Raw genomic sequence first — 144,179 nt, forward strand, 5'->3', positions numbered from 1 at the left:
GCATTGGCCAGTGCTGGAAGACAGAATACTGGGCTAGATGGACCTTTGGTCTGATCCAGTGTGGCTGTTCTTATGTTGATCATAATGTTGATCACAGTAAAGGTCCCCATCCTGCATAAATGCACATGCTTATGATTAAGCACCTGCATAAGTGTTTGCAGGGTCTGGGTCTAAGTTTTGTTCTAAGAGGCGGTGTCCCGCTTGTGGAGATGGGTCCCCCTTCTCCCTGTATGCCAGTAATGCTACACTTCAAACACTTTCCAGTGCTTCAAAATCTGAAGTAGGATGTGAGCCTGAATTAGCCAGTAGGCTAACTCAAAGTGGAGGTCTGGGACCTAGCCCAATATAATGAGTAAGGGTAATAAACAAGAAAGGTGGGGGAGTGAGGTGACATTAAGAAGATCACAGAATTACTCACTTTTGGCAAATAGGTTTTTGACAGAGAGAGAGAGAAATAACATACTTCTTGAAGGGAAGATAACAGAAGTTTTGAGGAGCTATTTAAATGTGGAGAGAGTGGTAGCTGGGCATACAGCTATTGGACAGGAGTTCCATCTCTAGCTACATTCTGTAGCTGAAAAGGATATTGTCTTTAACAAATTATTAATGTAAGAAGAAAAATTCCTAATTGCCACCATCTGGCAGGGTACTTCTTAGCTGCTAACTGCCTAAATACCTTTGGGGGTCAGGGAAATACAGGAGAACCTCGCAGTTAAGAACACCTCAGGACTGGAGGTTCCTGGTAACTCTGAAATGTTCATAACTCTGAACAAAACATTATGGTTGTTCTTTCAAACGTTTAGAACAGAACATTGACTTAATACAGCTTTGAAACTTTACTATGCAGAAGAAAAAATGCTTCTTTCCCTTTGTTTTTTTCAGTAGTTTACCTTTAACACAGTACTGTACTTTTTTTTTTCCCTCCACTGCTGTCTGATTGCATACTTCCGGTTCCAAATGAGGTGTGTGGTTGACTGATCAGTTTGTAACTCTGTGGTGTTCCTAACTCTGAGGTTCTACTGTATCTATCTAGCCCAATCCTTGCTTCTCTGAACCTTATAAAAATGTAAGACCATGTTCAAGAAGAGGGAGAAGTGTCTGCCTCTGATGGCATTTATCCCCTCTTTGGGTACTACTAAGCCATCCCTGCCATGGTTATTTCTTATGTGTCAAAGGTGCTTCAAGAGCATTCACCCCACACACACACAGACACACACACAGACACACACACTTTGGAATGAATCCATTTCTACAAAATGGCAGATATTTTCAAAACCTTTTCTGGAGATGATCCTCTGAGAAGGGGTTGTTTTAAAAGTACTTTGAAATCCATGGCTGGAAGGTGCTACATCAATCCAAAGCATTTTACAAGACATGAAAGAACTACTGCTCCTGACACTGCATCCATCCATTTCTGGAAAAGGATACTGAGCAATAGAGCTGTTTAGTAATTTGCCCAGGGTCACTTAGCAGAAGCCAAATTCATCCCTGGTGCACAGAGGGCATAACTACATTAAAGCCAAGCCAAATATAGACTTCCTTCTTCATCAAGGGTTTACAGATATATAATTTCCCCGGTTTTATTTTTAACTAATGTACACTTTTCACTCATAGAAACAGTACTGACTTGAATCCAGTGCCAAAGCCAGTAAATAAAAAACAAGCCTAGGATGGCTAGCTAGAAGCAATGTTTTATAATACAGAGTCTCAGTAAAGTACGTGTGATTAGATGATTTTATTAAGTAGGGCAAGTTGCTGCAAATGATAATAGGCTTTACAATTATGCGGGGCTGCAGTAAAATTTTGCATTGCAATCCTTTGACCTTTTTATTCTTTTGTATCTAAAAGCCATTTCCCTCTGAAATGTAGCAGAGTCTTTAGAATTTAAAGAGTTTATTAATAACAGCACATTCTGAACAGAAGCTGTAAATAGATTGCAGAACAATAGGTCTTTGTTTAAAAAAAAACTTCATACTTTGTATTGTGTCACGGTTCCTCCAACACCTGAATATTTATCATTCACTTTAGCACTGATTAAAGAACAGCTGATGCCTTATGGAAAGCCTAAGGAAAACATTTTGTTCTGAAGCAATTCTGCAAATACATATATTACTGTGATAAAGAACCACTCAAGACATTAGATTTCATTCAGGCTATCTCCCTGTTACTGCAGGATTGTTCCCCACAGTATATGTTGTAGTATATTGTCAAATTTATTATTACCACCATCATCATCTGTGTGCCACCTACATGCTCAGGGCACATGACCAAAGCAATAAGGTTTCCACTACTTCTCTTTTGAGACTCCTCCACAGTTAAATACCTCCAGCGATAACGAAGTTTTTCCTGATAGTCATCTCAAATATATATATTGCACATAAGTTGGCCATGTGGAAAAAAGGCTGAATGGCGTAGTAGCAGTATGGTCCCTGCTAGAAGTCAGTTGCCAGGGTGACTGCCCTACTCAAGTGCCCCTAGAACCAGCCCTGAGTCATTGGTTAACCACAAGGGGTTTGGACAAGCCAAGCCAAAATTATTCTTGTCAGCCAGGGGGGGAAATGCTGTCAAGAACCAGCTAGAACATAGTTTCCCACCTTTCACTGAAGGCATACAGGCCCCATTCATCAAAGTGTTGTTAAGATTTGAAGGCCTGTTCATCCAAACTCAGCAATAAGTCAAACAGGAGAATCGATGATTAAAAACGTCTTCCTTAGCTCCATCTCCCTAGGCACTCCACAGCTTTCTCACAGATCGGGACCTGGCAACAGGGAGCCATTCACCTGTCACTTTCAGACTGCACTGCTATAATTCACTATATCTGAAGTTGAATGTGAAAACAATGTAAAGGCTTCAGATGGTACAAAATGTGGCTTCCTACCTCTGTCATAGTTTAGGCCACTGTGAACACAGCAAGCTTGTGCTCTGTTCCCTCCAATGGCTCCCAGTCTGGTTCTAAAACATGAATGGTAGCTTAGGTACAAGTGATCATGATTTGATCACATTTATCAAGTGCAAGCAGAATAAAGTCCAGACCAGTAATATATATACTTGGTGCTTTAATACATTGACAAGTTACATCAGCTTAGCTATGTCTCCCAGGGGTGTAACAAATCCACCGGTGCAGTCAGTGCTAGGTTGACGGAAGAATTCTGTCAAGCTAGCTAGTGCCTCTTGGGGAGGTGGATTACCTGTGCCAAAGAGGGAATGGGTTCTTCTGTCAGCATACACAGTGTCTACACTGAAGTGCTACAGTGTAGACAGCTGCAGTGTTTCAGCTGTAGACAAACCCTTGAATGCTACTGGGTTCAAATTGGAAAAATGTAAATAATGGTATGCTCCCAAATTCTGTCCACATACCAAGCTCAGAACACTCATGATTCCAAAGTGAAATGCCACACATATTAGATTGAGCAGATCTTCATAATAGGATTCTCCCCTTTTTCTTATGAGTGTTGATAACACTGAAATAGTTACAGCTGATATTTAAATTGCCACCATCATTGGGCATTAGTGTTAAAACTCATACAAATGAATGGAAGCATTTCATACCTCAGAGCCAGGGCCGGTCCCAGACACCAGCCAAGCAAGCTGGTGCTTGGGGAGGCAGATTCCAAGTGGCAGCATGTCGCCCAATCCTTTTATTTTATTTTATTTTATTTTGCGCTTCGCCGCTTCCGCCCCCCTGCAGGTTTTTTTCTTTTTGGTTTGCTGCTCCTGCCACCCTGTAGGGGGCAGAAGCGTGGAGTAGGGGAGCTGCTGGGAGTGGTGCCAGGTCTGCAGCAAGCCCGGCACGGCAGCCTGCATCCCTCCCTGCCTGCCCACCGGAGCGGCACAGAGCCCTCCTGGCAGGCGGCGCGGTGGGAGGGACCACATGGCGAGCACCCCCTTAAGGAAGCCCTGGCCGCCCCCCTTCTCTCTTTCCCCACCCCCCAGTGATTTCCCTACACCCTCCCTAAGGGGGGTGTACACCCCCACCTGAATTTTCCCAACACCCCCCCCAGTTTTGTGAACTAGTTACATGCCAAACCTGGTGGCTGAACTTTGCAACTTTGTCCTCATCCACAACTATTTCAGATTTGGAGACAATATATACCTTCAAGTCAGCGGCATTGCTATGGGTACCCACATGGCTCCACAGTATGTCAACATTTTTATGGCTGACCTAGAACAATGCTTCCTTAGCTCTCGTCCCCTAATGTCCCTACTCTACACTGAGGACATCTTCATCATCTGGACCCATGGAAAAGAAGCCCTTGAGGAATTCCACCATGATTTCAACAATTTCCACTCCTGTTCTTTTTGTGGATACAGACTAACACAGCTGCTGCTCTGAAACATGCCAATTTAGTGACTATCTGGAAATTTGAACTGAAATTGAAACATTAATACACACTTTAAAAGCATATGTAGTGTATGATAAAATACATATATCTGAAAAAGTATAATAGATTTCAAAAGTATGAACATAGACCAGCTTCCTTATACAGCTGTTTTTTATGACAATGTCAGTGCATTCATTTCGGTGATGTTGGCCAACCTAATAATTTCAAATGATGATTTGTAAGCAAGTCTAAATGAGCTCTCCCTGACAGCTAGTGATGAGCTGGGGGGAAAGGCTTCAGGACCAGACTGTATTTACATTCACACCTAATCTACCTAGGTATCAAACCAGCAAACAGAGTTGTGTTGCCCAACTGATAGATTTTGGCTGGGGTTGGGTTACAAACCACTTGAATGTGGGGGAAATAAGGGATGAAATGTTGTTCTTATTGTATGAGTAAAGGTCAGTAGAACTGTACTTAGCCTGTGCTGATGGAGGGCATCAAGAGAGAGGGTGGGGACCTGTCCCTCTTCACTGTTTAAAGACAGAGCTGACTAGGCTCCATAAATAGTCTTTTGTTCCATTAAGTGACCACTGCAGCTGAAATCACTGATAATCAGGTCTAAGTGCTTAGTCCTGCTGTGGGGACAGTGTTCCTGTGGTTACAGTGTTTTTGTCTAAGAGACAGCCCAGACTGCGCTAGCAGTGAGGTTCCCGCACTGAGAGCTCAGCTGAAATCACTGAGAGCTGGTGGACCCTCATGAGACCAACTCGCAGAGGTCACAGTGGCAGGTGGCAGCAGAAGGTGACTGCTCAGGGCCATTGGCAACAGAGTGGCGGAGTGAACGGTGGCATAACGAATAGCTGTGGCCAGAGTGAACAGGGAGCAGCTGGAGGAACGAGTAAGGTGCCTTCTTGCCCCCCAGTTGGGAGGTGTACTCATGTGAAAGCACCTCTGAACTCTGAGTCTCCACTGACTGACCAAGGACAACACCAGTGAGTGAGGTGTGGTGAAGGGAAAAGTGAGGGGCATGTTAAACAAACATTTGTTGTTGGACTATATTTTAGTGACTTTGCTCTAAAATGTTAGATTTGTGACTGGGAATGAAAACTTATATGTTTCCTAGTAGGCCAAGATTTTTAAAATGTATTATTTGCCAAGATTGTAATCTCACATCATTGCTATCTTGAGAGGTCATTATGTTGGGGAGTTTCTGTACTAAACATTTTTATTATTATAATTAATTTTTACATAAGAATGGTCATACTGTGTCAGACCAATGGTCCATATAGCCCAGTATCCTGTCTTCTGACAGTGGTCAAGGCCAGGTGCTTCAGAGGGAATGAACAGAACAGGGAATCATCAAATGATCCATCCCCTGTTGCTCATTCCCAGCTTCTGGCAAAATACTAGAGGTAACATGATTTTCTGTCCTATTATCTATCCCTTTCTTAATGATTCCCAGCATTCTGTTTGCTTTTTTGGTTGCCGCTGCACATTGAGGTGGATGTTTTCAAGAGAACTATCCACAACAACTCCAAGATCTCTTTCTTGAGTGCTAACAACTAACTCAGACTCCTTCATTTTGTATGTATAGTTGAGATTGTTTTCCAATGTGCATACTTCGCATTTATCAACATTGAATTTCATCTGCCTATTGTTGACCAGTCACCCAGTTTTTGTGAGATCCCTTTGTAACTCTTCGCAGTCTGCCTGGGACTTAACTATGCTCGAATAGTTTTATATCATCTGAAAATTTTGCACCTCACATGTTTACCCCAATTTCCAGTCATTAATGAATACGTTGAACAGTAATGGTCCCAGTACGACCCCTCTGGGATACCGATTATTATGTCTCATCCATTCTGAAAACTGATAATTTATTCCTGCCCCTTTGTTTCCATCTTTTAACCAGTTAACTGATCCATGAGAGGATCTTCCCTCTTATCCCATGATGGCTTACTTTTCAAAAGTCAATTTAAATATATAAAAAAAATTCCCCTCTCACCCCTATGGGTGGTATGTGTCCATGGGTGGTTAATTTTTAATGTGTCCTTCCTCTTCCTCAACCTCGGGTCCTCTACCAGAGGCCTGGGAGTTTGAGGGTTCTGCGCAGTATCTTAGCTGTTCCTAGCACTGCACTCTTCTGGACAGAGAGCTCTGATGTTGTTCCTGGGATGTGTTGGAAAATACATATATATTTTGAATGTATTTTTTTTAGAAATCTAGACTTGTTATATGTTTTGGTCTAACTTGCATTATCCTTATGTTAAATTTGCATTATCCTAACAAAACATTTACTTTATTCATATCTCTTTTATATATCTCATTGGTCTTGATACCTCCTATGTAAATTCAAACACCCGCCCTAATTTCAGTTCCTGGGGAAACTACTGCCCCTCCCCCGCTAGCTGAGGTGTGCACTCCGCTGCCCGGAGTCTGCATGGCGGGAGTCCTCCTACACCTGCCGCCCTGCAGGTATTTTTTTTTTCTTATTTGTTTTTTGTTTTTTCTTCCCTTCACCACTCCGGCCGGCCAGGCGGTTTGTTTTGTGCCCCCACTCCCTTTAGCTGCTCCGGCTGGCAGTTTTGTTTCATGCCCCCCCTTTGCTGCTCTGGCCCCCGTGTAGTTTTTTTTTTTTTTTTTGCTTGGGGTGGCAAAAAAGCCAGAGCCAGCCCTGCTCAGAGCTATTGCTTTATACTGTGTGCAGACTCAAGCAGAAATCTCTGCATCAGTTTATGTTCAGTTTACTTAGGGAAGGTTATCTTTGCAACCAGAAAGCTCAGAAACTTTTTGTTTTAAATGAAAGCTTAGATTCTGGAGCACAAGGTGGGAGCCCTGAAAAAAGTGGCAGCCCACGAAGCCACTGTCAGTGGTATAATTTGATCTCTGTTTCCAGCTGCAAAAATGTCCTATTTCACTGACTGTTGGCAAGGATACTTGGCCCATCTTCAGTCATTTGGATTAACCATAGAAATTTACAATTTCGTGACCTCCAAGCTCGATTACTTCAATGCACTGTACTTTGGAGCAAAAAAACCTCTAATCTTGGGAAAAGATCCACATAGCCTGCCCATGTAGCAATACAGGAATCTTCAGAGAATTTAGATGTCAGACTCTAACAAGTCTCTGCCGAGCATGTGTGAATTAAGATTTTGCAAAGACTTACAACTTGGGCAATTTTGGGTACTTTTTCACGGGAACAGTAAAGGCACAAGGCAGCCCCTCTGTCAAATGTAAAGACCTACTCCAAAGCTTGGAGGCTCTACAGCACCTCAAAAAAACAGCTGAAGGAATTTTTTAATATGTGCAAAAGGCGACATATTTCTTAATGTTGTTTTAGGAAACAGTGGAACAATCTTTACTAAAACTTTCCAAAATATTCAACCAAAGGCAGAAACCCAACATAAAAAATTTCAGTCCAAACACTTAAAGGCCTGGTCTACACTACGCTTTTAAACCGATTTTAGCAGCGTTAAACCGATTTAAGGCTGCACCCATCCACACAACGAGGCCCTTTATATCGATATAAAGGGCTCTTTAAACCAGTTTCTGTACTCCTCCCCGATGAGAGGAGTAGCGCTGAAATCGGTATTATCATATCAGATTAGGGTTAGTATGGCTGCAAATCAATGGTATTGGCCTCCGGGCAGTATCCCACAGTGCACCATTGTGACTGCTCTGGACAGCAATCCGAACTCGGATGCACTGGCCAGGTAAACAGGAAAAGCCTCACAAACTTTTGAATTTCATTTCCTGTTTGCCAGCATGGAGCTCTGATCAGCACAGGTGTGATGCAGTCCCAAATTCCAAAACAAGCTCCTAGCATGAGGCCAACGGAGATACTGGATCTGATCGCTGTATGGCGGAGACAAATCTCTTCTATCCACAGCTCCGTTACAGAAGATGAAATGAGAAAGCATTTGAAAAATCTCCAGGCTAGATAGACAGAGGACCACAGCAGCAGTGCTGCATGTGACAAACGTAACGGAGCCAAAGACTGCAAATGGACACTCGATGGAGGGAGGAGGGGGTACTGCGGACGTCCACCTTATCCCACAGTCCCGACAGTCTCCGAAAGCATTTGCATTCTTGGCTGAGCTCCCAATGCCGTGTAGGGTCAAAACACATTGTCCGGGGGTGTTTCAGGCTATATGTGTCAATTTACGCCCCCCCCCCCCGCCCCCATGAAGAAAAGGGAAAAAAAAATCGTTTCTTGAACTTTTTTATATGTCAAACCTATTGTCTACTGCATTGCTGCGGGTAGAACGGATGCTGCGGCAATGAATAGCAGCATCCTCTCCTCCCGTCCCGTGGCAGACGCTACCATATGACTTGCTATCCATCATCATCATCAGCCCAGAGTGCGCTTCTGGCTGGCCTCATGGAGCCGGCGTGGGCGGCCTGTGCGGTAAAAATAGGGAATGACTCCCGTGATGGTACAGAACGGCTGGTACCGTATCTTCATTCATAGCACTGCGGGCTAAGTTTCCATCAGTACCCCCCTTTCAGTCTACAGAAAAGATTCTGTACTGCTCGGCATCATTAGCAGGCGGATGCTGGGCTCCTTCTCCCCCTCACCGTTTTCATGTCCGCCTGGACTATCATAGCACGCTGGAGGCTGCCTCCCCCTCATTTTATCTCACCTAAAAAGTCAGTGTTTCTTATTCCTGCACTGTTTATTAACTTCATCTCCACAAATGGGGACCACTGCCATGGTAGCCAGAAAGGTTGGGGAGAAGAGAATCAATGTGAGGTTGTTAGCAGGACGGCCACCCCACGAATGGCTGCAACTCAGTCATTTCTACGGGTCTGACACGGAGCAGCTGTGCTCTTGATTCATCTGTGCTACACTGGTTCTCTAGTACAACTTATCCCATATTTCTAGCAGGCCTGACTCTACTTAGATAAACCATAAAGGAGGATTGACTCTGGCAGTCTTCTCATTTTTGTCTTTGCGGCCCTCACCGATCCTCAGCTAGGCCAGCCAGGGCACCCATTGACAGCCAGCAGACGAACAGAACACTGGATAACCATCATCTCATCGCCAATTTACAATCGCCACAGCAGACAATTACAGACACGATGGTAAACCATCTCTGCTACCTTCAAGTGGCAAATGAATGCTGCTGCGTACACTGCAATACCGCCTCTTCAGCGGCATCCAGTAACATATGTCGACAGTGCAAAAGGAAACGGGCTCCATGGTTGCCATAGCATATGCATCTGCCAGGTGCAATCAGGACTGGGATGCGAATGAGTCACAAATAGAATGCAGTGACGACATTTACCCAGAATCACCCGCGACACTGTTTTTGCACCATCATGCATTAGGATCTCAACCCAGAATTCCAAGGGGCGGGGGAGACTGCGGGAACTATGGGATAGCTACGGGATAGCTACCCACAGTGCAATGCTCCGGAAATCGACGATAGCCCCGGTACATGAACGCACACCACCGAATTATTGTGCTTAGTGTGGCCGGGTGCACTCAACTTTATACAATCTGTTTTACAAAACCGGTTTATGTAAAATCAGAATAATCCCATAGTGTAGACATACCCAAAGTTTGGCAAAATTATGAGGCACTGAAAACAGAGTCTTATAAGGGAAAGTGTTGGCAGTGTTAACTATAGCTGGAACTAAGAGCTGTGCCTATAATCAATGCAAGGGAATTTTACATACATAACTCTTACTACTATCTATTAAGTCCTGTTAACATTAAATGGAATTTTTGAGTGAAAATCTTTGCAGAGCAACATAAGCATTTATCTTATGAGTGGCTGAATTCCATAAAAGAGCTGAGAATAAAACAATTAACCTTCTGTGGGGACTGTCTGTATAAGTAACACAAGAGAAATCTTTCCCCAGACAGTCATTAAAGATCCTGCTGTGCCGTCCACACTAATAAGGTAACTTGCTTAAGATACTAATTTGTCTAAACTTTTAAATGAAGGCTCTGGGCCAAGTTCACACAGAAAGAATTCAGCAGATTTTAAAGGTATTGTGTTGTCTTTTTTTCCCCTCTGAGTTGTCTTCCAACTCTAAGAGCTCTGAGGACCACGTCCTAAACCACGACTCATGGCACCACCATTCCAGCCAGAGATGACTGAACAAAGCAGATTATGATGTCCTTCAGCAGTTCTCCTAATCAGATGGAGAGGAGGCTATTTGAATGAATAGCACTTCCTCTTTCTGCTAGATGGAGAGTCACAGCTGCACTCCTGGTCCCTGGCTGGCCAATGAACAGCAAATTGGTGCAGTAAATCAAACCTGATCTTTGGTGTGATAGTATAAAGCAATAGCAGTGACTACCAGGCTAGCCTGAGTATTCTAAAAGAATTAATGATTTGTTAGAAGTGTTTAGCGTGCATGAATGAGCAAACTAACATGTACATATAAATACATTAAATTATGAATATGTTTATTCAGAAAATGTGTTTTGCAGTTTGATGCACATGGTTTTGTTAATCTTTGTTTTAAGATGGAATGGTCATCTGCCAAAAACAGGATTTGTATAAGCCTGCAACTCTGCATTTAATTCAAGATTGTCCAAAATTAACACAAACAAACTAATGAAATGGACTGTTCTCCTTGTACCAACAAGTGACAAAATCTCAAATTGGAACACCTTTGAATTTTAGGGTGTTTGGATTCTAATCTACAGAGCCAATCCCACACCTATAGTTTTGGCCCTAAATCAATGCAGACAGAATCCCTTGTAAAAACCATAATAGTAAGTGGCAATATCTGCAGTATTGATATTACATAAGACGCAGTATTTTGGACTATTACTGCTTATTTAAAAATACAGCCATATGAGAATGGCCATGCTTATACATAACTCATATTTTAAATGTAGATCCTAGGCACATTAGCTACCCTCTTTATAATATTATAGAAAATATTTCTGAGCTGGATGCAGCAGGTCTGTAATGATTTCTATGATTTACTCTGTGCTTGGGCAGCAGCTAGCACAGGGGCGGGCAAACTTTTTGGCCTGAGGGCCGCATTGGGTTTTGTAAATTGTATGGAGGGCCAGTTAAGGGAGGGGATTGTGGCCTGGCCCTCACCTCCTATCTGCCCACCCCCCGGGACTCCTGCCCCATCCAATCACCCTGTTCCCTGATGACCCCCCTGGGACCCCTGCCCAATCCACCTTCCTTGCTCCCTGTCCCCTGACTGCCTCCTGCCTTCCCATCCAACCCCCACTCCTTCCTGACTGCCCCCCAAGCCCCTACCCCATTCAACCCCCTGTTCCCCTGACCCATATCCACACCCCTGCCCCTGACCACCACCCTGAACTCCCCTGCCCTCTATCTAACCCCCCCCCTGCTCCCTGCCCCCATACCACGCTGCTCCAGGAGCTCACAGCCCTGCCGCCCAGAGCATTGTGCCGGCAGCAGAGTGAGTGAGCTAAGGCTGCAGGGGAGGGGGACAGCAGGGAAGGGGCCGGGGGGCAAGCATCACGGGCCAAGAGCTCAGGGGCTGGGGGTGACGGTCCTGTGGGCCGGATGTGGCCCGCAGGCCATAGTTTGCCCACCTCTGATCTAGCACAATGGGGTCACATTCCTTGTTGGAGTTTCTAGGCACTGTTGTAATACAAATAAAGAAATTCTTTTCTTTCTTTGTGCTTCTTCTTTCTCTGTCTGTTGCCCCAAAAGACTCTTCCCACAAAAGATAAATATGAGCCTGAACCACAATACAAGATCTAAACCATCACCACAGAAACATTGGGGAAGTTTGGATCTGGATCTTTATAAATATTCAGAGACTCAGAAAAAATATATATATAACACTGACATCGTGCTCAGGACACCCAGAAGAATGAGTCACTGCGTTACCGCTCTGCCTTAGCAGCTTTGCTACTGCTAAACTGTTGTCTGTTCCCTGACACTCCAGACTGTCTGCCTTGCCAGCAAACTCTTCAAGACTGTCAGTCTAAACCTTGCTTTGCAGGTAACAATCAGTGAACCCAAGTTTCCCAAAGATGTCCCTCTGCAGCGTCCAGTCTCTCTCACTGGACACTCACAGAAATTAAGGTTGTTGCTTCCAGACAGAGCACACATCAGCATGAAGTGTAGTGTGAATCTTCACCTAGTATACAGCACTGAGATGATTTTGTAATACAACAAGAATAAGTTTATTAACAAAGAACAGAAACGTATGTGATACTAAGCAAGACTAAAAGAAACGGGTTTGGTTACAAATAAAACAAAACATGGTATCTAGTCACTAAAACTTAATTTTAGCAAGTTAAAATCTTTGCCTAAGCAATTTTCTACTTACATCAGCTTACCAGCATCCCTAGCCCTTCAGATTAGGGCAGTGGCTCTCAACCTAGTCTCCTGGCTTGGGCATACAGCAAACACAGTTCTTAGGCTCTGAGCCTCTGGGCAGGGCAGAGCAACGAGCTGTCTCCAGATTCAGCTTTTGGGATTGAGCAGACAGCAAACACAGTCAAGGCTCACTGCCTCGTGTCTGGGGCATGCCTCCTACCACCCTCCATTGGCATGGCTCCATAGTTTGCAAGTCCTCAGTCTCTTCCAGGTAAATGGCAGAGACCAGTCCCAGCAGCTCTCTCCACACTTCGTCTCCTCCGTGGGCAGGGCATTATATTGCTTGGCAGCAAGTCCAGAGTCTTGCAGCAGGCTAGAGACATCTGGCTCCCACTTCACTGAGCTGAAGAGCCCGCCTCTTACAGTTCTTGTCTTGCCCCTCTGCTTCCAGCACAGGGGGCGAAGCCAGCATGGCTCCTACCACCAAGGGAGTGCAGTGGTCCCTCCCAGTCAGGCTTGGAGGGAGAAAACTTGTTTCTCCCTTTGTTTGGTCACAAACTTTAAAGTATAATATTAGCAGGTATCAATAACTCCTTATATAGTGTTAATACATACATTTCACAATGGTATTAATCACCAGTGTGTCACCAGCGTTTGTAAAAGACCTTATTTGACATGCTTTTATACTAGAAAATATTGTATAGAATCAGTTGATTCAATTGCTTATTCTTTGGGGTTCAGCCCCTTGGTTCTCCCTTTGGGGTATCTGGATGCAAATTGTTACAAACACAAAGAAAGGCTAATAGAAACAGTGACTGTGATGTACCAAAACAAAAAAAAATGTGCCCTTCGTAATGCTTTTTATTAAAGAAATACAAAGCTATTTCATACATGTTCTGTTGCTTTCTTTCCTTGTTCTGTATTGTTTTCATCCCTCATTCTTTTGTCATTCCCATTTCATCCCTATTATCCCTGGTATTCATCAGTAACGTCAGAGTCAAGGTTTATCTGCCTTTTTAGACTGGTACCCACTTTCATTTATGAGACACAAGAAGCTCAGCAATAAGTGTCAGCTGTTTCATCCTGTTCTTGCTGTTTCATCCTGTTCTTTCCCAATGCACCCATTTTACTTCGCTTCCTGGAGACATGCTACTTGTCACTCAGATCTCTGAGGCAATTGTTGACTGGGAGATCGGTGAAATATTATGTGAAGAGATTACCGGAAAAATGGAAGAGCTAAATGTGATCTTAACTAATCATATCCTGGGATGAGAATAATGACACGTGTCAAACTGAGATAGCTGAAGAGTCAATAACAAAATACCATGACTCACAAGAATGTCAAATATATTTTTTCCACTGAGAACCGCACAAAGAAACACTATTTTGCAATACAATATTATTTACTTCTTTTAAAGGGAAACATTGGGCCAGATTCTTATCTAATTTATACCAGTTTTGCATTGATATAATGCTGATGACATCAGTGGAGTTCTTTGATTTAGACAGGTGTAAGTAAGATTAGAATCCATCTCAATATATTTATTATGGGCCTGGCCCCATGAATTATTGGGCTACAAAGTAGCTATGAAATAGTATGAAGGAGCATGTGATTGGAATGGATTTTTACTTGCGTGCTGCAATAGTATCTCAGTGACTAGCCAGATTCTTTTTTCAGAATTAATTTCAGTGGCAACTTGTAATGCCATGCTCTTGAGTCATTGGCAGTGTGGTGGTTGAACTTTGGACTTCTCAATTTAAAAGCACAAACCTCTATTGTCTGAGCAAAAAGATCCAGCTGTGCTAGCCAAGGCTGCAGCAGACTGATCAACCTCTAGCTGTGGCCTAGGCACCAGCAGAGTGAGACAGCACACCTTTGCTCCCTTTTCATATCTATTTTCTGCAGATATTCTAGCACACCAGTTTACTGACAGAAACATTCATTGATACTGCAAATATCAAGCAAATATTTCAGGATATTTGAAGAAAGCAAATTTCAACTTCGTTATCATGAGCACTGACATAGGGTGTCTATCACACGCAGATGATCAAAGATTAATGGCAGTCAGTCAGAGAGAGTCAGAGCCCACCCGCTTGCCCCTGGAGGGTGGACCAGGCCTAATTAATGATGAAATCCAGATGGGCAGGTGCTGGGTGGTGTTATAAACAGAGGAAGTTTGGAGCAGAAGTGAGGGCTGTAAAGAGAAATTCTGCAGTCACTCTCCTGATAGTAAGAGTAAAGGCTACATAGGGAGGCCAGAAACAGGATGGGGGAAAGACCTGCTGACAGGCTGAGGTGGGAAGAAGTGTAGGGAGGTAGCAGGGGGCAGATCTGAATATAGACACCCCTTGCCTGCTTACTACAGGGAGCCCAGATTTTTAGAGCTATTTACGCATTGCTGCTTGGAGTGTTGCAACACCTAACTGATTTAAGAGCCTAATTCATTTTCTGAAAGTATATAGGCACTTAAGAACCTAAATCCCACTGACAAATGCTGAATGCAGCAACACCTAGCTACCTTTTAAAATTCTGGGCCTGCGTCCTAGGACTGAAACTCAGAGGAAAGGAAGGGCCTGGGTTCCCCTAACTGCCACTGGGGATTGTGGTATGAATAACCTCACATTGTCCCCTGAGATAAGAATGATAAGGACTTTTGAAAGCCCTGGGATGAGAGGATGTAAAGAATATGGGGCCACAGTCAGGGGTGGAAAACTTGATGTAAGCATATCATCCGACACAACAAAAGTCCATCCCGTTACCCAGGAAGAGGTGGAAACAAAACATGACCTGGATGGAGGGATGAGTCATGAAAAGAGATAGACAACTCAGGGACCAGAGCAATCATTGCCAGCGGGCACTAGAAGAGAACAGCCTGCTATGCCACACCCAGCCACCAGCCATTTGCCTATGGTGAGTCTCCTCTTCTATACAAGCCTGCAATATCCACCCATGTAAATATCTCTATGATTGAGAAACATGGTCCCAGTCCACTCAGAATTTATTCATTTGAATAGTCCCATTAGCTCCAATTAAACTATATCATAGAATAACAGAACCATAGAATTGTAGGGCTGGAAGGGACGCCGAGACCATCTAGCAATGGCAAGGCAGGACCAAGCATACTAGACTATCCCTGAGAGATGCCTTTGATGGGGATTCCACAACCTGCATTAGAAGCCTACTCCAGAGCTTAACTACCCTTATAGTTAAAAGTTTTTCCCAAACTCTAATGTAAATGTCCCTTTCTGCATTAAGCCCATTACTTCTTGTCCTCCCTTCAGTGGCCATGGAGAACAATTGATTACTGTCCTCTTTGTAACAGCCCTTAACATATTTGAGGACTGTTAGGAGGTGGGTCCCCACTCAGTCTCCTTTTTTTTTTTCTAAAGACTAAACATGCCCATTTTTTTTCATCTTTCCTCATACGTCCGGTTTTCTAAACCTTTTATCCTGTAAGGGACCTCAGAGCTGCCTGCCCCCTACCACTACAAGCAACCCCATCATACAATCTGACTCATACATCTGTCAAGCTCTACCTTGACACTAAGTCTCCCTAACTCCTACTGGGAAACTGTTCCAGATGAAGATCCTCTGATGAAAACCTGGAAATTGTTTAAGACCCATTGCTCAGATTGCTAACTTGGACAGTACATTAGTGTGCTAGGGTTGATGAACCTCACACAGGATTTTGCAAGGAAAGGGTTAAACTCCCCCTTCCCAGCCATAGCACTGTGAGCTCCAGAAATGTGTATGCGGTGGGGAGAGAGAGAGAAATCAGCAGATGAGAACTTTGAGTTTATGAATCCCTAGGCTTTTCCATTTTGGGACTATTAAGCTGTGCTCTGCTGGTGTGTGCCCTACGAAATTCACTGCGCTTGTTCCTTACCTAATGGGAATAGCAGCTCCATTGGCTGACTCCTCTCACTTAGGCAAAATTATAGGTATGGGAAACCTTCAGGGCAAGAAATGGGTGGTGAATGGATAAAGCTGCTACCCCTCAGGATTTTGAGGGAAAGCCTTTTAAATAGAAATCTTTTCTAGCAATGAGTCTGAGCCAAAATCCTGCATCTAGACACCCCTGGTCTTTGGATCTGGCTCTGCACTGTGGGTCAGGCTCATCTTTATTTTTCTCTTTTTGGGATTGTTTGGGGTTATGAATTACTCAAACTACATTATTGTTAATCATCAGCTCATTAAAAAGTCAAATACAAAAGGCCCTAATTTACTCCATATCTAGTCAATGACTGAACAGCTTCATGAAAATTGTTTCAAATGTAGCACAATCAAGTGCAATTTACAAATCATTCTGAAGATGAGAATTCTGTGCATAATATTAAATAGAAGTAGCCTCAAACTAGAACAATTTCTCAGCAACCTTCTCCCCTGAACTCTGGGACATCAGATAAAATGCAGCCTAGATCTAAAGCATCCTTTCTCTAGGCTTTACCCAGCCAAAATCTAACTAAAGTTTTGCAAAAACACCTAATCACCACTGTTGCTCCTTTTTATTAAGCATTCGTATGAAATCTTTGGTTCAGCCTTGTAGTAGGTATCACGAAATCAGCATTTCTGTGGTCACACACCTCTGTCTTAAGATACCACTCGATCACTCAAATCACTATTTACGTACATGACAGGAAAATGTGTTTCCCCCTCAGGCATGACCTAAAAGGGTCTGTGATGGTATTTATCAGGCCTTCTCTGCCCTGGGATGTATGGCCACCTCAACATCTCCTGCTCAAGGAAAACACAGTCAGACTGGGCTACCTACAAGACAGTCCTCCAGAGGCCTAGAAGGGCCAAAAGCAAACACTGACCAATCAGGAGCCAGCGGGCCAGCTAAGAAGGCTTGCCTACTACTGCTCAGTAGCAGAACTGAGTGAGGCTGGAATCAGTGGTGCTGGAACAATTTGTATAGTGGGGGTACTGAGAGCCATTGAACCAAACTGTAAATCCTGTATATGATGGAAACCACTTCAAGCCAGACGGTGCAGCAGCACCCCAGCACCCCTAATTCCAGTAGCTATGGCAAGTGTGACCAAGTGTCCAGTTTTCAACCGGAACACTCAGTTGAAAAGGGATCCTGGCGGATCCACTGTCAGCACCACTGACCGGGCTCCCTGCTAGCCTCTGCACCATGCGGCTCCCGGGAAGCAGCCAGCATGTCCCCTCTCCAGTTCCTACATGTAGGGGCTGTGACGTTATTGATATAAACTGGGACCATATAGAACATGGGTTGCAACCAAGGTTCTGTAGTGGCACCAAATTCTATGTAAAGGGGGTCATATAAGGTGTCCAAGACCAGGTAGGGTTTCACGTTATTGATCTGTATGCTGTCTGTATGTCTGTATCATTTTTGTAGCTGAAGTTATGAATATTGGCTGTATACTGTCTGTTTTTAAATTGGTGCTGCAGTGCTGGTGACACCCAGACAAGCTGGTGTCAGCTCAGCTTAGCCTGCTTGATGCCCATTAAGGACCATCAACTACACAATTGACCCATTGAGAGAGGCGAATGCGCCCTGTGACTCCCTGGAATGAGCAGAAACTGGCCATGTGACTGCAAACTCCATTTTGCTGTAACTTTCCACAGTAGGAACAAAGAAGTGTTTCTTACACCTGGAAAAGTCTATATAAGGCGAAGGCGATCTCCATTTTGTCTTCAATCCTGCTTCTTACCTCTGGAGGGACTTTGCTACAATCTAAAGCTCTGCACAAAGGACTGATGACCATCCCAGCAGGGGATGTTCTCCAGAGACTGGATTTAAACCTGCAGTTTACTTCATTACTGCTACAAGCCTGAACTAAGGACTTTGCCATTACTGTATTTAATTGATTCCATTTAACCATTCTAGCTCTCACCTCTATCTTTTCCTTTTATGAATAAACCTTTAGATTTTAGATTCTAAAGGATTGCAACAGCGTGATTTGCGGGTAAATCTGAGGGTATATTGACCTGGGTCTGGGGCTTGGTCTTTGGATCGAGAGAACCTTTTTCTTTACTGGGGTGTTGGTTTTTATAACCATTCATCCCCAGGACGTGTGGGACTGGTGGTGATACTGGGAGCTGGAGTGTCTAAGGAATTGCTTGTGTGACTGCGGTTAGCCAAAAAGGCTCGGTGACACCAAAGTCTGTTGTCTGGCTGGTTTGGTTTGCCTTAGAGGTGGAAAAACCCCAGCCTTGGGCTGTGACTGCCCTGTTTGAGCAATTGGTCCTGATTTGGCACTCTCAGTTGGGTCCCGCCAGAACCACATCGTCACAGGGGCAGCCAGGGGATCTGCATGCTGCCCCCATCCCAAGTGTCACCACCCCCGCAGCTCCTATTGGCTGGGAGCCGCGGCCAATGGGATCTACAGGGGTGGCATCTGCGGACAAGGCAGTGCGCAGAGCTGCCTGGCTCCCCCTCTGCACAGGAGCTGGAGAGGAGATATGCCACTGCTTCTTGGAGCTGCTTGAGGTAAGCGCTGCCTGGAGCCTCCACCCTCGACCGGGCCCCAGCCCTTTACCCCTGCCCCAGGCCCAGCCCTGATCCCCCTCCCACTCTCCAAACCCCTCCATCCCAGCCCAGAGCACCCTCCTGCACCCCAAACTCCTCATCCCCAGCCCACCCCCACCCCAGAGCGCATACCCCCATCAGGAGCCCTCATGCCCTCCCACACTCCAACCACCTGTCCCAGCCCTGATCTCCCTCCCACCCTCCGAACCCTCAGTCCCAGCCCAAAGCACCCTCCTACACCCCAAACCCTTAATCCCAAGCCCCACCCCACAATCTGCACCCTCAGCCAGAGCTCTTATATCCCCCCACACCCTAGCCCCCGCCTGGAGCCCCCTCCTGCCCTCTGAACGCCCTCAGTCCCAGCCTGGAGCACCCTCCTACATTCCATACCCCTCATCCCTGGCCCCATACCAGCACCCACACTCCCAGCTGGAGCCCTCACCCCCTCCCATACCCCAGCTCCCTGAACCAGCCTGGCGAAAATGAGCAAGTGAGTGTAGGGAGAGTGAGTGACAGAGAAAGGGGGGATGAAGTAAGCAGGGGCAGGGCCTCGGAGAAGGGGCAGGGCAAGGGTGTTAGGTTTTATGCGAGTAAAAAGTTGGCAACCCTACTTGTGGCTGAGATTGAGGAGAAAGTCCTTGTGCCAGCCCAAACTTTCAAGTACTGCAACTAAGTGCTTGCCTTTCAATTTTGTTTCTTTATTTAAAGATAAAGACAACCAAATTCTGTGTTTTGTTATTGTGTTACTTAACTGTTTAGAAAACGTTGCTGAATTTAGGTCATAGGCCTGCCAGTGCCAAGCAAGCGGCCAAATGTCTGGATTAAGGCAGGGGAGGCCTGCAGCACCACACTTTGCCCTGCAGGAGGTACCATGGAGCAGCCTCATCTGCCACAGCGTTTCATTTGTAAATGTTGTCTTTTCAGTCACGCATACTTGATTTAAAAATACTCCCAGTTTGTTATCAAAGTGACAGTCACCTAGGTTATATGTCAGTAATTTAGCAGATTGCAAATTAAGAATGCAATTTAGCAACCTCTTTGCACTGAACTGAGTCAGAAATGGAGGATGTAGTGGGAGTGAGAGTATATACAGCATTTTGAAAGACTTAAGATCCACTACTTTCCATTCACCTAGATCTAACAAATAATAATAGCATGGAAACACCTACAGTGTGCTTAGCTCTGTTCAAAATACTAAAGAAGATGTCATTCTTGCCCCCATGAGGTTTACTAACTAGATGGAGGATCTAATTCAAAAGTACATCTAAATGTATTTACCAGGAAATTGTTCAGAAGTAGGAATGTATCATATGGTTTAACAGCTAGATATGCAGTGAAACAAATATTATAGTAGTTATACAGTCAGACCTGTCCCCCTAGGGGTGGGGGAAAGAGGCTGGAAAGTGATAGAATCCAATCATATTTCTTCAAACTCTCACTCTAACCAAACTGATCTTTGGTTAAGCATGGGAAGATATGAAGTAATGTGACATAAAACCAAGGGACTTGATAAGACACACAGTAGACTGAGAGGGAGGGGAAGATCTGTGAAGGACAAAAAGCTTGACTATGTGGAAAAGGAGAAGCTAGTGGAGGGTTTCACCATAAGAACAGGCAGGGAAGCTGCCATTGAATGAGGTAGTTTTTTGGATGGCTGAAGAAGTTGAAAGGGAGACCACAGAAAAGTAGATTGAAAGATAATCAAGATTGAAGATGAGGAGGGCCTGGATGACAGTTTTAGCTCTATGGATACCCCACAGGGTCCCAGAATTTGGGTTCCAGCCACACCAATGAAACAGCCCCACAGCCTGAGACCCAGTTGGCTGGCACGGGCCAGCTGTATGTTTTTCTTTGCTGTGTAGACATACCCTCAGGAGCCAGAGGAGGGGGAAGCTCAAGAAACTGCAGCATGAAAAAAGACTTATGTAGAGAAGATCCTGCCACCACAGGAGTTTGGGTCTACAGAGAGTAAAGGAAGTGCGACCCAGCTCCAGGAAGGAGGGGTGAGGACTCCCTGTCCCTGGGGAAAGAGAGACATTGAACTGGAACCAATGTGTGTCATGACTCCAGAAGGGGAGTATTTTAATTACCTTTGGACTGCAATCTGGAGTCCAAGAAGGGAAATTGAGGCAGGGTGCTGCAGTGCAGACTGACTTGTGGGCAAAAGGGGGCACTCGGATGGCAGTCGCCCTGTTAAACTAACACCAAAACCTCTGTGAATTGCAGTCTACATGGATTCCTAAGAGTCACAACAATAACAGAACTTTTGTTACTACTTTTAAATTCTTATTCAAGTGCGGGGAGGGTGGAAGGGGTTGTAATGATTAGTGTAAATAGCAGCTCCAGCAAAGGTGGTGCTGTGTCTTTATCATAATGCTAAATTATTGTCTTGTTTTGATATTATGTTGTATCTGACAGAGGGAGGTGGTTGTAGGAAGCTTTAGTCCAGCCTGTGCGTGCTGGAGTTGTTACTTGCAATGTCCTAATAAATCCTTTGATTCCTATAAGCGAGTATTACAATACGCCAGGGATTGGCAACCTTTCAGCAGTGGTGTGCTGAGTCTTCATTTATTCACTCTGATTTAAGGTTTCGCATGCCAGTAATGCATATTAATGTTTTTAGAAGGTCTCTTTCTATAAGTCTATAATAGAGAATTAAACTATTGTTGTATGTAAAGTAAATTGGGTTTTTTAAATGTTTAAGAAGCTTCATTTAAAATGCAGAGCCCTCCGGACCAGTGGCCAGGACTCGGGCAGCATGAGTGCCACTGAAAATCAGCTCGTGTGCTGCCTTCGGCACGCGTGCCATAGGTTGCCTACCCCTGCAATATGCCTTATGTAAACAGACATAGTTGCTTATAAGCTGCATTTTGCACCAGTGGTGTTCGCTCCTGCATAAAAGAAGGGTGGTTGCACCAGAGCAAATTGCTGCTTTGCTTGTCTACACTTGGGGATTGCACCAATGCAGATACATCAGCGGCTGGCCACTGATAGCTGTAATTTGGGCCATTTGGCTACTCTGTCTCTCTCCAGAGTAGACAAGGCCTAAGGCACTCAGGTGTTAAGCAGCTGTAAGGAGGGCAACTAAGTGAGCCTCTAGCTGGTAAGTTGAAATGGTGGTGTCGGAAGGAAATAACCATTTCAAAATATTAAAAAGGGCTGCACTGTACACAAGGGAAACTTTAGCATAGACCAGCAGGGTCTGCATGGACCAATTAACGCTCAACACGGTTGTGTGCTTTAGAAATCATACCCCCATGATGTGCATTACCCCACCATGTAGACAACCCCTTAATTTGTGCTCATGTGTTACCATAGTTAGAACCCAATCCTGCAGCACATCCTTACACAAACAGCTCTTCACAGCAGTGTTATATGAGAACGGGCTACTCATGTGAAGAAGGGTTCCAGTTAAGCCCCATATTTATGTATTTAAACCTCACACAGATACACAAGGTGAAACTTTTTTTGTGGGGGGGGGGGGGGAGCTATTCAAAACAAAAACTTGTTTATTTTTTACAGATACTTTTGTTCAAAAATATATTAAACCCACAATCTTCAATCTGTACAAAAGAACAGAGCCTAAGTAAAAGCGTCACAATATGCTAGCCCATTCCTTATGATGGCAAAGTGCTCAGTGATGTCTGAGTTTGCTTTAATTAGAGTCTTGCCTGCATCTTTCAGTCTGCACCTACTTATTCCTCATTTGCCACCCTGGTATCTGCACACTTAAGGGCTGCAGGATCAGGCCATCAATGAACCCAATACCACCTGCACAAGTGCCTGCTGGAATTGTATCTGGGAAAGACCATCTTCCCTGGTTTGGTTTCTGGAACCTACCACTTCCTCTACAGAAGGGAGAAAGACTGAAGTGCAAGAACTTTTGTGGAGAATAGCCATTCACTCCAGCCATGGTACCTGCTGGGAAATAAAGTTTATTTTTATAGAAAAAGCAGCTTTTGGAAGAAATTCCAGGAGCCAAACTGAGTGTGGAAAGTTATACTATATACACAAGAGCTGTAATTTTATGAATGGGGCCCTAAATTCTTTTCAGATCTCATCTTAGTAGAATTATGCAGATTTGGTGCCCCCTGCTGTCCCTTCTGTTGCCATCTGAGCTGTCAACTAAAAGAATGTATAAGCACTGCAGATGTGAAAATGCATAAAACACCTCAATAAGACAGATTGGGAAGCCTGTACAAAAGGACACATTTAAACCACAGTTTTGCTCCACAGCAGGTCTATGGAAAGGGCAGACCCTGGAGAGGCAGATAAAAATATAAAAGCTGTATCATGATAGAATAAGAACCAAAGAAAAAAATATAAGTGTCCATTGCCAAGGGACACTGCATAGCAGCCTGAGCTTCTGGTTTGGAAAAATCTAGACTCTCTGGGACTAGTTTCAAAACTCAGCAGGATCAACTCAGGCCTGCATTCTTCAGAGGTAGAATAACCCACAAGCTCTTCATGTTACGCTGGGTCTTCATTCAATACTGGATCCAGTTTAAGGTCCTGGCCCTCATCTTCAAAGCCCAGTAAAGTCAAATACCTTATTATGTGTATGATCCTAGAACCTAAAGGCCCCAAGAAAGAAAGAAAGAAAGAAGAAGCCCCTGTTACCTAAAGAGCTTGCAGTCTAAACAGTCACGACAGACAAATGGTTGGAAGGGAAACAAAGGCATAAAGAGGTCAGGAGAGTTTTCCAAGGTCACACAGCAAGTCAGTGGCAGTACCAGGAATTTTGCCACCGACTTCAATGGGGCCAGGATTTCACTCCCAGTCTGTAGATTCCCAATCTAGTACCCCAGCCACTAAACCAGTGGTCCTCAACCTTTCCAGACTACTGTACCCCTTTCAGGAGTCTGATTTGTCCTGCATACCTCAGGTTTCACCTCACTTAAAAATTACTTGCTTACAAAATCAGACATAAAAATACAAAAGTGCCACAGCGCACTATTACTGAAACATGGCTTACTTCCTCATTTTGTCTGTATGAAGTTTTAGTTTGTACTGACTTCACTAGTGCTTTTTATGTAGCATATTGTAAAACTAGGCAAATATACCCCTGGAAAACCTCTGCACACTCCTGGGGGTACACGTACCCTTGGTTGAGAACCACTGACCTAGACAACATGACCCCTACTTTTGGGTCTGCCCTGCTTGCTCTCTCTCTCTCTCTCTCTAAAAAACACTCCAAAAATACTATCATGCATGAGATAATAAAGCTGATTTACAATACCCAAGGTGAGCCTCCACAGAGTTCCAAACAAGGTATTTTTGATTTAAGGTTTCCATCTACAAAATTTCCTATTGCCAGAGATCTGGATGATTCCATGTCTTTATTCTTTGAAAGAGGCAAGACATGGCATTTCTTTGCATGGGCATTTGTTTAATACAAGAAGCAATAAACTGATCGGTTAGTTTTCTTCCTCCCTTTGATATCTTTGTATACAGATGACCAAAAGAATAAAACCTCCATTGAACAGATGACACTGAGGCACTTTCAATCTTGTATCTAGTGCCTACACGGCATCCTGGAACTATGTAGATCAATTTAGCCAGACCTTTTCTTGACTCATAGATGGCTAAAAAAATCCAATTCTTAATTTACAGGCTTTCCCACAAGTCCCACAAACAGGAAACGTACTAGTGTTTTCTAGCCGCAACCTCCTGCACTCTCTGATTGCAAATTACCCACTTCTCTTGGTAACTAATATACCTCAGTTCAGAAATCCCTGCACTGGGTGTAATTTTGATGCAAACTGTTTTGTTAGCAGCTATAGCTTTGCATGTGCTGATATCCATATCCCAGTGAGCAAGATTCTTTCAGAACATGTTTGTATCTCCTTGTAGAAGGAGCTAGAATGAAAATGATCATATTGGTGCTATAAAAATATTGTAGCGAACTTGTCAATAGGTGGTTTTGTTGAGGCAAAATCCTTCAAGTATCCAAATTCAAGTCTGAAAGAGGACTAGTGGGGCTCACCTTCACTATACACCACTGACTGTTCTGGGATGGTTTGATGGTGCCTGACTGATGAACATGATGAGTTCAGTTTTCATTATTTCTGGGATCTGGGAGGTTTTTTTGCCACAAACAGAAAAAGACCCAGATCCATGACCTTATCAGGCTGATCAAAAGGGAGAATGTGTAGCTTTAGACTGGCCATGGTTTCTAGTGCTTGTTAAATACTAAGGTTTCAAGAACTATTTTCAAGGTACAAGTTTGGAAGCCCAGTATCCTATGGAGATGGTATGATTTATATTTCAACTACTGGCACACCATTAAAGAAGATACAGCAACAACAGCAGTTCTTCCCCATCCTCTCCAGGAGAAATATTTTGTACCTCCAGGTACAAAGTTTTTTTCTTGCAACACTCAAGTATCATGAAGCATGAATCTGGCCTGTTCTCTCTTAATACTGCATATAGGTAAGAAATCGACTTAGTTTTTGTTTCTGTTATATTTGTTAGTTTACTTGATGCAACAGCAGCCTTGGCTCTGGATTTTCACTTCTATCTTCTCTAACAGTTGTGTGCATCAACAATCTGCCTGCTGTTTCGCATACAGCCATGCCAAAGGTTGTGTGAGAAGATTAAAAGGGTGGAGCCATTTGTTGGGGTCCCCCTGCAGGGCAACATAGCTCACTCTGTTGCTATGCTCTGGAGGCAGCTGCTGGCAGTCTCTCCTTGCTCTTGTATTTGCTTCCATTTTTCACCTTTATTTTTTTCCTGAATGACTTAACAGCCAATGGGTGCCTTGAGTGTCCAGTAATTGCAGGAGCAGCCACTGACACTCAGAAGGTGAAGTTCTAGTGGATGGAATAACAGTAATTTTGGAAGTGAAGAGACTTTTTAATCCACTATTGAAATTAACATGAGCACAGGTGGCCCAGTTTATGTCTTTGAAGGAGAGGGGTCCAGGAGGAAATGAAAAGGTAGTCACCAGATCTCAGGGCACAAGTTAATCACCAGTAATACAGTATTGCAGAAATACATGCATTATGTGAGATCTGTCTTTATCTGAAGCATCTGGCATTGACCACTGTCAGAAAGGTTGCATGGATCATTGGTCTCTCCAGCATGGCAATTACTAAGTAAGTATTACAAACAGAGTCATTTTCAGTAATTGCACACCAGGCCCCACTGCCCAAGACACCTTGCAGGAGACAGTACAGTATACATACACATACCCACATACCTCAGACTCATCTCCCTCCAAAACACAGATTTCCTTCACTCTCCTATACACTCTTCCCCAGATAGATATTGACACACACATTCCTTGAACTCACACACACTCTTCCCCCCCACCCCCCGCACATTCTCACCCATATTCAAGCAATCACTCAGTCAGACACACTCCCTCTAGAGCACATACACCTACCCTCACTGTAGGGTGACCAGACAGCAAATATGAAAAATTGGGATGGGGGGGATAATAGGAGTCTGTAGAAGAAAGACCCAAAAATTGGGACTGTCCCTATAAAATCAGGACATCTGGTCACCCTACCTCACCATTATGCACCACATGCACCAACAAAGGCAACAAACACACACTCATACAAATGTTCACACGCTCTGATAATCTTTTAAAAGAACTTTTCTTCAAGAATTTAGCTTTTGTACCAGAAGGCTGGGAACATGCTCCTAGACTAGAGAGCAGGAAGTGGAGCAGCACAAGTAAAACAAACACCATGAAATTTATTGTAGCAATCCTCCCAAGCTTGGACTGCGATCTGCAAGTCACCTAAGGCCTTCTTCATGCTGGCTAACAAATGAGTTGTAAACACGTTGACAGACAAATCAGTTTCTGACATGAGTTGTGCAGCTTGTGTGGACTAAAGATAAACTATGTTAAACTCATATTTAAAAAAAAAAACCCGAACAAGTGTGAGTCTAGATTTAATAGAGCTATTTTAAACATTAAAAAAAAGATAAACAATTACGACCATAAGTCAGAACTATACTGTACTAGAACATTCAGTCTTTTGTTTACATACAAAATTGGTAGCACAGGACTGCTAAGCAGAAAGTAATATTTCTACACCAAATATCCATGTTTCTATCTGTCCATAAAAAACACTGCACCATCTAATTCTGGGGCCATCAGTATAGAATAAGATTGTGCCATGTATCTATGAATAACAATACAGTACTATGTACTATATACACCTTTGTAGAACAACGTTGTACCAAGTGTCTGTATTCCAAAAAATCCAAAACAATCCCCACACCCAAAACAACAAAAACTGTCTAACAAAGAGTTAAGTGTGCTAAGTGATACTGTACTTCCTTCTGACAACATTTACAAAATTCAAGCATTTAAAAGCAACAAAATGAATACTTAATATCACCAAAATCCCTATGCTGCCTACACAGTAAGCAAACACATTTTTATCAAGTGTAAAGAAATGCATATTCCATCACAACAGCTTCAAGTCTAACCCATAGGAAGTTATTTTATTTTATTTTATTTTTATCTTGATTATATCTAAATATCTTGATTGTAGCATCCAATGATGTTAAATGTTAAACCATATCAGTTACTTATCAACTAACAGTAGAACTTTGGGGGGAAATACTTGAAATTGAGAATAATGCTGTATATATGATTCAGCCAAAAAAAATGCAAAATATGATTGGTTTATGGCAACATGTATATATGTAAATGTATATTTCAGGCTGATCAATATGGATCATTAATGTATAAATTTGCAATGTTCATGTTATCTTTTCAAAAGGATTGTGTGTCTTGTTTATATTTTGAAGTTACTCATAAAATAATGCAGTTTATTCTGGATCACAGTTAAGGCTGTGGCATTACATTAAGGAATTTGAGGAGAACACAGTAATGTATTTATGTTAGCAGTCTAAGAGTTATAACTATTAATTTCTTTGCTAATAAGGGAATGGATTTTGTAAGTGAGTAAATATGTTACTGTTGTCATATAGCAACCTCCCTACCCCCTTTTTTTAAAGCAAAGTTTGGTTTGGAATTGTCTGGGGTTATTTTATTAAATATTTTTCCTCCCCTCACCTCCCCCCACACCATTAGTTTAGGTAAAAGAAGATACTGGGGTGAAATCCTAACCCCATTAAAGCCAATGGAATTTTTGCCATGGACTTCAATGGGACCACAATTTCAACATTCATTTTTAAATAAATGGGATGGATGGGTCAACCAAATTATATAATTAAAGGAGTGGACAGTGCTGGTCAAGTGAATAATGGATCCTGCACGGACCTGTCTTGTTCCATGCACACATTCACTAGCACAGCTTACCTTCACACTGAACATTAGTAAAGAGTTCTAAAAAAAACAACAACCCCATTGAACATCAAGCCCCAGGAAGTATGTTTCTTGAGGATTGTTGTGCTCCTTGGTTACTGGCAGAAACCCAAAACCCAAGTGAGTTTAACTCTGCTGAGAAATTCAACATATAACCTCAAAGTGCTCTGCTTGGAACATCCTGTTGCTGTTATGAAACTGAATTCACTAGTCCAGAAGAAGATATAGGCTGCCTTCCACTCTCTCTCCCTAGGGCTGATCCTGCACCACTGGGATTTTTACTATAGACTTCAATGATGTCAGAATCACGGCTGTGTGTCTATGCTCCACTACTTTCTTAATCTCATTTGCTGTTTTCCATCTGCATGCTCTTTCTGAGTCACCCCTTACGCTGAGCACAGCCTTTCAATTAATGTTCATCTCCCTATCTTCCTCTTTTTAAGAAACGCCAGAAAACCGGCATTTGTCATGAAGATTCCAGCTATAATACACACATGCCATTTGGTTCACTGCTATTACATTTAAAGCATATTTGTCATGGATTGCAGCAAAAAGTCCTCTGGCACCTTACAGACTAACAGATGTATTGGAGCATGAGCTTTCGTGGGTGAATACCCACTTTGTTGGACTCATGTAGTGGAAATTTCCAGAGGCAAGGTATAAATATGCAAGCAAGAATCAGGCTAGATCTAATAAGGTAGTTCAATCAGGGAGGATGAGCCTCTTCTAGCAGTTGAGGTATAATACACCAAGGGAGGAGAAAACCAGTTACAAGCCATCACAGTCTTTTTATCCTGGCTGATGGTCAATTTGCAGATGAACTGAAGCCTCAGCAGTTTCTCTTTGAAGTCTTGTCCTGAAGTTTTTTTTGCTGCAGGATGGCTACCTTTAAATCTGCTATTGTGTGTCCAGGGAGATTGAAGTGTTCTCCTACAGGTTTTTGTATATTGGCCATTCCTAAAATCTGATTTGTGTCCATTTATCCTTTACGTAGGGACTATCCAGTTTGGCCAAGTATATAGCAGAGGAAGCATTGCTGGCATATGATGGCATATATTACATTGGTGGACATGCAGGTGAATGAACCGGTGATGGTGTAACTGATCTGGTTAGGTCCTGTGATGGTGTCGCTGGTGGGCAGAGTTGGCATCGAGGTTTGTTGCATGGATTGGTTCCTGAGTTAGTTACTATGGTGTGGTGTGTAGTTACGTCCAATACGTCTGTTAGTCTATAAGGTGCTGCAGGACTCTTTGCTGCTTTTACAGATCCAGACTAACACGACTACCCCTCTGATACTTGTTATGGATTCTTCTCTTGTTTAACAAATTTCACCTATAGTAAAGCATTGTATACATACATATGTGGTTATATATGAATAATAAGCTTAGATTTCTGTATTCACTGGGTGCTATCAACATGTGTATGATGCTACTGACAAACTTCTGACCAGTGATCTAAAGCCATGTAGTAATCAGACACAGTATATATCAGGTGTTGGCAACCTTTCAGAAGTGGTGTGCCAAGTCTTCATTTATTCATTCTAATTTAAGGTTTCACGTCCCAGTCATATATTTTAACATTTTTGAAGATCTCTTTCTATAAGTCTATAATATATAACTAAACTATTGTTGTATGTAAAGTAAATAAGGCTTTTAAAATGTTTAAGAAGCTTCATTTAAAATTAAACTAAAATGGAGAGCCCCCTGAACTGGTGGCCAGGAGGCAGGCAGTGTGAGTGCCACTGAAAATCAGCTCGCGTGCCGCCTTCAGCACCCATGCCATAGGTTGCCTACCCCTGGTATATATTTTATACTATTATAACTTATATTATAAGTACGATATATATTAACACAGTATATAAGGCAGCCATTCTTGATGTCTGCATGGTTGGATGTGAATGCTTCCTGGGCTACTAATAGTCACTCCGTGCACTTTTATAGAACATTCCATCTGAATTTCTCAGAGCTACTTGACAAACATTAAGTAATTCTCAGCACCCCTGTGAAATAAGTGTTATCCCCCAACATACAGAAATCAAGGCTGGAGGTGGTGAAGGGACTTGCCCAAGGTCACACAGTGAGTGAGTGGCAGTACCAGGAACAGAATCCAAGCCTCCTAGTCTTACAGGCTTCTGAGCTAATCTCTAACCATTAGGAATGAAAGGACCTGCCATGTGTCATAGTGGTAAGGTAATTTTCAGTATTTTTTCAATTATATCTTTGAGTTGGCTTGTGACCTCACCATGGCAAGATGTTAATAAGCTTCATACAAGTAAGTACAAGCAGACACATAGGATTTTTTGAATAACTGTTAAAGTGTTAATATTTTTACAGGGGTGAACTAAATTAATAACATTCCTAGAAACAAAGTTTATTTACACTGAATAGAATCATTCCTTATACAGGGAGTCCTACTCTTAAAAATATAATTTAAAATAATTACAACTCAGTATTTTAAATAGCCTTCTTCAAGGCTGTACTACCTTATTATGGTTCTGCAAATGACCACTAGGTGTCAGAGTTATCAACAGTATACTCCGCACTTGCAAGATTTTCCCAGCTCCCATCAGTTTATATTTTACCTTAGAGCAAGACATAAAAATTAGAGATGGAAAAAATTGTACAAGATCATAAATTCCTTAACTCTGCAAGGGTAGGATATCAGTTACCACTGAAGTAGCATGCAGACCGTGGTCCTTCAATGCTCAACAGAAAAAATGTTAAAAGTTTTGCATACAAGTAAGAGTTTCTCAAACTGTTTTGGAAAGCCATTTTCATTGCTGGGATGGAATAAGGTGATTCTAAGCTTCATGGATTCAGAGACTAATTCTCAGAGGCCTCCTTTTTTAAAGCATTCTTTGATAGGAGGGTCTTTAATTTCTTTCCATTTTAAGAAAAAAACTGTTTAATTAGAAGAGAATTTAAAGGTTGGGGGAGGGGAGAGGGGCCGGATTAAGGCATAGGCACTATAAACCAGGGTTACAGCCTGTGTTTCTGAAGTCATGTGCTTGGCAGAATCTGAGATTTTATTCAAACTGTTGCTTTAAAAGTACATTTCTAATCCACATATCAGAGGGGTAGCCAGGTTAGTCTGGATCTGTAAAAGCAGCAAAGAGTCCTGTGGCACCTTATAGACTAACAGACGTTTTGGAGCATGAGCTTTCGTGGGTGAATACCCACTTCGTCAGATGCATGTAGTGGAAATTTCCAGGGGCAGGTATATATGCAGGCAAGCTAGAGATAATGAGGTTAGTTCAATCAGGGAGGATGAGGCCCTGTTCTAGCAGTTGAGGTGTGAAAACCAAGGGAGGAGAAACTGGTTTTGTAGTTGGCAAGCCATTCACAGTCTTTGTTTAATCCTGAGTTGATGGTGTCAAATTTGCAGATGAACTGAAGCTCAGCAAGACTGTGAATGGCTTGCCAACTACAAAACCAGTTTCTCCTCCCTTGGTTTTCACACCTCAACTGCTAGAACAGGGCCTCATCCTCCCTGATTGAACTAACCTCATGATCTCTAGCTTGCCTGCATATATATATACCTGCCCCTGGAAATTTCCACTACATGCACCTGACGAAGTGGGTATTCACCCACGAAAGCTCATGCTCCAAAACGTCTGTTAGTCTATAAGGTGCCACAGGACTCTTTGCTTCTTTTTCTAATCCACGTGGTAGCAAAGAAAATATTGAAAATGTGACGAGCATTACCAGTGCAGCAATGGCTGCCCAAGTCTGCAGATAGCCTGAAACAGTATCTCTGAGGTGTGAACTGCCCCAGGCATCACAGTGGGGTATTAGCTCTCAGGCATACTGCAGTGGCGCAAGCTGCCAGCATCACCCCAGCAGAGGACTCTGAGTACCAGGAGGAGAGTGAAGTGGGCCTGGCCTCCCACACAAGCATATGCATCCAGCTGCCACTGTAAACTCTTTGCTGTTGTACACACGCTAGCTGCCAAGTTGTGTGCAACTCCATGTGTGACATTGTATGCCAACTATTTGCAGCAGTATAAAATAGTTTATTAAATCACTTGCAAGTATTCACAGACTGCAGCTTAGGATCTATACACCCTTCAACAAGTACTCATGGATATAGGACACAGAGCTGCACAAACCTGGCAACTGAGGCTCGGGCAGGTAGGGGGTTGGTATCCTGCTGTGATATGATAGGTGGGAGCAGTCTGGTGGGTGTCTGAGGTGGCTGGGTGCTGCCTAGGGTTGGAGTGCTGTTGGTGAGTTTGGGGATGGGAGCTAGGGGTTGGGAATCTGGATGGAGGGCTCTGAGGAGTAAGAGGGGCTCTGAGGGTTTGGCTGGGAGGCAGGGATCTGAGGGCTGGCTAGAGCAGCCTGAATCTAGTACTGAGCACCCTCACCTACTGTCCCCACCAGCTGGGGCTTCTGCCGTTGCCACCACTTCCTCCCCAGTCCCCACCTCTTGATCCAGCAGAGAGCAGCCAGAAGGGAGGCAGACATCCACTGTGGCTTCCTAAGGCCACGCTCCACAGAAGCATCTAATGGTTGGCAGGGGAAGTACAGCTCCTGACCACAGCTCAGCCAGATGCAGAAGATTCAGGCCAAGCTGCAGCTAGGTGTGACAGGGCTGCCAAATGCATGAGTATCATGAGAGATGCATACACTTGGCAACAAAACTCCCCATCCCAAGTAGTGTATTTAGAGACCCAAAGTGCCTTATTCCCAGACCTAGGGGCCTCCTGATGTTTTCCAATATGTATTTCCTTACCTGTCCATCCCAAAACCCCAGGTGTTTATTGTGTGATTGTGCTGAGAGAAATTATCCCAACTAGATATGTGCCTCTGAACAGAATTGTGACCACTGGCTTCACACATGGCCAACACCTGCCAATGCAAAAGTGTGTCAGCTAAATTCTGCTTTCAGATGCTTGTGCTTGGCTCCTGTTTAGATCAGACCAATGTATATTGGTAAATTCTGGCTCCTTCTCAGGCTCAGGTTGGCCACCACTGCCCTAGAGGGTCCTTGGGTCAGTCACAGAAGCTCACTCCAATCCTGTGTCTTCCAGATATCTCCACATTCTAGTGCCCAGATAGTGACTGCAGACTCTCTCCCTGCAGCCCCCTTCTTTGTCTGTCTCTCTCTGTTAATTGGTGCAGCAGCCTCAACATACAAAGCTGTGGTCATCACTTCCTTAATTCATTTTTAGCCACTTTATATCTCCTTTCACTCAGGCTAGTATCCTTAAGAAATACAGCAAGGCTTCTTTTGCACTGTTGCATTTCCATGACATTCTCATGAGTCCCTTTAAGGAGAAATCCTTTGATTCCAAGCAAACTTACTTTTTCATAAAGAAACTTTCTTTCCATAGAATTTTGCCCACAATGCCATAGTATGTGATCAACAGTTTCTTTGGTTTTGCACACATTATACAGTCTAACTTATTTATAGCACGACTACATGACTTTTTCTATCATAACTGTGGAGTATAGTATTGTCTTTGATTTTTGAGCATACATCATGAAACTTTTGTCCTTTTGTTTCCTTAGTCCATAGCTCTTCCTTTACAAGCTCCTTCATGACCACACTATTAAATTCTTGTCTGTTTAAGGGTATTTTAATATCTGCCTCCTCATTTTTTAGAGCTTGTTTTACTGCTTTGTCAGCCATCTCATTTCCAGGTATTCTGTTATGTGCCAGAATCCATGCTATTGTTACACAGGCACCTGCTTGCATTATTTCCATAGTTAGGGATATTATTTCACTTATGATGTCATGTCTGTATTCTGTAGTCCCTGTTTTGATTGTCATAATGCCTGATAAGGAATAAGATAAAATTACAGCTGCAGCTGGTTGCCCATCTTCTACTTGGCTAGTGCTGACATTATCCCCATTAGTTCATCTGTCAGAACGGTTACATAATTCTATAGCCTTTTAGATTTCTGGATTCCATGCCTAGGAACACAGAAGGCTGTTCCCACTCAATCCATGCTGTCATCTCTTGATCCGTCTGTATAGACTTGGCAAAGCTGGCCCCAGTTTTCATAAGTAAATTCAGAAATTTCATTGGTCATAATGTCTGTTTTCCCCCCTTTCTCTCATTTTTTCATACAATTCCAAATCCACAAATGGGGGAATAACTGTCCAGCTGTAATTTGATTTCCCATGACTAAACATTTTTATTTCTCTCAATTTTTCTTTTTTACATATCTCCATTACTTATTTTGACCCGATAGCATGAGGAAGTCTGTAGCAATCCATATCATTTTGTCTGCTAAGCTCCCCCCAAGTCCTCATAAATCTGTTGTGCACTTCTATTTTCATTATTCCCTTTTACCTTTAGCCGAAAGGTTGGCTCCAATAGTTTCTTCCTTAGATGTATCAGTGCTTCTGCAACAGCTATTAGCAGCACACATACTGGTGTTATCATTGCACCACATGCCATTAGCAGAGCTTGCAGGCCCTCTCTCCCCCACAAACTTCCTCTGTGTATACTAAGCAGCCTGTTCCTGCCCAGCTGGGCTTCATGATCAGTTAAGCCTGACTCTCCCTCCAGGTGCAGCCAGGTAACATAACTGGCTTCTCAGGCTCACATTAGCCCTTTCAGGGCCTATATGGGGGTGCACACATCATACACCCTCAATCTAGGACACTAGGTCTCATGGAATCCCCTCCTAAGCCTAGCCACACGAGCTGGGGGTGAAACTCCAGATGAATTCAGCTCCTGGGAACAAAGAGATTCCCCTCCTCCAGGAGAAGCTGGGAACTAGGGCTGCCAAGCATCTGGTTTCCAACCAGAACACCCAGTCGAAAAGGGACCCTAGCGGCTCTGGTTAGCACCGCTGACGGAGCCATTAAAAGTCCGGTTGGCATGGGGCTGGCAGGCTCCCTACCCAGCTCCACGAGGCTCCCTGGAAGCAGCGACATGTCCAGCTCCTAGGCAGAGGTGTGGCCAGGGGGGCTCCATGCACTGACCTCAGCCCAAGCGTCAACTCCACAGCTTCCATTGGCCGGGAACTGTGGCCATGGAGCCCCCGTGCCTCCATCTAGGAGCTGAGGGTCATGTCGCCACTTCTGGTGAGCCACCTGACATACGTGCCACCTGGAGCTCACAACCACCTTGCCCCCCAACCGCATGCCCCAGCCCTGAACTCCCTCCTGGAGCCCAGAGCCTGCACCTCAACCCCTTGCCCCAGCCCTGAGCCCCGCTCCTACACCCAAAATCTCTCCTGGAGCCCACCCCCCAAACCTCCTCCCACACCCCAACCACCTGCCCCACACTCTGAACCCCTCAGCCCCAGCCTGGAGCCCCCTCCTGTACCCCAAACCCCTCATCACCAGCCCCAGTCCAGAACCTGCATCCCCAGCTGGAGCCCTTACTCCCACCCCCACACCACAAACCCCTGTCCCAGCCCAGAGCCCTCTCCTGCACCCTCAAACCCTCATTTCTGGCCTCACCCCAGATTCTGCAGCCCCAGCCAGAGCCCTCACCACCTCCCACACCCCAACCACCTGCCACATCTTGGAGGCCCCTCCCGCACTCTGAAACCCACATTTGTGGCCCACCCTGGAGCCCACACACCCAATCAGAGCCCTCATCCCCTCCTGTATCCCAACTCCCTGCCCCAGCCCAGTGAAAATGAGTGAGGGTGAGGGAGAGAGAGCAACAGAGGGAAGGGTGATGCAGTGAGCAGGGAGCATGGTCTGAGAAAGGGTGGGGCAGGAGTGTGAAAAGGGCCTTTAGGTGCTATTGGAAAACAAATAATAACAGAACAGTATTAACCCAGTATAAGATCAGAAGCCACCTCCTGGTGTATCAGTGAGGGAATGAAGAAGCAACCAAACTCCCACAAGTATTCATGAGAAATGATGTCCCTAGGAAATTAAAAAATGAACAAAAATATAGTGTATGGGACCCCAAACATGTCCTGCACTATCTACAGCCACACATGTCAGACAATATCGATGTGCAGCATTTGTATTACATATTCTCTTTCAATACAACTTGGTTAATCAAGCTGATTTATTGCTCATGTAAACCTATTATTATATTTAAGGCTCTATTAGTGTTTCGAATATAAATCCCTTTTTGATGGAATTAGACTTAGCAATATGCCAAGTGTAAGGTATCTCTTCTTCTCACAAATCCATGGAGTAATCTGATCCTTATAGTAGCCATAAAATTTAAGGATGTGGAGAAACATCTGCTTCCTTCACATAAGATCCCAATCAAGCTAGATCAGTGGGACGGATTCTCCTCTTATTTACATTTGTGTAAATCCCTTACTGTTAGTAGAGTTACAGACTCAAGCCTGATACAGTGACAATTCTCTAGTAGCAAGCACACTTTTCCATATGACTTTTTACTACATTGCCCCTTAACTCCTGCCTTCAGGTAGATGCTCAGTTGTTTCAACGGACCTGGTTCTGATCTCACACCAGTGGGAGTCAGGAGTAACTACACTGAATTCAGTGGAGTTACCAAGATATAAAATCAGTGTGAGATCAGAATCAGGAGTTCAATCAAAGTCAAGCCAGTATAGGTAAGAGGATAATCATGCCCAATATATGGTATACCTAAAGCTGCTACAGTGCTAATGCTAAAAAGAGGATCATTTTGGGCAATCACTGTGGACCATATCCAGAGAACCCTACTCTGTTTTTACTCAGTCTTTCACAGGCAAAATTCCCATAAAGACTTCAGGATTAGGCCCTATGATTCCATGAACTTTCCAACTCAGACACATGTATGAAAATAAAGCAAGTTCAGGACACGTCAGTCAGGTTATACTTGGCTCTAATTAACACTCCCACAAGTTTCAGCACTACTTATCTGCACGCAAGTGTCACTCAAAATGATGAGCCATTCTTTCCTACCCCTGAAAAGGTCTAAGAAAATCAGTGAAATATTTCTAATCTGATCTTTCTAAGTGAAAGTCCACCTCACTGATAAATAAGAGTAAGGGCTGAATATCCCAGCTTTGATCAGAGCCAAGTATGGAAAGAAAGATTTGATCCATCCGTTATACCCAATGATCAAGAAAGCAAGGATCAATAAAAACTGAATTCCACTGATTAATGGTTTGTGGGCCTTATATATTTGTACTGACTAGACCCTGGATATCCTCCCTTTTGGATCACTGGGTAGTGCTGTTGCTTAAGGACTGCAAAGGCCCAGAACTACCATTCAACAGCTCTGATTGCAGATGGGAGGTTCCATTAACAGATTAAGTCTTTCCTTTGTGCTGACAGACAGAGCTATATCCATCTATGGAATGGGGGCATAGTACCTGGTTGTAGGTTTAGAGATGACTTGTTTCAAAACTAGGGCAAGAGAGCAGTTCTGGTGGCATTCAGGACTCACCTAAATGTATTGCATTTATGGGGGCTGTACCCTATGAATTTAGATTCAGTAGTTAGAAGATGACTGGCACCTTACACCCATCATGACATTCTTTGTATTTCTTTCCCAATATTTGTCTGGGTTTTAATGATTCACAGTGATTTCCTATTTTTCAGACACTTGTGTTCTTAGAACAATGTTCTATCAAGGATTATTCATCTGACATTGCTAATATAGGGCCTGATCTTCCACTCCATTAGAGCAGATTTATGCCACTGTGACTCCACTGTAGTCAAGCAGGCTCACCGTATCAAACTGCCTAACGTGTATGCGTACAATTACCCCTTGCAAAATGGGATCAGAACTGTTCAACTGTGTCATACGCCCCATACTTCTAACAGCTAATGGAGATTCTCTTAGCTCAAGTGACAGGGGCCTGTACTTTTAGAAAAGATTTGAGTTTATTCCAGATGCTACTGAAAAGTTTAGAGTGGCTATGGTCAGCATAGCAACAACCATGATATTCCAGGTGACAGACTTGTTGCAATGCATATTTATAATCTTAGGTTCCCAGTCCTGCGTTTAGTCAATGGTACTTTTTTCAGGAGCAAAGTTATACATGTGCTTAAGTATCTGTAAGATCAAGGCCTTAATTCCAATTTAACAAAGCTGGTATTTTTCCTTGGAATATTTCCTACTCATGAGGGTCTGCCTCCAATTCCATGCCCTAACCACTAGCCACACTGCTTTTTCATAGAAATGGCGCTTCTGTTTGTTAAAACTCTAAGGTAAAGTGTGAATATTTAAAGAAAACCATAGCCAAATTTAGGTATTTCTAGAGAAACAATACTTGAAGCATAGTGATTTCTATTGTCATCTGCACATATATTGTGTGAACACACATTGATAGATAACAAGAGGACTGACAATATATGGTCTCTCTCTCTCTCTGATTACTCACATTATGCATAATGTAGCCATCCCAAATTCACCTCAGTAAAGCCTTCATACCATACAATGGTGTCATGTATCCTACCTGTGTTCTTTTCTCAGAGACAATAGTATAAAGATTTCATTAGCATGTATTTGAGATGACTACATTACTCATGCAAGGCAAAGACTCAAATGAGTTATGCAGCTCATCCCAAACAAGTGCTAATAAAACCTCCATGTCACACTACCCCTTGTGCATATGCCATAGGCTTTTCAGAACTTTTAAAAACACATTTAAAAATTCTAATGTTTCTAAGTCTTCTCTTTGTAAAATCAGGTTGTCTTAGCACCAAGAGTCCAACTGTATTGGTGGAAGAAGAAAAATATAGTTATGTAAGAGTAGGAACATTTGAAAAGGCTCTAAATTAACTTTTCTGTAAGTCAGAGTGTTATGATTATAAGGTCCAATTTCTCATGGCCTCCCAGGCTACAGAGGGAACTGCTGGATGGATGATGGAAAGGATGATCCCTGATCCCCAGCAGCATAAGTGCCATTTCCCCGACAGCTTGAGTGATCAGACCTTAAAATTATTGCACCATGACTCCATATTTCCCATCCTGTGCCTTGGGCCAGAGTAAATTTGGAGAGGGCTTCAACTTGGGGATGAGGGAAGAAATATTTTTATGCCAGGTAGTTTTTTTAATTTTTTAAATAGCACTAGAACTCTTAGTTGTTTGTTTGCTTTTAAATGTTAGTACACAGACACTTCCTTTACCATCTTCATATTTTAAACAGAGAAAGGAGGCCAGGAAACATGGGTGCGGGGAGGAGATAAATATATCACAGGAGATGGAACAGAGAGTAAGTGGAAGGAGAGAGCATGAAGGGTTACAAATAGCTGAAGGAGAAACAGACAAAGTGAGAGTCAGAGAAATGGTGAGTGTCAGGCGGATGGGAACAGAAAGAGGGACCGTGGTGAGAAAGAAGAGAGGAGAAGGGGAGAATTACAAAAAGATGCTGTCAAAGGGGATAAAGAGACAAATGTGTGACACAGAAGCATCTCTCTCAATCTGCCAAGGCCTCAGCGTGGGGCACGATGGGTGGAGACTAAGAGTATGTCTACACTGTGAAGTTGTCAACAAAACTTTTGTCTTTCACGGGTACTTTAAAAAGTCCCCCCGCCAAAAACAAAAGTTTTGCCGACGCAAATGGCAGTGTGAATGTAGCTTTGTCGGCAGGAGGGCTGGAAGTATTTTGTTGGCAAAAGTGCCGACAAAGAGTGTTTACACAAGCTTACTTTTAGCGACAAGGCTGTGTCGACAGAAACTTTAAATGCTGTGGGATTCCTTTCTTTAGTATAACTAGCTTTTGCTATAACTTCATGATTTTTTATTTCTGATGTAAATAATTTTCAGTAATGAAAGCTGCCGAGACATCAAGCTTATGTGTAAATTTTGAACTAAAATGAGATCAGAGTGCAATTCCTAGTTCTGCCACAGCCTTCCTGGGTGACCTTGGGCAGATCACACAAGTCTTAATTCAGGAAAGCACTTTAGCATTTGCATAATCGCTGAATTCAAATGAGACTACTCACATACTTCAGTTATATGATGATGTGGGGATTATTTCTTAATCTCAGTGTCTCAGTTCCCCCAAATGGGGATAACAGCTTCCTTTCTGTGTAGTTCTGTTTATTTTGTAAAATGTTTGTCTCTTACTATGTGTTTGGACAGGGCCGAATACAATAGGATCCGGATCTTAATTGGAGCCTCCAAGTGCTGCTGTAATATAAATTCTGGTCAGAGTTATAAACAGTTATACCCCTGTTACAGGGCATGTATCAGTATCCACGCTGGCATGAAACAGGTCGATAATACAGCCTTGTGTTGATAATTTTTCACCCTGCACTAGCAGATCAACAATTACGTCCACCCCATCCATCCCCTTATAGTTCTGTGACATGATGTTTTGGTATGCCTCAGACTCTTAAGGCATCCTGAAAGGAAAGTCACTTATATATGTTTACTAAAAGAGAAGACAAATATGCTGAGTTTTGCACTTTCACTATCAGCTTGGATCTGTCAGAAACCTTGACTTACATCAAAAACTGAAAGTAATCTTGACTATTGAAATCCAGACAGGACTACTTCAACTGATCTCATGAGACACTCTCTTCTTTGACGGCCTTAACCAAATCCTTTGGACCTATACAAGTTCTTAACTAGTTTAGGGTTTACTGTGACAATACTGTTAACCCAGTACATTGATGTCTGAATTCATGCAAAATCTAATTTTACCATCCTGTCTAAGTCATCTTTTAATATATTACTCAATGCTAATGAGACTGTGGCACATGTACTGTGCTGGCATAGTAGATCTATATTAATGTGATGTATTATATTCTTAATGCAGTCCATTGTGTTAAACAGCTCAGATTATTTAAGAATATATTTTGTTCAGTATACTGGGTATATACCCATTTGATTATCTGCCTTTGAGGACTACTTCTTGTTCTACTATTTCAAACTCGGCTGCCCTTATTCCAACATGGCAATATGTGCTCATAGGCTCATATTGTGTATGCCAATTGAAAATAGTTGTTACATTTTTAAAATTGGGCAATCACTAATCTTTTTTAATACTGTTGGTATGGTTATGTTGCACTCATCATTAGAATCTATTTTGAATTTTACATTCTGTTAATTTATCCCCACTACCAACCAAATCTGTTGTAAACCTTTGCTCTAACTTTTCTAATGTATAGGTCTACACACAGTTTTTGTATGGCTATAGTTAAAGCAGTAAAACACCCTAGTGTGGGTGATTATTGTACTTGCAGAATTTATACATATGGGAAGAAGGTAAATTGATATAAGCACCTTCACATGACCACACCAGTACCAATTTATCTATTTTGGTATCAAATCATCTGCTATCTGAAATTTAAAAGTGTACAAGAACTATTTAAACCAGGTCCAAGAGCCCCACTGAAGAACTCTGTTTCTGCGTCAGAGCTTTGTCCTTTAGCTATGTATTACCGAATAAAGTTTGCTTTTGTATTATTTTTCAATTTCTTCTAAGGACACACAATGGTTGCATGAATGACACTGCATCCTTGTGCTGGACACCTTTGCAGCATACTCTGATTGCCTCCACCTTTACTACAAATAAATCTATTCTTTGCCATTTGTTTGCTACTGTAGTTTGTTTTAATGCTGTAGATCTATCTATAACATAATGGTCAATGGTTTCTCGCAGCAGCTGGCTTCATGTAGGCAAATGGGCCTTTTTCAAGTGACATTCTTGAGAGATTTTAACTATTCTTGAATGACTTTATTTAGTACTTATAGTCCCCTTCATATTCCTGCTGAAGTGCACTACTCTGTCACTCACGTCCATACACATGTAGCAGTGAGGAGGATTTTAACTTCTCCAATATTGCTTGCTTCCAGGAAAGTTTGAAAGCACTACAGCCACCTTCATTATTTGTCTGCCGGGTTCCTTTCCAGATTAAGGCAGCTCCATTTTTGCAGAGATTTTAATTTACTTCTGACACTATGTAATAAGGTGACACACAAGCAACTGACCTTTTCTCCTCTCCCTGCCCATCAATAATGTTTGCAGGACCAAACCCTAATAAATTAATTACAATATACATATCTAGGTTTTCATAAGGTCACCTATCTCCAATCCCTATCCTGCCAGTTCATAGTTGGGTAACCTTTAAAGCCCTCCCGTTATGGTCTTTATTTTGTTTAAAATTTCAATGTTTAGTACAAAATTTAAAAATGGGTAAAAAATCAGTGTACAAAATTAACGTCACAGTTTTCCAGTTAAATAGTGGGGTGCACGAATATGGGGGGGAGAGAAGGGAGAAAAGTAAGAGTAGTGAAAATAAAAGCAGTTTAATGCTGTGGTGTGTTTTTTTTTGTTTGTTTGTTTGTTTGTTTAAACACACAGTTTAAGGTTATGATGCTTTGATATAAGGGGCTTCGGTCTAAAATTCTGAAGTCCTGCATAGTGTAGTTTTTTTCCCCCAGAGTGTCTTTGCCTCAGCTTGTTTTCCTGCAATCTTGGACGTAGCAGAATTTGGAAAATATTCCTTCCAAAGCAGCTCAGCCAAGAGGGACACTGAGGATGTGGGAAGCAGCGTGGCTCGTAAACACATCTACCTACTGTAATGTGTTTAGGGTGGCCATTCATGCATCTCTGAAATACCTGACATTCCGTACTTCTGAGAACAGTGTGGGCCCGCCCCTGCCTGCATGAGCTGCAGGTGCAGAGCAGTGTGCTCTTCAAAATGGCATCCCCCATGCAATACTGGACAAAAACATGTCCGGTTTTGTCTCAGGACTAGAGGAGACAAACCACAGAAAAGCAGGACTGTCCATTTTAAAACCAGAAGAATGACTGCCTAACTGTATTAGATTTTCTTAACATAATCAGTATTTTCATCTACTTGCGTGGTCCAAAATTTGGGTGAAAACTGGTAAAACAGCTACTTACAAAACCATTCCATGATTTTACAAAGTCACTGAAACAAAGGGTCTTGGTAATCCTAGAATAAATGGAGGTAAAGAAGTTCATATCATCGTTGGATGGGGCAGGGACTCAATTCAACATCTGAGCAACAGAGGGCCCAGAGTCACCCCAAGTAGCTAGGAAAAAAAAATTGATAATCAAGCTCAAGGAGAGACATAAGAGCTGTGAGCAGCAGCCTGAGAGATGGCTGCTAAGGGAAGGCCAGGATTATTGCCTACAAATAGTAAATGTGAAGCTTCTGCTGCAGCAGGATAATAAGAGGACAAAGCGGACGATTCCCCTCCACCCCCAGCTAGGAATGAACAGTTACCTTTGTACCCTCTATTGGGCTTCCCCCCTAGCTAGGAAGTACTGTGTTTGTCTTTAATCACCCAATTCTTTGTACTGAGGATATTTGCATCTTCTCCTTTCTGACAGCTTTTTACTTAGTGCGTGAGTGCTGGGAACCCACCAGGGGCTCGACTGTATGCTGTCCTACCATTTGGAACACCTACCTTGCCTCCCTCTATACTTGTAATACGCATAGCATCCTAATAGATCTTAAATAGGAGTGGTATACCATAGCACTCAATGATATCCTACACACTCAAGTGCAATCATCAGCAGGATGAAACCCGATGGCTGTTTATCACCACAGGGCAGCATTACACAAGGTTAATGGCAGGAAGTGGAGGAGAATACTGTATCTCATTGACATTACAGATGTTATTTAGATAGGGTGTAGATGGAATGTAATTACCCAAAATTAATTTTAGTGTCCTGGCCAAATTCAAACTCCCCTGTTTTTGTAAGAAGCATCATAGGATCTTTATTGAAAAGAAGTGGTCAAGACCACAATTTGATGTCTCATCCAGAAGGTGAGACATGCCCCCCATGACTACCCTGAAGCACTGCTTCAATGACAGATGGAGGCCTGGCATGTATTGAGAGTCTAAAGTACTGTTAGCTTGTGACAATGGCTGGGAATCACACAAAACACAGTAGTCTGCTTGAAAACTGCTTTTTGGAAAAGGACAAGCCTCTTAAAAGTGGTGTTTGTTCTCAGTCCATGTTTCATCTTTTGGAGACTACAAATATATCTAAGCATTCATTTACTTGGCAATCTGCAAAATGCCATCATTCTAAGACACTCCTTTTTCTTTTCACAGTCACCTTGGTTTTTGTTTGCTTCCTATGAGCAATGGGTGGGGAAGAAAAGTGAGCATGCACACACACAAAACAATTTATCATGCACATTTGACCACTTCATTTGACCTCTGCCCACTAACCCATCTCACTAGGACTTATTCTAACATTCCAAACCCCTGAGCAGCTTCAGTCAGTCACCATTTTAAAAAAAAACTAGACAGATGTTATTTTTTAAAAAAAAAACACCTCAAATATAGAATCCCACACCAAAACAAATACGTGAAAGGATTTACAAGCCCAGACAGGCAATATTCAGCCCTGCACAGGTATCAAGAAGGATGGATATTTTTTGGCCTTGCAGACCTACAAGTGAGAGCCATATACTTTTGAAAAAAGGAGAAATTCTGTTTTCCAGATGGGCAAGGGACATTACAGGGCTAGCTACAAGTGCTCACGATAGCTCTTTTAAACATAAAAAATGTCATAGCTCCAAAGTATTCTATTTAGTTGAGGGGGTTTTTACTGGTGTCTTAGTTTTAATTTTCCTCTCCTCAGTCTGGAAAGCTTTAATGCTCTTCACTTACCGTTAACAGTGGAGGAGGATAGGAATGTTTCATCTTACGCAGTTCATAGACAAATATTAGAAATGCGACTATATAGAATAGTCGACTGGCTGAGTTGCCACTAATGCCAGTGACAATATTTATTCCACACCATCATGTATTCTGTTTGTACATATACCACAGCTAGAGATGTTGTGACATCTATTAACGTTGCCCAACACTTTTCCTTGGAACTCCATTTTCAATTGTTTATAACTTTGTCAATTATCTTTTGGACAGAAATCTGATGCATGTGTTCTCTAAACAGTAGTAATATTTTGATGAAGTCTGAGTGTATGCATCTATATTATAGATGAGTGCCAGCTCCGCTATAGTTAAGGTTGAGCAGTGCTTTCTGTTTAAAGGTCTACTCTCCTAAGTGCTCAGAAATCTACATCCTCCCTGGGATTGTCTTGAAATTTGCTATGTCTCTTTGAGGGTGCAGGATAGCATTAGTTATTCAAATTTGGGATCACTTGAGCAAACCCCCTGAAACAAAAACAAAACCCCACAACCGCCTCCCCCTCTCTGGTTCTTATCATCAGTTTACTGAAGAAACTGCACTTTTGAGTCCTCCCTCGCCCCGCCCGATGGCACCTCACATGCTTAGGCCTCTAGCCATCAGCTTTCTTGGGTGAGAACCTGTGTTCTGCTCTCCCCTCCTTCCGCCTAGACTGAGGATTTGAGTTGTGGTTCCTCCTGCAATTCACTGTGATGATCACCTTAACAAGTCTAAGTTGTTTAAGCAGTTGTATATGGGACCCTTTGCAGTTTGATTACTGAGCCAGCCTGCCTGTCCTTTCCACACTGCCACTAGATGGGCCACACCATCCCTGCTTAGGCACACCTTCTCAGGCATGCCCTTGATGCATTCACTGGATTCTCCTCCACCCTGGCATACTGCCCACTACTGTACCCAGCCCCACCTACACCCACTGCAAGCATTTCTATTGTTGATACTTCCCCACCCCTTCCTATTCCTATAACCTAGCTCACATGCAGTCCCTGGAGCAAAGGCCTCCTAGGAGTATGTCTACTGTGCATTGTAAAACCGAGGCACAGACTCAGGTTTGAGCCTAAATCCCCATACCAGCCATACACACAAATCTTTCTGATTTGTCAGCTAACCCTCAGGGCCCACCTGGGGGAGTGGGTCTGAGCCTAAGACATTCAGGGACTCAGGTCCAAGCCCTGTTATTTTGCAGTGTGGATGCAGCTCAAGCTTGGAGTCCCAGACTTGTCAGGAGATTCCATCAGTGCTACTCCTACAGTCCTGTGTTTCTCATCCCTTCTAACCTAAAACATCCCCCTCAATTCCCAGGAACAGGAAGCAACCCCCATCTGGTTCTAGTATAGTTGATCTTCCTCAATGCTGACCACTTATCTGGAAACTAATTTAACAGTCTCCTTTATTAGCTATGGCCACTGACAGGAAGAAGCCCCACAGCAAGTTCATTGCTTGCTGGCCAGAGCAACAGAGTCAAATTCTGGTAAGTCTCTGGTGTAAAGCAACCAAGAGCTTCAACTTCAGTAGGAGTGCAAGAGATCATGTATACAAAGGAATCTTGAAGAAGCTTGTAGTGCTGGGGATCAACCAGACTGCCATGAGTGAGGAATGAGTAAAGTGGTTTAAAACTGACTAGTGCAATGTGAGGGACAGTAAATGCACCTCTGGAAATGCATCTTCTGCCTCCCTCTTGTACAAGCAGTTTGACCAGATTCTGGGAGATTCAGCAGGCACTGAGCCAATATGACAGTCTGCTAAGCAGGGATGGCACTCTCATAACACTGAGTTAGCAGAGCCACTGGAGAGCCAGCAGCCATTGGATGAAACCTGGGAAGTGAGCCTAGTTTTCATGCCAGTCACTGAGGAGGCTATGCCATCAGAGCAGCTACAGCACATCCTGGGACCATACTTGGAGGAGCTGTTTGGGTTGCCCCCCCGCAAGAGCAACCAGCAGCAGAACCACAGGAGGCAAAAGTAGCATCAGAGGCAGGTATGTTTTGCCTCCATATTGGTTATTAATGTACAAATGGGAGGAATTTCTGGCTTATGACCCAATGAAATTATTATTATAACCCAGTGATTGTAGCACATTTCTGTTACTGGTGAAACTCACGCCCTTATGTCTCCAACCTAAAGCAGCATTTTGTTCATTGGCCCATAAATTATAACCCATTCTTGGCTGGTTATGGTTGTGTACTTCTCACAGGATGGGGCATACTTATTAGGACCATCTCTGTAGCTCATGAACCCTCTCCATTCAGAAGCATGCTGGTCAATCACCTCTGCTAACTGGGAGCAGAAGGTCATGCTAACAGTCAAGAATCTCCAGAACTCTATTGTTCTCCAGTTGTTCCCCTGGCTAATGATAGTAAAACCACAGGTAGTAAAGCATATTGAAACTCACACCCTTATGCCTAGTGCAACCCCAGGATAAAATGGTGGAGATTTAAAAATAATTGAAATTCAATTTGCAAAGTGCATCTTCCAATGATGTCTGGAGTCTTGCTGCTGATTGAAGCTCAGAGGGCTGTCTGAGCAAAGAAAATTTTTCTCATTGGGTTCTATGCTTGTTCTACACAAAAGTAGCATCTTTTGCCCACGACTTGCTGCAGCCCCACCCTGTGCAGTAGATGCTATGTAATCCCCTCTCCCCTACCCCATGCTCAGACAATAATGTGTTTTCACTTGCCTTGGCTGGTTCTTCAACTTCTGCATGATGCATACAGGCAGCCAGGAGCCTTTGGATGCCAACTGCAGTGCAGTGGGGCATGGAGGAAGTAGGTCCGAAATGAAATAACAGTGAAGATCCTGTGCAAGGCCAGCCCTCAACTGGAATTCCAGAGAAAGAAATACAAAAGGAGTTTGGCAGCACAGTTTTTGGAGCAAGAATGCAGGCTGAGGGAAGAAGATAGAATGCAGCAGAAAAGTTTGAGAGAATGCTTGTGCTCATGGAAACAAGCAGGGGCAGCTCCAGGCACCAGTGCACCAAGTGCGTGCCTTGGGCGGCAAGCTGCGGAGGGCGGCCTGCTGGTTGCCGTGAGGGCAGCAGTCAGGCTACCTTCAGCAGCATGCCTGCAGGAGGTCTGCCAGTCCAGCGATTTCAGCGGCAGTTATGCCAAAGGCACGGGACCAGTGGACCTCCCGCAGGCATGCCACCAAAAGTCGCCTAACTGCCATGCTTGGGGCAGCAAAATACAGAGAGCCACCCCTGCCAGCAAGACTGCAGCCTTCAGTTGCACCTCATGCTGCAGCACCATGCCCTGAATCCCCTCAATGCTAGCATGTCCTATAGCTCATGCACACTTTGGACAATATTGGGGCTGGGTGGTCTGTGTCACAAGTAGTTGGACTCACCAAATGTACCTCCTACAGTGGCCCACATTCATCAAACACACTAGAATGGCCAAAGAACAGAGAGACAGTGGACTCCCAGATATAGTTATAGTTATTGAATGGCACTGAATAGAGAATGAATGTTTTGCACTGTTGTGCATTGCATTTCCTCACAACTAATGTTCACTGGGTTTTGCACTGTTTGTTCTACTGTTAGTTTTGCCGGCAGCTGGTCTCCCCCTCAGGTTTTAACATTCAGAGTTTCTATTACATGACTATCTACAAATAAAGTGTTCCATATGGAAAGTGTCATTATCATGGTGTATTACATTTACTTCAGAGGAACTTCTTCACAGTAATCTATAAGCTGGCTTTGAAGTACATGTTTAAACAACATGCATAAATCATCCCTTTACTTTCAAAGCTGAGCTGTGTGTCTAAAGAATGTGGCCAGTTTTTATGAAGTGGATAACATTTTTCATACATACCCTCACAGTAAAGCAAACTGTGTGATGAGGAACATGACATGATTACACAATCATGCAATACTCAATACATCATGTAAGTTCATAAAACCCTCCCTTTGGATCTGGCCTCCGGCCACAAGCTGACTGTGGCATGCATTACAAATACTATTTAATTCCCTATTACATCATTCCCCTCACCCACTGGAGGAGGCAAGCCCATTATATGGTGCACAAAGCACCCTGATTTCTGTGGCACATGTGGATCCTGTCCCTGTAATGACCAGCCAGAATGTGCACCTGTCTAGAAGTCCAGCAGTGTATTGAGCCCATTTCTGGATGGGGAAGAGCTCACTTGTGCTCTGCACAATGTCTGTGAGGACAAAGCAGGCAACAATAATGTAGACTGCCATTGCTTATAGAACTGTTTGGATGCCAATCTCATCATCCACACCAGGACTTCAGTCTGCCAAATGCACAGTCAACCGTCATACTACAGGTACTGAGTGTGTAGTTGAACCTTCTTTTGCCATGTTCTGTAAGGAACTCACGCAGTCTGTCCAAGTCTTGTAATTGAATTAGTATAGCTTACCCCCTATCGGTCATTGCCCGCTAGAGGCCACACAGACCAACTATAAGAACTCAGGGAGTGCCAGTCAGTGTCTGCTCAATGCACTAGCTGCCTGGCTCTTCACCCACTAAATGCTGTGTTGCTGTTGCAGCTGAACCGGTCTGTTGTGAGTATTATCTTGTTCCATGACATGTCCTCTGAGATCAGGATAAGGTTTCATAAGCCATGGCAAAAGGGGGTTAGCAGGGTCCTCAGAATAACAGTGGGGACAGTGACTACATTTATAACAATGTCACAGGGTGAAAATGACATCCCAACTTGTCCGTGAAGGTAAAATTCGAATCTCCAGAAAACCCTGGCATCATGCACCTTGCCACTACATCTTGTATTAGTGTCCATGAGCCTACCTCTCATGGTGGATGGGCCTGCATAATGAGGGTCAACTAGGGCCTGCATAAACCAAAAAGGATACTACTCCTTATGTACTCACATGCTCCTTGTGGTGGACAAACTGTGGGCACAGGAGTCCATCCATGCCCCAGCACAGTTTGGAAAGCCTATTCTCACAAAACCAGATGTTATTTCAGGACATTGTTTATGCCCACTGCCTTTGGGTAAGTCAGTCCTGATTGCCTCACACTTCCACCACCACAATCCCAACAGTGGACTTGCCAACACCAAACTGGTTCTCCATGAACATGTGACAATCTAGCATAAGCCAGCTTCCAGATAGCTCTAGCAGCTTGCTTCTGTAGCAGCCTGGCCTCCCTCTGTGCATATCCTGATGCTAGATGGTTGAGGCAAGCTTCTCACAAATCTTAAGGAACAACTGCTTCTTCCTGTGAAAGTTCTGGAGCCACTGCTGCTCATCCCACATCTGCATGACAACTTGATCCCACCAGTCTGTGCTTATGGTCCAACACGAGGAATAAGGCCCAGATCATTTCTTACCAAGTGAATCACCACAATGTCCAGTAGATCACAAACTCCTGAGTCACTCATTAGACATTGCAGAGTGGGCAAAACATGATGCCAAGGCAGGCCATCTCTCTCTACCCAAATGAGCCTGAAGTCAGCAATCCCCATGTCATGTTGTATTCCTTGCTCTCCTGCAAATTTCTACAACCTAGTGATCCAGCAATCTCCCCAAATCCACACACATGCACTCCAGGGTTGACAATGTATTTTCCTTCAGTGAAAAGGGGTCCCTGTGTGGCCAGTTACAAGCCTCCACAATACAAGTCTTTGAAACCACCACATTAATTTGCCCGGAGATCAGGAAATAGCCACTCGTCACCTTCTGTTCCCCAAGGTCTAGCAAAATACACAGATTTCCCCCTCAAACAACCAAACTAAGGCTTGCCTACCACCTACCCTTATATCCTGTCCCGTCCACAGCCACAACCCCTATCTGACACTCTTACTTGTCCTCCTCGCTTCCACAACACAAAGTCCTCTGGCTCCAGCTCCTTCCCACCTAATATAACAAACATTTTGTTTAGACCAGCTGCTGACTGTTCTGCTGTGTTCAGTGAACCTCTGAATAAAAAACAAAAAACATTAACATAACAGAGGCAACTTGTAGTAAGCAACATGAGTTATTCAATTTTTATTGCACAGGTGTACAAAGGTTTGAACTAGTAGCAGGGTGTTTACTGGGGGCAATGGCATCAGCACATTCTCTTGAACTACCCAAGCATGCATAAAGTGGCTGCACAGGAACCCTTTCAGATTTATTCTTTATTGGCAATGTCCACTGTACTCCATCTAGACTGCACGTCTATTCAAGTGAAGAAGTGAACATTTTCTTAATTACCCATTCACAATTTGGGTCTCCCAAGATTAAGAAAATGGTACCTTGGTAAAGACTGACTGACTCCATTTTCACCAGCATCACAACAATCCTTTGATCTCTATCTCAGATAAAAAAAATTATATAATTTCAAATGACCCAAAGTTTGGGTCACTGCCCCACCCTGCACCCGTCTTTGAAATCTGATGTGCCTCAGGAATCTGACTAAGCACATCAGTTTTAGAAGACTTAGAAAAGTTGATCTTTAAATGAAGTTGTGATGCAACCATGGCACTATAATCCTGATTTCTACTGCCTTGTGTGATTTTCACCCGTGTAATGTGGGTTTAAAATGCTGATTGATGTAAGTGAGTGGAGAATTCTGATCAGTGAATTATTCTCCGCACAAATGATGCAAGACAGTGGAGAACACAGAGAGATACATGAACACAGATACACCCAAAGGCTCCAAACCTGAAATCGATCAGTGTGACTCAATCTTGCATACATGCAGAGCCCTACTGAAAGTCAATACAGCTCTGCATGGGTGCAAGGATTCCTGCCATACAGCTTTATGCTGATTATGGCCAACTCCTGTAATATCTGTATAATATAAAGATATACATGCGCATGCACACACAACTTATATATAATATAGTTATGTAATATGTATTTAGTATTTATAGGCATTACTTGTATACTAGTGCACAGAAACATACATTACAGGTTGGATTGGTTGCACAGCCTATGAAAATTGCCCAATACTTGCCATTATAAGACCCTGTTTTCAATTGCTTATCACTTTACCAAAGCTGAACTGTTTGGGCTGAAGTTTACCATGGCAGGTATCTGCCTCAGGCTGACATTTTTGCCATTTCTGAGAATAAGGCTAGTGAAAAAAACACACTGATTTGCCAGTTTTAAGAAACACTAGCAACCTTTTCTCTGAGATGCTATAGTGCCCCTATGTTTTGGAGCAGAACTTGAAATTTAGCAGGATGGGGATGGCCTTTGTGTCTAGGATGTGTCTTTTGTATTTCTGTGAAAATCCACCCGCGTGTGGCCAAGTTATAAAAAATACTGCATTTCTGACAAGTCTCTACTGAGTATGTGAGAGCTGCCCAGTCTTTCAGCATGGAGTGTGCTCCATCCCAGGGATGAAGACTTTCCCTGCAATTGCAGTTCTGGGCTGCTACAGGCAGAGCCAGGGCTGAGCACTGGAACTGAAAGCAGGGAAATCATCTCTCCAGTAGTGCCCAGGCAATGTAGACGAAGCCTGAGGTAGGGAGAGACAGGACTGGGACACGTTGGAAGGAACGGGACACAAGGGTTCAAGCTTAGGGGAAAATAGGCAAGAGTCTATGGCCACTAGACCACACTCTCCTCCAGAACCCAGAATAAAACCCAAAATTCTTGAGTCTCACCATCTTTGTTGTCAGCAAATATCTCTGAAACTCACTGGCAAAGTGTTCCAACCCCTTCTAATTCTGGTCCACATAGAGCAGTGGTGGGCAACCTGCAGCCCATGGGCCACATGGGGCCAATCAGGGTAATCCACTGGCAGGCCACAAGACAGTTTGTTTACATTGACTGTCCGCAGGCACGGCTGCCCGCAGCTGCTAGTAGCCACAGTTTGCTGTTACCAGCCAATGGGAGGTGCGGTCAGCACATCCCTATAGCCCACGCTGCTTCCTGCAACTCCCATTGGCTGGGAATGGCGAACCACGACCACTGGGAGCTGCGGGCAGCCGTGCCTAAAGATGGTCAATGTAAACAAACTGTCTCACAGCCCGGCAGCAGATTACCTTGATGGGCCACGTGTGGCCCATGGGCTTCAGATTGCCCACCACTGACACAGAGGATAACAGCCTACCACTGCTATCAGCTGGTCCATTAGCTGAAGTGGTAGATGTCTGCGGTAGATTTAGAAATCCCAACCCCGCTGATGACCCATAATGGATTTTTTTTAAAGTCTTCTTTTTTGAAAGTTACAGACAAAATAACCATGTTAAGAAAATTAGTAAGATTGCAAAGTCAAGCACTCAAAAGTTATTAAATGGAGGACTTAAGGTTGCCCGTGCAACTTTCATTTGGCCCTTTGGTACCTAAGATACAGTTTTAATTACATGATCACATACTATTTTTTCTGCACAACACCTAGTTCATTCAGTGCACAGGCTGGTACTGCTCTGGAAACGAATCAGCACTGTGTAGCAAAGGAGACCATCACCTGTAGCATCCCTACATTCGTTCCAGAAATAGGAAGATGTCAAAGGGCATACCTGTCCTGCAGTGTCCATGGCTCTGCTGAAAACTGCCTCTTTCCTCCCACCCCTCCCAGGGCACTTAAAAAGGCCACATTCCAGATATTTAAAACATCTCCCTTCTGGGATCCAATTTACTAAGTCCTGCAAAAATATTTTTTAAATAAAACTCAAACTTTCAGACTCTTCATCCAAATTTCAGCTGGGCCCAGTCCCTCCTCTGTAAAGGTCTGTCCTCTTAACATTCACTACCTTTACATAATCTCAAATTGGGCAGAAACCCTCCTCCCTGAGGGTCTGTCTTCCTGCTCTCCCAACACTTCTTGCCAGGAGTTCAGCCTTCTATGCTAACTTACAGCCTTGCAGGAACCTTCTTATTCCACACAGCATCTGTCAACAACCAAATTCTGCTGTCTCCCCCTTTATAAGGCCAAGGTACCTTTCCTTAAGAACAACTGAACAGCAGGCAAACAGTTCAGAGGTATTGTACTAACAGGGTGCACTCACTTCTTGTACACACCCTCTCAGATGCCCCTGCTCTGGGATAGAGCAGTGTCCCAAACTCCCTCCCTGGAGACAATGTCTTTACCCTCTTGGGGTTTCCTGGCTACAGCTCTACAGCTAGGACTAGGGTGACCAGACGTAATTTTATCAGGACTGTCCCGATATTTACTTGTTTGTCCCGTGGCCCAACCAATGTTCAGTCAGGACGCAAATTGTCCCGATATTTTCCCCTCCGGCACACAGGCAGAGAGGGCTCGTGCCCCCCCACTCCAACTCCACCCCTCCCTTCCCATTGGGTCCCTCCCCAAATCCCCACCCCCCCAGACCCACGCCTCACTGCCCTATTGGATCCCTCCCCAAATCCTAGCCCTGGCCTTGCCTCTTCCCCAGGCACGCTGCATTCCTCCTCCTCGCCCCTCCCTCCCAGGCTTGCGCTAATCAGCTGCATGGCAGCGCAAGCGCTGGAGGGAGCGGGGAGAAGCAGGATGCAGCAGCCAGCTCAGGGGAGGTGGAGGCAGAGCAAAGGCAAGCTGGGGCAAGAGGGGGCAGGGCATGGAGCTGCCGGTGGGTGCTCAGCCCCCACCAATTTTTCCTATGCTCCAGCAGCTCTTGGTTTTTTGGGTTTTTTTGTTGCTCTGCCAGCACCTCTCTTCCCCGCCCCCCTAACCCTGATATTTCACGTCTCTCATCTGGTCACCCTAGCTGGCCCACTATAGTGCAGTTCCCCCTTTGGGGTGCCTCAATGTCCAGGCCACTTCCCCAGTGTCTAATGGGGGGTAGGGGTGACCCAGCAGGTCAGCTCACTACTCCAGGTCCCAGCCTAGGGACCCTGTAGATCACAGCCATCTGCTATATCCCTTTGACTATATCACACAGCTTCTCTAATTCCCAGGGCTACTTCCCCATGGCCCCACACCATCTTCACCCTTACCTCAGGGCCTTGCCCTAATGGAGTCCCAGCAACCAGCTCACTCTCCCTGGCTTCTGGCAGCACTGCTCTTTCACTCTATCAGCCAGCCACACTCCTACAGCTGCAGCAAGGGACTGACCTCCCTGCTTTGGCCCTGCAGCTTTTGTTATATCAGGCTGCTGGGCCTGATTGGTCGTGTCCCACAGAGTCACTCTAGGCACCTTTGAGGACCCTCTCCACTGCCCTTTTCTGGGGCAGAGTATGGCAGGGCCAAAAGATCTCCAGCACGGGGTCTCAGAGCATCTGGTATACCATGTCACATGGACCCAGTTCCCTCTTAAACCTATTGAAGATACTGAGGTGGGTGGGTCTCATCAGGAGGTTCTGGAGTAGCCAAAAGAGGGGCAGCAGCTGACCCATTCTATGTAAATATGTGTCAGAGTCTCTCTCTTGTCGCATAAAAGGCAGGTGTCGGGGGACTCTTGTGAACTGTGCCACCCATATACCCACGTTCATGTGTCCATGAAGGAGCTGCCAACTGAGATCCCCAGTGGATTGTGGGTCTGGATGGCATACAGGCTGGTCCACTGGGGCTCTCAACCCTCTGCAAGTGACAGCAGGTCTCACTACTTAGTGTTGGGGCGGGACATGAGGGCAAGGAAGTGGATGGTATGAAGCATATGCATGCAGAGATGTTCTTGGGGCACAGTTTGGATAAGGGCCTGCTGGATGGTGCTCAGCCAGCTCAGGTGGTGCATCAGAGGTATCAGGGGGGAGGGGGCGGACTTACAGAGCAGGGGCCTGATTATGAGAGCTGGAGGACTGAGGCTGAGAGGTTAGCAGGAAGTGCCCTCCAGCAGGACCATTTAAGATAGGTGACAAAAGCCTTCATCCCCTGGAGCACAGGATGGTGGATGCACAGGGTAGTCAATCTCATGCGCTGGCCAGACATCATGGGATCCACTCAATCCCTCTGATTGTAGTCCAGGGGTCTCTGATTCTGGTGGTACCACCCAGGACTATCCTCAAGCACACCAAGGGGAACTCCACCGCCTACACATGAAAATGTACCTGTGACAGATGTGGACTATTTATTAGTACTGGGACAAGCAGATCTAGGCCTACCCAAAACTTAAGTCCCGCCCCCTCAACTAAGGGGGAGGAACCATTAAGCCCCAGTCACAGTTGAGTACTTGGGACAATGAAAGAGAAAACAGGAACAGGTTAAAGGTTAAAGTTGTTAAGTCAAAGGTTAAAAATGAGGCAGCCAGAGGGGGAGAAAGAGCAGAGAACCCCAGACAGTGTCCACCACTCCTCCAAGGTGTCTGAGGAGTCTGTAGACACCACTCAGAAAGGAATTCTACTCAGATATGATTGAAAAAGGGAATGGAAATAGACTCCACAGTCACAGAGTACCCCCATCCAACTTCCTCCTGGTGTGATGGATGGCCATCTTGGCCAATGCCAGGAGAAGATGGATGACTAGGTTCCATGACTTTGTGGGGCCATGGATGGGGTGTGCACAGATCAGGAAGTGCAGGGGAAAATGCAGCTATAACCTTAGTAAGAGGTTCTGGAGGAGCCAGAAGGCCTGCCACCTGATACACCCCACATAGATGTGCACTAGTGTTTCCGTCTCATCACAGGAAGGATACGTATCAGCATCAGGTACATGCCTGTGCTCATGGCTCTGTGGAGGAGCCACCAACTAATATCCCCAGTCGGATGTGGAACCAGAGTGGAGCACAGACTTGCCCAGCAGGGTGCCTAGCCCTCTTCCAGTGGCGGCAGGTCCCGCCACTTGATGTCTGTGTGGAACATGAGGGTTAATGGAACTGTGCTTTGAACACGTAAAATGCTGTGTAATGATATGCACTCTGCAAAATTATGTCCTAGGTATCTTTCTGGCATCCAGACTTGTTGGGAACTTTTTACTTTTATCTCTGTCTCGGTAGCCCATCTGTAAAATGGAGATAATAATATCCTCTCACCTCGCAAGGATGTTGTGAAAATAAATTAATAGAGATTTGTGAACACTATGATAAAGCCCATGAAAAATTAATAATTCTGTATTCAGAGCAGGGTTTACTAGTATGTTATTAAACAATGAGGAAATAAACAAATATTGATTAGCTGCTCATTAAGTAAGCACCATCTATACTATGCAGTATAGGCAGAAGGCTTCTGTGGAAAAAATACTATGGGATCATGTAATTAAATATGATCTCCTAATGCATAGGCACAAGGGGGCCAAATTAAGGTTTCACTTTAACTCTAGTATTTAACTTTTTAGTGATCACCTGGCAACCTTAATAATGTTCTTTTAGCATATTTTATGTTGGGGTGTGTGTGTGTGTGTGTCATTTATATATCTATCTGTATGTGTATGTATATCATGTATGTGTGTGTGTATTTACACACTCCCCTACAGATGTACACACACCTATATATAGTCTGTCGATATGTATTACAGATCAGGACACATGTACATAGTCTGTATACGGAGACATGCTAGGTAGGCACACAGGTCTGGGTGGGAGGCAGCTAGACAGGTGTGTGGCAGAGCCCCCTCTGGGTCTGTGCCACTCCACCTTCCCCTGGCGCTGCACAAGCAGGGTGAAGCCCTGCTCCTCTCTGCCCCTTGCCCCCTAGGCTCCATACCCGCTCCGGGCAGCGGAAGTGGGTGTAGGGGGCAGTATAGGAATTTCCTGTGACGTCCCGGCCCGGACTCCATTAGACTGCAGCTGGGCAGAGAAGTGACAAACCCAGCAGCACGGAGCAGGCCGGGCGCCTGGGGCGGCCGGGCGGGGGCTCGGGGCAGCTGCAGCAATAACAAGAGGGAGCCCAGAGCGGGCGGCGGCGCTGCCTCCGGGACCCCGGGGGGGACAGGGCCCCGCTCCTCCTCCCCTCGCCCCCGCCTCCCTTCCTCGCCCCCCCCCCGGCTTCCCACCACGGCCGCTCTCGGCGAGGAAACTCTGGCCTCCGCTTCCTCCTCCTCCGACTCGGACACCGGCGGAGCCTCCCCGCCCCCGCGGAAGAAAGCCCGGGCATCCCCGGCGGCGGCGGAGGGAGCAGGCGAGCCCGGGGCTTCCGCGGGCAGAGCAGGCCTCACCTCGTCCCAGTCCCCCTCGCTCTCCGCCGGGCTCGCCCCTCCTGCCGCCCCGCTCAGAGGCAGCAGCAGCAGCAGCGCCATGCAGGCCAACGGGGCAGGAGGAGGCCAGCAGCAGCCGCCGCCGCAGGGGCCGGCGGGCCCGGAGCTGGGCTGCTTGGGCGCCCAGAACGGCGGGCCTCGTCGGTCGGCCGCCGGGGAGCAGCTGGCTCACGCCAACGGCTGCTGCCCTCCGCCTCGCGGCCAATAGCAGCGGCGAGCCCCGGCGGCCTGAGCGTCAACAACGGGGTCCCGGCCGCCGGGGGGCCCGGTTCGGCCGCCGCGGAGCTGGGGGGAGGCGGAGGCAGCGCCCTGAAGAAGAAGAAGCGGCTCTCGCAGTCCGACGAGGACGTGATCCGGCTCATCGGGCAGCACCTCCACGGGCTGGGCCTCAAGTAAGTGCCCGCGCCCTCGGAGGGGAGACCGATCCCCGCCTCCCCCATACGGCGGGGGGGGGCCCTTCGGGGCAGGCCTGCGCTGGGGTAAGGGAGCCCCACACTGCGGGGGGCCGTTTTTCTCCCTTTTCCCTTTAGCGGTGCTATGAGACCCCTCGCTTCCCCCTCCATGGGGACCAGGAGGGAGGCTGGGTGGGGATGGGGGCCCCGGGCCCCTCCCCTGCTGTAGATCCGCACTGATGTAGCTGAATTGCACATCGATAAGGAGAGAGGGGTCAAAAGTGGGGGAGGGGGCTGGCTTGGTGCAGGAGTGGGCCGAGGAAAATAATGGTGCTGGGAGACTTGTTCTATTTTAGGGCACTATTTGTGCCCATGGGAGACAGACCAACAAATCTGTTTCTGACTCACATACGTAAGATTTGGATGGTGGAGGGGAAGAAAGGGGCCGTCTTCTCTCCCACACTGCCTTCTCACAGCTTGATATCCCATTATAAAGAGAGATCAGTAAGTGTATATGAAGGGGAGCTGTGGGGCAGATCTAATGTGTTGAAAATAATGACGTGAGGGATCTGTCTTTAAGGCTCTTCCAACCAGCTTTGTATATTCGAGACAGACTGTGTGTCTCAACCGTGGTGGGGGACAGGTAGGGCTTCCTCTGCCAAAGATGACAATATGAAAGCCTAGTCACATACCACTAAGGTCAGATCAATACCGATGTGGTAGTGGGGGAGAAGTGATATGGTGAACATAATGGGACCTGGACACTTGGATGTTTTTTGTTTTGTTTAAGTCTTTAAGAGTTCATTGATTAATTGTAAACAAGCCAACCAAAGAATTAAACTAGCATTTAGGATTCTGATTGCAGAGTCTGCGTTCATGTAATTGGATGAAAGCTTTTGTAGGTTTGATTTGGCCATATGTCTAATAGATTTTGAAAATACTCATCTATAGACTGAAAAAATTAAAATTACAGATATGTTGATTCTTCTGTGACTCAGAGCACTGCAGTATTTTTGGGTGAGTATGCAGTGGAGGGAGGGGAAATAGAAATAAAATACAGAGAGATGAACCATCTGGATTTTACAAACACTCCCCTCCCCCTTTTCAAAATAAAACGTAACAGCAACTAGGTGAATATTGAGATTTTGGGAGGGGTCCTATAGATGATGCCGCAGAAAATAAAGCTACAAGGGAAGTACCAAAGGAGAGATGGCAAACCATTGTGGGGCTGGATTGAGTCTAATGAACTTAGTACATGAAATAAAACACATCACTGACATAGGAGACAGATTCTCCACAGTAAGAGACAGCTTGTGACTGTTTATAGGCTACACCACAGTAAATGTTATTTTTAGCATAAAAGGGGGAGGGGTTACAAGTTAGTGAGTTTGCTTATTTTTTATTTTAAGGAACCAGCCTTTTAAAGTCCTGACATGAACAAAAGCTAGGGCTATGTCTGCAGACATCTTAATACAGAGCAGTGGCAGCCCTTTATACCCATTCTCTAGGGGTGGTTATAGAGGCACATCTAATGTTTATAACCTATATTTTCCTCCATGTAGACAACTTGCTGCTATAAACTGGTTTATTTCTATCTGGACATCCCTGTCTGAGATGATTGGTTAGTCAAAGAAGACCATCTTGGCACTTCATGCAAGTTTTCAAACCAATCAACCACTCTTGTGAATATACAGAGCTGTCTATCACAGTGTCTTGAGTGATTGGAATACTTACTTATCTCTTCACATGTTTCTGAATCTGGTTATAACTCTTTTTGCTTCATTAAAAGTAATTTTTTAACTATATCAGACTTATTGCAATGGGTGATGCATTTTAAGGTAAAATTGGTCAGTTTTTTTTACACTGTATCTCTCCTGCAGCCAGACTGTTGATCTTCTCATGCAAGAGTCTGGATGTCGTTTAGAACATCCTTCTGCTACCAAATTCCGCAATCATGTCATGGAAGGAGAATGGGATAAGGTAATGTATGTGGGGCATAGAGGACAGCATAACTCCTGTTAAATTTATAGTATGTGAAATGTATTTCATGGTTCTTCAAGCTTACGTTTATCTTTTATACCAATTTTTGCAGGCTGAGAATGACTTGAATGAACTTAAGCCTTTGGTGCATTCTCCTCATGCAATTGTGGTAAGAGACACATTTTGAATTGTTTCAGATGTAGTTGGGAATAATTGTAATAATACACTTTTTTTTTTTTTGTACCTACTTCAGAGTTAATGTTGGCATCTGTGTTTATTTTAGTAAGCAGCTTGCTATCCCAAGCACAATACTAATTTGCTCTCCTGTCATTTTGTTGTTTTTGAGAGAGGAGGCCTAAAAACACTAAGACCAATACTTAGTGCATTGAATGTGTAAATTTATTAAACTCTGTCTTCATGGATCAGAATACAACTCCTGTAATCTGTATATCTAATTTAAAATCCATAACTGGATAACTTCAGTTGATACTTAATTCAGTTACTTTAAAGAAATTCTAAAAGTGCTTCTGAATTTGAAATAGCTGGTGTGGTGTTTTTTTGTTTTTTCCCTTATGTTTTCTTAAAGAACCAAGCTTAGGTACAATGTAGAATACTTAGGTACTGTGGGGGTTTGCATACTGCAATAGAATGTCATGGGAATACAGTGGTTGATGTAGAAAATGAACAGTACTGTTGCTTTTCTAGATGGCTTTTAGAGAACAAATGTGTGTGTTTACCCTTCAGAATTTTTGTAGAGCTTTATCCTCTTTTAAATTATTTTTAAAGCAGACCAGTCTAGTGATTTATGTTCACTTGTTTCACACTAGGGTTTAGATCCTGTGACTTGACAGAGTTGCAATTTGTTTGGTTTTAATATATGTGGTTTCAGTAATTTTGTGGACTTTGTTGACATACAAAGTGTTTCTGGGTTTATTTCTATGACCTAGGATCAAAATGGTTACATACAGCCTGTGTCTTTCTTCAGACATTTTATTTTACTATGTTAAACATTTACTGAAATTAATTGGATATTAGCTATTCAGTGTTGTTTTTGTAGTCATTTGGGGAGAAAAAAGTAGCACTGCTTTTTGAAGTGCCTGTGGCTGTAAACAATGAGGAATCAGCTGATGGCTGCTTAGCTTTTTACTTCTAGCTGATTCATTTTGTTGTCAGGAGGAGAGTTTCCTGCCGGTGGGGGAGGAGAAGAGAGAGAACAGGAAGTGAAGTAGGAAAAACAGATGTTTAACAAAACATCAGTGGCTGCCTGAAAGAAGTTACATCTTGTTCTGTAATTGTGTGAATGTTTAACCCCTCCAAAGTCTTTTCTATTGAGCTATAGTTCTAGTTCCTATTTTTTGCTTGACAGGCTAGTATTGGAAGGCAAACTTTTAAAAAGACTGCAGGAAAGACTATCCAAACAGAATATACCAAAATAATGTGTACATTTTCAGTGTCTCATGAGGAGTGAGAATTCGGTAGCCTGTTGCATACACAAGAGCGTAGCATCTATTAAAGCAAACGTTTATTGGAGTTCTAACATTTTGGGGATATGCATTGTTTCTATTCCATTCAAAATGGTGCTGTCCATTCTAGTTTATGAAAAAATTGTCAAACTATAAGAATTTTTTTTGTACTTGTCATAATAGGTTAATTTGACAGAAGAGGAAAACAAGGGGACGATTAGCTTTTAGCGAATCCAAAGTATAAATGGCTACGTAAACCCTAACCTTGGGAAAATGTACTCCAACTGAGTAAAACTTATAGAAATGTGAATTTTGTTTTCAGACTCTACCTTGCCCTAAACTAAATCGATGCTGTAAAGTGTATTTTGCTCATCTGAACTGAGTCCGATGAATTAAAAAAAAATAACAAATACTGATTTTTATTTAAAAACAAGTCTGCCACATATACAGCAGTAAGAAAATAAATTAAAGATGTGAGGTGAGGGGATAGGACTTTATCGGTTTTATTATCCATATCTTTAGAGTCTGATGTTTTAGTACATGAATTTATTTTAAAAGCTATTAATAAACTTATAGCGGTGACCTGTCGGGGTTTTTTTAATGCTGATTTGGAAGATATTTTTCTGGATATTTATGGTTGTTGCAAGATTTGAGCCTAATTTAGAGCAATAAGTAGCAACTGGAAAAGGAAAGCTCACTAGATAAAGAAGAAATTTTTTTGTCACGGCTCAGACTATCTATAGAGCATAATCAGATCTAATAAAAGATGATTATATCTCTGCCTTTTGCACCATCAGTGATGATGTAGGCACTTCTGTTTGTATTAAGAGATGGGGTTATCTTTCTCCCACTCATGATCCTAGTCGTGAGAGGAAGTTAAATAATTCAGATTTTTTTTTTAAATCACTAGCAATCTTACTAATGCCAACACTTCATCTATTTCCACCCTATGATGAAAAAAGTAAAACTACTCAATTCAATGTACACTTATTTTGGCAACTTTATATGTTCTGGAAGGCACTATGCTTCTGGTTTCTGTTTTTAAGTCAAACTTCATAATTTTAGATAAAAAATGTGTTCATTCAGCTGATGTTGAACAGCACTTAGTAGAATAAGTGCAGTATATGGCCATATTCTTTAGGGGAAGAAATGCTGTTTGTGTTTTATGAACCAAGATCATATGGGTTTGGGTTTCTGAATCTCAACCTGGCAGTTTGACCACATGTATCTGAAGCTGAGTGGGCGGGGGGAGGTGTATAAAGAAAGTCAATCTTGCTGACATTTTACTGTAAGCTTTAATAGGCTAGGGAATCTTACTTTTAATGTGACTTGGTCAAGGATGAGCTGGATATCAAACATAAAGTTGTGTTGCACGTATATTATAAATTCTATCTGTGAAAATGAGCATAAACTGCCCACAAAGTGCTTTGAGATCTACAAATGGAAGTGCTATTAATGCTGCATATTAAGGTACAAATTACTAATCTAAGTTTTTAAAACTGGGAGTTCATTAAACAGCTGCTGCATCTGGCCTGAGCTGAAAATGAAAAGTAGCCTCTTCTCTCAGTTCCTTTGTAAACACCACTGAAAGGCAATTGTGCCCTGTACTACTGTTGAGTAATATGGCTAGCCATGTGTGTACTTCGTGTAATGTTGTATGGGGGATGCAATTGGCTGAGGTACCAGAGGAAAGGCTTATCCAGAGTAGTGGGCCAAACATGAAAACCAAAGCTTTCTTCTTCTGTTAGGTGTTTTCAAAAAACGTAAGGATATCCACTTCGTTTTTTGGCCCAGGCCAGCATTTCAGTCAGTGCACTTGTGATTTCCAAGTGAAATTTCACTTGTCTACACTTGATTTGGGGCTATTCTGTCAAATAATGGTATTCATCCTAGCTAGGTGAACTTGACCATCCTGCTTTTAAGAGAAATACCTGCCTGCAGTTTTGTTCAATGATCATTTGAATTCCAGCTGGGAGCTCTCAGGTTTCCTAAGTCTATGGTATCAGCTAAAGGCTTGTCTACACATGAAAATTAATCTGGAATAAACTAGGGTGTGAATTAAGAGCAGATTAACTATTCCTTATTAACTCCATGTGGAATTACTGTCCACACATGGAGGTTAATCAGAAGTAATTTGCTGTGTAGAGAAGTCCTAAAAGATGTAATGATTCCTTATTGGAAGGGGATACACTCCAGGATCCTCTAATTTTTCCTTTTGCTCTCACTTAGACCTTTATACCTGGTTACCTAAAAGAGAATGGCTAGATGCATCTTCCTCTAGTTTCAGCCAATGTCTGTGCTGGATTGCCTAGAGGAGGCTACTCAACAACAGCATAAAAGTTTCTGTTCCAAGAATGGCATGTCCCGTGAACAGGAGAGCAGAGATCCAAGCCAGGCTGGAATAACTTATTTTGCTGACATAAATCAAGTGACTTTTTTTTTTTAAGTTAACAAAACCTCAACCTAATTTAAATGAACTAGCTTGAAAAAATTGTGCTATTGTTAAATGCCACTATTAGTAGAGTATCTTGTTCAATTTTTACAAAAGTGCCATAGGTGGAAAAACAAAATATTGAACATAAAGCCCTGATTCTGCAAATCAGACACACAACTTTACTCTCATAAATATTCTCATTGACTTCAACAGGGCTATTTATGCTAGGCATGTACATAATGTTGCAGCATTAGGAGGCTAAAATTTTATTTTTATTAAACTTCTCTTAGTGACAGTGTTTGTCACTTCAAAGCAATTTTGTTTTGATGTTAAGGATGAAAAGTTATTTAGATTTTCAATATACTAATAAAATTGTTATGAACTTGTTTTTTATATATGCAAGTCACTTTAGGCTTTTATTTTTGAAAAACTAAAATTCCTAAATAGGAACACACATTCCATTGACTTCAAAACACAAATACACATCAAAACCCTTCGATTTTCTTGATTCAATTTGAGAACATTCAGAATATCAAAATATGGTGTTGCTTGTAGTTATAGAATAGGCTATTTGCTTATCGGGTCTGCGGTGTTTTCATAGTTAGGATGTTGATTAGGCCCTGGACTTTGCTTTTTCAGCTTAGATGAGTATTTTGGAGAAACGTCTAAAGTTCATATTTTATATAGAATCTTTATATAACTAGTAAACTAAAGAAACAAGTGCAAAACATCCACTTTTGTCCCGTTTTATAGTTTAAGCACTGACAATATAGACACTTAAACCATAACTTTTTTTCAATCCTGACTTTTGGTCAACCCTGCTCAGAACTTAGACCCTGGGAATTCTTTATGTAGGATCATTTTATCATTGAACCATTGAGCCAGTTTTACTGTTAATTATGTCATACAGTATCTAGAAACAGCAGAATGCGACACTTGTACCTCAATTCATCTTTAGTGCTGTACATCAGGTTTTGTAACATTTAACTGAATTAAAGTCCACAACCTGAGAAGATGAACATCATTCCCTGTAGGGTTTCTCCACCAGATAATACACAGAGGAATATTTGCTACTGAAACATAGAGTAGCTACACACTCTGCTGGAACTGGTGGATTTACAATGATCATTCAGGAGTGAAGTGGCTAACTGCATCTCAAACTATATTGTTAATGTTAGGTTTGCAGTTAACTGTTTCAGGGCTCTTCAGTTTTATTGATACAGGATAGAGATTGAAAGGGATTGGGATGAAGTCTCTTCTAATACTTTCCTTTGCAAGGCTATAATTATTTTTGAAGGGAAATCTGAGTGTTGAGCTGGATATGTAGGTACTGTCTAACAACAGCCAATTTAATGCTCTTATTTTGTTCATATTGGATAGAAAAATATATTGAAGACCTCCTGATAAGCATGAGATACATCATCTGATGAACAGATATATTTTTCCAGCAGGGTTTCTTTGAAGCTATAATATAACTATGAGCACACAGCACTGAACGAATGTTACACATTTTAAACTCCCTGCTGTCCAGTTGAGGAAGATGGCATCTTACACTAGAGGCAGTTATCAGCACTACTGGTATTAGATGGTAGCAGCAGAAGGGGAAATTAGGAAAAGGGTAGGGGGAAGAGATAGAACTTAGTTTGCCAGAAAAAGCCCCTCTTGTCACAAGAAGCGCTGGTTGCAGAAAAGCTGAATCAGGCACGGGAAAAGCTGAATTGCCTGACATAAGGTAAGAAAATATCTTTAAAAATAACTCAGGTATAGGATCCATGACCCTTAGTGTAAAGGGTCTCTACAGCTAATTTCTCATTATTTGGGATACTGTAACTTAATCTGAAATTTAGTTCTACATCGTATCAAATAACTTAGTAAGGTTTTTTGGACAAAAATTCATTCATGAACCAATAACAAAAGGGTTGTGACTAAACTGTAGGGAAAATGTTATCTGGGCTTTGATAGGGACATTAGTTGTAATTAAATCTATTCAACATTTTTGTTCCAACTCTGTTATGTTATGAATAAAATATTTGTAGCATTTAGTATATGTACTGTGTCTCCATGTATGAAAACTCTGGTGCTGTATCATTCTAAGAGATATCCTTTTCAGTAGCATGCCTAAGACTCATGGAGTTAATGACTTATTTTTCCTTTTTATATATAAAAAAAAAAAAAATAAAAAAATGCTCTGAACCAACTGTGAGAATGTACATATTCAGCAGTTTTGGCAACAGTACTCTGCCTTGGTTGCTATACACAATATCAGGGCTGAATGTCGGTCAATTTTGACATGCTTCTTGTACTAGTGTGGATAAAATGAGTCATGGAGACAGTGCCTCTGGTTTGCTTTTACAGGGATTTCCATTAAATTGCTGATATTGGCACAACAACAACAAAAACCTTTCCTTTCCTTTCCTCCTTCGTCCACAGAAATGGCTTTCATTACTCCTTCTTTTAGAACCATTATGCCAGGTAGAGATAGTAATTGGATGAAGTGGTTATCACCATGCAGATAAGGGAAACCAAGAAAAAGTGAATGGATGGATACATAAGAAACAAAATATTGTCTATGAGATATGCAGGGAGAATTGGAGAATATTCAACACGAAGTTCTGGATAAGAACTGAGAAAACAAAGGTTTTTTTATTTTTGTTGTTTAAAAAAACACCGAAGTTTGGGGTTATGTGGTGATCACCTACTGTGAGGAATCAACCCTTCCACTTTCCTAACAAGTGGATAGGAAATATTAAAAGGGGAAGGCTTACTTCTAATGACTCGTCACCCCAAAATCTGCAACATTATACCTGTACAAATTGTACACATACTCTCTTCTCTAATGGGCCTCCTCTTCACCCTTCATGCTGAATGCACAGATATTCAGTTTGTTTGCAGTGAGAGGGAGAATAATATAAAGGGGATTCTGACCTATTCCCTACAGGACATCAGAGTACTGGAAAACTAAGCTGCTATAGTATGAAATTAGCTACAAATAGGTAGATATGCATCACCATATAGATAACTTCATACCCTTCTGAAAGCTGTACATTAAATCAGCAGTCTTCTTTCATGTACGTGAAAACTTGATACGTGTAATTTGTTCTCAAGAGTTACAGAAGGTCTGTTGCACTCAGTGTTTTAATCAAGTGTAGTCCTTGTAGGCTGTATTCATAATCAATCTGGAATGCATTCCACTTGAAGGAAAACAAATATTTTACCTAAATGTGTTTAAAATCCCTCAAAAAGCATCAGACAAAACCACTACTAGATAAAATATTTTAAGATCTGTGTATCTCATCTAGTCAAATAGGTAGCAGGAATGAGATTTTTATGAGACTCACTGTAGTAATGTATCTTTCTCCATGCCATTGTGATGATAGTACTATATATCATAAACAATATGAATGAGAGCTAATTAATGCTCTTTTAAAATGTGTCTGACAGTCAGTCAAATGTTAAATTGAGTGAACCTCAAATCAAGAGACAGTCTCAAGTAATTTAGCCTTTAGTCTTAAAATTTTAGGATTTTTCTTAATTTACAAATATTACTCTATACATCTTTTTCAGTTAAGTTCTAGTTATTTAAATATTCTGTTAGCAGCTCAGAACACTTCAACATTGAGCTATTGTATGGAAAAAGCAGAATTAAATGAAATTGATCAAATAGAACAGTCTAGCTACCCTATCCAAAATGAAGTGCAAAAATGAACAACATGGAGTAAATCATGTAAAGTTAAGGCATAACATGTTTCATATTTAAGTGCCTTGATTTGAAGAGGTTAGCACCTTGCTCAAAATTGTATAATGCCCTTAATACACTAATATAAGTAAATGCATATAGTATTGGAAAAGCTGCTGGTCTTTGGAGTCTGCTGAACTCGCATAGGGGTAGGTGGTAATCAAAGACTAAAGTGTATTCATTATCTTTCTTGCACTTGATTCAGTTTCTATAGAGATGGGGAAAGCATAGCACGTCACTTTAATTTAATTTTGTTTCACTCTAGATATATTCTCAGGGTTTTCCTCTTACCCTACTACTTGTTGAAGGCCTGGGGTATGTCTTTTTCTCATGGCGATAACCCCTGGCAGCAGCAGTGAAGACAGAGAAAAAAATGCATACACCAAGTGGCTATGCTTAGTTACAGTAGAAGTAACTAAACTGTCTCACTTTCATCTTAAGGATCAACATGTTAAGAAATTTTGAGGACTCCAGATTTTAAATCTGAAACTGAATGCCTTCCTTCATTTTGTGTCCATGAACATGTTAACAGAGTTAGAATCGTGACTATTGATGAGGAATGTGTGAAGGCCACATTGGAATTCTAATAGAAGTGAATGCTTATGAGAAATGAGTATAGGCTAAGTGAGCCCTAAATGTGGGGAGTGATATCGCTCTGCTTTCTGTAAAAAGAAGATGGAAGTATTAATACTTCTGGAAGACAAGTTTAATTTGCATGGTGCCTTGTTTTGCCTAGTTGCAGTATTAGTATGTTGCTACAGCATGCTATACAACTATAGAGAGAATCCCTTGGTGAGCTCCTACATAATCTGTATAAAACCAGTTAGGGGGTTGACTTGCTGACCTCCTGGTCATGCTCTGTCCAAGCATGCAGCATACTTGTTTTGTTGTTTTGAGTATGAGATTGAGGGAATCCCATTTAATCCTGGTTTAAAGGATAGTGACTAAAAGGGATGTGGGTTCAGAATAGGGAGAATTAGAAGGGGTGTGAGGAGTGCGGAAGATGATATTTGGGGCACCACTAGGCAGGTGGAAAAGATTTATTTTATTTATTTATTTGGGTCACTTCTAACATAACTACCACAATTGTATTGAAATACGAGCCAGAAGTAATGATACATTGCATATAGTTGTATTTCTGAAGGGTATAGTAGAATGGTTTCTACTGTTCTGTTTAGGCTCAAACATTTTCTGAAACTTCAGTCAACCTTTTTCCCCTGACTGCTGCTTTCTGTCATGTCAGAGGATGAAGTTCTTGCTGCTACAGCAGAAGTACCTGGAATACCTGGAGGATGGCAAGGTCCTGGAGGCACTTCAAGTTCTACGCTGTGAACTGACACCACTGAAATACAATACAGAGCGCATTCATGTCCTCAGTGGGTAAGGGTGTTTAATCTTAGACAGCTAGTTCTACAGAATATCCTGAGGGATTGTGTAATTCAATGGAAACAAGTGCTGGTCAGTATTTCCTGAGCCTTCTCTTCATAATATTAAAAGTGCACTTGAATCGTGTGAAATACGTAAAATAATGTCTTGGTAAAAATGAAGCACTATTCTCCTTTTGGAGCCAGTCCCACTCCTATTGAAATCAGTGGGGAAAACGCCATTGCAGAGGCAGAGTCTTCTATCTCTCCCCTCTTTCTTCAATCTTTAGTACTAACTTTGTTTTAAAAATCTGAATTATTTATGCTTGATGATCACTACTATTTAAAATGGCAAGGGGAAGAAATTTATTATACTGACTGTATTGTTGTACCATGATTCATATCATATCCTCATTCATGCAAAATAAGTGTTTTTATATATACTGCATTTATGGTATCAGAACCTAAACTGATAAGGACATAATTTCAGTCCTTTTAAAGGAAGCATGTTCAGTCTCTCTTTTTCCTATAGCTGAGTAATTCTCAAGTTGGTAGGGGTTGGCTTTTTTTGTTGGGGGGTGAAGAGGGTGTGCAGCATGTGCAGTGTCTCCTTTTTTTCCCCATCTCTCCTGAAGGTCAGCCTAAACAAGATCTGTTTTGTTTCTCATTCATTACCTTGCATTGGTACCTTCTCTCCTTAAATCTTTCTAGTTAGTGACAAAGAAAAGGGAACTTCTAGAGCAAATCGCTATTGTCCATCACCCAGACTCCAACAATAAATCTTACTAATGCATTGTATCATTACCATCCCAAGAAACAAATTGCAGAACCCAGTAGTGTTGGCATCATTGACAATGCTATTATGCTAGAAATTTTGAAGTTTAGTATGATGCACCTTGAAACACATATGTATACCCCAAACACGCTGGGATCAGCTAGCATATTAAATCTTGTTTACATCTAGGTATATTTTTGTGCCATCATTGACTAGTCTAACTTGATGTAAACTTCTGAGTCACTGAGTTGGGTTTTCTATATTGAAATTCATAAGAGTTTGGGTAAATCTGCATGGGGGAGAAGTGAAATATATTGCTTACAAAATAAAGCATCATTGTCCCCTTTAATTTGCCCCAGTCTAGTCTTTGACGACTCATACATTTGCCCAAGCTTTTACTTGAGTGCAAATTGGTCAGGAGTGCCTGTACCGTGTCTCCTAAAGATCAATACGTTCTGGCTGTAATAAGCTGATGGAGGAGAGAGAGGTCCCAAAACAGAGATCTCTTCTTAGAGTCCCTTCTACCCCACTCCACTTAAATATGAATTGTTAACAGGAACATATCCATGTAGACTCAGACTTTAAGGTCAGAAGGAACCATTATGATCATCTAGTCCAGGGGTCTCAAACACGCGGCCTGTGGGGCTATTTCCTGCGGCCTGCCAAGTGGCCTGCACCCCCCTGCCTACCTCCAGGCCAGGGGTGTGCAAGCTACAGTGGATTGTCCCCCCTCGAACCCTGCACCGCTCCCTGAAGCGGCTGGCATCACGTCCCTACAAAGCTGGGGGGAGAGGGGGAGGCTCTGTGTGTTGCCCTGGTTCCAGGCACACTGCCCCCCCCCCCCCCCTCCAGGTCCCGTTGGCTGGGAACAGGGAACCACATCCAATGGGAGCTTTGGGGGAGGTACCTGGAGGAGTGGCAAGCAGTACACAGAGCCCTGCATCCCTCCTCCCCCAGGGGCCGCAGGGACATGATTCCAGCTGCTTGCCCCAACCCTCTGCCACACCCCACATTCCCTCTTGCACCCCACACTCCAACTCCCTGCCTTGAGCCCCCTGCCACACCCTGCACACCTCCTGCACTCCCTGCCCTGAGCCCCCACCACACCCCTCTTGCGCCCTCTGGGGGCAGGGAGGGGGCGGAGTTGAGGTGGGGACTTCAGGGAAGGGATTGGAATGGAGGCGGGGAGGGGGTCGAAATGGGGGCAGGGCAGGGGCGGGGCCTCATGAAAGGGGTGGAGTGGGGTCGGCAGGGGGCAGTGAGGGGCGGGTGTCAGGGATGCAGTCCTCTGGCCAATGAACTAGTCCTCATGTGGCCCTCGTGATCATTTGAGTTTGAGACCCCCTGATCTAGTCTGATCTCCTGCACAACGCAGGCCACAGAATCTCACCCACTCACTCCTGTAGAAAACCCCTAACCTATGTCTGAGCTGTTTAAACCACAATTTGAGGACTTCAAGATCTCAAGGTGCAGAGAATCCTTCAGCAAGCGATCCGTGCCCCACACTGCAGAGAGAGGTGGAAAAACCTCCAGGGCCTCTGTCAATCTGCCCTGGAGGAAAATTCCTTCCCGACCCCAAATATGACGATCAGTTAAACCCTGAGCATGTAGGCATCCTTACAATTGAAAATGAATTCCAAAAGGTTTAGACCATAATAGGATGTGTTCATTCACTTTGTTTTTACAGGTATCTGATGTGTAGTCATGCAGAAGACTTGCGTGCAAAAGCAGAATGGGAAGGAAAAGGAACAGCGTCCAGGTCTAAACTTTTGGACAAACTCCAGAGTAAGATATTTAATGTTCAGTATTTAAATAGATTTTTCTAAATACACCCCAAATATTTTTCTAGTACATCCCATTTAATAGGGTAACTTTTTCGAGGAAAGTGATTTTAATTACACTTACTATCAGTTACTGGTGCTTTATGGGGAAGATAATTCTGGTTACTGGAAATGACTTAGTGATTTTTGTGGGTCTTAGGTCTTGTACCTCTCAATCTTATGCTGCCTCTAGCTGTTTATAATAACAGCTTTCAGTTCTCAGTGCCTCTGCTATATGTAGAAAGTATATGAATTGTTTTCACTGCCATCTGCTCTGTTAGTTTGCTTCTTCCATGTCACTTGTGATAGGCCAACATGTTGGATGTATTGCAGCTGCCCTTGATATTGACCCAGGGACTCTCTGATCCTAGGGCATATGGTATCTCATTTCAATTCTATGGGCCTATCCATAATATAGTGGTTTTCAACCTGTGGTCCCCAGGCCTCTGGGGGGGTCCACAAACTGTCAAAAGATTTCCAAAGGGGTCCACGCTCCTATTTGAAATTTTTGAGGAGTCTGCAAATGAAAAGAGGTTGGAAAGCGTGCTCTAATGTGATGGACTCTACTGCTCCATTAATAGCAGTACTAACATAGTGTTGCCTTTTAATTGCGAATTCCTCATAGTGAGCACAAAAGGTGGTCTAGTGGAGTCTCGCAATTGAGGATTTTACTGGTAAAATCAGCGTGCAGCAGTTTACTTTGTATAAGTGGAACTTGTGCTGAACAAAAGCAACAGAGAGCTAAAACAGTACAGTTCTGTTTGAAAACATCAGTGAATATGAGTTCATCTTTGGGTCCTCAGTTACACAGTTATAAACTAATAAGTTAAGCAGTAGGTTGGATTTCTTTAATTTATAACTCTTTATGGGTTTTTATTCAGTAAAGATAAAATGTGCATTTGTAATTTTTGTGGCTTTTTTCTGATTTTGTGTTTTGTTTTTTCTCTTTAAGCATACTTACCGCCTTCGGTGATGCTTCCCCCAAGGCGCTTACAGAATCTACTACGTCAGGCTGTGGAGCTACAACGAGACCGGTGCCTATATCATAATACCAAATTAGATAACAGTCTAGATTCTGTGTCACTGCTTATAGACCATGTTTGTAGTAGGTAAGAATTTCTTTTTCTACTTTTAAAACTGACAGTGGTATTTTTTTTAAAATATATAACACAATCCACTTACACAGTATTGTTCCTTTGAACTGTAGGACAGTTGTTTCAAACTAGAATATGCTGGAGTAGACTGGGAAAAGCCAGGCCCATTTAGATGACTAACTGTTTGTGCAGACAAACTACAGAACATGTATGAAAATGCTTCTTGATGTCTGGCTACTTCTCCTTGAGGGGATGAAACTTACTGTTTAATGAGACAGGGCTGCCGAGAGTGGGGTCAAGTGGGGCAACTTGCTCCAGGCCCTGGGCCCCGCAAGGGCCCCCACAAGAATATAGTATTCTATAGTATTGCAACTTTTTTATAGAAGGGACCCCCAAAATTGCTTTGCCCCAGGCCCCCTTAATCCTCTGGGCAGCCCTGTAATGAGATGGGTGTATGTATCAAGGATTTAGCCTTAATCTGGGTGCACAGACTTGCTACTTCTTGCTATTCTGTCATTGTCTAATGGCGATCGAATTCTTACTACCCATTCTTTGTCTTCAAACTTCTTGGATGCGTAAGGTAAATCTGCATTTACTGTTCAAGTTCATATTCCAGATTTAGTCTTTAATTAATGAATGCTGTTACATTTTAGAAGTTGAAATTAAATAAGAACACACAATGCATTCTACTCTCTAATTCTTGGTCATAGCTAAAAAATGTGTAATGCAAACTAAGTAAGACAGAACACACAAATGCATGTCTTTAAATTTGGCAAAGTTTCTTTTGTAAGAAAACACCCAAATTTCATAACTCTTATATGTAAGTGCAAGTTTCACATGTACACAAACTCATTGATTGTTTAGATAATAAAGGAATTTCTTAAAACTAGAGTAACATTGGTGTTGCTTAGAAATTTAAAATGTGAAACTTGGGCAGGCACCAGGGAGGAAGTAACTCAGTGCTGGTATATCATGCACACAGAGAAACAGTTGCTGTGTTTTTTATTTCAGACAAGCAAAGCTCCTCAGGGATCTAGCAGAAGTGATGTGAATGCAAAGACAAAGCTTCTAGATATTTCTAGAGTATAATTAGGAGTAAGGCCACAAGTTGCCGGATACTGAAGTAGCACGAGAAAGGGGGACGGTGGTTTATATTTTTGGTGGTTGGAGTAGCAGTTCAATTCTTTGGCTCATAATGAAGATTTTCTTCATATTAAATGCTTACTATAGTGAGTTACTACTAACTACTTAGGACTCCCTTGTAATTGCCAGTATCTCCAACCACATGGGATTTTTAGCTTTAGACTATTTGGTATCTATTTTTAAAGTGAAGATTTCCATTTCAGTAGTCTTTTCAATACTTCTATTTAGAATCTAAATGACTACCCTAATACTTATAACCATATGTTCAAGTAGTTGTTCTGGCTTTAGACTTTTGTAGTCTGGCGCTTTTAACTGCCACAACACTTTAAATTCCTTTCTTGTGTAGATTTTTGGCCATCTCACTTCATTTCAATTCTAGGGAATAACAAGTGGTTTGAAGGATTTTTTTTTTTTAAGTGTGGGTAGGAATTGGGGTCCTTGTACTTCAGAAAGGATTCTTAACATTAGGGCAATAATAAATTGTGGACCGTATTGATTTTTAATACTTACTGCCAGTCTAGAAGTGTGTTAATGCTGTGTTTGCATCCAGCTAACAAGTGAGATCAATGCAATTGAAACATCCTCCTTTAAGATGCAGTTATATAAAACACAGTAATATTTGAGGGCCAAATGTAACAAGTCTGGGCTTGTCTAAACTCCACCCATCGTAAATATATGCCCATGTAGGTCAAACTTTTATCTCTTTCTAATTTTGTATCCTCCACACCCAGACTTGCATACTGGGTGCGTGTGTATATGTATATATCAATTAAACCATAGTCTCATGTACCCCCTTTCTTCCCCTCCCCCCCAAAAGAAGACACTTCAAAACAAAGGCTTCCACTCTGTCCTCAACTCAACCTATTGTACCTACCTATTGCAGGGGTCTGAGATCAGTATGTGGTGCGCCGTACATGCTGCAATGCTTGGGCATAATGAGGTGAGTTAAAGACAGTGGAAGCCAGATTCTGGATTTTGTTTTTAGGCCTTTTTAATTATGTGTAAACAAATTGATAGAATTAAAGTAACAGTAATCTAATAGTTTTAAAAAGACAATGAAACTTGGGTAATATTAAAATTGATAGGATAGTTTACTGGTAACTTCCACTTTCATTTTTTTTAATGGGGTTAATCTGTATGGACTTCTGGCAATATTGTAATCAGGCATGCTTATATCACACGAACAGATACAATGTTGAGCAAAACAGACAGGATTGTTGCTTCTCAGGAGGCGGAATGAGGGAGAGGGTACTCAGAGTGGAGGGTGAAGCTTTTTCACATTACTGGCCCTGTGATACTGGAGAACTTAAATGGGTGCAGGTGGGGGACCCTTTACCGCATCCTTTTATTTTATAATCAATCCAATTTTAACTCCCCCCCCCAACCCTTTTTTGAGAAGTAGAAAGTGGAGTCTACATAACTTACCTGGTTCTCCTCTCCTACCGCTTCAATTTGTGGTTGTAGGATTATGCATAGGAAGATGACTTTTTTAATTTAAAAAACACTGAAGGTTTTGGGAGCAAAGTGAACATTGCCTATTGCAGATATTGGGTTAGCAACACTGTCAGTCTTGATGGTGTCTGTTTATTAATCAATGTTTTCATTGTAAACGCTGGAAACAAATTCACTTTCATGTTTTTGTTAAATTTTAGTTCTTTTGGTCTGTTTTTAAAGGATTAAATTTAGAATTCTAAAGTTGTGAAAACACAATAACTGATGAACCATGTTGTTGACATGGTGGAATAAAGCATAAGGAAACACTAAGGCAGAGGTAGTCAATAGGTAGACTGTGGGCCAAATCCAGATCACCAGAAGCTTTTTGAATGGATCTTGAAAAAATTTTTATTTACTTATTTAAAAAAAAAAACAAAAAACTGACAATAATTTTCTCTGGAGTCCGGACCTTGATTATATCTTGACCGAGAAATTTGGATCTTGACAAAAAATATAGTACCCCTGCATTAAGGGTTTGTCTACACTTAAAATGCTACAGTGGCACAGACAGTCCACCTTCCTGAGAGGCAGTAGCCAGGTTGACAGAAGAACTCTTTTGTCTACGCCATGTGTTAATGTAGGCTTAACTACATCACTCAAAGTTGTGAGTTTTTCAAGCCCCTAATCAGTGTAGCTGGATTGACTTAAACTTTAGGCCTGGTCCATACTAAAAAGTTAAGTGCACTATACTGAGCAGATGAGTAATGAAGGACTTTTGCATAAGCAGAAATGTAGAGAAGTATGGTTGAGCATGAGTACTCAGCTAACTAAACAAAACCTGTTCAAACAACTATCCTTCTTAACCAACATTTTGTCTTGTGACCACCCAAAAATATCAAGTTCGGTTCTGTGCCACATATTCTGAAAAGAACAGTGGTTGAGTACGTGTTTAATACATACTTCGCTGTATCTGTGAAGTACAGCTTACTGAGCAACTTGCTTCATTAGCTTGAGAGAGGAAAGTGCCTGTCTTTTCTCTCCTTGTTTCCTTGCATCAGTGTAAGTTACTTGCATGGACTCCTTGAATCCATGTCAGTGACAGGCTGGTCTGCTGCTATAAATGATGCTTGTGTACTATGACTTTGATTCATTAAATTGATATTTTATATTTTATATGTTCTTACACTAAATGCCTTTGTGCAAATGAGACAGCAGATTTAAAAGTACAGTATTAGAACTGGCAGAGCGGTAGTAAACATTAATAACAAATTATGCTTAAAACAAATCTTCCTGTAACCACCGTATCTCAAATTCAGTTTACACAGTGCTAAGATCACAAACATCTTGATTGTCTAGAAACAGTTACAGTACTGCTAGTTACAGTAATGCCATTTGAAAATACTGTGTAAACCCCCTCAAAACATATTGGAATTAGGCTGATTTTCTATTTAACCATTCCTAAAAACCACAAAACCATGACTATGGAGGCATGCCTCCAGCTCTTTTCAGTTATAACTAATTGTAAGGGGGAAAGTAGGGTGGTGTTTCCCTGCCTTTTTATGGGTTTTTTTTTTTTATTATTATTATTATTTTTGGGTCTATTGCTTGGTAGTGCAATACCAAGAGTGTCTTTTTTTTGGCAGGATTGGCTTAATTACCTCACTGACTCTTCCTAACAAAAATTATTAAACAAAGAACTTATTTTAGGATAGTCACTTGTGTCATGAATTTGTCAGTATTGAGTGTAAGAAGATTTGTAGCAATGTTTTATAACCAGTTTTACCTAAATTGTATTAATTATTACAGTAGCTCCTCTAGTCATGGATCAGGACCCCTTTGTGCCAAGCACTGTACAAATACACACACACACACAAGATGGCTCCTGCTCCAGTTAACTTGTAAGCTCTGTGGGGCAGAGACTGTCTTGTGTCTGCACAATGTCTTGCACATTGGCATCTCTAGAAGCAATCGTAACATAAATAACACACACAATCAACCAGGTGATTTCAAACACTGTACAACTACTTAGTGCCAATTCGTGAGCTGCAAACATAACTGAACTTCTCTCTATTTTTCTGCATGAATTTAATGTTTTGATGGTAGGATCTTCCTTGGCACATGATCCGGGGGGGGGGGGAAGGACATTAGCTGCTGCTATTGTTCTGTTTTTGTTTGCTCAGAAGTGGGGCAGTATTTGTATGTAGTTTGCAGAGTAACAAAATACCACAGTGATAAAGACTAAACAAAAATCTAAATTACAGGAAATTAATGAGTTTCATTTCTTGAAAATGATCTTGTAACAGTTAGTATTTCCATTAATCCTTTTTAGCACGTAATTAATCACGTCTGTGGAGTTTCCAGAAATAGCTAAAGTGAAAAGTCCTGTAAATTGCTAATTTATTAACCTTAACTTTTATTACAGTAGTGTCCAGAGGCCCAATCAGATTGGTGCCTAACTGTTCTGTATCCTACAAAACTTTAGGAAGATCCAATTAGTGTCCGAAGATCTTATCATTTTAATCTGAACCCCAGTGAGTGTAACAAACAATAGGAAGTAATGGGGAGGGAAGTCTGAGGGTAACAGTAAGATCTTGTGACTTCGTAGATTGGCTATATTCACATCTTAATGTTTTTGAGTCATTTAAGAGGGTATCTTTAATTAATAATTTTATTTTAAATCACCAATATCTAGTGACCCTCAAACTAGACCGATACTGTCTAGTTAATTTCTAGTTAATTTCTTAATGCGCTTTGAAGACAATCCTGTCTTTTGAAATGCATGTTAACTGCAGAAATCTTTACTTTTTATAATTAGTTTTTACCAATTGCTTATCAGATTGTGTTTTACAAACCCTATGGTTTGTTTTTTTTACTTTGTTTCAGGAAACAGTTCCCATGTTACACACAGCAGATACTCACAGAGCACTGTAATGAAGTATGGTTCTGTAAATTCTCCAATGATGGAACTAAACTAGCAACGGGATCAAAGGACACAACTGTTATTATATGGCAGGTTGATCCAGTAAGTGCTCAGACTTTAACATGTATGTGTTTAAAGGTAAAAAAGACCTAAGCTATATGCGTCTCTTCTAAATCGTGCAGACTTTTTCTTAAATTTTCATTGTGCTTTTGCCTAAGGCTTTCCTAAAGCTTCTGGTGGTATTTCAGTGAAGACCTTTATTTTAAATCCTCTCTTTACTTTTAATAATTTGAATTATTTTAAATAGAAGTCCTGTTCACCATTTAAACGTGCCACCTTATCTTTGAGTGATAAAATGTTCATAGACCATATAGAAGTTTCATCAACTATCTGCTAATTGCCATTGTACTTACAACTTTAGGAACTTTTCTTGATTCGTGTTCTGTGAAAACCTGGCAAACTCATTAAGAAAGGATGTACAGTTTGTTTTTTTTTTCTTCAAGACTAAGTTCTCCTGATATTTTAAATTGTTACTATATATTGCTTATTTGCTTCTGCTACAAGGAAACGGCCAAATCTCCTTACCCTAGCTATTGGATATCGGTATCTTTCCTGTCTGTATTGTATTTTCTTGTAAATAAAATGCTTGAGCAGTCACTCTGAGATTATTCAGGTCCTAGTGATATGTTGGTATTTCAACTGCATTATGAATTTTATGTAATTATGTTCAGTTACTAATTGGAAAACATGTTAGGAAATGTGCCACAAATACATATGCATAATATACTATATGATTGATATATGTATATACATATCAATGTGCATGTGTGCACACAATATTCTGGTTTCTTAAGAGTTGTAACTCAAACCTTTTGAGAAGATTTTAAAAATTATACTGGGTTATTGTTACTTAAACCCCAGTTATAAATTTGCAAGCTGCTCCTTCTTGCAGCAGGATCTGAGTTGAAGGGAAGCCCTCTCTTCTGTCTTCCCTGCAAACCCTCCTCTTCATCTCTCCCCCCCCCCCCCAAAAAAAAAAAAAAAAAATTAGGAGGGGTATACCAGTTGAACTCTTTACTGTTGGGGAACGGTGGGGGATCTTGAAAATAGTTAACAGACAAGTTGTGTGCATACATCCAGCTTGGAAAAAACTTACTGCTAAGGATTCTCAAGGCTTGATGCTGGAGATGACTTTTAATTGGAGCCAGACCACTCTATAAATGTCAGGAGACAGTCAGAAAATAATTCAATTTTTTTTGTAACATGGATTGGAAGTTCTAGCTTATTTAGGGAAAGTGATTGATTAAAGGCAGATCTGTGGTACAAAATGGCACCTCAAGTAGTAGCAAATAGTTTCATAGTGAGTCATTAATTATATATTATTTGGTCATACCAAAATAAATACACTTTAGGTGTTTCAAATTATGCCAAAATATTAAGCAAGCACTGTCACTAGAAGAACAAACTAGTGAAACACAGCTTTTCTAATGGTTATTATTTGGAGAAATTCCAAGAAACTGTATTTTAAATCTAACAGCAATCAGTAGATTTGAAATGCATTCCTCAGTAAAGTTGAAAGGAATGCTCTTGTTACAGGACATATTGAATATGGATTTAAATTGCATTAGGCCGTACCAGTCACTTGGTTTCATAGTTGCCAGGGCATTTGGAGTCCATTTATTTCTCTTCCCATAGTTTCAAGTAATTGTTGAAAGTTAACAAAATAATTGGTTCAAGAGAGACTGTCAAACTTTGTTCCAAACTTATTCTATTCCCTAGCTATGTGCTAATCCTGAAAATCTGAAGAATGTTCCCCTATATTTTTAATCCTTTTGGGCTCCTTCAGTAGTTCAGCAAAGAGTATCCAAACCCTCGTGTTTCTCCTGAAAATAAACTTATCCCCACCCCCAAAAGTCCAGTGTAATGAAAATGATGCTGCTGAAATCCTTTCATTCTTGTCACTCTGACTATCCCATGCACATTGAATTCAATCTGGTCTCTTGCATCAGCTTCAGCCTCCTCACCCAGAGGCTCTACAAACTGATCTGCCCCTATATTTTTACTCTCATTTCTTCTTGCTCTTCTTCCACTACTTTCAGTCCTACTAGACTGCTCACTTAGGTTCTGTTATGTCAGTTAGTACCTTGACTTAAATGGGACCACTTATGGGGAAAGATACTCTACTTAAGGTGACAGAATCTAGCCTTTGGTCTTTCTGTTTTGCCTATCCACTATATCTGGAAGAACTACTTTGTTGTCCACTGTGTGTTCTCTCCTTAAAATCCATCCTTAAACTTTCTCATTCTGGGTGTCTTTCCTGCCACATTGTCCTTTTCCTGAACTATTATTCCATGTCTTTTGTCTTGTCTGTCTTAGAATGTGAGCTCTTTGTTTTGTAAGGGGATATATCAGCTTAGTGTTCTGAAAAACAATATAACTATGTTGACCCTGTTAAACACTATTTTTGTGGTCTTTTTGGCTTTGAAGTTGAAGTAAATCCATACTAATTTTTTAGCTGTGCTGCCACAGTTAGTCACCTGGCACAAAGACAGAGACTTAAAAATATTTACCAGAAGCCAATACAGAAGCTTAGGGAATGGAGCTGCAGGGGCAGGGCCTTGAGGTGTGTGTTTAAACTTACAGCTGTTGTAGTTCCTCCATTATAATTTCCTTGTTGGAAGGAAGATTAGATCTTTCCCTTTCCGCAGAACTTCCTTGCAGTTGGAGTGGGTGAGTTCTGTCTCATGGAAGAAAGGTTGACTGCTATTCTTCAACAAGTCAAGGGGCATAGATCGATCCTCCATTGAACTTTCAGCATTTTAGTAGAAACAGACCTTCCAGTCTCTGGCAGTAACATAATCTCCATCTCCTAACTAGTCCACCAATTTCTGACTCCACAACTACAGGCAGGTGAAAAACAGACCTATTCTTGCACAGTTTATATTAATAATAGATAATTCTGCTTGTCTGTTGCAAACGTCTAAAATCTGGAGCAACTGGATTTCAAAGCTAAAAGACCTAAGATTTTGGAGGACACTGGGAGCAAATAACTGGATATATGGGGGAATCTTTTCTGCCTGAGGTACTGCAACAGCACATTTCCCCTTGCAGCAACAGGACAGTGAGCGGTATGGCAGTGAAATATGAAGAAAGGAGAACTTTGCTTTTCTTGCTCTTACCCCCCCCCCCCCCAAATATCATCGAGTGCATGGACAGATTTCTTTTTTTCTGTGACAGAGAAGGATTTGGTGCTTGCAGCCTCTTTTGCAAAGGGATTATCTAGGCATCCCTCTCTCAATGAACACAGAAAGGAGGTGCAGGAGAAATGGCAGATAACTGGCATGCCCTCCCCTAGCTGGCAAGGACAGACAGAGTGAAGGCTCTAAGATGCTGTCAGAAACTGTCTTCAGTCACTGAGGACCAATGTGTCCACAGAGAGATGCTGGTGTTCGGTGCAGATGGGGAACAGCAAGGTGAAAACAGTGGGGGGGGGCCCTTAGGACCTGCTCTCAACCATTCATCTATCCATCTTCTGTGTGCTTTGAGGGGTTTTTCTGTTGGGCCCATCTCCACTCAAGAATCCAGCTCACCTATTCATCAGGTCTTATCGCAGATCCTCCAAGGTTGGAGACTGCTCATCTCCAGGGTACAGATTGAGTCAATTCAATTTTATTAAGTCACATATGACATATGTCTTTTGCAAATATGAAAAGGAAAGACAATCTCCATTTAAAACAGCAACATCCATATAATGCATTAAAATGTCAATCAGAACTTAATATTATCTCTGTTCTTCAACATAATGTGTAAAGGGCAAAAACTGCCACTGATTTAATTACTAGTGATTGAGAGAATACTAAGAACATTACCTCTTTTGTATAAAGTCTTTTATTACCATCTCAAAAGGCAAAATCTAACACACTCAAAAGCTGGGAAATTCTACAATCATAAAAGGACATAGATCTTCTAACATTCCATATTTATATGGGCAAAAATGAAGATGTGAAGGAACTTTCCATAGCAGCCTTTAAGGACAGCAATTTCCATGGTTTGGAATCTTAACTGAGTATTTGACTTACATAAATGAGGTTTTGCTAACTCATTCAAATATGGTTCAAAAACATGGGCAGTCTTCAAAACAGAAGACCAAAAAGCAAACTTAAAATCCTGAACCATAGCCAGATCTTCATGTTGGATAGTATCTGTCACTCTGAATAGTTGACTTAGATTTTTCTATTATTATCAATATTTTTTTAATCAACTTAACTTAACTATAATAAATTGGAGTCTTCTGCCATGGACATAAGAAGTACCTAGGTTGTTCCTCCATCTCCTGAAGGTAAGGACAGGGCAATCTCTACTCTGGAAGTACCTCCTGGGCTCTCTGACTAGTGATCTCATGAAACCTTCCTGCCTGTGCCAGCCCAAGCACCCCTCGGATTCTTTCACTGGGGTACTGCCTCTCTCTGTCAGGGGACAATTGAATTCTCTCCAAGATCCCCAGTGAAAAAGAGCTGCCTTGAATAAGACTAAAATAAAACAGAGGGAGGGATTGTTGGAGAACTCTCACTAGGTCTCAAAATGAATTCCCGAGTTCCTCTATATATCCCAAGGAGTCCAAAGGGCCCCAAGCAAAAGGGGAGACATTGCCTGTCTCCTTAACAAGAGGATGTGCAAAAAATGGATGCAACAAGCTGTACTCCTTTCTGTGATGGCGAGGAGAGGAAATGAAGCCAGAGGAGTTGAAGGTAAGATTCAAGGCCCTGATAGCTCAAAAGAAAAGTACCAAGACACATGTAACTCACCCCGACATCCTAGGTGTAAATTTTCTGAGACATTGCAAAGGGTGTGTCAGGGTGTTTTGATAGTGGTGCAGTTGTTTGAAGTCAATCTGGTTATAGCAGGAAAACCTCAAAAGAGGTCTTGAAGAGAGAGTGTATTCAGTTTAATCTATTATTAGTCTAATCTTCAGTGAAAGCTTGTTCCACTTGAGCTGGATCCCCTCAGTTTAACTTTAGATAGTGGTACTCAGCTATTTTGTTATCTGCGTTATCTCAGAGGAGTGTAGATCTCTTGGCAATTTATAGATGGACGTGTGGTTTCTAATGCATCTGGGACCAGATTCTTGGCAATTCATTATCAGCCCTTCAGAGGGAAGCAAATCTCTTGTTCTTATGAGGCAATAGACGAATCTTCTCTATGAAAAATCTTAATAGAGAAGGGACTGGCAAAGTAAGCCGAGGCCTGACTTCAGGAATGGAGCCTTCACCCCTGTGTTTGTGACAACTTTTTGGACTACTAACCATGAGCTTCTTCACCTCCAGGAGCCACAGCAAAGTCATAATCTTGTCCTGGAGAAGATACTTGAAGGTTGCTACCATGGAGACACTATCCAATTGAAAACCTGCATGCGGCTCTAACCATTCCTATTGCTCTCAGTGTAGTCAGGTCCATCTGAAGATGAAAAATGAGAGGCCACATTCTTACTGGGTAGGGGGACTTATTTTATAACAACAGCATGATAGAGACTTGTCCCCTTTCTACACCGCAAAAGACTGTATTGTAGCACTGCTTCACCATGATCTAGTCGTCTTGATCCTGGTTGCCTGGCATTTAAAATAAATTAATTGGGGGGAGTTTTTGGTTGTGGGTTGTTCTGACCATCATAGTTACTCTGAGGATATCTTTCCCTGAATGTCAGCTTCAAGTACCTTCCAATTTGGCAAAGAGACTGGAACAGAGATTGATTATTACAATTCCACAAGTAGTAGAAATCCTCCAAGAAGGCTCAGCTTTGGGAATCATGATGATAAAGTTTCTGCATTAAGTTGCATCCTTTGGTTAAGAAACTGCCCAAACAACAAAAACACCTCAGTGCACCTGGACGTCCAGCAATTTCTTAGAACAGCCTTGTTGACCAGGCATTTCTGTGGAAATTATAACCTTGTTTTAATGCCCTTAGGCAAAAAAGCCATTCAAGTGACCATGTGGCTGTTAACTAATGCATTGGCTAAATTCTGCAAAGTAGTTCTTAAACTTCAGTGGGTACAGCCTTAGGGAGTTCTGCGCACTTCACTGCAGACAAATTTTTGTGAGAAGGAATCTGTATTTCAGAATCTTTGTTCCCTTTCTAAACGATCTTGCATTGCTCAAAAATTCTGTTTGTAGGATTTGTGGATCTTGTTTCACCAAAGAATAGGAAAACTCATCTGTCTGAACGCTGCTGCTTTTTCTTTTTTTGTGTCAAGTGACAGGGCCTGTACACCTAGCCCGTCAGGGCAAACTAAGGGATATGTGAAGGAGTTTATATACTTAAATTTTAAAAACTGTAAACTCATTTCCTGAAGTAGGCATACGTTTTAAATTAAACCTAAAAACCTTAACTGTGGAAATAACCTAAACTGGAGAGCAGCTTCAGAGGAAGGAGTTTAGGCTGCTGACAGTGTCTGTGAGATCTGTCTGTCTCATGCAGTAAGCATTGGGCCTTCTGCATACAAGATCTATGGACCTTGCGATATAAGAGAAGAAATTTTCAGGTAAGCACAAATAAATAATCCTAATCTCTCTCCTTTTCTAGCCTTTTTTTTCAGGTTTTATAAATACCTCCAGTGCCTGTCTTTGCACTTTTTTCCTTGTTTTACCAAGGGATAGGTAATTAATGAGTCTAATCAGTTTCACTACTGCCGTTTGGACCCTTATGGGCAGCAGGGAAAATGACAAGAATAGTCTTGCTTTCATTCTGAGTGCTTGGGGGAAAATGTGAAAATGACAAGAATGGTCTCTTCTGCCCATAAGGTTCTGATCTGGAGCAGTAAAAATGACTAAACTAATCACATTTCCTCAGCTTTGGCTAGCAGTAATAAACAGTGACAAAAGGAACTGGATCTGTGTGCAGGCTCAGTACTGCATTGGTTAAAGTTCAGAAGGCTGCACTCTTCACTTGCTGGGGTGATTTAGCGGAGTTGTTTTGTGTTTTGTTTTGTTTTGTTTTCCCTTTAATCCTTGAGGAGACTTTTCAGTATGGGAAAAGACAGAAGCCACAAAGGATAGTGGGCAAGTAGAAAATGTTTTCAAATAATGGAGAGTAAAAATACCTAATAAATACTCCCCAAATTGAACAGTTGTTAATAATCTGATCACTATACGCTGTATCTTTAATATGACTTGGGACAGATTCATGAGGCTTGTGACTACAGTTGGGCCAATACTCAACTGGAAGATTTCAGGGTTTGGATCAAGCCAGCAACTGACAGGGTGGTATTTATGCTATTAAACATCTTAATATTTCAAATAGTTGATAAATACCTTACGACTTTGCTCTAATGGGCTGTCCTGCCATTAAATTGCTGAACACTATCTTGCATTTTACAATCAACTGCTATTTTAAAGTAGTTCAGTAGGTAAAAGGAATGCCTCATGCATTAACTAAAACTGTCAGTATTAATGACTAAATACAATTTAAAACAAAGGCAGTTCTTCACAACTGGCTGACAGTCCTGTAACATTTTATATCACTTTAAGGGAGGCTCTTACATTCCTACAACTACAAAGAACTGGAGGAAAATATTCTTATTATAGTCAATTGAAGATTTTATTTTGAAACTAGCAGTTGGAAGTGTAGTAGCTGACTATGGCACCAGGAGCCAGGAACTCTGAAATTCTAATCCTAATTCTGTCACGTTCACTGCCTGACCCAAGGCACATCACCTAACTTCTGTCTTATTTAATCGTCTTGTAAAACTTGGTTAACAATACTTGTCTACTTCACAAGGGTGTAAAGACTGGTTCCACTGTGTAAAGTTCTTACAGTGCTTTGAAGATGAAACATTGCATAATTGCTAGGTATCCTGCATAATCTAAAGTATAGGCCGTATTGTTTTTGCACTGAACTCTGTCAACAAGTTCCATAACAAAACAAAGGAAGAAAAAAACATTCGCAGAATACCTACTAGTGCTTCTCTCTGTATGTTGAGAATTTTGGAAAGGCTCTTTTGGTGTGTATATGCATTTACTCTATAGGGTAGTAACTGCTCACTTACAAATAGAGATTAAGATTCTCTAAAGAGAATGTTTTGTTTTAAAAAATAATGGCCAAATCATACAGGCCTGAATTGGGTAGAAATCCTATCAAAACTCAGGACTATAAAATCTGGCTCAGGTTGTCTTGACAGTGGCTCAAATTATGCCAATATTGACTAGTCTTTTTAGCATATATGTATTTCTTTTACTTAGGATACGCACCAGCTAAAACTGCTTAAAACATTAGAAGGCCATGCATATGGTGTTTCTTACATTGCTTGGAGTCCAGATGACAACTATCTTGTTGCCTGTGGCCCAGATGACTGCTCTGAGCTGTGGCTCTGGAATGTACAAGTAAGAAATCCAATATTAATATAAAATTTCATGTTTAACTCTAGCACTTGGCTTTATTATGCATTGGAACTGTTCAGTAATGATGAAATCACTTCAGTAAGCTTGTTTCTATATAGGTGAACATGGAAACATTGCCTTTTATTTTATTAAAAAGGTTGCTAATAAACCCAAATCTTTCCCAACTCTGGGTAGAATATAAAGTTTTGTATATTAAATGTGAACAGAACTGAAACTAGTTTGTCAGTGAGTCTGCTCTTCATGGATCTTCTGTCCTTTCAACTCTGGAATACAAAGAGGTGGCTATAACGTTTCTATTCCAAGTGATCATCCATGCCAGAGAGAAGTTACCGTTTTTTGAAAAATCTGGATGATACACTTCAAGAGGATATCTTTGAGGATTTATAAGGAGTGAATTCCTTTAGTGCGTGGTTTTTAGAAACATTACAACTCCTCTATGTAATGTTCAAGTGACATTTATGGGGCTTATCGGAGTGGTGAGGAAGTAGCTGGGAATCCAAGTACTGTGTTTGTTTTCTTTAATTCTGTGATCCAAGTGGCCAGTGTAGTGGAGTCTGACCCATCCACATAGTGCTGAGACGCTTGTGGGTGTGATCTAAGAGCATTTGGTCCTGTCTCTTTGTCCAGTGGGTGAGACAGTCGAGGGCGTACACATCTACCCTGATATAACATGGTCCTTGGGAGCTGAAAAATCTCACCATGTTATAGGTGAGACCACATTACATCGGAGTAGGGAGAGGAACCACTCTTCCCACCCCCCCCCGCTCCCCAACTCGCCTCCGTTCCACCTCCTCCCATGAGTGCGCCGCAGCTCCGCTTCTCCCCCCTCCCTCCCAGGCTTGCTGCACCAATCAGCTGTTGGGCGCGGCAAGCCTGGGAGGGAGGAAGGAAGGAGAAGCAGAGCTGAGCAGCATGCTCATGGTGGGAGGAGAAGGAGGCAGAGCAAAGGTGAGCTGGGGCGGGGAGCAGTTCCTCTGCTTGCTCTCCCCCCTTACTTGCTGCGGCCTCGCTGCCTCAGCTCTCTGCCTCCGCCTCCTTCCACAAGCACCCCTCCCATGCTTGCTGTGCCAAACAGCTGATTGACACGACAAGCCTGGGAGGGAGGGGAGAAGCAGAGCTGCGGTGCGCTTGTGGGAGGACGTGGAACAGAGGTGAGCTGGGGCGGGTGGGCCCCGGGGAGGGCCTCAGCAAGTAACGTGGGCGCAAAGGAACTGCTTGCAGTAACATGAATTCAGATATAACGAGGTAAAGCAGCCCCGTCCCCTGGAGCACTGCTTTACCGCATTATATCTGAATTCCTATTATATAGGACCGCATTATATAGGGGTAGAGGTGTAATTTACCTTTTGGCTTTAGAAGAAGCATGTGGCCCATATAGACTGTATCTGGCCTAAAGGACATGTTCAGATTGTGAAAAATCAAAGGTGTCATTTAAAATAAAAAGGGTTTTAGCACCTGTAGGTGCAGAGATCACATTTGAAACGTTAACAGTGTAAACCAGTAATCATTATGTCTGAGTCTGCAGACACCTCTGAGTCACTGTTTCAGGCTAAACTCTGTTCCTTATTAATCTCTGTTGGAAGGTCGACTCTTAAGGCCAACAAAGACCTTTTAGTATCAAGCTTACATATTCCATTGCTGATCATTTTAGGAGACAGGAGTGAGGCCCTTGAGAGAATAGGGAGTTGTTGTAGGGAAGGAAGTACATAGGGAAGAACAGAAGAGAGGCTTGGAGAAACAAAAGGCAGAAGTAGTGGGAGGAGAGTCACTACATAAAAACTCACTCTGGTCAAACCTCCTGGTGATACCAGTGGGAGATCAATGAAGATTGAGGAGAGTATGAAGTTCAGAATTTATATCTCTGTGGATTATATCTCAGACCATAATGAAACTTGGCATTTGGCCCTTTCAAATGAGTATGACACTCCAACTGTACAGTCCATGGAAAAAGGCCATCCTAGCATGGAGAGTTTAAGGTACAATATCCAGAGAGTGGTTAACTATAAGCTATTGTAAGGAAGATAAGGCCATAGCAGTGAAGCTAAATGAACTCTTTGCATAGGTTTTCACTGCAGAAGATGTGAGAGAGAATCCCACCCATACCCATTATTTTTAGATGACAAATCTGAGGAACTGTCACAGATTAAGGAGTCAGAGGAGATTTTGGAATAGATTGATAAATTAAAATCAGCAGGAGCAGATGGTATTTACTCGAGTTCTGAAGGAACTCAAATATGAAATTGCAGAACTATTAATTGTGGTACGTAACTTGTCCTTTAAATCAGGCTCTGTACCAAATGACTGGAGGATAGCTAATGTAATGCCAATTTTTAAGAGGTGATCCTGGCAACTACAGGCCAGTAAGCCTAACTTCAATACCAGACAAGGTGGTGGAAACTATGGTAAAGGACAGAATTATCAGAAACAGCAATAAACATGATGTGTTTGAGCGTGAATCAACACGACTTTTGTAAAGAGAAATCATGCCTCACAAATCTTTAAAAATTCTTTGAGGTGGTCATCAAACATGTGGACAATGGTGATCTAGTGAATATAAAGTACTTGCAGAAAGCCTTTGACAAGATCCCACACCAAAGACTCTTAAGCAAAGTAAGTAGTCATGGGAAAAGAGAGAAGGTCCTCTCATGGATAAAATGATGGGGTCGAAATAAGCTGTTAGCACTCAAGAAAAAGATCTTGGAGTCACTGTGGATAGTTCTCTGAAAACATTGGCTCAGTGTGCAGGAGTAGTCAACTTAATAGAACATTTGGAACCATTAGGAAAGGGATAAATAATAAGACAGTAAATAGCATAATTCCAATATATAAATCCATGATACGCCCACACCTTGAATACTGTTTGCATTCTGGTCTCCCCCTCTCAAAAAAAATATATTGGAAAAGGTACAGAGAAGGGCTACAAAAATAATTAAGGGTATAGAACAGCTTCCACACAACGAGATACTAAAATGACTGGGACTGTTCAACTTAGAAAAGGGACGACTAAAGTGAGGCTATGATAGAGGTCTATAAAATAATGAATGATGTGGAGAAAGTGAATAAGGAAGTGTTTACCCCTTCATATAACACAAGAACCCAGGATCACCCAGTTAATTTTAAATCTGCTGCCTGTTTTAACATAAGGAAGTACTTCTTTGCACTATGCATGGTCAACCTGTGGAACTAGTTGCCAGGGAATGTTGAAGGCCAAAAGTGTAACTGAGTTTTAAAAAAAAAAAAAAAAAAATTAGATAAATGAATGCAGGTTAGGTCCATCAGTGGTTATTAGCTAAGGTGGTCAGGGATCCAACCCCACATTCTGGGTGTCCCTAACTCTCTGACTGCCAGAAGCTGGGAGTGGACAATGAGATGGATCACTTAATAATTGCCTTGTTCTGTTCATTCCCTCTGAAGTATCTGGCCCTGGCTGCTGTTGGAAGACAGGATACTGGGCTAGATAAACCACTGGTTTGATCCACTATCACCATTCTTACGTTCTTAAGATTTTTGGTACTCTGCTTTGTAGTGTAAAAAAAAAAAAAAAAAAAAAAATTACTGTCTCTCTGCATTCTTTTGGTTTCCTTTTTTCTTCAATCTTTTTTTTTTCTGTGCCTGTCATTTATCTTTTCCCTTCCTTCATTGATCTTTCACTTTCTCCTTCCTTGATATGTCTTCTTTCCTTTCTTCTTCCCTCCAAATCCATTAAATACACGCACTGCCTGTCCTGGCTTCAGATCTGTAGTGGAAGCAAAAAAGTTCTGAGGCTGAGCTCATTGCAACTGCTTGAGTGAGAACATGGCTGACAGTTTTCCATGCTGAAGGAAAATTAGAATGACCCCAGCTCCACCTCCTCATCGCTCCCTAGAAGGCTTTCATAGTCTGCAACTTTCTTTACCTTTTTATTCAATTAATGCAGTGAAATGTCCATAATTAGAAACACTAGGTTAAGTTTTCATACACATCTGTTAATGATGTGTCTGTAGGGGTGGGGAACACTGGATTTTGTAGTGGTTGATTTTCTTTGTTTCCTCCCCAGACGGGGGAGCTGAGGACAAAGATGAGTCAATCTCATGAAGACAGTTTAACCAGTGTGGCTTGGAATCCTGATGGGAAACGCTTTGTAACAGGAGGGCAGCGTGGACAGTTCTATCAGTGTGTAAGTTTTACCTGTGTGTTCATGTCCCCTCAGAACACTTGCTTCATTGCAGCTGAAAACAGTAGAATGCACTTAAGATTAAAAACTAGGGCTGTCAATTAATCATAGTTAATGCCTGCGATTAACTGAAGACAAATAGTACATGTTCATTGCATATCTCTGGGCGGGGAGGTAGCCCCGTGTGCTGTGGAATGGGGGTTGAAGCCCTGAGCCTGTATTTGAATATATAGAAAATATTTTTAAAAAGTGGTATTCTGTTGTTTGTTAGTGCAATTAAAAATGATTAATCATGACTTTTGTTTTTATTTTAAACGCTTGACCACTAGTAAAAACAGGTGTAACGTGGTTAATGGGTCTATTTTTTCCGTATGTTGAAGTAGTCACTAGAGTACTTGTAATGAAAAATAATGTAACTTGTTATAAATTTAGTTGCCCATGGAATCTTTTGGCCCTCCTACTTTTGGAGGTAGAGTAGCATGTATACTAATGCCCTGACAGGGCTTTTTCATTCTTTGGTACCAAAGCAGGTGTATTACTGAAACAAACGTCAGTATGCTGGGTCAGTTTAGTTGATGAGCAACTTCTTTAGCATTCTCTGACTTTGGTTCACAGGAATCATTGACTAGTGAACACTTAGGCCATGGAAACTAGCTTTCCATAGAATTCATCTGGACTATTTACATTTCTAGCATGCAAAGCTATAATTTAACTCTTTACATTCAAAAAGGGAGGGAGGAATCAGTCCTATGGATATGCTGTGGACCATCCATTTGGGGGTCTGGTTTCTTGCCGTCTGGATCATTGTGTTGGGAGTACTACAATGGTGCTGGAAGAGTTGAGGTCTTCGAATAACTGGCTGACTTGAGCCAGGAGTTTAGATTTCAACCATGTCAAACAAGGGATTCTCCTGACTCTGTGTTTGGTTTGAGGGTGGAGATGGAAGGTGATGCCAAACAATACACTAATTCTCATGATCACCAACATTTTATCTGATACGGGACAAGAGAAATCTCTCTTGCTTCATTCTTTTAGTCGTTACAACTAAAAGCTCTCATCAAAATTCCTTAGAAATCTAACTTAAAAGAACACCTTCGTTATATTTTCTTCCTAAACAGGATCTAGATGGTAATCTCCTTGACTCCTGGGAAGGGGTGAGAGTGCAATGCCTCTGGTGTTTGAGCGACGGGAAGACTGTTCTGGCATCGGACACACACCAGCGAATTCGGGGTTACAACTTTGAGGACCTTACAGACAGGAACATGTAACTACCTTTTTTCTTACAAATTCTTAACTCTCGTAAATCTAGTCTGATTCCTCTGTTGAGAAAACTGTAGTTCTGATACATTACACAAACTGTCTGTCTACATCGTATAGTTTCTCTGTGGACTGAGCAAATACTGAAATAGAACCAGATGACTTAAACTCAGTTCTGGTTGTAATCCCCTTTCAAATACAATAGCCATGGCCCACTTAGTTATAAATATGAGTGGAAGTATTGCAAATGAAAACTTTTGTGCTTTCTTGGTGTTACTTGTTTTTTTTTTTTTAAATGTCCAAACAGTAGTGCTCCTAACATTATGGTGTCTTTTCTGTGATTTCAGAGTACAAGAAGATCATCCTATTATGTCATTTACTATTTCAAAAAATGGCAGATTAGCTTTGTTAAATGTAGCAACTCAGGTAAGGTGACAGATAAAAATACACGTAAGACTTTCTTACCACTGCTAATTTTATTTTTTAGAAAATCTGAGGGAATTTGGGATCTGTAATGGTATTAAACCAGGGGTAGGCAACCTATGGCACGTGTGCCAAAGGCAGCATGCAAGCTGATTTTCAGTGGCACTCACACTGCCCAGGTCCTGGTCACTGGTCTGAGGGACTCTGCATTTAAATTTAAATGAAGTTTCTTAAACATTTTACAAACCTTATTTACTTTACATACAACAGTAGTTTAATTATATAGTATAGACTTACAGAAAGAGACCTTCTGAAAACGTTAAAATCTATTACTGGCACATGAAACCTTAAATTAGAGTGAATAAATGAAGACTCGGCACACCACTTCTGAAAGTTTGCCGACCCCTGTATAAAACAATAGACAAAACAGTATTCCACACAACATAGTTCACAGTATGTACAGATATACAAATAAACAAATGTAGGATTCTCCAAAAGGGAAGATACCATTTTTTTTTAAAAAGGCTTCACAAAAGTAGTATGAAGAGAGATACTTCGACTGTAAATTACAAAATATCTGCTGTTAGATATAAACACTTCATTTTATATGTTTGGCTTCCCAACGTTGCAGCAATATTCTAGAGTTCTCATCCCTGGAATATTGGTGTTCCACGTAACTTTTCTTTATGGACTTCAGAATTTAAGGATTTTGGAAACCATGAAGTAGAGAATTGAGCGCTAGAATAGGAGACAGGACAAGAGTTTAAGCCATTGTTCTAGTGCATGAGATCCATTCAATTTCACATTATAGCCTAGTTTTATTGCCTAAGCTGGTTGACATGCCAAAAATAAACAAATGATAAAAGTAGAATACTTTGAGGGTAGGTGCTGGCTATTGTTTTACAATAAAAATAACCTCCGGCATGCTCTTGCCCCCCCAGGGAGTTCACTTATGGGACTTGCAAGACAGAGTTTTAGTGAGAAAGTATCAAGGTGTTACACAAGGGTTTTACACAATTCATTCGTGTTTTGGAGGCCATAACGAAGACTTCATCGCTAGTGGCAGTGAAGGTAACATCAGCTTTAAAGACTTCAGATGTTAGTTGATGTACATTTCAGGCACACAGTGTATAAAAGGGGATGATGCAATGTATTTTTAATTAATGTTAATGCTATTACCAGCAACTATCATCTATAAAAGGAAGTTTATTGTCCACAGAAGTAAACAAAGGTGTGTCTCAGTGCTCCTGAAGTTATATATTGTAAGGAACAGTTCTGCTCTGGTAGAAAGCCTGTATGCTCTAGATCTCTTCCATTTCTCTCCTATAATGGGTTTATAGCACTGAGTAAACTTTAACTATGTGTAGGTATGTGGGGGGTTTTGAGAGGCATGACATTAGCAGTTGTGCTTTCAGCCAGAATAGTTCTGTAGTGAGTAATTTTATGTTAATTTAATTAGTAGTTTTTCAAAGGCAGGTGTGGTCAGATGATTTTAATTCCAGGAGAGTAGTCATCTCAACTCAAGTGGAATTAATTATAATGGGAGGAAAAACAAAATCACAAATCCAGCAGTTGATGACATGGCAACTCTAGCATGGGTTGGTTTTTTTTGTCACTTAAGAGTTGTGTTTTTTATAATTAGTCTGTGGTGAGAGATAATTTAGTTATTGAGCCTGTCCCAGACTGCTTTCATGTGAGGGGCTTAGCTCCTTCAACTCCCACTGCGATCAATGGGACGGACGTATGATGCTGAGCCCTGCTCAGGCCAAGTATTTGTAGTGCGCTAAGGTAAACTGAGTCACCACTGTTTTGTACTCAGTAGCTCACAGTGAGTCTCTTTGGAAAGAGGAAGTGTTGACTAGGACACACCTTCTGCACTCTCCAAAAGAGTAAGGAACGTCTTTAAATTTTAAACCAAGTTTCTCCTCTGCCCTTACCTAGTGGAAGATACCAGCTGAAAGATAGCACCTCTAATGCAGTGTCATCCTCATCAGCTTTGAGCCAGAGCCCTGGTGTGGGGTTTAGTACTTGTCTGCAAGAAAGTTCAGGGCTTGTGTGCTTGAGCAATACTGATGCTTTGTGTGGGGGAGTGTACACGCTATAGTACACCAGTCTATTTTTTTTGTTTTTTTTTAATTGCCACTTCACTTATGACCTATGTGTGTGACATTAATGTGGTAATGAATTTATCCAGGTCATCATCTTAAGAACAGCTTTTTTATTTTTTTTTTATTTTCAGTGTCTAAAAACTACCCAGCTGTAGTTGAAGCTGATGGCACCTTATTTAGATTCGGACTGCCAGAGGCTGTTGCCTCTTTGCACTGAATTGTTGCAAATGTGGCTGCTGTGAAAGTCTCTATGTACAAAAAAAGTAGCAGATTAGAATGTCATAACCTCTTAAATTTAAAGGTATGTTGTCAGCTAGGTAGGCTTTTTTCTACCACCTGCACTTATAGGAAGAAAATAAATAAGAAATCTCTTTTGAAAGTAAAATTGACTTCTGCCTTAATCTAGCTCGTGTGTCCTTTTTCCTTTTACACACACATCCACTGTCAAACACCAAAATGCTGGCTTGTGTTTACAGTTTGATTCTCCAGACAGCAGATGCTGATCTTATGACCCAGAATAGACACAGCACTGGTTTTATTTTATTTGACACCAGAATGGATACTTATCTCTCTCATCTGAAATCAGGAGATTGAAAAATGTAAACACACAAAAGGTGTTATTTCATGCAAATACCATAATGTGGTGGGGGTTTATTCAAATGAGCTGATTAAGCAGAAAGCAATTTCTTTACCAAATGATTCCCAGGTCCTATTCTAGCAGGTAGGTCAGAGAGTTGAGCCTGTTTTGTAAGGGACAGGGTAAGGGGAGTGGGGGTGTGTGGTTTGTTTGTTGTTTTTATAACCTTCAGAATCGTATTGGATTGTGTAAAGTGTTGTCTTAGTCTGTTCCTCAAAGCTTTAATTCTGAAAAGCTAGTCTAGTAGTGTACATGGATGTGAGTGGATAGTTTGTAGTTCAGTCTATGTAGCTCCATTTGAGAGAACCTGATGCAGCCTTTAGTAACAAGTCAGTCTACAGGTTTGTCAGAAGCTATTAATCTACATTAGGAGAGAATATCATTTTAACTAGTTAGTCTTAAATAAAATGCAGTTCATTATGAAGCAGTATGGTTTTTTTATTTGAGAGATTTGCAATGGATTATTTGACTAATTACTATTTTTTAAATATTGCATGATAAACAGGAGTTGCTACTGTTCACAAAAGGAGGTTCTTTAGAATCCTATTTGAAATCTATGTAGTATGTAGGTCTTTAACTTCAAAATGCCATACAACCATTTAATTAATCCTTACCTTGTGAGGTTGGTCAGTAATTGTTTCCACTTTACACATGGGGAAACAGAGGCACAGCAAAACTATTAAGGTGCATGACCCCATTGGGTCATTGACAAAGTTGGTTAGAATTTTTGGAGGCCTCAGTACCAAGACTTGCATTTTAACTATTTTAAATGCGGCCTTACTTACTACTCCTAAATATTGGATCTTAACACAGGGTCTGTGTAATACATATGTATTGTCCTCTAAATATTGTATCAAGACGTTGTTCAGTGATCACCAGTATTTTCCTTGAATCAGCTTGCAACAGCATATCCTTAACCCAGGAGGAGGTTGACTTGTTTTTCTGGCCATGCGTTGGCTGACAGTTATAAGATTCAGTGCCATCTCAAATGCTTTTCCTCAGATAATGAGCTTGCTAGAGTTGTAAGTCTTAATAAGACATGTCTATGAGTTTTGCCCACACTCTTGATCAGATCCCCTCTTTAGAGTGAAACCAAAACCTTGCTAGTGTTGCTGCATGTTAGGGGGTTCAATTTTAGAATTTACAAAATTTAATTTTTTTATTTATTTATTAGCAATACTGTGTTTTTAGGTATCTGGAAGAGTGTAATTTTAATGTGAAAAATTAGGAGAGTTATGTATTTAAGACATTTTAATTCAATATTTCTCATGCTGCTGCTTCAAATCAATGTTTTTTTTAGATCACAAAGTGTATATTTGGCACAAACGTAGCGAACTGCCAATTGCGGAGCTGACGGGGCACACGCGTACAGTTAACTGTGTGAGCTGGAACCCGCAGATTCCATCCATGATGGCCAGCGCCTCCGACGATGGCACTGTTAGAATATGGGGACCAGCACCTTTCATAGACAACCAGGATATTGAAGGTAAAATAACTTCCATATATATTTAAAAAGAAATTGTACTGGAAAGCTTATGTAATTGAAATAATCCATCCAATTGCTTTGGATTTCTTGACAGTAATTAAAACATTCAATAAGAATATAAATAATATAGTAAACAACTCTTAAGCCTCAAACAAAATTGCATTTCCTGAAAAAGGCCTCAATTGTCAAACCGCAAAATGATCTGTCTACTTATTCCCCCAAACATATACAGCTGGAAAGTGATGCTATTGGAGGAATCCAGGAACCATTTAAACCCCCAACATGGAGCTAGAGTGGATTATAATGTCCCTAGATACCTCAAGATGGCCTGTGTTCACTGCAGTAAAATAATATTTTTTCTCTAATACTTTGAATATATAAAACATTGTATAAATACTAACTGTTATGCAATAAATAACAAATACTAACCTAACTCTGGAAACAGAAGGAGGGTATTTAGCCTTAAGTGAATTTAATGCCCCTGAAAGGTACTAATAGCCCTGGTGACTAGATATTTACCCAGAGAACTGGTACAGCACAGGCAGTAGAATTGCAAGTTTTTCCCCCACTGCTGTCTCAACTCTATTGAGGAAATTTCCTGTATTACAATGAGGATATGTCAGTTTTCATGGCTATTCAGTTCCGAGCCTTCTACTGAGAGTGCTAACAAACTGAACAGCTGTTTGGTGGTAATGGCTTAAACTAAATCAGCCCTATACTTAGATGTAAAATACTATATATTCTGTTACCAGTCCTGACAAACCCAAAATACTTTTCTGCTCCTGCTCTCCTCATTCCTTTCCCTTCCCATTTCCACCACTGAACGCTAATCTAAAATTTAAGATTTGCCTCCCAAAAGAGAACAAATACTTGTATAACATGAATAACAGGAAAAGTGGGGCAGAGGGGTAAACTTAAAGTAAAAACAATGTGGATTTCTTTTATATAGTGTTCTATGTATAACCTAGGTTGCATAGTTAGATTAGTGTTCTGATACTTCAGGAATCTTTAAAACAAGCAAATGGTTTTTGTAATTGTTTTCACTTAATGTTCTCTGAACTTCTGAAGTGCAACAGGGCTGTCTCCATAGTGACCCTTTCCCAGTATAGATCTATATCTAAAAATTGTCAGAGTAAGTAAGAGATTCCACTAGGAAAAAATCATATCAATTCTAGATCAGTGTCCACTCCATTGCTTATTTTCAGTATCACTATGTTTTTAAATAGTGTGTGTTGAGTAACAAAAAAAACCTCTTCAAATACTGTGTATTAATGTCCTGAAAGAGGGGAGAGGATATTTGGAAGTCAGAGAGCTACTTTTTTTGTTAAAGTGAAAAGATTATTGATTACATACATTAATAGAATGGAAAAGAGTAGCTCCCCTTCAGTGAGGAGGATAAAATCCATAGCACACAATTACTCTGAAGCATGTTAAATTTGTGTGTGTGTGTTACATGTATATAAGTAAGTTATATTTATATATCTTGTAGTGGAGGTTGTTAGACCTTGAAAAATTCCTTATCATCCAAGTTTAATCTTTCTTTTACGTTTCATCTTGTCTTTGCTCAGAGGAATGCAGTAGCATGGATAGTTGATGGCGAATTTGGAGCAGACGACTTCTCTTTAACTTAAAATTAGTCGTATTTTAAAATGGCTTGGGATTTGGTGCAAACAACATGATTGATAGCTGGACAGACATGCTCGTCATGAAAAAAGAACCATTTCTGAAGCCCGATCGGGGCCAAACATTTACCACCTTGCTTCATAGTAACCAGTTGAGATGAAGCACGTCGTCGGAACATTGTTGGACGCCGTGTCGAATTATCCCCCCCCCCCCCATCGGTTGTGAAGAACTGTGCTACATTCAGGCTAACCATTGAACTCAGTATATATATTTTTTCCCCCTGCCTTTTTGTCTGGCGGGCTACTGTTCTTGTTGCTCTTCTGTGTAATGAAGTTTAAATGCTTGTTTGGAAACTTTATTTAACAGTTTAGAAGGCTTGATAGAAAGAGTGCTTTAGTCTGAGGAGTATACATTGGATAGGAAAGTATTTCCGTCTCTTGTTTCTCTAAATCTCTCTCTGCCTTATTTAGCTTGAGATCTTTGCAGCTTGGTTCATGGACTCTAGCCTTGCCCGTTGCGCAGTATCTATAAATCCAGACGATAAACCAGTGAACTATGTCAAAAGCACTCTGTGTCACACTTGACAAAAAGTTTTGTACTTTTCACATAGCTCGTTGCCCTGTAAAGGGGTTAACAGCACAATTTTTTTAAAAAATAAATTATTTCTAGGATTAAAGTGACTTCATTTGTATACATTTGGAATTTAAACCAGCTTAAAAACAGTGTCGTGAAATGCAGTATAACTGATGCTCTTTTAGAGTGTCATGCAAGACATGGTCAAAAGCAGTGGCTGGAAAGAGTTTTACACAGGCTATGTAAAGTATTCTTTTAAAAGAAACCTCATTTCCCATCTTAATGAAGAAACAGAATTATTTAGAAGTGAGAGCTGTTAAAATGCACCATGAGACTAATAGTTTATTAAACAGACAAAGGTCAGTTTTTAGATTACATAAATATGTGCAACAAGTTTCTCTTAACTTGTGCAACAGTTCTGATAAAAGCTTAGGAAGGCTCTGAAACAAGGATAATGCTGTTTTGCTTTGTAATTTTAAAACTTAGTAAAAGTACCTTTATCAGCCAAATTACAATACATATTGACAATTTGTATAATTTTCCCCTAACTTAAATACAATTGCAGAATTTTCCTTAGTATTTGACTAACAAAGATGCATGGATTTTTGTTTTTTTGGGATATTTTGAAGTTTACAGGTTTAAATGTGTCTGCTGGACCTTGTTCTGTGCTGGTGATGTGAATAGCCTGACACTTTTAGGAATGGTTCCCTAATGTCCTATTAAAAAGACAATTTGAGTACTCTGTCTCAAAATAAACAGGTGGCCTGGTATCTCTAGTGTGCTTCTGCACTACTTGGTAGATGATTATGGAATGGTGTTAGGTTTCCCTCTTATCAACTGGATGATGAAGGTAGTATCAGGGCTGCATGAAGTAAAGAGGGAGCAGGGAAGAAGGCAGGCCATCATGAAAGATGTGAACAAAAGGGTGGATGAGTCTCCTGCAGGGACTAAGTACGTACTGTAGTGTCCTCCTTGTTTGGGTGAAGAGATAACTTTGCCATTGTCCATGGGAAGAAAAAACAGACTCGTGGTTGGGTAATGGGAATGGAGGAAATAACACAGTAATAGGACCCTTTTTAAAGGGTGAGGACAGGCCCCAAATAGGTACTCCCAAGGCATATAATACAAGAGAGATTCTAACAGATTATGGCCATTAGGTTCTTTGACTCACTTGCATGTTATCTTAAACACTTAAAAATGTATAGACAATTTTTGTTGAGACCAACCCTTAATTTGACCTCATTCTATATTTTGATATTTTTCCATCTGAAATAAGAACCGAATGTCAATACCTTCAGTTTAGTTCATTTGTCTTCAGCTTTCTAAAATTACTTTAAAATTCAACTGAAATGCTTTTTAAACATATAAAATATTGTTTAATATTAGAAATCAATATCTATGTAGACTTGGATTACAAACAAACTTTCAACCAAAAAATGGAAAATTAGTTCTCTTGACCTGCTAATTCTGGAGATCAACATTGTTTCTTCTGCCACTATTAATGGCATATCATAGCATGAAGATGATAGTCTTGGTTCTGTGGTGTCAGTGATAGTACAGCTTGCAGGAGAAGCAAAGAACACTGAGCTCAAGTCTTGGCAGGCTAACCATTTTGGTTTAAATAAAAGTTGTAAAGCACTGTCCAAAATTTAGATATTCATCTTCAAAGTAGTGTACAATTGCTAACAGCAACTGTGCTGCTATTTACAACTTTCAAGGCTTTACATATATTCTATTAATTTGGCATTTTAAGCATTGTTAGAGCTTTACACTCTCCTTTAAACCTGAATAAAAATCTCTTCTCCACTAAGAGCAAGTAATGCTGTAACTGAAGGGTTTTTTGTTTGGTTTTTTTAACCCTTTATACTTTTTAGATGATGTGGAGCCCATTTTGTTGCAGTTTTTGGGTGAACAAACACACACTGACATCACTGGGAATTGGTGTGTGTAAGGAATGTGGGATCAAGCCCCTAATATAAATCCAGAAGATTGATTTGTGCTTAGTCATTTCACAGGATTTTAAGCATAGTGCCTGTAGCTGAAACTATTAGCAGAGACTCCATATCTAGTGCAAACTACACTAGAGCACACTTGAGTCAGTACCTTCCCTTTCATTGAGATATGTGACAAAGAATATTAAACTTTAATTCTCTCTTGCCAAAATACATATTGCCTCCCTGCAACCTCCAAATTCAAGAGCTTCGGGACTTTAGAGTCTACTCCTAATGTATAGGTGGTGAACACTTCAGAATGGGGTTAGTGAGAAGCACATTTTGAGATTGCCACTTAAATTTAGTTATGTAACTCAACTATGCAATATAAATGGGAAGGCTTCTGCACCAGCTAGGTGGTGTGGTTCATTTCTAGAAGTCTGTCTTACCAAGTTTGCTATATATACATTGTGCCTGCATCTTACATGTGATATGCAGAGACTGGTAGAAAGGTGAGACTGTGGCAAAGCCAAGCTTTATGGTACTTAGTCTGACAGCAAGATTACCTGTAGGCCTATAGGCAGTGAATGATGACTGGCTACTGTTCTAGGCTCTAGACCAAAAAGAGCAGCCTAAACTCTTTTTCACATGCTACCACATAGTCATAATGTATGGTTTGAAAAGTACCAATACTTTTTGCCCATAGACCAAAAATAAGACTTTGGCTATGGAAAAAGCAAATTCAGTAGACTCATCTGCAGTGTGTTAATTTCCATGTGCTTAAAAATGTTCTTAGGCTGGGATCTAAGGATTGGAGCAAATAAGAGTCATATTTATCCCCAGCTATCAGTTATTTCTAGTAACTGATCCTAAACTTCTGAAGGAACATACTGTAATCTTGGGTTTTTTGCATTTTTTTTGTAGCTGTTGATTAAAATATTTACAATAGCTACTGATTATCAGCAATGTAAATCTTTCCTGAATTATGCTTAACCATTTATCTGAATGTGCCTGCACTGTTCAGGTAAGTAGTTTTCTGAGAGAGGAGATGGAACACAAAGGGGGAAATAAGCTGCTGTTACAAATCTTTCTTTGAAAAATGTAACTTTATGTCCAATTCCCTCACTCTTTTAGTACAAGTTCAAGTGTAAAAGAAGTAACCTTAATCATTTTAAAACTTGTGCAAAGATGCAAGCTGGAATACTAGCTAACTCTTGCCAATAACTTGTCATCCTGGTTTCAAGCAGGTAACGTTTAATGCGATCAATTCACTATTGGCAGTATGTGTGTCTAGTAGCATCTTGCTGCACCAATAAATAATGCTCCCAGACCAAACAAAAGTTTGAAGGTTTCTTTATTAGGATATTGCTTCCTGGAAAGTAGAGCTGACACAGTCAGTCTGTGTTGAGTAGACTATATATGTAAAGGTGGGAGAAATCAACATAGAAGTCTAGTTTACAGCCAGATTTGTTGGCTGATAATGTGAGGGACGACCAGAGAGGAGAGAAGACAGACTTTCAGTAGACTCTTGTTCATATCCCTAAAACAGTAAGTTGTCTCAATTTTAATTTATTTGAAACAATTGCTAAAAAGAGGAGCCTCAATCCTATATATGGCTTTAAAAAAATACACATTGGTTCGTGTCCATTTTCAGCTGCCATACTTGATTTAGGAAGAACTGCTAATTTTAAAGACAATTAGCAAAACTTCATTAACTCTTGTACACTTTTCTTTTTAAAACAGGGTGGACTTCATTGAATTGTGCAGTGTTGAATTGCTGCAGTAGCTGCCTCTTGTTGCTGAAACACAAACTATAAACCCATTTCCTGTCTGCTAAGCCAGATTACCTGGGTTCAGTAAAACAGCTAAGTGTGAACGTTTTCCTATTTGGTATATATGAGAGAGAGAGAGAGTGTGTGTATGTGTGTATTACATAGACATGGAACTAAGTGTTCTAGGTACTGGTCATGTTCTGTTTCATACTTTAAGTCACATTGTGTGTATGTGAAGTATCCTCTGACTACAGGCATCAGTTCATATCAGTATATTTTTATAAATTTGAAATTCAGTGTGCCCCATCTTTCACTTAAACATTTTTCATTGTTAGGGTAATGTGCTAGATTTGAATCTTAACATTTTTAGGCACAGATGGAAAAAAGTCATTGGCTCCTTGAAAATGTATGGGGTAAAATGGATCATCAAAGCATGTATGTACTTACAAACCAAGCTGTAGAGATCAAGAAAAGAACTTTACTGTTGATCTCAAGATTTCTAAATTGTCAAGATTTATATGGAGTTGTGGTGGAACTAGTTAACACTTAGAGCTTTTGGTATGTAATGACTATTTGCTATGGACTGATATTAAATGTTTCAAAGGATTGCGTTCTTAAACTTTCTGGATTTTTGTTACTGTCCTCTTGGATTATATTAAGTAGTTTAAATTTCTTTGCTATATTATTACATTAAAATATAAGAATGTTGGGTCTCATATTTATTTTCACTTGTTTTACTAATTATTTACAGAACACCCTTTAACTTTTTTATTTTATAAATGTGTAGTATTTTAAACATATCTTTAAAAAGAAAATTGTTTAATTGGAACTACATAATTTCTGATTTGTTTTTATTAGGGTTTTTTAAAAGAAAAGTACACTTTTTCCATGTCAGTGCACAGCACTTAACAGAAATGTTTGTATTCCCTTTCTTCAGTTCAATAAACAGAATGAATAACTGGACCGAATAGTTCTTAACCTCCTAACCTTCAGTTACATGGCTGTCAATTGGCTATTTCACCTCAGATTTGACAGTTAAAAAAAGAACTTTCAATATTTGAGCATTTTTAGTGAATATTTTCCCAAATATGTATTTGAATCTAACTTAAATGAAGCTGCACCTTTCTAACTTGGCTCAAAATATCCATTTTGACTCCTAGCCTTTGCTAGCTCAGGTTTAACCTACACTGCTGTTTTTTGTAATACTTGACACTTATAGCACTTTACTTTCTAGCATCTGTCTGTGCTCATCTATATTCTATGAAATGTGTGCGCTTTCAAAACACAATATAAACACTGACTGACTAATCCTTCCCATTCATATTAGAGAGCAATCTAAACAGTAGATGCTATAGGGTAGGGATTGTCTTATTTTTATACAGCACCTAGTACAGTAGGGTGCTGCTACATTGGACCTCCAGGTAATGCTGTGCAGCAGTATTAAACTACTTCTTTGGATAGGTATTTCCCAACCACCTTAAGCCAGGTCCTGCTTGAGGCTAGCATTGAAACTACAGTGTTGACTTAAAGGAGATTCCTACTACTAGCTTCCTCTTTTATTGCGTCAAACATAAACCGCATGTGTTCACTTCCCGTGCTATTTGTTCTCTTACCTGATACCATGATGTTGATGCCAGTCGCCACCATCTAAAAGTTAAATTTTCAAATAAGCACCTTCTGTGCTTTCTGCTATGGGGCTCCTTACAAATTTGGAGGAAAGGTTTTGTAATCCTCTGCAGAGTCACATCCTTGTCCTTTCAGTTCTTTCTTAACTCTTCTTTTCCATAACACCTACAACAATCTTGACAGAGGCAGCTGCTGTCCTGAATTCACTGGCTATCAGACTGACTAATATTGTCACAATGTTTCCTTTTTGTTCTTCCTGGCTGTGTCTACCTGTTGCCTTTTGTTATATACTTTACTGTAAACTTTTTCGAGTGCTGGGACCCTTTTTGTGTGTGTGTGTGTGTCTGCACCGTGCCTAGTGCAATAGCTCTTAGGCACTACCACAACGATTAGTATAAAACTGTACCAGTTTGAAAAGACATCATCTCCTGTTGGTAGCTATTGTTAATTAGATGCTACCACTATTGTATGGTACTTATTTTAGGAGCAAATCACATGGTAGCCTTATTCCCTCTGTGTGTTACCATAGGAGCATAGAACTAGTTTTGGCGTAGAGTACTAGTCACTGGGTGTAAGAGTAGTGTAATTAGGGCCCCTTAGTGAGATTAGGCTTTAATCCTTCTGATGAGCTTGCTTAGAGGAAAAAAAAAATACCATAGCCTTATTCTCCCTAGCAGACACCTCTGCCTCCATGGATTGGACAGGAGTTTTGCCAAATATTTTATATGCCTATAGCAATCATACTGAAAATCACAGTGATGTGTTTTTTAAATGACAGGAAAGCTTCTGACAGAGGCCTTAACAAACTGGAGTTTTCTGGAGAGCAAGCAAACTAGCTGGTCTTTGTTTTGGGCTGGAGAAGCAAGGTTTGTGAAGTAGCATGAAAAAGTTAAAGCCCAAGGATGATGTATACTTTTAGCAAGTTTTTAAGGGCTTTCTGTAAAGTGATACTAAAACACTTTTTTGTTCACAAAGTAGTACACTCCCTCCTGTTGATCATCTAGAATACATCTTTCTCACAACCGGGAAATTCGAGTGATAGATTCTAAAATCTGAGTCAGTCTACTGACTTGTATAGTAAGTCTGGATTTCATTCTACCTAATTTAATTGCCAGCTGGAAGTATGAACACTCTACTATGCAATCCTCTCGGGCTATTTGTGCTCAGTGTCTTCTGATAATTTCCTTAAAGTCCTCAGGATGTGCTATGGTTCTGTAGGGTATTGGCACTCATGTCCATCTAATAAATTGTATTGTTAGCACTTCCTACAGCTGCTGCAAGTATGTTATATGCACATGAATAAGAGGGGAAGTGACCTATGCAATGGGAGGGAAGGGCCCTATAAGATCCATATTGTTCAGGTTCTGAAAGTCTGAGATACTGCTGTTGTTGTGAAAACCTGTCTTGGTTAGTATTACATCTGCATGTGACAGTTTCAACCGTTGAGCCAATATATTAAATAAATATATATATAGAGAGAGAGCAATTTTACTCTCAGAAAACAAAGTGGCTAGAGCTATGTTCATATGTGAGTAGTTTGATACTGTAATTAGCAAATTACTAGAATGACTATGAAGCATAGTTCCTTCAAGTGCTTGTTTGGCCAGCTTCCCTATAGCTGCTTATCATGGGAGAGATTGGAGTGAAAGTCATGCTAAGGTACTGCTGGGGGGTAGAGGGTAGTTGTAGAATAACAGATGGTTTTTGAGTGGTTTTTCCATTCACTGGTAGATGTTACCAACAACAGTATATATATCTGCAGAAATTAGGAAGGGAATCTTCTTAGTTTAACAGTACCAGCATCAAGGCTTAGGCTGAATTGGGTCTGCGATGCCTACTTTTCACAAAGTGAATTCCAACCATCATCACCTAAAAGTCAATAGAAACAATTCAAATGGTCTGCTATGTATGTATTAATATAGGGTCTCATTATTTTTCTTACTATCTCAATGCGGTAGCACTATCTGAAATTTTCTTAGCCTCTGCAGTGTAATTATACATTGAGACTAGTGTCATTTCATTATGAAATACCATTGAATAACTTAGTAGCTATCAGGTGACAGAAAGCAAGACTTCCCCTTCCTGCGCTTTCCCCTCTTAATCACCCTGAACCTACTGGATGTCATGGCATTAAATGAGCCATTAGTTTTATAGCAAGGTCTGAAATCCTGTATTGCCAAAGAGCAAGTGCAAAAACCCTAAACTTTAAACAGTCTGTAAATATGAAGAAATGTTCATGGTTGCTCTGTCACCATTTACTTGCTTCAGCCTGATTTGAATGTATGGGGCAACGGTCACTGCTCTGAGCAGTGATTCTGTGCTAAGAGGGTGAAGTGCAGCAGCTATCTAGGAAAACTACTCATTAATATGTCTTTTTTCCAGATAGCGTTTCTAGGACTGAATCAGCTTGGTGCTGAAATAATTAAGGGTATGTTTCTATTGTCTCTTCCCTCCCCCTCCCGGAGGCTCACTCCTAGTTGCAGACTCATGCTAGCAGAGATCAACCTACTGCCCTAAAAATAGCATGGATATTGCACCTCACGCTCTCAAACCCACAGTAATGGAGAGTGCTTGATTCCCTGAAAATAGCAGAATATGCCATGAGGACTTCACTGAGAGGATGCCATATTAAAGTTACTAGAGTCCTGAATATGACCTACTGTGAGTACTTCAGTCTACAGCTTGATAGCTTGAGCCCCGGTGTCTGTGCTACTATCTGTAGTGCATTAGCTCAAGCCACATGAACATGCATCTCCCAGCTGTAGTGTAGACACAGCCCCTGCTCGCCTTGCTGGTGGGATGTGACTTTCTTTTCAGGATCTAGTTTTCATAAGTGGTGACAATGTGTACATAACGATTAGAAGATGGGGGATTTGGAAAGATTTTCTTTTAAAAAGAAGGCAGCTTTAGTCTTCTAGTACAACTTTCCAGATGGCAACGTGATTAGGATTCTCACTATTGGTCCTCACCTTGGCTGTTCCTTGCCTTGCTTCCTGCCTGGAATTACTTTTGAATGACTATCAGTTAAATGCTCCTTGTATATATTAATGTTTAAAAACTATAAATTGAGGCACATGTCCAGCTACAGCAAACTTTCCTTTGTAAGCCCCACACTTCCCCCTGTAGCCCTCAAGTACAACTCTTTATTTGCCTACGGGCAATTTCAAGCAAATCGGTCAGTACTAGCAGTGGTCAGAGTGCTGTTGACAGCTAGTCTACAGCATTTTCTACCACCACTTGAACCTGCCACCATCTTGCAGTTATGTTAAGAGTTCCAACATAATGCCTTTGAACTGTTGACATTCATATGGAGAAAACACCTTGGATATGATGGCACTTAAAGGGATTGGGGAAGAGGTGAGCTTCTGAAGTCTCCCACATGTCACTGTTTCAGGGAAATATGGTAAGAAATGTAGGACAATACAGTAGAGAGCATCCATTTAGCACAGCAATAGGCTATGAATTTCAAATGTTACACTTGTTAGTGCCTGGGTACTTAAGTTATCTTAACATGCATCATTTTGTGACATCTTAGACACCAAAAGTTGCAGTACAAACTTGTGTGAATGGATGCTGCTTGGTTCCCTGAAACCAGTGGAATGCACCAAGAGGACTTCATAGAGAAGAGGTGATAGTTACTTCTGTCCTGAATGCAACCCACAGTGAGCACTTGACCCCCCAAGTCAAGTGTATCCAGGAGGCAGAGGGAGCCTATAGTTGGAAACCTGAGTTGTAATCAGCTGTGTCACTTATGCTCTCTGCACCTCTCATTTCCCATCTGTAAAGTGGGGATAGTACTTACACAGCTTAGTAAAGCACTCTTGAGACCTGTGGACAAAAAGCATTAGATGATACTGGTATTAACACTACATGTTCACTTTGCTTTGTATCCTCATCTTCCTCCACTTAGCCAATCTTTTGAAGCAGGGTTTCAGTTGACCTGCAGATAAAATTCAAAACACTTGTTCTTTTCAGCTTAGCTCTTGGGGGGTAGGGAAGAGCATACCTTAAACGATGCCTTTTGCATTGTTTCTGCTCCCAAACGACTGTTCGGCTCCTGATTTAGTTATCTAGGGTATGGCTACACTTACAGTTGTACAGCGCTGGGAGTTACAGCTGTCTTCGTACAGCTGTGTAGGGAAAGCGCTGCAGTGTGGCCACATTTGCAGCACTGTTGGGAGTGGTGCATTGTGGGCAGCTATCCCACAGAGCACCTGAACCCATTTTGGTGCTGTGGGTTGTGGGAAGGGGACAGGTCATTCCCCCGCTTCCTGTCCCAACGCCCCGTGGTGCATCGCTACACATCCCAGCAGTTTGGTGCCATTGAGAGTCTGCAGCGCGATTTCTGTTTAGAAATGGAGCCCAAGCTGCTGAGGAGTTTGCTGATGAATGTCGCCAGCACATCACGTTTGGCAGTTGAGCTATTCCTTCAGCTCCAAAGTGAGTGAGGAGTCCGACGATGATATTGATTTGCCTGACACGCGTAACAATGAATTGCTTGTGGCAGTAACGGACATGCTCAGCACCGTGGAATGCTGCCTTTGGGCTCGAGAAACAAGCACTGAGTGGTGGGATCACATCGTCCTGCAAGTCTGGGATGATGAGCAGTGGTTGCAGAACTTTCGGATGAGAAAAGGCACTTTCATGGGACTGTGTGCTGAGCTTGCCCCCACCCTGCGGCGCAAGGACACGAGATTGAGAGCTGCCCTGTCAGTGGAGAAGCGGGTGGCTATTGCAGTCTGGAAGATGGCAACTTCAGGCAGCTACCGCTCATTTGCGAACCAGTTTGGAGTGGGAAAGTCGACCGTTGGAATAGTGTTGATGCAAGTTTGCAGGGCCATTAATCGCATCCTGCTAAGAAGAACAGTGACTCTGGGGAACGTGCAGGACATTGTGGATGGCTTTGCACAAATGGGTTTCCCTAATTGTGGAGGGGCGATAGATGGGACGCATATTCCTATTGTGGCACCACCCCACCTGGCATCGAGTACATTAATCGGAAGGGGTATTTGTGGTTCTCCAAGCGCTTGTGGATCACTGTGGGCATTTCATTGACATTTTACACAGGATGGCCTGGAAAGGTGCATGATGCACGCATCTTTCGGAACAGTGGCCTGTTCAGGAAGCTGCAGGCCAGGACTTTTTTTCCCAGATCGCAAGATCACAGTAAGGGACGTTGAAATGCCCATTGTGATCCTTAGAGACCCCGCTTACCCGTTAATGCCATGGCTCGTGAAACCGTATACAGGGAAGCTTGACAGGAGCAAGGACCGGTTCAGCTACAGGCTGTGCTGGTGCAGAATGACTGTGGAGGTGCATTTGGCTGTTTAAAAGGCACTCGGAGATGTCTTTATGGGAAGCTAGACTGGGGGAAAGCAGCATCCCTGCGGTTATATCCCGTTGCTGTTGTACCCTCCATAATATTTGTGAAGGAAAGTCGGTAAAATTTCAGTGAGGAATGGACCTCCGAGGTTCAACCTGAGAGGCTGCAATTGCACAGCCAGAGAAGCAGGGCTACTAGAGAGGCCCAGCACAGGGCTACAAGATTAGGGATGCCTTCAAGGAGCAATTTGATGTGAAACCAACAGTAAATGTTTTGGTGCTTTGCATGGAGTGAAGTGCAAGTGCTTAAAAATGATTGCAATGTCTGTTTCCCTTGGGGGTACAGTATGTTTCACTCTTCTGCAAAATAACTGTTTTTAAAATGCCAAGAAATCAGTTATTCATAAAAAACAGTACATAAAGGGCCAGGGGGGGTAGGGTGCTGAACTGTACGTCAGAGGTTTGAATATGTCCTGCCTGGATGCTGTGCAATGCCCTGCTGCACTTCAGGATAATATGCTGCATGGTGATGGGGGTTGAGTTCATAGGGTAGGGTCCGTAGTTCTTGGGCTGGTAAGTGAATGTACAGGTGTTGGGGCAGCAGGTGTGGTAAGAACGAGGATGCTAGAGAAGGGGGTTTGGTGGCAAACAGCTGGGGCACAAGGGAGAGAGCTTTGGGATGGGGGCAGGGGTTACACCGATTAGTGGATCTCCTGCATGGCTACGAGTGACTGCACACAGTCCGTTTGGCGTGCCAGGAGGCTTATCAGCTGCTTTGTGCTTTCTTGTAGCCAATTCCTTTTCTCCTGCTTTTGTGTTTCCCTCCACTGATGCATTTTCTCTCTTCAGTCCTGCAGCCTCTTATTCTCTCTGGCAGACTGATTCATAACTGCTTCACCAAATCGTCTTTGCTTTTTCTTGGTTTCCTCTCAAAGTTCTGTGTCTTTCAGCAGGCTGTGATACAGCCGGAGGATTCAAGGACACTAAAAAACAGAAATAGAAACATTTATTACAGAGGCTGCCGTTGTTTATTAATCACAGTGAAGGAGTTTGTAGACTACTTGTAGCATCATTTTACACATAGCAAACATAGCACAGAGATGCCACAACAGCGAAGACATCGGTGAGTAATGGGGAATGAGTGATTAATGAAGCCATGTGCTGCTGCGGCTCACCTGGGAAGGGGAGCTGCTTGAGTCAGGGCTGCATGGGGTTTCCGTGCATTGGGGAAAGCAGAGAGCAGTTGGGGGGACCTGCACTGAACTATCCTTCATGAACTATCCCTTCATTTTCCACAGGATTTTATCCTGCCATATTCTCGCTGCTGGAGTTACCTGGAAGAGCGGGAGGGTCTTCTACAGCAATGTGGATTCCGCCCTGTCCTATTGCAGCTTGCCTGTATGCAGCAGTAGTCCGTCCTGCCCCTTCACGGCACAGACGCATTAGTGACTGGGACAAGGACCACAGTGGCTTCTCCTATAAACTTGCGCAAGTGCATTGCCACGCTCTGGCTGAAATTCTGAAAGATTACAGAGCCTGATTTACCGCAACGTTGATAGACCACATCATATGGGCTATTCCACATCTAGGCATGCATGCAGGCATCCATAACCCCCACCCTCTTCTCCCAAACAGTTCCATCCTAAAAAATAAATCTGCTTACCGGGAACCTGCTCTTCTGCTGCTTCTTCACCAAGAAGTTCCAGCTGGTGCGACTGGCTAGTTCTCTTGAAGAGCTCCTGGCTTGACAAGAGCTCCTGGCTGCACGCCTCCTGGGACTTCAGGGTGTCTCCCACCACCTCAGTAGCCTCACTCTTGGTTTCCTCTACACCCTCCCCCTCCTCTGAACTGTCCATTGTGGTCCTTGGATTGGCAGTGGGGTCACCCCCAAGTATTGCATCCAGCTCCTTGTAAAAACGGCAGGTTGTGGGGGCAGCACCTGAGCTGCGGTTTCCCTCACAGGCTTTGCAATAGGCACTCCACAGCTCCTTTACTTTAAGCCTGCACTGCACCGTGTCCTGTTCATGACCCCTTTCCAGCATGGACTTTGATATCTGGCCATAGGTATCATAATTTCTATGGCTGGAGCACAGCTGTGACTGCACAGCTTCCTCACCAAAAACACTGATGAGGTCCTGCAGCTCACAAGTGTTCCATGTTGGGGCTCATTTGGGGTGTGAAGGCATGGTCAGTGATTGATTGCACTCCACACCTGGCTGAGCAAACAGGAAGGGGATTTTTAAAATTCCTGGGGCATTTAAAGGGTGGGTCACCTGAGCCCAGGGCAGTGGAATGCAAAATGATGAGCAGAGTGGCTGAAAAGGTATGCTGGGATACCTCCTAATACCATGGAAGCCAATAAAAGCACACTTGCTGGCCACACTTGATGAGCAGCGCTGCATAACCAGCACTGGAATCGTTACACCCCAAGCAGACCAGGTGTACAGCCAGCGCTGCAGCCAGGGAGTTGCAGCGCTGGCTGTGCTTTGCAAGTGTGGACACAGAGTAAGTTGCAGTGCTGTAACCCCATCACCAGCACTGCAACTCTCAAGTGTAGCCAAGCCCCTAGATTGCTGAAGTATGAATGTTAGTATGTAACTCACTGGTCTAGCCCTGGAGGGAGCCTTCCATCTCCAGCCCATTCCTAAGAGCAAGGAGATGTCATAATACACTCCACCAGCACAGTACCTCACTGTATCATCTGTGCTTGTAATCCGTTTCAACTATAATAAAACAAATAGAAAATTTGATCCTGCCTCCTTAACAAAAAGCTACATTGGACAGGAGGCTGCTTTTATGCCATTTTACAGAGAGATGGCTTCCTCCCCCCGCCCCCCATTCCACTGAACAACTATTTTAGTATTTCTGCGGTGAACAACACTACTGCTGGAATCTTTAATGTGAAACAGCAGAGGTCACTAGTGCCGCTGTTGCATGAGACTTCTAAAGTTAAGTGAGTAGTAATGACTGTACTGATGAACAGTGGGTAAGGAGGTGTAAAGTTACAGAGAAGGGTGTTAGCTGGCCTTTTGTCAGCCAATTAGAAGCTACGGCTTTTCAGGCAGATAATTGCAAGGCACAAGTGCTGGGAGAGGTTAGAACTATTTGTACTAATTCAGGAGCTGGTATTAGTGTTAAGCTTTCTGCATTCTATTTTTCTACAGGTATTGACAATCTACCCTGTCATTTAGGTGCACATTTGCATGACAGCAGATGGCACTGCAGACTGGATCTGACAATGCATAGAGTACACTGGGCCTCCTGCTTAGTTTCTTTACTGCTACTGTAGATCATGGCAGCATTCTTAATATTCAATTGTATCTCCTAGTAAATGTACAAAGTACATGATGCTGCAGAACAGGTAGTAAGCTAGGCAGCAGTAAAGACAGTCTTGTTACTAGTGCCCTACTACCCATTCCTTCCAGGATTACCACTAGGATTCACTTATATTTAAAACAAAACTTATTCTCTCCTGTTTTCTGGACTTCCTAGCACATCCTCCATGCAGGATCTATTGACAGTTTAAAGTCTTTAAGGCCAGTTGCACAAGATCTAAAATAGAGATGCTGAGCTGAGCATATTGTTGGCACTTAAGTAAACATGGTAGCAATACAAACTGTTTTGTTTAAGCATAATTGGTTTTGATTTTGGAACAACTGGTGTCCAAACATGGCCCGTTTAATAGCCTCAAATCTAAGGCCAACACTGTCCCAGCAAGAAAGTTAAAGGCAAGATACTGAAGCTTGATTTCTCCAACTATCTAAAGGTCTTCAATGCTGGCCTCAAAGAATAAGAATCTGCAATTATTTTAGCATCTGTTTAATTTCAACTATAATTTTGCATATCAAATCAAAGGGATACAATTGCTCTTTTGGATAGCATCTCTCAGCCCTTCCTGTCTGAGTCTTGCTAAGACTTAGTATTTTAAAAACACAGACTGATTGATCTAGAAAAGTGGTCTGTATCAAAAAGAGAGTAACACACTGACCTGAAAATAAGAATCCCTAAAAATGAATTTAGGCTCAGCTATTTAATATGAATGTGGCATGGGAGAGCAGTCCAAGAGAAAGTTACAGCTGGCCATCAAAGGGGTAACTGGACAAGTTGTTGATACAGAGCACTATTCTTTGTGTTTATTTTTGATTCACAGCAAGGTCTTGGATAAATAGATTGAGAGGTCATTTAGCTTTACTGTAGCTTCTGCCAGTCTCCAACCTTTGCAATGTGTTGATTACTCTTGAGTGAGTCTCCCATCTGTAGAGCAATGTATTATGTAGCAAGAGCGTAAGGGGAAAGAATCATAACTCACGTTTCTCTTGTATGTTGCGACAGATAAGTTTACACTAGAGCATAGACTAGGATCGCTTTTCCTGTTGGGGCCATACCCCATGCAGAAAATGAGATAATGGAAGTAGTGTTAGGTGGCTTTTTTTTTTAAGGCTACTTTCATCATAATGCTCCTTCATGGAATAGCTCCAAACAGATAAAAGATCCATGTGGGTGCAAGCTTCTCTGGAGCTCCAGCCTGTTGAGTGGGCACTCCACTACAGGACTCCAAAATAGATCTTCAAACAACTGGACAGCCAGAGGCACTTACAAAAGGCCTTTACGAATGAGCAGATGTATTAAATCTGCACTTAAATTTGCATCTCGACCTTCCACTGAGATAGACCTAAGCAGAGACCTGCTAAACCAGGCTGTCTTTTCCTGTTACCTTTCTACAAGATCAGTTCCATATAAAAATTAAATCTAACAAGAGCTAATAGAAGGTTTTTGTTTTTTTCATACCACACTTAAATCAATTGCTACAAAAACTCAATGTCATGGTTTTTAAAATATTTTATGTTAAAAATACAGCAAAAATATCTGAAAGAGGAAAAAATATACTGCATGACGACACCAGTCCAGGTATGTTCAAAAGTGTCTCTGGCTCCACAACTGTTCACTGGAGTGATTCGGATGGTTCAAAATTTGGCAGCTAACCAGTTCCTTTTCAACTTCAGTCATTTATCAAAGCCAAGATCATACTGTGGCAAGACAAAAGAGGAGACTGATGTATTACTGAAGCATATGCAAATCTCAGAGCACCTAGTTTTAAGCAGAAAAGAGATCACAACCACCTTCACCTTTATTATGAAAGCAAGACTTGCAGAGATTGTAAATTTTAGCATGCAATGATCCATCTTGAAGTGAGCAGGTGGCGATGTCAGAGAACTCACTGAGTTGTAACTTGGCAAACCCTATGAGAAGGTTTGCATGAGACATGTCTATTAGTAGCTCCCTTATTGGATAGGTATTAACTATCATTTTTTATTCTGTCTGTTAAATCCACTTAGCACCCTGATTGCAATAGATTTTACACGAAGATACTTAACCCTTACATATCCTGGAAATCTGGGCAAAATATACATTAACATATGTACGTGGAACAAGACTTAAACAAAAAAAAAACAAAAAACCATGCCCTGTAGTTACTCCCAACCTTTCTCACTGTGTGCGGGATAACATTTAAAAGGGATGCTCAAAGAGTTTAGGCCTCAAATTTATGCTTTGAAAAGTTTTCTATAAAACTTAAGGTTAAACAAATGTTTCATTGGGAGGAAAGAGGTTTCATTATAACCAGATACAAGAGAGAAATTTTTACTAGACAGATATGAAACTACTCAGTACAGTTGCAGCCAAGCTGAAGTGATAGGCCCGGAGTAGACAGGCTGGGTATGACTAAAATTAAGTCAGATTTTCAAAAAGTGAAACATCATCCCCTTGGCCCTCATTCTGCCATTATTTACTTTCCTTTACATTTGAACTACAAATCAAATTAATTGTTTGTACCCTTTGCTGCTTTCTTATGATGGATTAAGTCAGCTACAGTTTGTGTGCATTTGTTTTCAGAAGAGTGCAGCTTTCCCACCCCCTACATTAGAAGTACGGAGTCTTGAATCTCTTCTTCCCTGTATAATCTAGAATGTGACATCACAGTTAGCTGGTGCATGAAATGCTGATTTCCCCCAAATTAAACCATCATCCTAGTTTAGACGTTAGTCAGGCCCACTCAGAATTTCTGAACAAGAAAATATTCAGTTACATTTAAAGGAAACATTAAAAATTAAAGGCAATATTTTGAGAGTGCATGTTTAACCTGGAACTGACTGCCACAAGGTATTACTTGAGCAATGAGCTTAAATAGACTGCAGAAGGAGGACAGATATGCAGTTACACTGGCAGAATAAAGAGGATATGAAATGCTAGTAGGACAGTTCCTTTGTTCCTATGCTGCAGAAGATTTAAGACTAACCTGTAAAGGTACATGAAGAAACATAGCAGGTGAAAGCCTAGCTTAATCATGGCTTCCTTCATGTGAGATTTCAGTTGCCCCCGATTATGGATTTCTGTGGGATCAAACACCCCCAGGTTCCCACTTGGCACCATAATGAACCTGAAAGGTTTAAAAACAAAAAAAATAATTTTAGTCTCAGTATTCAAGCAAATCTTACTGAAACAGCCAAAGAAGGAAAACAAAGACATTGCTCCCCATTTTAAGAGTCATTTTCTAATTCAGTACAAAGCAGCTGTTCTCATAAATTTCAAGATATTTCATATCACCTAATCATTGGGTCCACAAATGAGAGATGGAAGAAAGCTATATATCTTGCTCGTGTACTTCATTAAAATGGTGACATTAGCACATACTTTTTCTGTACAGCAACAGAACAAGTGTGAGACAAACAAGTTCCTGTCCTAAGGCGTTCCCAGTTCAAAAATACAGCAATACTAGCACAGGCCACACAAAATGGAGAGAGGGCTTTATGCTATAGATGCGATTTAAAAATAAATAAATAAATAAATAAATAAATAAATAAAACAGACGGAGCTTGATACACAAGATGGCAGGCTGTTCAAGGCACAACAGGCCAGACAGATGGCACAAAATCGAGAGTGTCCAATGGAGGTGAAGGAAGCAACGAACAGGAAGTTTGGACAGAGGCAGAGAGAAGGGGGAAGAGTCATAGTCAAGGTAGCATCTAGAGCAGGGGTGGGCAAAGTATGGCTTGCAGGCCAGATCCGGCCCTCGGGATTGCCACCCCTGTGGTGTCACAGGCCCCACACTGCTCGCAGAAGTGGCCAGCAACACATCCCTGAAACTCCTAGGGGAGGGGGCACAGAGGGCTCTGTGTGCTGCCCTCTCCCGCAGGCACCGCCACCTGCAGCTCCCATTGGCTGTGAACGGTGAACCGCAGGAGCGTCAGGGAAGTATCCACAGATGAAGGCAGCATTTGGAGCCCTCTGTCCTCCCCTTCCATAGGGGCTACAGGGAGGTGGTGCTGGCCGCTTCTGGGAGCAGTGCAGGGCTAGGAAGGCAGGCAGGCAGGCAGGCAAGAAAGCCTGCCTTGGCCCCAGTGTGCACTGCTGCCACCCCGGAGCCGCTCCAGGTAAGCCGCGCCAGGCCGGAGCCCGCACGCCAAACCCCTCCTGGCCCCAACCCCCTGCCCTGAGCCCCCGCTGCACCCTGCATCCCTCTTCTGCCTCAACCACTTGCCCTGAGCCCTTCCTGCACACCGCACCCCCCCCCCCTTACACCGCACACTCCCTCCCACACCCCAACCCTACATTCATGGCTCTGCATGTGATTTCCCCACCCAGATGTGGCCCTCAGGTCAAAAAGTTTGTACATCCCTGATATAGGGCCTCATCAATACACAATATTTGAGTTGTTATAAACAATATTGGTTTAGAAATTAATAATTAAAGAAATACAACCTCCTTGCATGGACACTGATATACCCTAAAAGGTGCCAATATCAGTGTTGCTTATTCCTATAAATTTTATACCAGTACAACAACATCCACAATAGAGGTTGTATCACTATACCCACATAGTTACAGCAGTACAAGAACTGTCTTTACACCGTCTCTTGGTGAGATTTTAAAGTGAGGAGTGAAGCCTAAAAGAGAGGAATCTAACAAGCACGTGGGCATGGGACACATGACCAGAGCAATGAGAGGAAACATCTTGGCACCAGAGCTTTCAGTATTTCACCCTTTTAACATGCTACTATTTTCAAAGGCTCAAGCCATTAAATCTTTGAAAACTCAATGCTGACTCACAACAGCAAGGTACTTTGTCATTATAAATTTTACAACAAGCAGACTGAAGAATCTCAAGTTCTCAAACTTTGTTGCAATTTCAGCTAAAAGCACTGGAAAGGCCAATTTTCTAACCTTTTAGGCTATATGGGAAATTTTTAAAAGGTCAGATTTTTTAACAGTTTCAAAAGCACCTACAGTGAATTAATAACTTAGAGATATAAATGAAATATCCAGTCACGATGTACCAGCACAACATACAGTTTATCTTCACACTCAATTTTGAAAGTAGTGAAATTTCAAGAGAACAAGAAAATAAAATCCTGTGCACTTACCTATATATGTTCCAGGTTGCTACTGGAAAATTAAGGAGGAAGATGAACCAGTGCAATGAAATAAGCATTAATACTGTGACAATAGTATGGCCAATCAATTCTGGGACCACCCACTGCAAAAAAGGAAATAATATAGAAGTTTAAATATTTACACAGAGTGCGCCCCCTAAAGGAACCAACCCTTAGTGTAATTATGTCAAAACCTACATGTGTACACAGAGTGGATAAAAACGGATTAAAAATTTTATTTAAAATCAGATTTTTTAGAATTAAATGGGTTTTTATTATGACAAACTACAGACATTTCCTTTGGTAAGTAAATCAGTTAGTTTAAGATGCAAAACATGTTCTGATAAATGTTTTTCTTACGTTTCCAGCACAAGATAACTATTAGTTTTATTTAATATTTTTTAGTTTAATTCCAATTTCCATCTGTGTAGAACTTGATATAAATCACAAATACAAAAATCTAGTAAATAAGAAATGCATCATTCCCCATTTTCTATTATGAACAGTAAAAATTAAGAATCTGATAATATACATATGTTAAGGTGTATAATTGTTTAAATATATGTATATAGACAATAGTGTGGCCTCCTGGTTAGCAAAAAAGTTCCAGTTTAGAGTAAAGGCTATATTTAGGTGGAAATCAACATGTTTGAATGGTTAGTAATCAATGAGAATAAGCCTTTCTTTAGGGAAGGAACTAAACTTACAAATGCAAAACATAATTAAAATTATTTAAAATCAAGATTTCCTGAAGGAAGATTTAAATCATGATTAAAATATTATTTAAATCAAAATCTACCCTGTTTGTCTAAAGAAAGAGTTCTGGAAACATTTCCCCACTGTATTAGAGATCTACGTATATACTGCCTTTTATCCAGATACCATGGTGATAAGCCAAAGAGAACGAACCTATATAGCACTCAACTACATGAATCGCTTCAGCTCCACTGAAATGCATCAAATTCTGTGGTGAAACAATAGCTGTTTGCACACAGCTACACTACACAACAATTTAAGGCAGAAAATGAAGAATATTACATTCTAGATCAACTGCAGAGAGTGTGGGATTTAGGTAGGTAGAATGTAATTAAATCTGGACAGGACATGAGTCACAAAGGAAAAGTGCCACAAAAAGTTTAATAGTCAGGTTTTTCATTTTACCAGTTTCATTAGAAGTATTTACTCAGAAAAATGATCCCTACATTTGTGGATTTGCTTATTTGTCCATACAAGTCAATTCACCAAAAGTGAAACCTTCATCCATTTGAAAGAAAGAAAGATCGATCGATCAAGTACAGTGAAACTCCGCTATAACGCAATGTTTGGGGTCCAAAAAATTCCATCGCGATAAAGGCGGGGTTGCGGTATAGGGGGGTTTCATGCCGGTCAGTTTAAGTCAGTGGTCCACAACATGGTGCATTGATGTGCGCCGCCTAGAGCTAGTTCCAGCAGGGAAGAGAAGCTGCGGCCCTGCACCTGCCGGGAACAGAGAACTCCAAGACTGCAGGAGCCGGTGCTCTCTGTCCCCAGCAGGCACAGGGCCGCGGCTTCTCTCCGGCTTGGAGAGAAGCCGCGGCCCCGCGTCTGCCAGGGATAGAGAACTCCAGGGCTGCGGGCGTCGGTGCTCTCTGTCCCTGGAAAGCCGGAAAGAAGCCATGGCTCTGCATCTGCCGGGGACAGAGAGCACCGGCACCCGCAGCCCTGGAGTTCTCTGTCCCCAGCAGGTGCGAGGCTGCAGCTTCTCTCTCCTGCTGGGCAGTAGGCGGGGGCACATCAATGTCCCCGCGGGCCCATGGCATTGGGGACCATTGGTATTAGCCCTTAAAAGGGGAGTCAACTTATGATCGCGTTATATGCGATTTCGCGTTATGGCAGGGCGTGTTATTGCGAGGTTTGCCTGTATTTCAATTGTACAAAAAAAAAAAAAAAAAAGAGGAAAAGACAATTCAACTCATCTTAAATAGGTTTATCTAAATCAGTAACTTTGTTTGATTTTATTCCCCATCATTTGATATTTTAAAATGTTTACCGTGAAATAACTTTTTAAAGTTATCCCAGATTCTCTACTCAGAGTCCAGTAACAAACAAACAAACAAACAAACCCACACACATGCACAAATCAGCGACATAATATTTAATATCAATCACTAGTTATCACTTTGGAAAATGGACATCTGAACAAGTAAAATGTACACAATGTGAACAAAATGTAGCATATCTCCAGAGATAGGAGCCATCTCAAAACTCAGAAAACTGACACATCAATCCTTTTTTCTCCTTCCCCCTTCATGCCTCCCTGGCTACAGTGCAATTAGCCACTCCTTGGTGTTTATTCAATTTGATCCAGTCTCTCCGCAAATCAAGATTTTTTCAGAACGACAATACAAAGGGTTCAGAAAATAGGCAGCAAATCTATCAACAACGTAAAACCAACCAAAGCCAGAAAAGTGACCCACCCCAGCAAGTGTGGATCAGAGTGCTGCAAGAGCTGTCTCTGGCCTGGGCTACATGGAAAAATGGTACCAATGGCTTAGAACTTGATTTAGTTAAGTTGAAGCAACCTTCTTCAGTGGAGACATTTTTTGTGTAAGAGTGCCTTATACTGATTTATCTCAAGTTGGGAATCTTCATCAGGAAGATTCAATTTAAATCTTTTGTGATCTGTAAATATTGATTTCACCTAACAAACAGAAAGGGGAGCGAGGGGGATCCATCGATGGCAATCAGTACATGCAGCCTTTACCACACCTAGCAACCACAGAGATTTGGTATCCTGGGCTCTTGACCAGGCAGAGGCCCCCTGCAGTCCTGCTGTCACCAACCAGGAGAGAGTGGGGCCATCCATAGGCAGGAGCCATTCAGCAGCAGTCTGGCCTCCCCTACAGTCAAGTACTCATCCACCTCATTTTGGTCCCTCCCAGGGGTCTCTGCTCTACACAGCAAACGCAGCTTCCCCTGCCCTAGCATCCACTGGGATCTGGCTTTCTGGGCCACACATCTGTGCAGGGAGCCCCTTGCTGTCATCAGCCCCGTGGCCATGTAGAAAGTATGCTGGAGCCTCAGGCCATGGCTACACTGGCGCTTTACAGTGCTGCAACTTTCTCGCTCAGGGGTGTGAAAAAAAACACCCCCCTGAGCGCTGCAAGATACAGTGCTGTAAAGCGTCAGTGTAAACAGTGCCGCAGTGCTAAACCCCATGAGGATGTGGAGTATGTGCAGCGCTGGGAGACCGCTCTCCCAGTGCTGGCGCTCCGACTACACTCACAATTCAAAGCGCTGCCGTGGCAGCGCTTTGAAGTTTCGAGTGTAGCCATACCCTCACTGTGAAACTGAAAATTTTAAAGTGATAAAAACTGATAATATTGATGTTTATTTTTAGCCTTTATCTGTTGAATTTCAGAAGTCCCTCAATTCTGCCAAGCCTAATCTTATGCCACTCAAACCAAAATAAGTGTGTCTACACAAGAGGAACATACCAATTTAACTGTGTCAGTTTCTAAGCAGAATTAGTTAAAATGGTACAATTTCTCATGCAGACAAGGCCTGATAACTGCTCTGGTCAAAAAAGGCCAGGAATTATAGCCAGAGTTCTAATAAAGTAACTAAAAAGTGTTAGGAAGATCACACAACCATGTCATAACCAGCAACACCTTGGTTTGCCTCATACCCAGGGACAGAGGCAGAGAATCTAGAGATTCTAAGCTGCAGGTATACAGCCAATTTATTGGTCTGCCTCAAATCACCAGGGTGAGGGGAAATGCCCCACAGTTCAGACTGTTGGACATACAAGAAAGATTCATTCTAGGAGTTGGGGTGAAGGAAAGCTGTGGGAAAAGAAAAAGTAATATCCACCCCCATTTTTAGATTCACAGCACTCCCTCTTGTTTCCAGTGCTAGAACACGGGATCTACTGAATTTTATCAAATTAAATGCAACATAAGATTTCTTACTTTATTTAGTTTTGAACAGCAAGATCTTGCATTAATATAGTCACATTCCAAATCTGATAGGGTTATTATCTGAAGTCCAAGATAAGGAAAATTTTTTGTCAGACAGTAATTCAAAGCTATATTTTAACTCTCACAGGAATTAGGCACACCTTTACCATAGGACAGAGGAGTTACGGCTTTAATTGGGACACTCTTTTCTGTTAGAGCAAAACTGTCAGTTACATTTGAGGTAAATTACATTTATTGTCCTATTTTATTCTCTTTCCCACATCTTTTCCTCACACACTTGATGTAGTATCAGCACACAAGTAATCTCACAATGCTTTTTACCAATGACTGTTGGCCAAGTGCTTCAACACACTGAACACAGATTAGGGAACTCTAGAGCTTGCTTATTTCTCAATGCAGTTTCTGTTCCTGGGCCTTGTCCTACAATCCTTATTTATACAAATGATCCCTCTGACCTCAATAGAATTAGCCTCTTACTAGGTTTAGATGCTTATAATTGAAAGCATAAATACAGTTTTTCTTAACTCACTGAGAATACAACCATCAGACAGGCGTATTGTGAGTTATAATTTGTTGACTTTTGTGAGTGCTTTGAGATCCCCAATGAAAAGTGCTAGAGAAATGCAAACTAATGTTTATTTTATAACTAGTGTCCAGATACTCTGGTGATGGACACTTCTGAAGTATAATCATGACACTACTCCACAAGAAAAACAAGAGGTGCTTTTAATATCAGAACTATTATTTAAAGGTAATCTGTGAAGGAAGAAAAATGTGCACTTTTTTGTTCTTTATTACATACAAAGTCACCTGAAAGGTTTAAAAAATTAGTTCTGCTTTTTTTAAAAACACATTAGCAGCAATATTGGGTTTCTCTATCTTTGGCTGGAGAACAAGTGGGCTGCTATCACAAGAAACTGATTCCAGAAAAGAGAAGGGATTTTTAGTCAGAAAAATTCTCTTTGAAAAAAGATTTACCCTCACTCTTACCCAAATGAGGTATGAAAGTTCACACTCCAGCAAAAACAATACACTTGATATTCCTGATGTTTTTAAAGCCTTTCTGGTTTTGATTTACCTTAGAAGCAAACCCTTTAGGCCATCTTTTTTGTGTCATGATGAAACAAGAAAAGAGATTTTGATAAAGACTCAGTGCCCTTTGCATCCTAATAATGCCATAAAACAACAAACAAGAGTGATTAGAGAAACCTTGTGTAAGGAGAATTACAAAACGTAGTACAACCAGGAACTAGTGGCATACTGACACCAAGAATACATTTCCAACAGAATAAGACATCTATAGAATCCAGAAAACACTGGACTACAAAGGTTTCTCGAAGTTTTTGAGATTTAAATTTAGCGCACCTCTCCTTCCCCCCCCTCCCCAAAATCCCATATCAAGACCAAACAGATCAGTATAACATGAACTATATGGAAGCCGCACAATGTGTTTTTCCTTATGTGGACTATGAGTGTAAGCAGCATATTGGAATTCTGTATTTAGAGGATTGGACACTGCAAGCTTTCATTATTGAACCATGTTTTTGCACATTCTTCTGTGTTATAGAAATTTTTTCACATAACGGCCTATTCCTCTCCTGCCTTTTTGAGTCCTAGCAATATTCTCCAACTTCCTTTTTACCAAAGCAGTTTTGGAAGAAACAAATGGCTGACAAAAATTCACAAGCATTTTAAATACTCATGTATCTGGGGAGATAAATCTGTGAAGTGCAGCATTCAGTTCAACACCCAGGTAGGTGATTTAGTCACAATAACACTCAGAATCTTATGCACCTTAATGGATTATCATTAGACAGTTATGCCACATATGCTGTATCATGATGAAATTAGAATAGAACCCAAATGTGGTTATGACAAGGGAACATCCGTGTTTATTGCACAGCTTGTGTTTTTAAATCCTTAACTAATTTTTCTTCATCCTCCACTTAAAATAGAGGACCATCAGTGAGACAAATGTGAGTTTTAAGAGATCCTGTGTAAATTACTAGCAAAACATTCCCAAAAACACAGAGAAATTCACAAGTGTGACTTTCCATCACATTATTAATTCAATTAACAGAATAACTATGTTGGAGAAACAATTTAGGCCCCAAATGAGATTTTGCAAAAACAGGATTTGACAAAACCCAACATCCACAGATGTTGCTTTCCTGACTTTTACAACATTTCAATGAAATCAGGCCTTTAGGCTTAAACATGTCCCAGCAGAATTAGGAGGTACCTAGGGGATGGTAATTGGCAGGCGGTGAGTATCATACCAGCCTTGGGAGTGTCCCAACCCCACTCCTCAGCCGCCTCCTTTCCCCCGAGATACCCCAGCCCGCCTCACTGTATGGGCTCCCCCCGGGGTAACACCCCTTATCCCTCACCAACCCCCCCCCCTTCTAGAGTTACCGCCCCACAGCCCTGCACCGAGCCGGTGCAGCCCCACCCCGCGACCACCCCCGGCTCTGACCGACATGTCGCCCGCCCCTCCCCGGCCCCTTCGCCCAGAGGATACGAAATACACGGAGAGGAAGATCAGAGCGCAGCAATCAATGAGCGAAAAGACGAATACGACGGACTCCATGCCTCCAGGTCCGCCCTGCCTCCGGGCCACCGTACCCTGCTGTTTCCGGCTCCCTTCCTCCTACCCCGCCCACCGTCTCCAGCTTTAGTGCCCGCCCCTCGGGATCTCACCCCGCAGCATGCTGGGAAGTGTAGTCTTTCCTTCTCGCCTTAGGTCTGCAAAGACAGCTGAGGGCAGTAAGGTGGTGCCCCGCTGGGAAGGGAGGTTTGGACCCATCCTTTGGGATGAAGCTGGGAAAAATTTCTCACTTTACATATATTAAAAACAATGAGGAATCCTTGTGGCACCTTAGAGACTAACAAATGTATTTGGGCATAAGCTTTCATGGGCTATAACCCACTTCATCAGATGCATGGAGTGAAAAATACAGTAGCCAAGGGTAAATATACAGCACATGAAAAGATGGGAGTTGCCTTACCAAGTGGTGGGTCAGTGCTAACAAGGCCAATTCAATCAGGGTGGATGTGGCCCATTCCCAACAGTTGACAAGAAGGGGTGAATATCAACAGAGGGAAAATCAACAGAGTCAGGCTAACACGGCTACTCCTCTGGTACTTACTTTTTGTAGTTACCCAGCCACTCCCAGTCTTTATTCGGGCCTAATTTGATGGCGTCAAGTTTGCAAATTAATTCCAGTTCTGCAGTTTCTTGTTGAAGTTTGTTTTTGAAGGTTTTTTTGATTAAGAATGGCCACTTTTAAGTCTGTAATTGAGTGTCCAGGGAGATTGAAGTGCTCTGCTACTGGTTTTTTAATGTTACAATTCTCGATATCTGATTTGTATCCACTTATTCTTTTGCATAGAGACTGTCCAGTCTGGCCAATGTACATGGCAGAGGGGCATTCCTGGCACACAATGGCATATATTACACTGGTAGATATGCAGATGAACAAGCCCTTGTGGTATGATGGTGTCCCTGGAAAGGATATGTGGACAAAATTAGCAATGCAGTTTGTTGCAGGGATTGGTTCCTAGGTTAGTGTTTCTGTTGTGTGGTGTGTAGTTGCTGGTGAGTATTTGTTTCAGGTTGGGGGGCTCTCTGTAAGCGAGGGCTGGCCTGTCTCCCAAGGTCTGTGAGAGTGTCACATTCTGTAGGTCATTGCTGGAAGGGGCTGGGATACTGTGCTGATGAGGATGGGATAGGAACCTTACACAGAATGTAAAAGCAGTAGAGAATCCTGTGGCACCTTATAGACTAACAGACGTTTTGGAGCGTGAGCTTTCGTGGGTGAATACCCACTTCGTCAGACGCAGGTAGTGGAAATTTCCAGGGGCAGGTATATATATGCTAGCAAGCAAGCTAGAGATAACGAGGTTAGTTCAGTCAGGGAGGGTGAGGCCTGTTCTAGCAGTGAGGTGTGAAAACTCAAGGGAGAGAAACTGGGGTTCTGTAACTGCAAGCCATCACAGTCTTTGTTGAGTCCAGAGCTGATAGTGTCAACTTTGCAAATGAATGAAGCTCAGCAGTTTCTCTGAGTCTGGTCCTGAAGTTTTTTGCTGCAGGATACGCCACCTAAGGTCTGCTATATGTGGTGGCCGGGAGGTTGAGTGCTCTCCTACAGGTTTTTTGTATATTGCCAATTCCTGATATCTTGATTTGTGTCCATTTATCCTTTCCGGTAGTGATGTCCATTTTGCCGATGTACATAGCAGAGGGGCCATTGCTGGCATATGATGGCGTATATTACATTTGGTGGACGTGCAGGTGAATGAACCAGTGATGTATGGCTGATCTGGTTAGGTTCCTATGATGGTGTCCGCTGGTGTCGATATGTGGGCAGAGTTGGCATCGCGGATTTGTGTGCATGATGGTCCTGAGCTAGAGTTACTATGGTACACGGTGTGCATTGCTGGTGACCACTACCCTCCGTTTCCAGGTGGCAGGTTGTCTGTGGGCAAGGATTGGCCTGCCACCCCAACGATCCGTGAAAGTGGTGGATCCATTGTCCAGGATGGGTTTGTAGATCCCTGAATGATGCGTTGGAGGGGTTTTAGCTGGGGGGTGTAAGTGTATGGCCAGTGGATCCTGTGGTTTCTTTCTTGGGTTTGTCTTGCAATAGGAGGCTTCCTGGGTACACGTCCTGGCTTCTGTTTGATCTGTTTCCATCCCCTAATTTCCTCCCGTTGTGGGTTTGTAGTTTTGAGGAAGCTTGGGTGGAGATTTTGTGGTGTTGGTCTCTGTCTGAGGGTTTTCAGAGCAGTGCGGTTTGTACCTCAGTGCTTGGCCTGTAGACAATCCGACACCCACCTCGTGTGATGTGCCGCCGGATGAAGCTGGAGGCATGAAGGTCGGCGTAGCGGTCGGTAGGTTTTGGCCTATAGAGTGGTGTTATGTGACCATTCACTTAATTGCAAAAACCGGGTGTCCTAGAAAGTGGATCCACTGTGAGATTGGACACATGGCTGAGGTTGAATGGTGGGGTGGAAGTTGTTTTGAAATCATGTGGTGGAATTTTTTCTAGACGTCCCTTCCCCATGGGTCCAGATGATGAAGATGTCATCAATGTGCGTAGGTAAGAAGAGGGGCGGTGAGTAGCGAGAGCTGAGTAAGCGTTGTTTCCAGGTCAGCCATAAAATAATTGGCCGTATTGTGGGGCCATGTTGCGGGTGCCCATAGCATGCCACTGATTGGAGGTATATATTGCATCAAACTTGAAATAGTTGTGTGTGAGTAGTAAAGGCTCAGAGCTTCAGCAGCCAGTTGTGCCCTGTGGCATCATCAGGGATACTGTTCTACGCTTGTATTCCATCGTTGTGTGGGATTTTTATGTATGAGAGCCTCTACATCCATGCGCATGGCTAGGATGGTGTTTTTCTGGGAGGGGTGACCATGCGTTGTAGTTTCCTCAGGAAATCAGTGTGTCACGGAGAAATAGCTGGGAGTGGCTGGGCGCATCGGGTCTGAGTTAGAGAGTCCCACTATATCAGAACAGTCCCTCAGTGAGAGTGCCAACTGCCGAGCAATGAAATGGGCGTACCAGGATTTCCTGGGTTGTGGATCTTGGGTAGTAGATCAATAACCCTGGTCGGGGGTTCTAAGGAATGCCTGATCTTGCTACTGGTGTTAGTGTATGGAGTTGTCCTGAGTAGATGGTCCAGTTTCTTAGTGTATTCCTCAGTGGGATCTGAGGGAAGTGGCCTGTAGAATTTGGTATTGGAGAGTTGTCTGGCGGCCTCCTTCTGGTAGTCAGAATGGAATCCCAGTAGCACATCTCCCCCAGGCTCCCACCCAGGAATCTGGACCCCAGTGCAAACCCACCCACTTCCGTCCCCCAGGAGAAAACACAGACTCCTAATAGCGGCCACAGCTGGGCAAATGGGGAGGAGGGAGGTTAGCACAGGATTTAAAATCATAACTTTTACATTTAATGCTGGTGACATTAATAAAACAAAACCCATTAAAATGAGGACATTCCTAAAATTAAGGTTCTTATTGCATTACTAATTGGGCTATGTGTGCACATCCCGTTATTTCAATAACATAATTAACAAGAGAGACAGAAATGTATAGTACTATCTGCAGTATGTGCAAGGCAGACAAGACAACATCGTGTCTAAGTCCCAGGAAGAGCGGGGAGAGATTGGAAATGTCTGACTTCTGCATGCCAGACTTGTAAAACTCAGTGCTGTGTTGATGCCTAAGCTTTCATTTAATTTTCTTGGCTTAATCATAAGGCTTCTAGGCACTGTGATAACACCAATAATAAATAAATAGCATGCCATTGACGGACTGATACTGGCATGGCTCTAACTGAAACGCTGTTCATTGCTGGGTCCTCCCTGTAAGCACCATACAACCAACTTGTGCCGGACTTTAAAAAGACATAGCTGATGTCCACGCCTGAATGTGAGCTACAAAACAAGCCAAGTTTTACGTCTACAGCTTCAGCAATGGTGAAGTGAGCGCCCAATGGCCGGACAGGGCTTTCCTGCGCACAAGAGAAACGCTATAAATGCAAAATGGCCGAAGGAATTCGGCTGGGCTCAGGCCACAGGCAGGAATCCTCAGCCCCACAGGGAAAAGGGTGGGAAAGCCCTAGGCAGCTGAGGGTTTTGGGACGGGGGCGCCTGCTGTGCAGTAAACGCATGGTAGGCGGTTCCCAGCCCAGAACAGGGCTTGTTCGTAATACCAGAACTGCCAATAAAGTTGGGTAGTTTGAATGGGCCCTTCGGGCGGAGTTTTAGGTGACTAGACGGGTGCCTGCGTAGAATTCCAGAGCGGCTCTGCGGGCTGATCTCCATCGTTCTGGCGGCCTCGAGTCGCTTGGCGAGAGCTGCCGGAGGCGCTGGGCCATGCGGGGCCGCGCGGGGAGCTTCGCGGACCCTCGCCTGAAGCAGCGAATCAAGCAGGTGCCGAACCCCCTCCCCACTTGCTCCTGCCTGGCTGTGGCCCGTCCCGAGCCCCGGGAAGTCAAGTCACGCGCCCCCCCGGGTTCCCTCGCGCGCTCCTCCAGGGTTAACGAGGGGTTGGTGCCTTGCATGCAACCAGGGGCGCCGCAGCGCAGCCTTGTATCGCCCCGCGCTACAGAGCCGTCACCCAGCTCTCAGGTCTAGGGGAGGGGAGCGGCTGTTTATTTGTCAGGGCCAATGCCAGCACCACGCGCTGTGTATGTCTTTAAAAGACGCTGGGCGCGGTCCTTGGGCTCCCTGAAAGGTGTCATCTTGTTCCTGGGGTCACACCACCTGTCAGAGGGAGCTGCGATCCCACAGTAACGGATGCCTTTAGAAAACCCGAGACAGGGAGCTATTGATTTGGGGGCAAGGGGAGCAGTGATTTTACTCAAGCCCTCTCGAGTTGATGGTCCATGTGAGGGTGTGATTATTGTGAGAATAGACCAGACTAAAAGCCAGGTATAAAAGCTGGTGTAATGCTATAGCACTTGATTGACATACTTTAAATGGCACTCCGCTAAGCACCTTGCAAAGATACATTTATCTTTACAACACCCCTATTAGATATTAAATTATGATCTGCCTCTTACAGATGGGGAAGTGAGACACACGAAATGAGGTTGCACAGGAAGTTTAGTAGTGGCAGAAATAGAACCCATGATTTCTATTTCCAAGTTCAATGACTTGGCTGCAGGACCATCTCCCTCTGTTGCAGTTGCAGTGATACTCAGACCTCCTAGCTTCAATATTGCCCAAAAGAGCCACAGTAGTGTGAATTCATTGTTTCAGTAATACTAATCATATTTAGTTTTTAGTTTCACAGCAACTAAATTAATAACAAATTGATAACTGAATTGGTTTATAAGATAGTAAAAGCATCCTGATTGCTTAATGACTTAAACTGTGCTTCCTACTATGTCTCCTGCATCTATTTGCAGCACACATACATGATTTAATTATTAACCAATCTGAGTATCACTATTCTATTGATGGAAGTCTATGGAGTTGCCCCAATTAATGACAATAGTTAGTTTGGCCTCCAAATATAGTATACTACTTCTCCCAGTAAGTGTGGCCAGTTGGCTGTGTATAACTTTTGTGCAAAACAAATTCAAGCTGTTTAGATTTTTCAGTTTAAATTTTCTTTTTTATGATGTTAATTTGTGAAGGTCAATAATTTCAGCAAAAGTCTTAGATTTTGTTCATTTCTGTAAACTCTGCATTTCAGTACCTAAGCAGTAATAAATGTGGCCGATATGTGGACGTTGGAATTTTAGCAGCTGATTTACAGAAAACTTACAGGTGAGCAAAAAGCTTAGTCCTTGCATTCTGTTTTTTTTTAAAAAAAAAAATAGAAATAGTAATATGTATCTGCATATCTGTTTGTAAAATTTAAATGTATTTCTCATGGCAGTTCTGAATTATACCTTTATTATAAACTGGGATTGAAAGTTGCTTAGTACGTCACTGATCAAGGAAGAAGTACAATCAAAATAAATTGTTTTCACTGCAAGATTCTCTTTGGCTGACATATAGTATCTAGTAAATTACTCATATTGCAGTAGCACAGAGAATTATAGAAATGTAGGGCACAAGAGACCTCAAGCGGTCTCATAGACTCTAGTACTGGAAGGGACCTTGAGAGGTCATCGAGTCCAGTCCCCTGCCGTCATGGCAGGACCAAATACTGTCTAGACCATCCCTGATAGACATTTATCTAACCTACTCTTAAATATCTCCAGAGATGGAGATTCCACAACCTCCCTACAATTTATTTTAGTGTTTAACTACCCTGACAGTTAGGAACTTTTCCTAATGTCCAACCTAAATCTCCCTTGCTGCAGTTTAAGCCCATTGCTTCTTGTTCTATCATTAGAGGCTAAGGTGAACAAGTTTTCTCCCTCCTCCTGATGACACCCTTTTAGATACCTGAAAACTGCTATCATGTCCCCTCTCAGTCTTCTCTTTTCCAAACTAAATAAACCCAATTCTTTCAGCCTTCCTTCATAGGTCATGTTCTCAAGACCTTTAATCATTCTTGTTGCTCTTCTCTGGACCCTCTCCAATTTCTCCACATCTTTCTTGAAATGCGTGCCAGAACTGGACACAATACTCCAGTTGAGCCTAACCAGCGCAGAGTAGAGCGGAAGAATGACTTCTCGTGTCTTGTTTCACACACACTGTTAATGCATCCCAGAATCACATTTGCTTTTTTGCAACAGTATCACACTGTTGACTCATATTTAGCTTGTGGTCCACTATGACCCCTAGATCTCTTTCTGCCATACTCCTTCCTAGACAGTCTCTTCCCATTCTGTATGTGTGAAACTGATTGTTCCTCCTAAGTGGAGCACTTTGCATTTGTCTTTATTGAACTTCATCCGGTTTACCTCAGACCATTTCTCCAATTTGTCCAGATCATTTTGAATTTTGACCCTGTCCTCCAAAGCAGTTGCAATCCCTCCCAGTTTGGTATCGTCCGCAAACTTAATAAGCGTACTTTCTATGCCAACATCTAAGTCGTTGATGAAGATATTGAACAGAGCCGGTCCCAAAACAGACCCCTGCGGAACCCCACTTGTTATACCTTTCCAGCAGGATTGGGAGCCATTAATAACTACTCTCTGAGTACGGTTATCCAGCCAGTTATGCACCCACCTTATAGTAGCCCCATCTAAATTGTATTTGCCTAGTTTTATCGATAAGGATATCATGTGAGACCGTATCGCAAATGCCTTACTAAAGTCTAGGTATACCACATCCACCGCTTTCTCCCTTATCCACAAGACTCGTTATCCTATCAAAGAAAGCTATCAGATTGGTTTGACACGATTTGTTCTTTACAAATCCATGCTGGCTATTCCCTATCACCTTACCACCTTCCAAGTGTTTGCAGATGATTTCTTTAATTACTTGCTCCATTATCTTCCCTGGCACAGAAGTTAAACTAACTGGTCTGTAGTTTCCTGGGTTGTTTTTATTTCCCTTTTTATAGATGGGCACTATATTTGCCCTTTTCCAGTCTTCTGGAATCTCTCCCGTCTCCCATGACTTTCCAAAGATAATAGCTAGAGGCTCAGATACCTCCTCTATTAGCTCCTTGAGTATTCTAGGATGCATTCATCAGGCCCTGGTGACTTGCAGGCATCTAACTTTTCTAAGTGATTTTTAGCTTGCTCTTTTTTATTTTATCTTCTAAAGCTACCCCTTCCCATAAGCATTCACTATGTTAGACATTCCTTCAGACTTCTCAGTGAAGACCGAAACAAAGAAGTCATTAAGCATCTCTGCCATTTCCAAGTTTCCTGTTACTGTTTCTCCCTCCTCACTGAGCAGTGGGCCTACCCTGTCCTTGTCTTCCTCTTGCTTCTAATGTATTGATAAAAGTCTTCTTGTTCCCTTTATTCCATAGCTAGTTTGAGCTCATTTTGTGCCTTTGCCTTTCTAATCTTGCCCCTGCATTCCTGTGTTGTTTGCCTATATTCATCCTTTGTAATCTGACCTGTTTCCATTTTTTATGATCCTTTTTATTTGTAGGTCATGCAAGATCTCGTGGTTAAGCCAAGGTGGTCTTTTGCCACATTTTCTATCTTTCCTACCCATCGGAATAGCTTGCTTTTGGGCCCTTAATAGTGTCCTTTGAAAAACTGCCAACTCTCCTCAGTTGTTTTTCCCCTCAGTCTTGATTCCCATGGGACCTTACCTATCAGCTCTCTGAGCTTACCAAAATCCGCCTTCCTGAAATCCATGGTCTCTATTTTGCTGTACTCCCTTCTGCCCTTCCTTAGAATTGCAAACTCTATGATTTCATGATCACTTTCACCCAAGCTTCCTTCTACTTCAAATTCTCAACGAGTTCCTCCCCTATTTGTTAAAATCAAGTCTAGAACAGCTTCCCCCCAGTAGCTTTTTCAACCTTCTGAAATAAAAAGTTGTCTGCAATGCAGTCCAGGAACTTATTGGATAGTCTGTGCCCCGCGGTGTTATTTTCCCAACATATATCTGGATAGTTGAAGTCCCCCATCACCACCAAATCTTGGCTTTGGATGATTTGTTAGTTGTTTAAAAAGCCTCATCCACCTCTTCCACCTGGTTAGGTGGCCTGTAGTAGACTCCTAGCACGACATCACCCTTGTTTTTTACCCCTTTTATCCTAACCCAGAGACTCTCAACACTTCCGTCTCCTATGTCCATCTCCACCTCAGTCCAAGTGTGTACATTTTTAATATATAAGGCAACACCTCCTCCTTTTTCCCCTTTCTATCCTTCCTGAGCAAACTATACCCATTCACACCAACATTCCAATCATGTGTATTATCCCACCAAGTTTCAGTGATGCCAACAATGTCATAGTTGTATTTATTTATTAGCACTTCCAGTTCTTCCTGCTTATTACCCATACTTCTCGCATTTGTATATAGGCATCTAAGATACTGGTTTGCTGATCTTGCCCCCAGTTTTGCCTGACCCTTCCTTTCTCTCTGCCATTATAGCCCACGCTCCTTCTTGTTTCCGACCCATCTCCCAGGTCTTTATGTTCCCCGCTTACCTGTGGGCTTTGCTCACCTGTCCCTTCGGTCGAGCGAGTTAAGCCCTCCTCACTAGGTTAGCAGTCCTGTGTGCAAATAGAGTCTTTCCCCTCCTCGAAAGGTGAATCCATCTCTGACTAGCAGTCCTTCCTCAAATAGCATCCCGTGATCGAGGAAGCCAAAGCCCTCCTGGCGACACCATCTTCGCAGCCAGGGATTCATCCTCCATGATGCATCTGTCTCTGCCCGGGCCCCTACCTTTGACAGGGAAGAATCGAAAGAGAATACCACCTGCGCTCCAAACTCTTTCACCCGTACTCCCAGAGCCCTGTAGTCACTCTTGATCTGCTCAGCGTCACACCTCGCAGTATCATTTGTGCCCACATGGATGACTAGCATGGGGTAGTAGTCAGAAGGCTGGATAATCCTCGACAATGGCTCCGTAACATTTCGGATACAGGCCCCCGGCAGGCAGCATACCTCCCGAGATGAAATATCAGGACGACAGATGGGCGCCTCCATCCCCCTTAGAAGAGAGTCTCCGACCACCACTACCCTACGTTCCCTATTTTCAGTGGTGGCAGCAGACCTCCCAGCCTTAGGGGTACGAGGCTTCTCCTGCTTTACTGTAGGGGGTGGTTCCTTCTCTCCTGTATCAAGAGGGACATAATGTTACCTATTACCATGGCGGGAGGGTTCACAGCAGGGGTGGAGCACTGCCCGCTGCCAGAAGTAACCAGCTGCCAGTGTCCACCCTGAGCCATCTCCTCCTCCACCAGTGGTGTGTCAGCAGTCCTGTGAACTGGGACAGCTACCTCAGCTGTCTCCACATGGACACTGTCCAGGAATTGCTCGTGGTCATCTAGTCCATCTTACTGAGGCAGGACCAAGTATACGTAGATCATCCCTGACAGTTGTTTGTCTAACCTTTTCTTAAAAACCTCCATTGACAGGATTCAACAACATCCCATGGTAACCTGTTCCAGTACTTAACTATCCTTATCGTTAGAAAGATCTTCCTTATGTCTAATCTAAATCTCCCTTGCTGCAAATTAAACAGATTGTCTCGTCCTGGTACCTTCAGTGGGCATGGAGAACAGTTTATCATCATCTTCTTTAAAACAGCCCCTAATATATGTGAATGCTGAGGGAGTATCTGATAAGTTGTCTTTTCTTGAAACTATATATGCCCATTTTTTTTTTTTTTTTAAACCTTTTCTCATAGGTTATGTTTTCTGGACCTTTTATTGCTCTCCTCTGGACTCTCTCCAATCTTTACGAAAGTATGGTGCCCATAACTGAACACAGTATTCAACCTGAGGCCTCACCAGTGCCTAGTAGAGCAGAACAATTGCTTCCCGTGGCTTATGTACAACTAGGGTGACCAGATGTCTCGATATTATCGGGACAATCCTGATATTAGGGGCTTTGTCTTATGTAGGACCCTATTATCTCCCCACCTCTCTGTCATATTATTCACACTTGCTATCTTGCTATGTTGTACCTGTATACAACACTTCTGTTAATACACCCCAAAAGGATATTTGCCTTTTTGCAATTGCATCATATTGTTGGCATGTATGAGCCACTGACTACGAGTCATTGTGCCAGGTGCTGTACGAACACCTAACAGAAAGATAGTTCTTGCACTGAAAATCTGACCATTGAAGGTTGATAAGAGACAACAGGGAGCACAAGAAAACAATTAGATGCTGATGTTAATCTATCAGTTGTCTAACTTTTCTAGGTTTTTTTAATGCATCACAGCAAAGAGAATTTTAAGGCAGAATTTGAAGGAGGGCAAGGAGGTTGCTTTGTCCGTGTTTGTAGCCTCTGTTTTTTGGGGGGATGTTTAATTTGTGGTCTATTAGTAGAAGGGATCTCAACCATTTGATCATGAAGTTGGGAGAGCACATTCATTGCTAATGATGAAAGGGGCTGAATTTTTCATTATCATGTCTAAAAGGAAAAATAATCCTATGGCTGAAGGACCCATCCTGGTCCAGTCCCTAGCTCTGATTGTGTGGTTTAAAGCAAACAAGCCTATTATGAATGAAAATCCACTTGGCTGACTCTTCTTTTATATTGCCATTCACTGCTCTACATATCCAGCCAATCATGCTGGTCATAATCTCTACTAAATGTCCTTCTGGGAAGACCACTAGCTAGAGACCACTGTGATTCACTTTGCACCTTTTATCCCAGAAACTGAGTTTAGTATGATACCATTTGAGTTACACCTAATCTTTTTTTAAAAGCCTGGAATAGCTCAAACCAAAGTCACTCTTCCACATAACTGGTTCCAGAGTGTACTTGTGTAAAAGATTGTGGATTGTGTCACTTTAGAAACTTGTATCTACACTGAGAATGACAATACATGAAAGAAGGCCTCAGTGAGCTCCTAACACTGTACAATTGTTTTTCAGTGCAGAATATGGACGAAGAAAAAGAAATGCCTTTAGAATTCAGGTTGAGAAAGGTAAGTCTGTTAATATCAGGACTGAAATACCAAGAAGCTGTAAGAAGCTCTCTGAATTACTGACTACACTGTTGTTGAGCACTTGCTGCCATTGATGTTCTTCTGGGTTTTTTTCAGTGTTTGGTATAATCAGTAATGAACGAGAATTTGAAGATTTAACAGCTTTAGAGAATGAACATGTGGCAAAAAGAGCAAGACACAGACAAGAAGAGAATGAGTAAGTGGAAAGACTTGTTGCCTTAAGACTACTTTAACAATGATGTCAGTACTTAACATTTCCATAATGCTTTATATCTTTAAAAAACTCTATATTACTGTGAAGGCCCTGATCCTGCAAGCTGTTCCACACAGGCGGGCCCTTGTACCCTCATTAGCCTGGTCTTTGCTGGGGAAAAAATAAAAAGGTCCGGGAGAGTTCTTAACTCAAGGTACATTCTAGTGAACCAGGCTCATAGACTTGAACTCAACCTGCTAACTCACATAAAAACTACAACTCCCTTTTCACTGGAATTAACTCAAGTTAATTAATTTAGGTGTGTGTGTGTGTGCGCGCGCGGGTCTCCGGGGAACCACGGGTAGACCAGGCTACAGACCCCCCAAATCAAAAAAGGGATCCTTGTGGGTAGGGCAGCTTGTGGAATTGAGGCCTGTCTGTTAAATCCTTACAACTCGTCTTTGCCACAGAGGTGTTATCGCTATTTTAGACATGGGTAGAGTGACCAGATGTCCTGGTTTTTACAGGGACAGTCATGATATTTGGGGCTTTTTCTTATATTGGCTCCTATTACCCCCCACCTACCCCATCCCGATTTTTCACATTTGCTGTCTGGTCACCCTAGATATGGGAAAACTGAGATGGAGAGTTTCAGTGAATTTTCCAAGGTGCACAGCCAGTTAGTGTTAGAGATGACATTAGAATTTGCATTTCCTAATGCCCAGTTCTGTGCACAGTCCACTAGAACATTCTGCCTCCTTAAATGTGATAGAGACTACTCTGCATTAAATATTGAAAATATGCCTCCCTTTTTATTAGTGCTAACATATTTTCTCTCTTACAGTTAGTGACAGTAATAGCCATTCATATAAGTGTTTTTAAGACAGGGTATGTTGAATTCAGTACAAAATACCCAAATCTTTTGAATCTCAGTAATCAAACCTCTAATCACTTTAAAAACAAAAGTCTGGCTTTTTATTAAACCTACTCAATATTAACATTTTCCTGTGCAAGCAGATATCTATAATGACAGTCCAGAGGACAAGCATTGGCAGGGAGAGATACAATGACTGCTGTCTTGCGATTCTAATTTCTATGATTAATAGTACAGGGATAATCTGGGCTCATTTAGGGCTGGACTCATCAAGGGGAGGGAGCCTAGAGTATAGCTTTCGGACAAATTCAATCAATTGTTTGAGTATGGCTAAAGAAGTCAGAGAAACATCTTAATTTTATAGTAACCATATATACATATGTATAATGCACTGCTTAAACTGCCTGACTTCCCGCAATGTGTATGTTATTGCTGCTCTCCAATGAATGGATTACACTGGCATTAGCTGTCCTGAGTGTGATCATGTACCTTCTAGAGGCTGCAGCCTGCTTAAGCCTTATTATTGTCACACAAACATGAATATTCCGTGTCTTATCTCAGTTGCTGTAAATGTGTACTGAGGTGGGTAACTGACGTTTTAAGGTTTTTTGTTGTTTTTTTAATTAAGACAAATTCAGCAGTTAATCTGTTACCTATTAGTCAAAAGCAGGCTAATCATAGAGAATATCTTTTTTTAATTTGTTATAATTACAAAACACTCTCTCCTCCCTCCTTCTCCCCTTGAGGTATTCTGCTCATGATTCCAACCTTTTTATCTTTTTGGTTTGAATTCTAGCCCCAGAATTTTAAAATAAATACAGCTTTAATTCCTCAAAGGCCTCCAGCCACACAAACTGAGTGAGCTGTTCCAGCAGGCTTTGAAGTCTGATTTCAGGACTACCAGAATAGCTTCATCTACTATAGAGAGCCTAGCTGGTGGTGGAAGCGCTGAGGAGAGAAGGTTTTCCCCCTTCCACTACCAGACTTAGGTTGTGGGGAAGGGGGAGAAGGCCATCAGAAGAGTTGTTCTCTCTCTACCCTTTGTCTCACACACAGTAGTATTGTAGTCCTAGCACGGAGAGCCTAGCATCTTCCTAGGGGAGAATATTTGTTCTCTTAGTTGCGCAGATGTCTCATTGTGCTGTTTTGGTATATTGTACCCATAATTTCTGCCTCCTCACTTTTCTGCTAAAGGGATGTGGAAAGCTACACAGACGACTCAGATGATGATTACTCAGAATCTCTAGTAAGTCCATATTTCACTCTCTATGGTATAATGCAGTTGAAACGAACACAGCAGTGCACATATGAAATATATCAATGCTGAAAATATACAAGAGTTTTAAAACAGAGCTGTATATACCCTATCTGGTAAAGGTCCAAACTTTGGTTTAGAATTTTAATATAATTCTTTATGATGAGACTTGTTCTTTTTTTTAAATATATGTTCCAGTGCTAGCGGTGTTCTTAAAAGTTAGCATCCTGGAAGTTGTACCAGCCACAGTATCTCTGACCAGCTATGCCTCCTCCATTCTGGCTGCCTATGGTGCTCTTCAGTTGCCAAACTGCTAATGGCTTGGCTGATACCCTCATTCTGACAAACCTCAGGTGGCTTGTCAGAATGAGCACATCAACCAGGAGTCCCCAACTGGAGACCTTGTAGAGTTGAAAGGCAGTTATTTCCTGGGGAAGAATGAGGCAGGACTGTGGCTGGGGGCTGTTTCTGAGGAAGGGGAACATAGCAAAGGCAGGGGGAGAGGGCAGAGTAAAGACTCTACTATTGCACTAAGGCTGTTTGCTTGCTAAGGGAGATATCTGCAAGCAATTGTTTTTTTTTTGTTTGTTTTTAATTTTCTTTTAAATACATAAACTTTGCAGTCCACAAATCACCTGAACAGCTCTCTGCTGACCTTATACCGGAAAAGAGATGCTGATTCTCTTCCAGCAACTCCCAAGAATGAGCCAACAGAAACCAGTAGCCCTGCACAAGTGACAGCACCCAGAATTAGTGCTCTTCCATCTGGCACCCCACTTGATACTAGGATCTCTGAAGGTGGATGGTTTATTGATAAAATCCCAGGTAGAAAAGAAGACAACTTCTTAATTGACCTGTGTGAGGAAGAAGAGGAAAGGAAACAGATATCTGAGGTAGCTTCTCTTTTAAATCTGATACCACTTAACATGGCATATGCATTGGGGCTTAGTACATTTCTTACCTTATGTGACAATACTTAGAAGTACAGTATGAAAAGCAGACGTGTTCTTCCTCATGCCCCCAAGATGCACAATGTATATAAAAACAAGTTTGAGCCTTTAGTGGGTAATGCAAACCTGTTTTTTTAATACACCTACAATGTTTCAACCTAGAGGTTATTATATTGGTGGAAGAAGCAGTGTGTGGATTTTAATTTTTGTGAAGCACTCTGTAAATGTAAGATGTTATGATGAAAGACTGGCTTAGTTGCTTGGTGCCATCTTTTTTCAATAAGTATTGTAGCTGCCAAAAATGTTCTGGTGCAAACAACACTAGATTATATGTTCTTATGCAAGACAAATTTGTACTATATCAAAGGCTTTTTTTTAAAATGCCTTCTTTATGTTTGAGATGCTCAAGATTAAAACACTGGAAATCTAGTTAATTTAAAAAAAATTAGTCAAAAATAGTTTCAGGAACCACGCCTGACCAAGTTACCCTGCCCATTTTTGTGGTTTTACAATCACATTTTCTTAATTTTTTTTTAATGGCTTCTCCTGTTACTGTGTGCAAGTCCCACGCAAACAGGGGAGACTGACAGACAGGGGAAATAGTGCAAAGTACTGTCCAGAACCATAAGCCACTGGGTATTTCTCTTGCTGAGGCAGAGAGGTAAGTTTTGCTGGAGCTTAACCTGTGCAAAGCTCCTTACCACACCCCTCTGTCCACCTCACCAGCAAACTCCTTGAGGTTCTGCCAGGTAGGTAACATTCAGTGAACCCCAGTTCCTGAGTTTCCCAGAGATATCTCTTTGTAATATCCAGCCTCTCTCATTGAACAGTCACAGAAATTACCAAGTTCGCTGCCTCCAGAGAGACAGGGTACATGCCAGCCTGTTAGTCTAGCTCAGTAGTTCTCAAACTTTTGTACTGGTGACCCCTTTCACATAGCAAGCCTCTGAGTGAGATCCTCCTTTTAAATTAAAAACACTTCTTAAAATATTTAACACCATTAACCCCCCGTGTAATAACCTTGTGACCCTCTGAGGGGTCCCAACCCCCAGTTTGAGAACCTGTGGTCTAGCTGTCTTTAATACACAGCACAGCATATGGGTTGCAGTAACACTAAGCATAAGTTTATTGGTAAGGAACATAGATTTAAGTGATACTAAGCGAGAGAAAGAGACAGGTCTGGTTACAAACAAAAAAAAACCCCATCCTGGTTTCTAGTGACCAAACTTAACTTTAACAAACTGCAATCATTGGCAGAACAGCTTTCTGACTTACACCAAGCTATCAGTGTCTCCAGCCCCCAAGAAAGTGGATCCACTATTCACAGAATCAGAGGATGCTGATCCTTTTTCCCTATTCTTCCCTTTTATAGTACAAAATACTTTTTAAATGAATCCCTTAAAAAGTAAACCCAGACAAATATCCTCTCCACTACTGCTGGTTCTTTAGGTGCAGGCATTAAGTCCATTTGTCCTCTGATCAATTTGTTTTCTCAGTTGGCTCCATCACTTTGTTTAACTCAGGTGTAAATGTACTTTAATTGTACTTTGTTTGTAATCAAGCTATACTGTTTTTCAGTCAGCATGTTAGCTTGAACCATGCAGACAGGGAAATTTCCCTTTGTGAAAATCCACATGCCTTCAAAACTTTTATTTGAAGAGCATATTTCTAGCATATATGCATAACTCTTTATATACAACCTGTAAATACATCACTCAATATTCATGACAGCATGTTACTAGATATTATATAATACCTGACAAGACACTGTTTGGCTAAATATTATGACGTGTTGAGCAGGCCCTTTGTCAGTTGACGTAAAGAGGCCCTTAGGGCCACAGTGTACAAAGTAAAGAAGTTGAAAAGAGAAATATACTTCTTTGATGTTGTGATGAAGTGGGACTGTTCTTAATGTTTCCTCTGAATACTGTAGGGATACCTCAAGTTTCCCCTGTGCATTTCTTAAGTCTCTAGGCGATGGGATAAAGGGGTGTAATTGTTGCCGAGCAAAGGGACAGTGTGCATAAATGGCTGACACTCTGTCTCCTGGCAACAGATGGCCTGGGCCCGCTCCCCCAGCAAGGTGATAGCCAAAGGTGTTGGAGAACAAAGGAATCAGGTGATCTGGCCAGGGAAAGGAACAAAGCCCAGAGGAGGAGGGGCTGGAGAGTGAGTCAGTTGGGGGCTGGCTGGGGAAGTGGCATGAGGTGTGGACTTGGTTGTCTGGCTCACTGCCTCCCAAAATGGACCCAGCGGAGGGGTCCTGTTCTCTGTACCTACAAGATCTGTTTTACACTGTTTTCCTGTCATCTAATAGACCTTTGTTTTACTGGCTGGCTAAGAATCATGTCTGACTGCAAAGTTGGGGTGCAGGACCTTCTGGCTTCCCCAGGACTCTGCCTGGGCAGACTTGCTGTGGGAAGCGCATGGAAGGGCAGAGGATGCTGAATGCTCCAAGGTCAAATCCAAGAAGGTGAAGCCATGTGAGCTTCTTGCCCTGAAGACAGTCTTCTCAGAGAGAGGAGACTTCACCAGAGTCCTGACTGACTTTGTAGGGAGCAGTTCCAGAGCATTGCCCGGGGACTCCGTGACAGATATCTTTCTTTCAGTTATAGGAATTTTAGGTGTTCTTTAACAAAAGTCAGCAAAATGCCTTCAGGAAAAAATGTGATTACATTGACCCTTTAAGGCAATGTATTCTCAGTGTGTCTAAAAATATCCTTATGGTGACATTGCGACCCCAGAGCCAGTTTTTAAGGGTGGAAAGTGTTCAAAAACAGAACCAGAGGATTTTCAGCTGGGAACATACAGGAGTTTGGGGATTAAGAGACTCCCCAGGACCTCTTTGTCCTTGTTCAGTGGCTAAAAGGCATATTGTGGAGTTGATGTTTTTCTTCTCTAGTGGACAAGGCATATCATCCTATTCACTATTATACCGTGCTGACTGATTTACATAAAGTTGATGGTGGATGTGGAAAATTGCTACTAGGACTAAAATGGCAGTGTTTGCCCCTACAAGGGGAGATGGCATAGCAGGGGGATCATTGTGGAATAGAGAGTCCACCATATTGTGTTTAAAAACAAAACACGTGGTTAACAAGATGCACAATTTCATCTGTTAATTCTCGTTTGTATTTTTCTTGCATATACAGTGATGACCTGAGTTATTTGCACAATATTCACTACAATATTGATGGTGATTAGTAGTTGTATTACCGTAGCATCTAGATGCCCTACTTATGAACCAGGATCCCACCGCGCTAAATGTTGTACAAACATAGTGTGTTACTGGTAATTAATGTTTCTAATGGAGGTGTTTTTATTTTTATATATATAATATATACACACAGAGAGAGCTGTATTAAGACACAGTGTTTGTTGCTTTGCAGTAATTATGCAATTCAGGGCTTGTCTGCATGGGAAAACTGTCCAGAATAGCTACTGCAGAATATACTGGAATATCTATTCCAGAATAGCAACCCACATGGATACTCTTATTCAAGAATAAAGGTGTCCACACAGAGAGATATTGGAATCACTATTGTGCTTTAAATTTGCAGCCTACTTTATTCTGGAATAACGTTCCTATATAGATGAGTCCTAACTTAAATCAGCTTTTTATTCTTGGATCTTTTTCTAGTTTATGTATACAATTTTTTTCTGGAACTTTAGTGCCCCAAAAAAACCAAACCAAAAAAAAAAAAAAATTTTAAACAATCCTTAGTAAAAACGAAGTAATAAAATGATTTAGGCACAGAAAGGATTGACCATACCTTGTCTCTTACCATTCTCATAATATTTATGCAGGAAGCACCATATGTGTCTTCAGATTTTGTTTGTTCTGTTCTTTCAAATGTCTGTAGAAGAGCTCGATCATTTATGTACTAAATATTTGAAGACTCATTCGTGTCATTCTGTGTTTTATGCTCTAGAAATCAAAAGACCTTTCTTTTTTGGAGAGTGAAGGAAAGAAGACAAAGAGTAAGAGACGAAAAAGAAGGAAAGAGGAATCTCAAGATGTAGATGAAGAAATAGAATCTGTTTTGCGTAAGCAGAAAGGTGAGAGCTACTATTTCTGAAGTGGCTTACTGGGTATGTGGGTGGTTGGTAGCTGTAGCAGTTGGGATCAGAGATGTTCTGCGTTTCTGAAATGTTGACTTTTTGGCTGGGGCCTTTCAGGAAGACATTCATCCTTCATGTGGTGCTAGAAAATAGTCCAGTCCTGTGACTGTTGCATAAGAAATAATTTGTTCTGTATAATCTTTTACCCAAGTGTTCAGATCAGTGTCTGTCTTGTTGGGGTTTGCAGCCACTGGCTTCTGCTGTGTTCAAATTTTAATGACTTCATTTATTCCCTTCCTTTTATTTCTTCCAGTTAAAACTAAAGGACCAGAGCTACAGTTCCCTTTAGTGAAATTTGACGATGTGGGAGGCAGTGATGAAACTCTGAAGGTTAGTTTTAATTAAACCCTTGCTGTGTTACTTATGGGATAGAGAAAACAGTGAATAAAACTACATATATACAAAATGGGGGAGCTGGAGCCCAAGCAGGACGGATTTGCATAGCAACTCAGCAGATCATTGGCAAGAGAGAGAGCTATCTCTCGCTGATAGATGAGGGCAGCAAGACTAGCTATAGATCTTAACCTGAACTGACCTCCCTAATATCAGTCACTGAAATAAGTGAGACACAAGTTATCCTTCTGTGCATTTTAGTGTTTACATTATTTTCCTCTATCTACTTTATTTTTAT

General features: G+C 42.0%; 3 protein-coding genes across 6 annotated transcripts in view; 2 read left to right on the forward strand and 1 right to left on the reverse strand.

Moving 5' to 3' along the window:
* Positions 1-57,851: 57,851 nt before the first annotated feature.
* On the forward strand, positions 57,852-102,376 carry WDR26 (WD repeat domain 26). Its single transcript, XM_032781719.2, is given in 15 exon segments — positions 57,852-58,078; positions 58,081-58,291; positions 60,172-60,271; positions 60,384-60,440; positions 69,148-69,284; positions 71,731-71,828; positions 72,816-72,972; positions 78,418-78,556; positions 86,687-86,827; positions 90,882-91,001; positions 92,117-92,262; positions 92,603-92,681; positions 93,620-93,749; positions 96,724-96,909; positions 98,478-102,376. Coding segments are annotated over 15 exon segments (1,866 nt in total). The 5' UTR covers positions 57,852-57,939; the 3' UTR covers positions 98,504-102,376.
* A 12,201-nt stretch (positions 102,377-114,577) lies between these two features.
* CNIH4 (cornichon family member 4) lies at positions 114,578-124,781 on the reverse strand. 2 transcript variants are annotated; one of them, XM_032781720.2, is made up of 5 exons: positions 124,666-124,781; positions 122,136-122,204; positions 118,177-118,289; positions 116,052-116,192; positions 114,578-114,783 (listed from the first exon to the last, which is right to left on the reverse strand). In XM_032781720.2, exons 1-5 carry the CDS (start codon positions 124,732-124,734, stop codon positions 114,756-114,758), a joined length of 420 nt encoding a protein of 139 aa, XP_032637611.1. In that variant the 5' UTR covers positions 124,735-124,781; the 3' UTR covers positions 114,578-114,755. The 2 variants fall into 2 exon arrangements, with proteins under 2 accessions (XP_032637611.1, XP_032637612.1); XM_032781721.2 differs by lacking the exons at positions 122,136-122,204; positions 124,666-124,781 and adding an exon at positions 123,939-124,422.
* A 4,129-nt stretch (positions 124,782-128,910) lies between these two features.
* Positions 128,911-144,179, forward strand: part of NVL (nuclear VCP like) — an 84,221-nt gene continuing 68,952 nt past the window's right edge. Inside the window, exons 1-8 of one of the 3 annotated variants that reach the window (XR_004373864.2) lie at positions 128,911-129,083; positions 130,354-130,427; positions 136,081-136,133; positions 136,251-136,350; positions 138,416-138,467; positions 139,100-139,369; positions 143,359-143,485; positions 143,802-143,878. Coding sequence is in view for 2 of the 3 variants with exons in the window: in XM_032781723.2 (XP_032637614.1) it covers positions 129,027-129,083; positions 130,354-130,427; positions 136,081-136,133; positions 136,251-136,350; positions 138,416-138,467; positions 139,100-139,369; positions 143,359-143,485; positions 143,802-143,878 (810 nt within the window). In the remaining variant the exon portion in view is untranslated. The remainder of the gene's footprint in view (positions 129,084-130,353; positions 130,428-136,080; positions 136,134-136,250; positions 136,351-138,415; positions 138,468-139,099; positions 139,370-143,358; positions 143,486-143,801; positions 143,879-144,179) is intronic. The other 2 variants (XM_032781723.2, XM_032781722.2) reach the window with 2 other exon arrangements.

Source organism: Chelonoidis abingdonii, chromosome 3, assembly GCF_003597395.2.
Source record: "Chelonoidis abingdonii isolate Lonesome George chromosome 3, CheloAbing_2.0, whole genome shotgun sequence".
NCBI lineage: Eukaryota > Metazoa > Chordata > Testudines > Testudinidae > Chelonoidis > Chelonoidis abingdonii.

Bases quoted from the DNA above. Each gene is read 5' to 3' on its own strand.
- CNIH4 (XM_032781720.2), bottom strand. From the start codon at position 124,734: ATGGAGTCCGTCGTATTCGTCTTTTCGCTCATTGATTGCTGCGCTCTG. The intron at 122,205-124,665 runs GTATCCTCTGGG...CTTGGACTTCAG, and splicing joins TCTTCCTCTCCGTGTATTTC to ATAATAACCCTATCAGATTT. The intron at 118,290-122,135 runs GTAAGAAATCTT...CCTTTTTTGCAG, and splicing joins GCTGTTCAAAACTAAATAAA to TGGGTGGTCCCAGAATTGAT.